Source organism: Girardinichthys multiradiatus, chromosome 10, assembly GCF_021462225.1.
Source record: "Girardinichthys multiradiatus isolate DD_20200921_A chromosome 10, DD_fGirMul_XY1, whole genome shotgun sequence".
NCBI classification, from domain to species: domain Eukaryota; kingdom Metazoa; phylum Chordata; class Actinopteri; order Cyprinodontiformes; family Goodeidae; genus Girardinichthys; species Girardinichthys multiradiatus.
The window spans coordinates 31,472,267-31,578,383 of record NC_061803.1 but is presented as its reverse complement, the minus strand read 5'-3'; the positions used below and the strand labels follow the sequence as shown (position 1 = coordinate 31,578,383).

The 106,117-nt window shown below is 42.7% G+C and overlaps 6 protein-coding genes and 1 long non-coding RNA gene across 22 annotated transcripts in view; 2 read left to right on the top strand and 5 right to left on the bottom strand.

The window, feature by feature from the left end:
* Positions 1-962: 962 nt before the first annotated feature.
* Positions 963-7,955, bottom strand: arg1 (arginase 1). Its single transcript, XM_047376747.1, has 8 exons — positions 7,747-7,955; positions 7,579-7,651; positions 3,817-3,991; positions 2,856-3,015; positions 2,114-2,208; positions 1,933-2,037; positions 1,515-1,651; positions 963-1,306 (listed from the first exon to the last, which is right to left on the bottom strand). Exons 1-8 carry the CDS (start codon positions 7,861-7,863, stop codon positions 1,143-1,145), a joined length of 1,026 nt encoding a protein of 341 aa, XP_047232703.1. The 5' UTR covers positions 7,864-7,955; the 3' UTR covers positions 963-1,142.
* Positions 7,956-8,200: 245 nt separating this feature from the next.
* Positions 8,201-27,463, bottom strand: heatr1 (HEAT repeat containing 1). Of its 3 annotated transcripts, none has more exons than XM_047376735.1 (45): positions 27,369-27,463; positions 25,323-25,477; positions 25,000-25,216; positions 24,538-24,679; positions 24,348-24,449; positions 24,060-24,200; positions 22,711-22,922; positions 22,497-22,630; positions 22,327-22,414; positions 21,727-21,828; positions 21,513-21,630; positions 21,288-21,395; positions 20,930-21,028; positions 20,775-20,860; positions 20,464-20,660; positions 20,201-20,322; positions 19,904-20,101; positions 19,645-19,819; positions 19,412-19,563; positions 19,097-19,289; positions 18,684-18,856; positions 18,234-18,398; positions 17,815-18,033; positions 17,422-17,553; positions 17,223-17,326; positions 16,603-16,749; positions 15,196-15,314; positions 14,843-14,964; positions 14,636-14,764; positions 14,334-14,555; positions 14,118-14,247; positions 13,862-14,040; positions 13,732-13,784; positions 13,528-13,651; positions 13,307-13,447; positions 11,881-12,176; positions 11,649-11,799; positions 11,391-11,570; positions 11,062-11,196; positions 10,784-10,888; positions 10,544-10,706; positions 9,791-9,945; positions 9,532-9,690; positions 9,292-9,400; positions 8,201-8,883 (listed from the first exon to the last, which is right to left on the bottom strand). In XM_047376735.1, the coding sequence occupies exons 2-45, from the start codon at positions 25,462-25,464 to the stop codon at positions 8,795-8,797; spliced, it is 6,429 nt and encodes a 2,142-aa protein (XP_047232691.1). In that variant the 5' UTR covers positions 25,465-25,477; positions 27,369-27,463; the 3' UTR covers positions 8,201-8,794. The 3 variants fall into 3 exon arrangements, with proteins under 3 accessions (XP_047232691.1, XP_047232692.1, XP_047232693.1); XM_047376736.1 differs by having other exon boundaries at positions 27,354-27,387; XM_047376737.1 differs by lacking the exon at positions 27,369-27,463 and having other exon boundaries at positions 20,930-21,025.
* Positions 27,464-27,870: 407 nt separating this feature from the next.
* LOC124875003 (SUN domain-containing protein 1-like) lies at positions 27,871-46,851 on the top strand. Of its 10 annotated transcripts, XR_007039937.1 has the most exons (21): positions 29,567-29,712; positions 30,411-30,772; positions 30,850-30,876; positions 31,059-31,235; positions 35,505-35,624; positions 35,870-35,944; positions 38,065-38,140; positions 38,498-38,532; positions 38,790-38,944; positions 39,025-39,309; positions 39,790-39,882; positions 40,149-40,210; positions 40,293-40,437; positions 40,553-40,837; positions 42,697-42,781; positions 43,050-43,165; positions 43,515-43,682; positions 43,757-43,849; positions 46,073-46,225; positions 46,333-46,435; positions 46,529-46,851. XR_007039937.1 is itself a non-coding variant. In XM_047376744.1 (20 exons), the coding sequence occupies exons 3-20, from the start codon at positions 30,484-30,486 to the stop codon at positions 46,187-46,189; spliced, it is 2,403 nt and encodes an 800-aa protein (XP_047232700.1). In that variant the 5' UTR covers positions 27,871-28,120; positions 29,057-29,153; positions 30,411-30,483; the 3' UTR covers positions 46,190-46,851. The 10 variants fall into 10 exon arrangements, 8 of the variants coding, with proteins under 8 accessions (XP_047232700.1, XP_047232699.1, XP_047232696.1 ...); XM_047376744.1 differs by lacking the exon at positions 29,567-29,712 and adding exons at positions 27,871-28,120; positions 29,057-29,153 and having other exon boundaries at positions 46,073-46,851; XM_047376739.1 differs by having other exon boundaries at positions 46,333-46,851.
* Positions 46,852-54,029: 7,178 nt separating this feature from the next.
* On the bottom strand, positions 54,030-57,046 carry LOC124875553. Its single transcript, XR_007040061.1, has 3 exons — positions 56,981-57,046; positions 56,509-56,541; positions 54,030-54,522 (listed from the first exon to the last, which is right to left on the bottom strand). It is a non-coding gene; the product is annotated as an uncharacterized LOC124875553 (long non-coding RNA).
* A 4,427-nt stretch (positions 57,047-61,473) lies between these two features.
* On the bottom strand, positions 61,474-72,142 carry LOC124874736 (phytanoyl-CoA hydroxylase-interacting protein-like). 2 transcript variants are annotated; one of them, XM_047376222.1, is made up of 6 exons: positions 71,987-72,142; positions 65,133-65,329; positions 64,820-64,994; positions 64,501-64,618; positions 64,243-64,405; positions 61,474-62,511 (listed from the first exon to the last, which is right to left on the bottom strand). In XM_047376222.1, the coding sequence occupies exons 1-6, from the start codon at positions 72,057-72,059 to the stop codon at positions 62,137-62,139; spliced, it is 1,101 nt and encodes a 366-aa protein (XP_047232178.1). In that variant the 5' UTR covers positions 72,060-72,142; the 3' UTR covers positions 61,474-62,136. The 2 variants fall into 2 exon arrangements, with proteins under 2 accessions (XP_047232178.1, XP_047232179.1); XM_047376223.1 differs by lacking the exon at positions 71,987-72,142 and having other exon boundaries at positions 64,243-64,423; positions 65,133-68,317.
* A 1,841-nt stretch (positions 72,143-73,983) lies between these two features.
* a1cf (apobec1 complementation factor) lies at positions 73,984-94,425 on the bottom strand. 3 transcript variants are annotated; one of them, XM_047378077.1, is made up of 13 exons: positions 94,312-94,425; positions 88,371-88,521; positions 88,141-88,275; positions 87,927-88,057; positions 87,197-87,435; positions 86,009-86,173; positions 85,305-85,402; positions 81,929-82,066; positions 79,969-80,113; positions 79,254-79,498; positions 78,838-78,974; positions 75,950-76,104; positions 73,984-75,756 (listed from the first exon to the last, which is right to left on the bottom strand). In XM_047378077.1, exons 2-13 carry the CDS (start codon positions 88,470-88,472, stop codon positions 75,602-75,604), a joined length of 1,845 nt encoding a protein of 614 aa, XP_047234033.1. In that variant the 5' UTR covers positions 88,473-88,521; positions 94,312-94,425; the 3' UTR covers positions 73,984-75,601. The 3 variants fall into 3 exon arrangements, with proteins under 3 accessions (XP_047234033.1, XP_047234034.1, XP_047234035.1); XM_047378078.1 differs by having other exon boundaries at positions 79,254-79,474; XM_047378079.1 differs by having other exon boundaries at positions 75,618-75,756; positions 75,940-76,104.
* Positions 94,426-104,568: 10,143 nt separating this feature from the next.
* Positions 104,569-106,117, top strand: part of LOC124875514 (cGMP-dependent protein kinase 1-like) — a 92,424-nt gene continuing 90,875 nt past the window's right edge. Inside the window, exons 1-2 of one of the 2 annotated variants that reach the window (XM_047377727.1) lie at positions 104,569-105,107; positions 105,743-106,117. The exon at positions 105,743-106,117 is cut by the window's right edge and continues 559 nt beyond it. The gene's annotated coding sequence lies outside the window, so the exon portion shown is untranslated. The remainder of the gene's footprint in view (positions 105,108-105,742) is intronic. The other variant, XM_047377729.1, reaches the window with a different exon arrangement.

Here is a 106,117-nt window from a genome sequence, read left to right as displayed (position 1 = left end):
GAAATAGGTTTAAAGTTTCATGAAACATTTGGTGAGACAGAAGCTGCTGTGGGCAGTTTGTTTCCACATGTCGGCCAATGACTCGCCTCCAACACCTTAAACGTTTGCATATTTTGTCCATATCAAACAAAAACTTCATTTTACTGGTATTTTATGTGACAGACCAACACAAAGTAGTGCATAAATGTGACGTGGGAAGAGAATGATACATGATTTAAAACTGACTTTAAAAATGTGATGCCCTGCACTTGAATTCGGCCCCCTGAGTCACACTTTGGATAAAGACTTCAGTGCAGGTGCAGATCTTTTGAGATACGTCTCCACCAGCGTTGCCCAACATCGCCTATAACAGATTTTCTTTCAGGATTGTCCTGTTTAGCTCCATCCATCTTCCTATCAACTCTGACCAGCTTCCCTGCCGTTGCTGAAGAAATGCATCCCCACAGCATGGTGCTACCACCACTATGTTTCCCAATGGAAATGGTGTGTTTAAGATAGTGTACCGTGTTAGTGTTGGTATGTATGCCTGGGTTCTTCCACCTGAGCTCTGGACCTCCACAGCTCCTCCAGAGTTACCACTTGGCTGCTCCTTTTGGGTTGTGCTTTCACCCAGGTTTGTCTTTTTACATCTCTGTAAGTTTAATGTACCATTACATAGCATTTTTTCAATGTTTTCTGCATTAAGTTTGTGTTTTGACCTTTTGGAAGGCCGGTTTTGTAATTTCCTCTGGTCTCGTTCTGTTTCCGGTAACGTTTGCATCTCCTTCTTGTTGTATGTTATTTTTACTGAGGTTCTCTGATGTCTCATTATCTTTGTAGCTTTTCTGTGTCAGTAAGGAGATTGTGTGGTTTTGAGTTGTGCTTTTATGTTTTATTTCGACACACATTTTTGTTTTTGTAACAAATGTTTCTCTTTCTTAGTTTTAAACGGTAAATTTCGTGAGTTACGAGACAACACATGATTTTGTTTCTCCAATATTTTATAGATAAAACACTCATCAGATAATTAACAGTTCTGTTTATACCTGCGCAGTGAATGTATGCGATTGAAGTTCAGTTAGCTGATTTAGGTCTGAAAACCACTTTAAAGCTTCACAGCAGCCGTGCAGTTAAATTCATCAGTCAGACAAGAGTCGTCTTTGTTACGGTTCTGGCAGAGAATAATTCGGCAAGTGGTTTCCTTTCCGCAGACGTCCAAAACATCCGAGCAGCAGGTCGACCGCCGTGCTGACTGTTGAGTGGACATGGTCCTCCGTTCGACCCCGCAGAGGGTTCACCTCCACCAAGTCCACAGCAGAGAGCAGACCTGAGGACAGACCATGTTGTAATGAAATCCTCTGAGATCATTGGTTCTTGTTGTTCTGTCAGGTGCTGTGATGCGGCTCAGTGAGACTATGGAGCATCTGATGTGAGCAGAGGTGCCGATGTGACTCCATATCAGCAGCTGGTACAGCTTGCTGCTGTATATGCAGTTGCTGCTTCTGCCTATAGGTGGCAGCAAATATCGCTCATACCTGTTTGACAAAGGTGCTCTGTGATGTAAAGGCCCTCTCTGTAGGTGAGTCCTCCAACTACAGGTGTTCCTGTAGCTGGGGTAATGAAAGGGTCGATGGCGTCGATGTCGTAGCTCAGGTGGATCGGTTTCTTCGCTCTTCAAACACAGACAGAAACTAAATTATAGAAACAGTGTTAGAAGTTGTGGATCTGGTCACCTGACCCGATCCATTTACATTTAGTCTGTGGCACATAAACATCCAGTAAATATCTTGCAAAGATTTCTGATGTTTGACTCTGCGACATGATGCTGTAGTTTTGGTTTCTACTCCTACCTAAACAAAAATCTGCAAAACATTCCTGCAGATTCTCCTAAAGACATGTGACACTGATCTGAGCCAGAAAGTCCAACTTAGACAAGAACCAGATGAGGCTCACCTGTTCCACAGGTAGTCACATGTCTCTTCCATAACTCTGGCCACACCCAGCTGATCTACCTGTGACATGCAGAACACCTTCACCCCCAGCAGCTTCAGGATGTAGCTGTGGGAGAAAAAAGTTTAGAAGGTTTTAGAAAAGTTTCTATGTCAAATTCCTGACATTCGACCCCTGGACTCACTGCTCTGCCGGATCAACGTCTCTCAGGCCGATGTAAACAAGGTCCTGGGATGACAAGCAGGGCTTCATCCAGGAGAAGTTTGGTAACACAGGGACCTGAGGTGAAGCAGAACATCTGAGGGAGTCTGTGTTGTGGTTTAATTTCAGATAAGGAAATATAGACTTTATTGATCTCAGAATGGAGAAATTAACTTGTGACAGCAGCTATTAGTAACACACACGTAGGGTGCAGATAGTTGGGGAAAATATGCAATCAAAGGAGAACAAGGTAAATGTGCAAAAACAAGTAGTAATAATAAAATGAAAATAAAACAACATATGTACAATAAGACGTGGAGGTGATTGTGCTAAAGTGACAATAATTGCAGGTATTGACAAACGCAGAGGTTATTACACGACTTATTATGCAGTAGAATTGAACAGTCTGACAGCGGTGGGGATGAAGAACCTGCTGTAGCGCTCCTTTCTGCACCGAGGGTGTCTCAGTCAGCCACTGAAGGAGCTGCTCATCTCCTCTACAGTATGGTGCAGTGGGTGAGAGGTTATGTCCATGGTGGATGTGAGCTTTGCTGACATCCACCTCCACAGATACAAGTGGGCAGCCCAGGACAGAGTTGGCCCTCCTAACCAGCTTGTTCAGTCTGTTCCTGCCCCGCTCTGTGCTGCCTGGGGCCCAGCAGACGACAGCATAGAGGATGGCAGAGTCTACCACAGAGTCATAATGGACAGGAGGGGGTGCTCACCTTCGACTGCAGCTCGTACAGGAGGTACGACATAGGCTGCCCATGGAGGTTTCCTGTGTATGAGGTCAGTGGCGTGTTGACATCAGCATGGGCGTCCACCCAAACAACACTTAGTGGGCCGACGGCTGCTGTGTGACCGTGGATGGAGCCAATGGCGAGACTGAGGTTAGAAAACAGCTTTAGTGTCCTTACAGGATCTATTTGATCATTTAAAACCTTTCTTTCCTTTTAAGAAAAACTTCAAATATTGAACACAAAGAAACCTAAAATCAGTTTAGACAAAACGTCAAAAGGAAAACCAACTTTTAAGGTTTATTAATCTTAATAAAAATAATATCACTGTTATTAAGTCACAAGGTACTGCTTTAATTGTGTGTGTGTGTTTTTGTTTTAGTCGAACACTAGTATGGTTAAACCAAGGTGAACATCATCAGGCTGGCCTATTAGATCTAAGGTATTTCGGTACTTTAGTCTCAATGCATGGAGATAAAAATCCAAAAAAGGTTCTTAAATGATCTTAATCAAATCAGAAATGACCTGTAATTAATTCATGATTAACTCATGTCTATTAGTGACTAGTCATTTGAGACTAGTCACTAATAGCCACTAGATCATACAATAATCAGTTCCAAATAAAGAATACTATGATTTTGAAATTGTATGTTTTATAATATTCCCATTTCATTTTTTCTGTAACTTATGCACTAAGATGTCTGTGATTTATAACAAATTACCCTTCAGATTGATTATTGATAGATTTGAGACTGATGAGATTTTCATACATAAATATAATTATGAAGCCTTATTAATTGGTACATTTTATGCTGAAAGCCTTTGTGGGTTGTTCCTGTTCGCTACAGAGAAATAGTTTATTTCTGTAGTTTTTGTGTTTTCTATGCATTAAATGAACAACTAAACTGGAAATATTATTCTGATGCGGTTCTGATACGGTTCTACTGACCTGTGGTCTCCTCCAAGCATCACGGCCGTATGTCCGTCCTTCTTCACTGCCTGCACTGCCTCAGACAGCCTCTGGTTGGCACTGCCCACCGCCCGGACACTTTTTGACCCTCTGACCGGCTCATCTACCGCGATGTCCTCAAACGTCAGGTTCCCATAATCCTTCACTGCACAGCCTGAGCACACAGTCAACATTGGATTCTCTGTTATCAGGAGGAAGGAATAATTTGACACGTAAAAATGATTTTTCAGAGGACGCTCTTCATGTCATGTTGACCATTTTGTTTCTCAGAAAAGTTTCCTTCTTTGTGAACATTAACATAGGTCTGTTTCCTGTAAACAGTATAAACAACAAGAAATGAGTCCCCAATATACAGTCACACTGCACATCTGAGGACACATTATGTAAGGACATGTCTATCTGAGGACAGGTCTATCCATGTCTCCGCGTCCCAACTATAGGTGTGTTGGGTTCAGGTCAAACATCCCCTGACGAAGGACCTGGAAAAACAAAACCTGGACCTGGAAAAACATTAACTTTAAACAGTGATGCATTCACTGACCAACGTGCATGCTTAACATACTAACGGAGGTCAGAGTTTGAAATGTACCAGCAGACCAACATATGCCTGGGAGGACTTTTTACCATTTTATAACTTATTTAATAAAACCCTCCTTTCCCCGAAGTAACAGAACGGTATCCTTTTACTAGACCTGACCTGACTTTTCAGAGTCTAGTCTCACGTCACTCTTGGGATGGACGGTATGGACTTAAATTGTGTCCCGATTGTGTGATAGTTATTGCGATAAAAACTGTGATGATTTTATGAAAATAGTTTGGAGGGCTCTGCTTGCATGTCACTGCATACAGCCAAAGCTTCACAAACGCAAACACTGCTCCTAAAAATAAAACCTACCATTATCGATTAGTGTAGTGCTGCGCTTATAAATAGTGAAATTGTCCTGCTATAAAGCACACATTCACTGTATTTATTCATTTCTATAAATATTTTTATATTTATTGATGCTCTCATGGATCCCACATGGGAAAAAAAGCAAAAATTCTCGCCATCTGGAAACATCGTTTTTCATTATTACACATTGCAGTTCCTATCATGATAAAAATAAAATTCTCAGTAATATACGATAGTTCCAAACCTTGCACTGACTAACTTAGGTTTACCTGGACTTCAGCTTCCCTATGACTCTAATTCAACCACTCCAGAACTAAACATGTTGGATTTCATGAGAAAGATCACGTTTGTCTTAGGAGGAGGGCGACCCCTGGTGGCCATCGCCTTTTTCTTTTTTTTTTTCTTTATACAGGTCCTTCTCAAAAAATTAGCATATTGTGATAAAGTTAATTATTTTCCATAATTTCATGATTAAAATTTAACATTCATATATTTTAGATTCATTGCACACTAACTGAAATATTTCAGGTCTTTTATTGTCTTAATACGGATGATTTTGGCATACAGCTCATGAAAACCCAAAATTCCTATCTCACAAAATTAGCATATCATTAAAAGGGTCTCTAAACGAGCTATGAACCTAATCATCTGAATCAACGAGTTAACTCTAAACACCTGCAAAAGATTCCTGAGGCCTTTAAAACTCCCAGCCTGGTTCATCACTCAAAACCCCAATCATGGGTAAGACTGCCGACCTGACTGCTGTCCAGAAGGCCACTATTGACACCCTCAAGCAAGAGGGTAAGACACAGAAAGACATTTCTGAATGAATAGGCTGTTCCCAGAGTGCTGTATCAAGGCACCTCAGTGGGAAGTCTGTGGGAAGGAAAAAGTGTGGCAGAAAACGCTGCACAACGAGAAGAGGTGACCGGACCCTGAGGAAGATTGTGGAGAAGGGCCGATTCCAGACCTTGGGGGACCTGCAGAAGCAGTGAACTGAGTCTGGAGTAGAAACATCCAGAGCCACCGTGCACAGGCGTGTGCAGGAAATGGGCTACAGGTGCCGCATTCCCCAGGTCAAGCCACTTTTGAACCAGAAACAGCGGCAGAAGCGCCTGACCTGGGCTACAGAGAAGCAGCACTGGACTGTTGCTCAGTGGTCCAAAGTACTTTTTTCAGATGAAAGCAAATTCTGCATGTCATTCGGAAATAAAGGTGCCAGAGTCTGGAGGAAGACTGGGGAGAAGGAAATGCCAAAATGCCAGAAGTCCAGTGTCAAGTACCCACAGTCAGTGATGGTCTGGGGTGCCGTGTCAGCTGCAGGTGTTGGTCCACTGTGTTTTATCAAGGGCAGGGTCAATGCAGCTAGCTATCAGGAGATTTTGGAGCACTTCATGCTTCCATCTGCTGAAAAGCTTTATGGAGATGAAGATTTCATTTTTCCGCACGACCTGGCACCTGCTCACAGTGCCAAAACCACTGGTAAATGGTTTACTGACCATGGTATAACTGTGCTCAATTGGCCTGCCAACTCTCCTGACCTGAACCCCATAGAGAATCTGTGGGATATTGTGAAGAGAACGTTGAGAGACTCAAGACCCAACACTCTGGATGAGCTAAAGGCCGCTATCGAAGCATCCTGGGCCTCCATAAGACCTCAGCAGTGCCACAGGCTGATTGCCTCCATGCCACGCCGCACTGAAGCAGTAATTTCTGCAAAAGGATTCCCGACCAAGTATTGAGTGCATAACTGTACATGATTATTTGAAGGTTGACGTTTTTTGTATTAAAAACACTTTTCTTTTATTGGTCGGATGAAATATGCTAATTTTGTGAGATAGGAATTTTGGGTTTTTATGAGCTGTATGCCAAAATCATCTGTATTAAGACAATAAAAGACCTGAAATATTTCAGTTAGTGTGCAATGAATCTAAAATATATGAATATTAAATTTTCATCATGACATTATGGAAAATAATGAACTTTATCACAATATGCTAATTGTTTGAGAAGGACCTGTATATGAGTTATTTTTTCTTAGAAAATATTTTTTGTGTGTGTCATTTTGTGTTAAAAGAATTGTAAAACACAAGTCTGGGGACAAGCCTTTGAGTCAGAATAAAAAATGTCATGCAGGTTGCTTGTGTTTGCTCTGTAACAGGAACATAAACAGGCTGTGACTCACGTTGCCATCAGCACGAAGGACAGTGAACTCACCTTCCTGGAGTTTCAGGTTGATTTAACCTTGAACCTAAACTCAGAAGTTTAATCAAAGAAGAAGAGGTCAAACTGTCATATTTGATTAGTTTTAAAACGTGTTCAGATTATTAACAGTAAGACTGAGGAGTTTTTAAAACACCGCAAACAGGAGATGAGAGGAAGACTAACTTCAGAGCGTCTCTAAGAACAGGCGTGAAATACTCCTTAAAAATATGACAATCATAGTAAATAAAATATTAAAATCACATGAATAAAGATATCCAAATGTGCCACCTGAAGACATAGTTTTATTGTCATTTTTTGATTCACAACTACAACAATTGAGTTTAGTTAAATTGGGTGTACTGTTTTACTGCCGGGATTTAATCTCCTGCTATCATGTAGAGGATCCGGTTTCTGTTCAGTTGTGTGTTTTTATCTCTTGATAAGTTCTGTTCATTAATCGACTGTTTGGTTCAAAATCTTTAACTAATCCGAGAGAAATGCCAATGACTTGTTTTTTGACACTTCATTTTTCTAATACTTTTAGTTGTCCTAAAAATCTCATTTTTACTGCAGTCACCAGAAAAACAGAATTCCTTAGTTATCAGACCAGAAACACTCAATCTGTCATCCTGCAGAACTCTCACCCAGTTGCTGCAGCCGGTCCAGCAGTCCCGCTGCTCGGATCCGGTCCGGTCCACACTCCACGCCACCCCTGGACTGCAACACACGCAGGACAGGCTTAGTGCACGCACTGATCCACCATACACACACACACACACACACACACACCTGTCCTGTGCACGCGCTCTTACCTGTCCCTTGGAAAAAGGCGCTCCGATAATTCCCGCGGAGCGCTGCAGAGGATGAGGATGATGAAGTCTCCGCTTCACTGTAAGCGCGAGCTGCTGCAGCGTGCGCGCGCCCTTCATGCTGACAGACGGTGGGCGCAGAGCCCCGCGAGCCACTCATAAACTCTGTATGACGTCAGAGCGACAGGAGGAGACTCCGCGGGCTGCAGTCTGACGTAACCAGCGTCACTTATTTAAATCAGGTCCAAGACGTTTTTGTGTTTTTAAAAAATTAGCTGTTTTGACAACTATTTTTTGATTAATTTTTACATTTCTGTTGATTTTTTTTTTTTTTTTGTGATCGTCTCAGGAAAAAAACCTGATCCAAGTTTTCTTCAATGACGTCTCATAAAAAAAGTCTAATAAGTCTTAAAATTAGATTCTTCATCAGAAAGGAAAACAGAGAAAAATAAAACAATAAGAGTTAAACTTGTGTTTTATTAAACCGCCAAACGTGGAATCTAAATTCTGAGAATAATTCAACTTTATTTGTCTGCACCAAAGAACATAAAGAGACAAAATTCAGTTCGTAGACCACTGCTATGGAAACCTGAATGCCAAAACTGAATAAAAAGGTTATATTAAAGAAATGGAAAAAAAAAAAGCCACTGGTTTGTCTAGATCTTCTGGCTGCAGCGAACATGGGTTAGAACTGGAACTGATTAAATGGTTTTTCAGCCCGGAGGCGCAACAGCGAAAAAACTAAATATTTCTGAAACATTTTTTTCACCAAACTAGAAAACTGTCCAGAGTAAAAAAAAAAAAGAGCAGGTGTCACCAATGAGCGGGAACTCCATAGTGCCACCTACAGGTCAGCTGCTGGATTACAGTTTAAAGTTTCAGTTGCCATGGGATCATTTAAATAAAAACACACGTTTTCATTAAAAAAAAAATCTGTACATTTATTTCATGTGAAAACTGAACATTTTACTGTAAGAAAATCAGTGAGTGGAGTTCAGAATGGACCAGCAGTGTTCTCTTTGGAACCCGTTCTATGTGGTATTTTATACTATTAGAAGTAGCTCTGCAGCGGCTCTCCCAGGATGTTCTCCATCTCCTGGATGACTTTCTGGACCTGCTGCTCCACCTCCTCACAGTCATCTGTAAAGCAAACACGCACTTCATTAATCACTGCGTCAGCAGAAACACACGCAGAAGGTTTCCACTGAAATGATTCTGGTTCTGAGCGGATTTTGACACAGAATGAGTTCTTTAATTCAGTAACTCCACCTGTCTGCCACTGGAATGGGTTGGTAACTAAACATGGAACAATGATACTGATGCCACTCTGTGAACCCTGGTTCTTAGCTGAGACCAACAGAGAACCAGGTCTGCCAGTGCAGTCTCTGAACTAGAACAGGAACCATTTAGGTCCATAAAGTAGAACCCACAACAGAAAGATGGTTCAGACTGATCAGGAGCAGAATAATTATGTTATAAATAATTTCCTGGTTTTAGTTTTAGATAAACAACACCAACACCACTTAGTCTGATTATGTGAGTCCTCACCCTCCATGAGTTCTGCCAAGAACGGGATGGTCTCAGGTAGCAGAACCACATAGTTCTCTTTCAGTTTGGACGCCAGCTCCATCAGCATGAGGAGGGAGGAGAACCGCACCTGCAGAGGAGGAGGAGGAGGAGGAGAAGATATTTACATTCAGAATCAGAATCAACAGCCTGCAAGGCGGTGCTCAGGGCACTGCCCCGGACCTCAGGCTGAACCGCTCTGGTGTGTCCAGGTGAGCTCACCTTGGCGTCGCTGTGTCTCGTCTTCAGCAGGATCTGATAATTGAGAGTTTTCCACTGAGTGTCGTCGGCCAGCGCCACAGAGAACTGTCCCACACAGGGAACCAGGTTCTGGATGACCCGGTTCTGGTAGACCTGTGGCCCACCCAGACAGTTCTCCAGCTGCACACAGAAAAGTGGATGCAGAGCTTCAGCACATGTTCATTTAGGTTCTAAGGTTTCAAATGCTTGGTTCTACCAGGGGAACCTGCAGGCGTCTCACCTGGTCCACCAGCGGGCCCAGCAGGGCGTCGGCCCGCTCTCGGCTCAGGAACCTCTGAGTGTCATAGAGGAAGATCTTCTGGAGAACGTCGAGGACCAACTGAAGCAGCAGGCAATTTTTCTCCTCTGAGCGCTCCGAGTCAAAGATGAGCTCATCTGGAACAGACATGAAGCCAAAAACCCATGTCAGCAAACCGCTGCAAAACCTTTCTAATTACAATATTTAACAGACACTCAAAATTGGAAATCATAGATGATCAAACCCTGCGCAAAATAAGCTAAATGTCTGATAAAAGTCCACAAAGTAACTTAACTTAACTTAACCAAGTAAAGAGATGATTAAAATACATCAGTTCCAATTCGATGGTACAAGTGATGATTGCTAGAATCACTATTAGAATTAATTATAATTGATAATGTCCATTTACTAATAAAGTGACACAAATTCGTACAAATAAACCTTCAAGAACATAATTAATTTAAGAAAATTATAAAAATAAAGATTTTAGTAGAAACAGCTAAACATGACATAGAAAACACAGAAATTACTGATTTAATTCTTAACAGGCAGAAAGTGAATAAAATAGTCAGAGCATATAGTTCATAATCTAAAATATGTTAAAATCTGCTGTAAAAACAAAAAACTCTTTATAACTCTTACCTTATATGGTAAAATACATTTAAATGAAAGTAAAAATAAGGTTATTGGTATGCAGCAGGGCAAAGTATGTGTGTACATGTGAAGTTCAGGAACCTGTTTTGGAGGTGTTGTTCTGTCTAAGCACGTCCGCCAGAGGTTTCACCAGGTTTCCTGCAAACAGGACGAAGAGTCCTTTGAGCCGCCCGGCGATGCAGTCGCAGAGACGGTAAAACGTTAGCAGGCGATCTTTGCTGTCTGATTTAGTCCAATCGTAGAGCTGCAGCAGATAAACAAACAGGTTCAGTTGTGGTTCTACAGAAAATCACCACAGAACATCAGAATTAACAATGTCACCTTAAAGAAGAGTGGCCTGAACGTGACTTCCGACAGCTTCATCACCATGGCGATCAGACAGTCAATGACTCCGCCCTCAACCTGCCACGCCTCCTCCAGATCACTCTGATACAAGAAGGAGAGTGATTCAGCACCAAAACTGACTGAGTGGATCAGAACGAGACTGACCTGAGGTCTGTGGAAACTGAATCTACTTCAACCACAGTATGTTTGTTGTTTTTTTTTCTTTGTTTGTTTGTTTACAGCCTGATCTCCATCCGTCTCCTCTTGCGGCTCACCTGCGAGTGTTTGGCCCGGAAATCCAGCGAAGTCAGGAAGAAAGTGGTAAGCTCTGATTGGTGGGCGTTGAGCTGCTCTCTATCCATGTGACCGATATGTTCCTTCAGGATGCTCATCAGCGACTCCAGCTGGTCCTGCACGGAACAACAGACCTCAAACTTTTTATCTTATTTTTATTGGATAGCAGGAATGTTTTCCAGCTTTCTCACTGCACTCCTACAATTGATCAGATCTGTGAACGTTTAGCATTTACTCTCAGGCGACCTGCTACCTACTGAAATCAGTCGGAAAAATTGATGATTGTGGCTCGGATGGGAATTCCACTCACCTTCCTATCCTCCACCATGCAGCTGTAACACCTGGATAAGGTGGGCAGGAGGACCCTTGGGGGTAGCGTGGTGGACAGCGTGCTTCTCAAGGATGAGAGACGGAGGTGGAGCTGGCCAGATGGTGATGATGAGGAGGTTGAAGAGGAGGAGGTATCTGTGAGGCGGGTCAAGCGGCACACCTGCAGGAACAAGAAGTAGGAAGGTGAGCCTGCTCAGGGGTGTTGCTCCGATTAGGATGGTTGCTCTGGCGTTCTTACCTGAAATGTGGTGTCCTGCAAATACGGGCTAATGAAGTGTGGAAGTGTTTCTGTGACACGCTGCAGAGCTGTGACGGCGCTGAGTAGGTAGATCTCATTGGTTAGCAGCTCCTTCCTGTCACTGAGCACGTGCAGGACTGCTGGCATCAGCCTGCAGGACAAGTGACGACAGATGAGTGGCAGGCAGGAAAACAGAGAAACACTGAGTGATCAGGTCACGTGACTCTGTTACCTGGGTAACTGAGGGATGGCAAGTGCCTTCAGTGCACCAACCACCTCGGCGATACAGAGCAGAGCACTGCCCATCACGTTCTTCTCCTCCTTTGTCACCGTGACGATGTCCACCACCAGCAGCAGGACTGGGACGAACACCTCTTGGTGGGCGGAGCCAAAACTACGACAGAGCAACTTGAGGCTGTAGAGCGCCGTCTGCCGGTTGATGGCCTGCTCTGACTCCTCGGACACCTTACAAGGACTCTTCCCAACAATGCTCAGCAGGTCAGAGGTCAGCTGTAAGAGTGCCACCACCTAAAACGAACACAAAGGAACCCAAGGGTCAAAGCAATCGCACAGGTAGGAAGAGTCCTTGTTCATCACCTGATGGCGTGAAGTTACCTCTGATCCTGCGAGTACCACCTCAGTAAATACTAGGATCTTCAAATCACTATACAATTCATACTATTCATTGTATTTTCCATTTAAAGCTGCTAATTCCTGCTGCAAGTTTGGTTGAAAGGTTCAGTTTCAGGTGCTAAATGTACAAATTTAAAAATGCTTAAATTTGTTTTGCCCATTTTGTTTGCAGCAGCTTCTACAGAGACATCAAGAGAAGGCACAAACCTTTCCCCACTAAGGTCTCCGGGGTTGTCCCCACACTGTTCCCCCACTGCACTTCTTCAAGATGTTTTTTTGTGATTTGAAGCCATGAACAGTTTCAGCCTTACATCACAGTTCATTTATAAAGCCAACGCTGCTGAATTCAACAGCGTCAGAAAACCAGTAGAATTTGATGGTTAAGAGACCAGACTAACTACTATCAGCTGCACAAACTAATAACAATATCCAATTCCTGCATTAAGATACCAAAGGACCATGGTTACAAATATTGCATAATAATTTATCATTTGAATTTAATTTGTGTTATTGCAACTTTCACCCACACTATATACAAGACACACCGACATGTTGGGAGTTTGAATAGGTTGAGGAAATCCGACTTCAGTGGACCTTCCAGATAATTTTTCTTTCATAGAACTTGAGATGTTTTCAAATAGCTGATATGAAAATTTAATGAGGACCAGTGTAGGAAGGGTCAACATACATACTGCAGTTTGAAAAGCATGATTTTATATTAGCAAAACCTCAGACTTTTTAAACTTAAACACTAAAATGAATCCATTTTACTGCACTAACTATCTGTTAATGACTTTTTCTGCTTTAAAACTACATTTTCCAGCACTGAAAGGAACGTTGCTCTTCCATCTCCACTGTATTCCTTTTAGTTTTAGAAAGTGTTGTTTTCTGCTTTTATTAAGCACCATGTTAATGCAGCAATGTCTGGTCTTAAGGCCTAATGTGACGTTAAGCTAAATTATAATCTATGATTGGTTTCCATGCCAACACCAGGAAACTGTCCCCTGCTCCAAACCATGTGTTACCTGCTGCTCATCCCACTGAGAGCGCTGATGCAGCTTGTTATTAAGGAGCTCCATGGCTTTTCTCCGCACTGATGGCAGCTCATTTCCCATTAGTCCCTTCATCACTGTGATGAAGGTGTCTGTGGGCAGCAGGGCGTTCACCTGGACAGAGGAGTCAGTGTGTCAAAGGGATGATCTTCATGTCAGCAGATGAGCTGTGTAAATAACATCACGAGACCGACCCGGTCGAGGACTTCGTACGCCTTGTTTAGCAGAACTCTCCAGAACTTGGCGGTAGGTTTGTCAGCATTCGCCTCCACGCAGCGAGCCACAGAGTGGATGTAGCGCAGGATCTCCTCCAGCAGCCTGTGGCACACAGACATACACATAAGAAATCAGAGTGTGTTCCCACTGGTGTTCCTGCTGATGTTATAAAAGGAACTCACTTCTGCTGCAGCTGCTGCAGAGAAGCGTCGCTGCTGTCGCCTCCCTCTAAAACCTGAAACAGAGCAGATGTTTTAGTATCAGACACTGCGACCTCCCATCTTCCTGCTGCAGCAGATTCTTCCACCCCACCTTCTGGATGAAGCTGCTGGAGCCGAGCAGCTGAGCCATGAAGGACACGCAGAGGAACTTAAAGTGTCGCAGCTCTTTGCTACTGTGAGCCTCTACACTGAAGATCAGTTCCTCCATCTTTTCTTTCTGTTCCTCCTCCTTCTTGGGTGCTTGCCGGCCAATTGGCCGCTTTTCTGCAGCTGCAACAGATCAAACTCTGGAGTCATTACTCCAAAACAATATGGACAGGAGCAGAATTGGAATTACTGGGTCTCACCTTCATCTTTGTCGTCTGGCAGGTGCAGCAGGAAGTTCAGGATGTTGATTAGGGAGCTGAGCTGCTGGTTCACGTTGAACTGACAGCACAGAGAGATCCAGAACTCCATGTCCCGCTCCAGAGCTGCATCCTGCATGGCAAACACACACGAAACTTAAAAATCCAGGAAATCGCTCATAGAATCAGATCTTAAACCAGAAACGGAGCCTCTGTCACCTTCTCGCTGGCATCACTGATCTGTGTGGTGTGTAGTTTTAGCAACAGCAGCATAAGGATCCACAGGAAGTGGGCGGGGCCCAGCGTGGTCACCAGCTGGCTGAGAACGGGCAGCCGCCGGTGCTCAGGCACGTGAGGCAGTGCGTCTGAAAATACGTGCATGATCTTTGTCACCACGGCAACCATGATGGGGGCAGAGGAGCCGTCAGAGAGGCGGTGGGCCTGTGGGGAGGAGTCAGTGACACGTCAAGCTGGTTTCTTGACAGCAGGTGGCGCTGATCTCACCTGCAGTAGCTGCTCACCTGGACTAAGGCTGGGACAACCGTCTGCATCGTCTTCTCGATGACTCTGAAGCTGTAGGCGTCGTCCAGCCGCAGGATGTTGGCTCCCATAAAGGTAAAGATGGGCATGATGTTGTGGAGGACTTTCTCCTGCAGGGGGTCAACACAGGAGCTTACTGAGTCATTTGTTTGAACAGGTTTGTGTTTGTCAGAAGGGGCAAAGCTTACAGGGAAAATGGCGGCAGTGGCAGCCAGCAGCAGCAGAGCATGGTGGTGAGTCTGGGGCATGTCAGAGGACCTGATGACCTGAACCACAAGCTCCACGTTGAACTTCTCTTCGTCCAGGACTTCTACAGAGAGCGCACACAGAGGATTAACACACAAATCAGAGTTTGATGCAGGAAGACTTATACTGAAAGCTCACAGAGCAACATGGAACAGAGCCGAGGTCACTCAAATCTGTGACCTCTAATACTGAGCCTGCCTTCAGCTGCTAACATGACGAGGGGAGACAACACACTACTGTTGGGATACATCCTGCAAGAAGCCTGGAAGCTTCACCTCCTTTTCCTCCTCCTCACCTGCAGCCAGCGGACCTCCATCAGGCGACAGCTTGTTGCAGATGTTTAGCAGACAGCTAAGCAACAGCTGCTTGATGTACTCCATGTTTGTCTGATCACCTGCACAGGGCTCCAGACTCCTGATGAGACAAACAAAGAACCAATAAACTAACCAATCAGAGCCTTCAGAGGGGGCCGATCACCTATCATTCTGCACCTTTTAATTTGTTGTTTTGAACCCCATTTTCCAGGTATGAAACTATCTGGTGTTTTATTTTCAATTAGTTTTAGTTTCACCAGAGGTCTTAAGCTATTGTCATCTGGACCAAACTGGTATTTAAACCAAAATAAATGGAAATATTGTGTAAAACCGTTTTCAGTTAATACGAATTAACTTAAAATATACCAATGATTTGAGCAACTCTGTGACTAATTATCCCCATAACTTATAAAACATGTAACTACTAATTTAATAATTAAGATAGTTAAAATGATATGAGTCACTTATTTATGCAAACTGGTAACTGTTATAGGTAGAAAACTGAAGTAGAAAGACATTGGAGGTGGTACTGACCTAGAGCCACCAACAGAAACAATGCAGATAAAATAAAACTGCTTTATTCATCCTTAGAATTAACATGGGACATTGAACTGCTCTCAGTTATAATAAAAACAGTACAAGTATTTCTTGTTTTCCCCACCAAATAAAATAGGTTTGATGTAACCATTCAGGACCTACTGGGATTTACAGTTTCACTTCAACGAAGGTTGTTTTTTCCATCTTATCAAAACTCATCCAGCTCTGTTGCTATGCAGAAAAAAAACCATCTTCACTCTCTGGTGATGTCTTTGTTGGATCCGCTGCAGTTCGCCTACCAGCCTGGCATTGGGGTGAATGAGGCCATCATCTACCCCCTCCACAGAGTTCCATCAGACTGCTGAATCCCAGGTGCACAAAGAAGCGTCATCACAGATCCTTCCTCCCAGCATCAGTTGGACTTTATAACCATCACTCCTCCCGAAAGGCTCAATGTGTTATTTTTTTCCTTGCTCTGCTCTCACGTTTTGATTTTTACCGTTTTTTTTTTTACGTCTGTGTGTATGCTTCCACTTGCCTCGCAGTTGATACACCTGAATTTCCCCACTGTGGGAAAATAAAGGATATTTCTATTCTTCTAAAGGGACAGTCTGTAATTTTTATTGTCACAATGAATCCTGACTAACTTCGGTCCACATTAAAGATTTCAAACCACAGCCATTATACCACTCATCCACAGAGACTCCAGAGAGAATGCGGAACCGTCTGCAGTGAGGAGCATCGTCTCCTTACTGGATTCATAGCACTTGTAAAGGTTTCCACCAGACAGAAGAAGGCCTGAACACTGTGAGTAATGTGGAGATGTGCAACAAAAAGCCGCTGGTTGGTACCTGGAAAGCAGAGAGAAGAGAACCGGCACCAACACCTGGGCTCTCTTCAGCTTCTTCTTGTGCTGCAGCAGCTCCAGGATCAGGGTGACTCTCTGCCACAACACAGCACCCCCCTGTGGACACGCACTGTCACTCTCCTGAGGTTTCCTGGAAAAAAAGAAAATTAGCAAAGAAGCTCTGAACTCAAAGGTCCAAACACACAGCTATGTGGTGCACCAAGTGGGGGAAATGTTTTTAGAGTAGAACAGGAAGCATCTGGTATAAAACAACTGGTAGAAATAGCATCCAGAGTTGTTAGATACTGAGAAGGATTTATAATTCCTGATCAGACTCTCCACGATGAATCAATTTAGTTAGAATGATGTGAACAAACAGGAACCCTGCTGGTCTAAACTGGAGACTTGCTTACGCAAATTGTCGCCACTATGCTGAAAGACTCATAAAAAATTAGCGTAGCGGTCCTTTGATTGACATCTGGTGTTTATGTCGGCTGTAGCATATGTGCTGAGTCTACTCCCGCTTCCTTTCACCGTATGCGACCACCAGCGGAAAAGCTTTCTAAAAAAGAAAATCCCCCGTAGACCAACCCCCCCCTCCCCAGGAAGTCAACCGGTGGATACCTTAGGGTCATTCTGCTCCTGCGGGTTTGTTGAACCGTGACGCTGACCTTTGGTTTGTCAGGAGGAGCGAGCTCGTTGGCGACCAGCTGAGCGTCAACGGCGATCTATTAAAAACACGTTTAAGAGTCTCAGCTACAGATAGATTTATTGATGTGTTTACAGAATATCGGCTTGAACTTGGTTTTCAGATTTTTCTTACCGCTTTGAAGACACTGCTGACCGTGTTGGCCACCAGCGGACTATGACCCTCCACCAGCAGGTCGAACAGCACCGACAGGAGCTTCTGCTGCACCTTCTCGTCTCCGAGGGCCGAAAACAACGGCTTGTTGATCTGTAGACATGATGGGCAAACGGGTCAGGGTCAGAAATCTGAACCCAGAACAGGTTTTTCCAACATTTTGATTTCAGACCATAAAACCCTCAAATAAAGCTGCTGGTTCCTTGAGCTTTTAAATGAGTTTTTGCTTTCTTCTGTTTAAATTAAATCTAAATCTGGAAATGTTTTCACCTCAGCTTCAAACCAGAAACTGAGAACTTTTGATCTGTGATTCCATTTGTTTGTATCTCGCATCAGCAGGATTTCAGACCCGACCTGTTCCAGAGCGAAGATCTGACAGCTGGGTAGCCTCAGAGCTCTAATGAACAGATCCATGCAATTCTGGTCCTCGGCCAGTAGGGGCGCAGACGCTTCATTAAACTTCCCCATTACAAGCTGCTGCAGCTGGGTTTCAGAGCACAGCAGGGATGGAGTATCGGGTCCAGTCTGCTCGAGGAGCCGTTCCAGAACGGGAAGCAGAGTGGCGAGGATGGACTGGAAAGAGAAATAAAACAACAGTATTAAAAAGAATGGGAAATAGTTTCATGGTTCTGTTTATTACTGCTTTAACAGTATCAAATCAGATCTCCTGAGTTTTAATTATCTGAATATTCTGCACTTTGGAGTCTGGACCAATAAAGTCACGGTACTCCCAGCGCAGCTCCACAGCTTGCTAGGCATCAATGACCTCTCACCTTTCCGTTGACAAGGCTTAGGGCCCCCAGCAGGGCGGCGGCGGTATACGACGGGCAGCGGGGGTCCTGAATGCTCTGCATCAGATGCTGCAGAGGCATCTGTAGCTTCTTCTGTTGCGTCTTCAGTTTGCTGGATGAAGACTCGTCGTGAAGAACTCCGAGAATCTGGAGACAACAAAAAAGACTTTATGTGTGCAGCATTTCTTCTCTCAACCTGGGATGTTCCCTAAACATTAACGACCTTTTTTCCACCTCTTATTTTTGTTTCCTAGTTGCTGGCTCCAGACTAACCTCTGATCTGTTTAAACTTGCTTTATTCACGGATTTAACTGGAGCACAGTCTGATGATCAAGCAGCTGGAGATGTTGGGCAAAGATTTCAAGTCTCTCTCATAGACTCTCATGTTTCATTAACCAACAGTTATCAGTTCTGTTAAAGAGCAGAGCTCACCGTGCTCAGATATGAAGGGTCAGTGATGATCTCATCTGAGGTCTTCTGCAGCCTCTCTATGATTGGCTGGAAGGGGGAGCTCCTGGCTTCTGACAGGCTCTGCAGGGAGCAGAGGGCAGCCCTTCGGACCTCCCGAACCGGAGAACTGAGACAGCACAGCAAGGATGGGATAACTGAGACAAGGAGACACAAAAAGAGCAGAGAAATGTCACAGCGGGGCCATTATTGAAAGACAAATGGTCAAATCTGCAGAGTGACTGATCTTCACCAGTTTGTTAGAAGGTCTGGATCAGAGGAAGGAGATAGAAATGTTTAGACAACTAAAATCAAAGACATGCCAGCTCATTATACCAACAAACCTTTGGAAACAGAACTCTATGTATTTTCTCCAAGAGGCTTCAGGAGCTTCTCACCTGGTGAGTCTGTAGCTGCCAGCTTGTCCAGCGTGGATGCAGGTTGCACCTCCATCAGAGCTCGGCCCATGTATAGCGCTCTGGTCTGCAGAACGGCGCCTACCTTCACATCCAGCTGGTCTCCTTGGTTACCACTGTATCCCCAGAGGAGGCACAAGAACCTAAAGAGCATCGTGGGCTCCTCAAGATGGACCTGATGGAGACACACACTTTGTTATTTCACCTGTTTTTTTTTCAGTCTGCACCTTTAAGAAAGTATTTACGCGCGTCAAAGTTTCAGGTATGAATACAGTCCTCTACAGGACGGCGTCTCACCTGGATGAGCTCTTTCATCAGCTCCCTGCAGCTGCTGGCCATCGGACCCTCTGCAGCGCCGCCGATGATGATGATGCTGAAGAGGCGGCAGATCAGGCCCAGGTAGCAGCAGGTGTTGGTGTCCATCTTCTCTGGGTTCCACCACACCTCGTCTGAAACACAGACAGGTGACCTTTCCACTCAGTGCGCTGAAATCACACCAACCATCACAGTCACAGGTGGAGGGTTTTTACCTTTAAACAAAGTGTCATGACACTTGAGTGAGGAGATAAATTCTCTGAGCAGAGCGATCAGAACCGAACAGAACTCCCGGTCCAGACGCTCCCCTGGCTGCTGCTCACATCTGCTCAGGTAGAGCACCAGGGCTTCAGAGAAGGAGGCCGTCACGGAGATGGGACACTCAATTTCCTATGACATCACACAGGAACAAACTGCAGCCTATGTTTCCCACAATACACCTGGACTCCCTAATCAGACTGCAGATAGACTCACCATGGCGTCGTCTCTCCGGATTGCGTCCAGCAGGGGGCGCTCCAGCAGCATGTAGACACTCTGAGCAGTGAGCAGCTGCTGCGTCTCGCTCAGCGCCCCCAGGCTGAGCAGCAGGGTCTGGGTCAGAACCAGGAAGGATGCCCTCCCTCTGAGACCAAAGCTCTGCTGCTGTTCCACCAGCAGGACCAGTTTCTCCACCTGCTCCACAAACACAAAGAGTGACATCAACGGAAATTCGAGTCAGAAAACCGGATTTTAGGATTCCAAATCAGCTCCCAGCTCAGATGTGCGACTCACAGCGTCACGTTTGGAGAAGTGCTCCATGTTAGTCAGGTTCTTGGTCAGCGTGGAGACCAGACGCTGGTTGGCCAAACCTATGAATTCAGGTTCAGCGCTCCTCTTCATCACATCCTGCAGCTCTGTGAGGAAATAAACAGACGCTGCTTATCAACAGTTCAGTGCCATTTAACTTAACTCTACAGCACGTTCAACTAAAATTTTATGGTTGACCCAAAAACCCATTTTGGGGGCCGAGCCACAGGAAGTAATTGGGTGATCACCTTGAGCCCATCTCAGAGTGAGGGGGTGCTGGCTAAAGATGGAGGACCGGGCTATGGAGCCAGCGATTCCAAGCTCAGCCGAGGTGATCACCAGGAAGGGCAGCAGCTTCCAGCCTGTTTTCTGCACGAACTCAGCATCTCCCTTTCCCAGCCGGGGATCGGACAGTAAACGCACCGCCTCCATCAGTACGGGCATCCTGAAGGAGACAAAAACCACTCAGATTTATGATTCATAAGGTGGACAGCTGTAGGAAGTGTTATGATCACACTGGAAACCTTCTGGAGGAATTAAGCGTGTTAAGTTCACTGACCACTTCTGAGTGGACAGATGAGCTCTGTGCAGCAGGGCCAGCAGCCACGACACCACATCCTCTGGGTCCAGAACGTCCAGCAGCGTCTGCAAAAACATCAACAGTGAACAGGGAATCATGCAGGTGTGGAATAAAGAGGGATTTATCCAACTGACCTGCAGGAGCCTGAGAGTGGCAGAGACGACTTCTTGAACGTCGTCGTTCAGGCGCTCTGCGATGGCGTCTTTCAGGAACGTTTCACTCAAACTCCGCTGCTGTTCAAAAGAGACACAAAAAGCTGAGACGTCCAACAGCAGCTGAAGGACCATGAAAATATTCTCTCGTTTAACTTTATTCTTAAACACAGAAAGCTCAGATAGACTGAGTTTTAGAACTGAAGTTCTAAAAACAAGACTTGTGGTCAAAAAAAAACCTAACAGGGAACAGAGCTTGCAGGAGGAACACCAGTAAATGAAGCTGATCTCAAGACAGGAATTCCATAAACTGGAACTCTCATCACAATTCCAGCTGTACCTGTTCAGAGGTGATGATGCTCATCAAATGATCCACAGCCGCCACTCGGACCGAAGGCTGCGGGTGTTTCAGGCTGAGCAGCAGCGACGTGTCCGAGTCGTCTAAAATCTGACAGAGACAGACAGATCGTCAGGCAGGAGGTGAAAATGAGTTTTTCTCCCCTTTAGAATCACAATTTATCTACATTTATCCGTCTTCTTGAAAGGAGAAAAACTTGGATTTTACCTGGAATTTCCCACTGCTTATAGACAAAGACAGGAACTGGTGGAAGAGACGCTTCTTCTGCGAGTCACTGTTGTCCGTCACATGACCAGAGAGGACGGCATCCAGAGCTTGGCAGTACCTGATGGAAGAGAAACTCTCAGTGTGTTTTTAACCCTGAGTTCAGACTGCAGGTTCTCTGACTTTAATAACTTTAACTCAACAGTAGGAGGCATACTTGGACTCGAACAGTCGCACCAGAGGCAGCAGGTGCTGGTCGAGGGCTGACATGTCCTCTGCAGTGCGCGCAGTTTGATTCAGATACTCTTCCAGGAGCTGCCTGCAGCAGGAATAAAAACAGGTCAAACAGGGTTCAGAGGTGTAAAAAACGGCCATCAGAACCCTCAGAGTCTGCCTGAAGAGGTGCCCTCTGGTTCTGGACCCTCCATCTAAAGATCTGATATCAAACAGACTATGACTAAGACAGTGTATAAAGAAAACATGGCTTAGATGAATCCATCTGGGTCTGCAGATGGTTTGTACAAACTAAATGCCACTGCACAGGTCTGGACTCATCTTCTAATAGTTGAAATAAAGTCCTGGCCTTGGCCCCAAAGACCATCAACAAGACCTGCAGCGCGTCTTAGTAAAACTGAGCAAAGATGTGGACAAAATGTTGTACTACCCATCCTTTAGAGTCTGGACTTGGAATGTCCCACTAAAACCTGTTGGGCTGGTCCACTGGGGACTGTCTACCAACTGGTAGACTGGCCCTCTAACAAGTCTCCATAGACCTGGTGTTAAATTCTTGACCCAAAATAAGCAAAATAAGGCTTACCGGGCCACGGTCTGGTCCAGGTCTTTAGTCAAGGGGACAGATTTCAGGATGGACTCCAGCACGTTGAGTCTGACTGTCCCATTCTCATCTGTGACAGAGAGTGAAGTGTAAACTCTAATCCCAGTAGTGACATGGCTACACCGTCAGGACCTAAATGTTCCCAGTCTCACCTGAGCTGCTGTAGAACACACTGCGGACCAGGTGAGGCAGCAGGTACCGCAGCAAAGGACTGACATCATGACTCGCCGCCATGACCTGCAGCGTTGAAACCAGCGCTGGCATCGAGCATAGAATGCTGAAAGCTCTAAACACAAAGCAACACATGGATAAAAGACAAGACCTGCACTGAGGATGCCCTCAACACCTGAACCACCTCTGGACTACCTGGGACCGGCCGATCCATCCTTCTGGTTCTGCAGCAGCACGATGAGGCTGCCCAGACCTTCTTTGGCCAGAACGGGCTCTTTGAGCAGAGACCTGCTGATGTGCACGGCGAGGCTGTTGACCAGACTGGCCTCCATCACCACCTTCACCGCCAGCTGGCACACGATCATGTAGGTGGCGGCTTTGTAGTCCGACAGGGAGGACTTGAGACCCTGAAGAGACAACAAGACACCGGGACCAAAAACAGGACCAGGTCTTACTTGTCTTTAAAATCAGCTCTACTTAGAAACCGTTCTTTTGTTAATGATGACATAATTTCCTGAAACTGTGAGTTAGCACTCAGAAGCATGAGTGAGGAGAGGGGTGGAGCGCCACCTAGCTGAGGCCGGTTCATCAAAACAGGACAACAGCTCCAGTCAGAAGTTTTCATCCACTCATCATGATCATGAATATATTAATGTTGGTCTTTTATTGTTTTATCTGAACATTTTTTTGCCAGGAGGCAAGTTGAAACCTCGAGCACACACTTCCTGTAGCAATGAAGACATTTCCTGGATCATTCTGGCTTGTTATTGGACCTCTCTTCTTGGCAGAATTGGTAGTGTTTCTTTGAACTGATTGGTTAAATGTCAACTGCGTTAAGGTTGGAACTTGAGGAGAGGCCATTACAGATGTCGACCTGTTTATCTATTCCTAAACCCTGTCCTGATGTGTGATCCAGATCATTGTCCTGTTGAAACACCAATCCAATAGAAGTTTCAATCATCTAGCTACTGATTAAAGCTGAAGTTGAAGAATTTGGAGGTAGTCCACCTCCTTCATTATCTCATTTACTTTTTCCAATGCACAGGTACATCAGCCCATAGCATGATGCTGCCACCACCATCCTTCACAGTTGGTACAGTGTTCTTAGGGTTGAAAGGATCACCTTGACTGCTCCAAACATACATCTTCTTGTTGTGACCAAATGGGGCAATCATTGTTTCCTTGGTGGTTCCTTAGAGGTTCCTGAACATACTAACCAGCTTCCTTACATCTGAGGAGGGCCGGCTGAGTGTTCTTCCACACCTTGGCAAAGTGGTGAAACATCGGAATATCTTATGTGAAGTTATGATCTTGGAATATGCAGGAGTTTAGAAACGGCCAGACCTCCAGGATAAAGGACCTTCTAGACGTTACAGCAGCACTTCTTAACAGAATTAGAGGAATTTCTCTTTGTGTGGATCAGTGAAAATCCACAGCATGACTTCCATGTCCAGGACAAGAGGATGGAAACTTCTGCAGCTGTGTTTTTCTTTAAAGAAGCAGCGAGATCCGTGTGTGTGTTTAGCTGTGAGTGAGCTGCTTACCGTCTGGACATATGGCAGCAGTTTGGCGATGATGGAGTCAGAAACTTTGTCCACAGCGTCCAGAGCAGGGACAATTGTGGAGGCATAGAAAGAGAAGATCACTCTGAGCTGAGAGAAGCTTTCAGAGTGTCCAGAGTAAGCCTGAGGAGGAGAACAGAGATCTGTTAAATCCACAGACGTCTGGATAAACCAGAACATAAATCCTTCATGTTCCCTCATACTACAACCTGACAAGAGAAAGGTTCTGATCCATTCCACCAAACAAGCACAGTGTGTCAGTGAGGTTACCTGGATGGACCTTGTCACCATGGTGCAGATGAAGTCCATAAAGCTCAGGTCTGAGTAGCAGTGTGTGATCAGAGTCCCTCTAGAGAGTGGCACGCCTGGTTTCTGCAGCAGCATCAACACATTTTAAAGATCATTTCACTCATGCTGAGCAGAACCAGAACTAAAACGGCGTCGGATGATGGATCCTAACCTGTAAACACTGCAGCCAGTTCCAGCGGTTGGTGGCTTTTTTGAGCTTCAGCAGCTGCAGGACTCGGACGAACAGGTTGGTGTCGTGATATGGCAGCGCGCAGGCCAGCAGGCTGTCTGGGTTATACAGCTGGACATGGAAGCTGAACAGTACAACATCATCGTGAGTCCAGAACATCTTAACTTCACCTTATCAGTGAGTCATTACTGGTTCCTGCTCGAACAGGCATCACTGTCTGGAGTCTGCTCCAGGGAAAATACTGACTCCTCAGATCTACAGCGTAACACCACCATGTCCCTCTAACACATGTTAGTAATGAGTCACACACGCAGTGATTACACAATGTGTGTCAGACTGAGGATTTTTCCTAAATGTTCTGATCTTGTTGGGATCAGGACCAGGACTGGGACTCTCCCTGTGTTTGATCTGAGCTGAGGTGTGTTGTGAAGCAGAGTGACATACCGGTGAACCAGCCACTCGATGCACTTGTGAGCTGGCTTTAGCAGGAAATACGGACAGAGCCGGGTGAGGAAGAGCGAGATTCCAGTGTCCAGCTTCTCATTGACCTCTTTAGACTGGACGCTTCGCTCCAGAGTCAGAGATGCGGCACTGAACAGAGTGTCCTGGAACTCCAGGAAAGCCGGCTCGATTCCCAGCAGCTCCTCCAGCCCCGTGCAGCCTAGAAAAGAGGGGAAAAGAGGACAGTTAATGGGAGAACAGGAAGTGGTTCTGTGTCTGGTCTAGGCTCAGACTAAGGCCCCGTCTACATGAAGCTGATCAGTCACCCAGGGCGTAGAAGGTGCTCCTGTCCATGGTGGCAGCATCTTTGGGATCAAAGAGCAGCGAGGCAACCTCTTTACGGGTCAGCAGGTTCGGATCGCTTTGAGGAAGCGCGAGCCTCTTCAACTGGAGAGCCAGCGACGTCATGACGGCTTTGGACCTGAAAGGAGACACAAACATCATCACACTATGAGAATACAATCAGGGCGTCAGAGCCGGGGACCAACCAACAGGTTATACATCACACTGAGCTTCAGTTCAACACACTTGATCTGAATGTTTTAGAAGTTTATTCAAGCTGGTTTTAGAAGCAATACGTTAGACTCTTGGTGATTGAATTTCTAATTTCTTTGGGTGGATTCGGAAAGGGCAAACCATTTTAATGGGTTACATTTACAGTTACACAGACAATAAAGACAGGAACAAATACTTTAATTAGTCAGTCAGTCAGTCATTTTCTACCGCTTATTCCATAGTGGGTCGCAGGGGAGCTGGTGCCTATCTCCAGCAGTCTATGGACAAGAGGCGGGGTACACCCTGGACAGGTCGCCAGTCCATCGCAGGGCAACACACATACAACCATGAACACACTCATTCATCCACCTAAGGGCAATTTAGAGTGACCAATTAACCTAACAGGCATGTCTTTGGACTGTGGGAGGAAGCCAGAGTACCCAGTGAGAACCCATGCATGCATGGGGAGAACATGCAAACTCCATGCAGAAAGAACCCCGGTCGGGAATTGAACCCAGGACCTTCTTGCTGCAAGGCAACAGTGCTACCAACTGCACCACCGTGCAGCCCAATTATGTGTTGATTAATTTGCATAAAATTATTACATTATTATTATTACTACGGTAAAGGGAGATTATGACTGCAACTGTAACAATCAAATATGAATATGGACGACACATGTCACTTCTTGTAAATTTAAACTTTATGGAAATTTGCTATCAAATATCATCTAAAGCGCATTTAAACTATAGCCCTGGTAAACAATACGACTTTGATTTTTTTAGGTTTATAATCTGTGAGAAACGAAGCTAAAACACTGTTAGGAATAACCTTTATTAATATGACTCATTGCTGTTTTTCCCATTCATACCATAGTAATATAAAATATAAGTTCTAATGTTTCCCTTTTGTTAAAATAGGATAAGAATGCTCATAAACATAGAGTACAAGGATAAATGACCCAAGGTTTGTCATAAATGACCTGAAGCTGGGGCACTGGGTTTGATAGTGGAGCAGCTGGTATAACTGGGTTGATTAGAAAGCCACAGCACACTTAGATTAAGGATGGACACCCATTACTACACAACCTACCAGATAGACACCACAATGGAGACACATAGTCTACTGATAATCACTGCATCCATTGTATTGGAGTACCAGATATAAAACTAGATGTGACCTTCTATCGAGGCTCTTCATCATCCTCTAACAGACGACGAGGGTCCGAGACGAGAGTCTCAGCGCTGATCTCTGTAATCATTCCTCTGCCTTCATTTAGATTAAAGGAGCTAAAAGTTAGAAACTGTTTGAGAGTCGTTCCTTTAAGAAGAGTCGGTGTTAGATAAAGTGTGTGATCGCTTCTGGGGACCAAGGACCGGAGGAGCTCCGAGGCGTCTGACCGCGAACAGGGTGCGGTAGCTTTGGACAACACATAGAAAACAACTGTATGAATAGTTGTTTTTTTTCTATGCTATGAAATGATTCAACTGGGTTACGTGAAGTCAAATTACCATTTGTCCCTTGATGGTCTATTTCTACTTTAATCAGACATGAATCAGTGGGTTTAATAAATCACATAATTCTCTGAGTTACGTCTGATGCATATTTGATCAGTAAATAATCCCGTTTAATTCTGTACAGCTCAGTGTAAACACAGAGAGAAACGTGTGCTGCAGTTAATCTCCAGCCTTTAACTGGTAACTGACCAGTTTAATCAGTGGTGTGGGAAAGGAACGTTACCTGCTGTCAGACACACTTAAACACTCGCTAGCATCATAAATCATAACATTTTAAGGAATTACCTTTTAAGCACCTACCTCACCGATAAGTCACCCGAAAAACACACACGTGCACGGTGTCTACGCCGGAAACTACTATCTACATCCGGTTCACCGCACTGATAGATTGATAGAAAGATGTGTTACTCCAAACAAATATCATCTCCGTCCTGGGCTTTGACTCTCAAAGATTAAATCTGGTTTTCTGTTTACCCACAGCATCAAACTGGTAGTCTAATGCATGCAAACATAAAATATGATTATTGCTCTGAAACATTGTTACGAGACCAACCGACGTGATGGTTTACTATGTGTTAAATTTCATAACGTCTTCTTCAGTGTCCAAATGTGTTTAGTAAGTACCGTATCATGTAAATGTCCTGCATTGGCCACATATTCTTTTGAATACTTAAAGTTGTTGTAGTGATTCGCCTCGGTAATTTTAACAGGTGTGAGCTATCTTAAGGTTTATGTACGATCTTTGGGCTTCCCCCGGAGCAGATATTGTCTCCCGCCACACGGGGGCGATAATAAGACTCGTAGTTATAAAAACAGCAACAGCGTTAGCGTCACTGCATCGTTGATTGACTGAGTTAAACTCGTTGACATCTCATATTTTCAGGTTGTTCCCATTGGAAACGGGTTTTAGTAGCATATTTGATCACCCGTTGTTCTGACCGCTATTTATTTGTCGTTAAAGTCGGTGTCCTTCAGTCCGTGCTTGTCTAGTAGCTGCTAGAGTCCGCTCAATTTGTTGTTTTTTTTCCAGCAGTTCTTGGGTTCTGCTCAAGGTAAGTGTGCTTTGTCGTACTATTTTTATCTTATTTTATAAGACCTATATCTGGCCTGTTTATTTTTTTCTTTTTCTTTTCTATCTGCCCTCCGAATGCGAATATATTTGAACACAGACGCACACCGTTTGTTTTTCGCGGGGTCCCGCCCTCTTCTAAAAGTCATTGGTTTGATTCAACATCAATTTTCCCTTCTTCACGCTAATTGGCTGTAAGCTGAACGTATTAAATAATTAGCGCTTTATTAGTTTAGTTACTGGGAAAAATTATAAAAAATCTCAATAGTTTGAATTTAGAAATATGTCTGATAAATATGGATCCCTGGAAGTTCTGCGATTTCTTTAATTTATTACTGTAATTTAGACTCATTACACATAATTAAATAAACCTGGATTTTATCATAAGAAAACATATTTTAGAAAATATCTCTGGAACTAAAGTGCTTTTATTAATCGCATGAACAAGCCCTGGATAGCTCAGTTGCTTGCATGTTATATAAATAAAAAATAGTTTCCTGGCTGCCTGGTTACCACCAGGCTTGACTTTTAAATTCTTTTTAGATTCTATTTCTTTTTTTTTTTTTTTTTTTTTTTTAAATCGGAGCTATTAATATATAGGATCTCCGTGTTCCAGGTTTTAATTATTTCTAATGTGAGATCTAAAAATGTACAGTGAGGGCCTATTTTTATTTTTCTTGTTTACGGAACATGGTTCTAACACTTAATTATTTTTAATAAAGTTTTGTAATTTTTATAAACCCTTTTAATGTTTTGTTTTTTTTTAAAGCTAAAAATTTAAGAGTAATAGTTCTTTAATATGTAGGATTATCTTTTTGGATGACCTCTTCATAGTTTTTACTTGAAGGATTTTTGATCCTGCTTTCACTTCTTGATTTCAATTTTTCCTTGTCACCTCTTTGTGTTTTCTCCCATGCAGCGTTGACCCTGGTGTGACTACAACCAGAGGGTTTCATGTGTGTTGGTGATCAGGAACATGTTAACTTGCTGACTCCATGAGCACAATATTTCAGCTGGTGTGTTTTTTGTTTTGTTTTTTTATTTATGGGACTTAGTGGATTTGGTCATTTCAACGATGAAGGCAAAAATCTAAACGTTTTAAGATTAGCAATCATCTCTGCTGATTTTTGTTGTTCATTTAACTTGTCATTTATTTGTTTCCCATAATTTTTAGGTTAATATTCTAAGGTTTTAGCTGTCCAGTTTTAAGCTCCTGATGGCTGTTCTGTAACCCTTTTTAAGTGGTCAGAGTCAACAGTTCTTCAGGTTTGCTGAAGGGTAGGTCTTTAATTGTTGACTTTGGCAGCTTTTTCACTCAGGCTTTCACTCTGGGTTTTCAAGAAGACCTTCCACCTGACCTGTATGTGTGTGTTTGTGGGTGGAGTCTAATCAGCTCAACAACACGCGACAGGAACAGGAAGTGTTGGCAGGTTAAAGGCAAAGCTGGCCCACTGCAACACAGCGAGAATGTTATTGATTTGTGTGGTTCTGTAATGTGTGAGTTGTCGTGATGTGCGTTTCTCTTGTGATGGGGGAGGAAGACGAAGAGCTGCAGAGCTGGGGCTGGAATGACCTGTGTGTATCCTCCACTCATGTCTCTGTATGTAGGTCAGACTGTGAGATCAGGTTGCAGGGATTTGTTGTAATAAGGCTGAGACTGATCAGCGCTCGAACACAGTCTGAGTTTCTGATCAGAACCGCTGAAGGTGTGTCTGAAAATTGCGCGATTAGATTCTCAGGTTGAAGATGCTGCAGCACAAACATTCCTGTAAAGTCTGAGAATCTGGTTTAAAATGGAGTCAGCAGTTCTGACCGTTTAAATTATCTGTAAACATTCACACAGAAGCTGTGGGAATAAATCAACCCATTAAAACCAATAAAAATATACTTTATTAATGCACACACAAACACACATGCTGGGACAACTTGTCAAAACCTTTACATTTATTACAGAATTTACGTAGGGAATACAAAATCAATATTTATTTATTTTTTATTCATGGTTTTTATTTTTTAAAACTCATAAAAAATGTATATATTTATTATCAGTGACTGACTTTTTTTTAAGATTAAAATTTTCCCTTTTTGCTTTTTTTTACATGATAAAAGAACCACATCAAATCATGCTTAATGGTTTCTGGAACAATTTCCTTCAGTGTTACAGAGCTGCTCCTTCTTTGATTGCCTTCAGCAGCAGACAATCCGAGTGGTTCCTGATTTCAGTCGTCAGACCACCCTCTTTACTCATCCTTACCGTTCTCCTTCCTCCTTAGCTCCAGCTACTCTTCTTCACTGTCAGACTCTGAGCAGGAGCAGCAGATCCCCTCCTCCCTCCAGACAGGACTCATGTCCAGACGCAGCTTGCGGCTCGATGATGGCCTGCTGGACCGCAGTCTGCTTCGCAGCAGTGCCTCCTTTAGCGTGGGAGGAGCCAGCTGGAGGAGCAGGGCCCGTCATTCCTGGCAGCACTCGGCCTCCTGCTCGGAGTCGCTCCTTGTCAGCTCTCCTCGGAAAGCAGTCGCCCAGTCGCTCCACAACAGCAGCCTCCACAGCGTGGCTTCAGACGCCTCCCTGATGTCCTCCCTGCTGGACGAATCGTCCATCCAGGAGAGCACACTGGTCGAAACCTTCTGGGGTATTCCTACTGCCTCTTCTTTGACATCTTTATCATCATTCTGGACTGGGTTTAACTCTGCTCCTCCTCCTCCTCAGGTTTAGACCAGGATGCAGATCCTAAAGGTACGTTTCTATTCAGATCAGGAACTCAAACTCCATCATTTAAACTTGTGCTGCAAACACAGACTGATGAAACTGAGCTCCTCCCCCTCTGTTTGTGACGCCGTGTTCTGCAGTGCGTCACATCAACTGTGCAGTTTGAAAAGTTGCTGCTGGCTCATCTGATATCACCGTCTCTCTCACAGAAAGCACCATTGTAGCCAATGAGATCAGCAGTCTGATTGGTTCAGACAGCTGCTGTGCCAAACACCCGGTCCAGACTGTCAGCAGTGTTTGCTGTAAGGACTGCGATTGTCAGAGCGCACCAAAGACCAACATGGAAACCTCCACGGTCTACTGCAGAGATCGCAGGAGCAGGACAGGTGAGGCAGCAGCTTTTAGTTCCTGAAGAGCTGGAATCTTTGACTTTACTGGAAGCAGAATCGTTTTTTTCAATTTCATTTCAAATAAAAAGTGGGTTGTATTTAAAGTTTAATTTATATCAAGCAAATCTTTTTGAGTTGTAGTTTGTAGAAAATTTGAGAAAGAAGCAGTTTTTTGTTTTTTTACCTTCTCATTCAAATGTTTCTAAGATCCTTAAAGTGCAACCTGTAAACATGGTTGTTTTCCAGAGCCTCTCAGCTTTACATATTCTTCTGAAACTACAAATATTTTCATCTATCCAAGGACTTCTTTTCCTGACAAACAGAGCTCTATTTAACTCCTGCCACTTTGTCAGGTATACAGCCACACTGCTAGGGATGGGTAACGAATTCGGTTCTTTTATAGGTACCGACCGATCCACGTAAAATCAAACGGTACCATGTTTCAATACCTAAACGCATCATTGTGACACTGAGGGAGCAGAACAGTGGGCGATTTTCCATACCGGACATGAACACAGCATTGCACGCCCAAGAGCGTAATGACGTCAGTAGCCGCTGGTTACCGTCAACAAAGCATGGCTGATAGGAAGCGGTCGAAGGTTTGGCTCCAAAATGCGGTGCAGATTATGCTCGCTGTAATATTTGTGACGCGACGTGAAAGACCAGCGGCGGGAATACTTCTAATCTGAGGAAGCACCTGGTTAAGCACAAGCTTTTTCTCCTGGCTGAAGATTGCACACTTTTCATGAGCCTCAGATCTACGGCTACAACTCCTGCATTCAGCACCGTTGGCGACTCGTCCTCTGCAGCCAGAAACATGGGAGAAGAAATGTATCAAAACGACATCCCGATTTCTTTTTTTATATTCATTGTAGTTTATATATTAAGAAATATGTTTTCAATTGAAAAATTGAGATTTTATTATTAAACGAATTAACATTTATTTCCATATAAACACCCAAAGTACCGAAAACTGGTACCGATTGCCAGGTACCGGGCATCGGTGGGTTCAAATGTTAAAGGTACCCATCCCTACACACAGCTGATTAAGGGGTAGAATAAGGAGTCGGGAACAAAAGTTTCTCTCAGACAACGCAGTAGAACCGTCAGCAGCTGAGAGAAAATGATCTGTATTTTTCACTTTAATTTGGGAGGAACAGGATCAACATTAGATTGGACCGTTTTATGTAGAAGCCGCCCTATTATGCAAACATCACAACTTGTAAAGTTGTATGTAAAACTCTTATAAACATGTTCAAAATTGTTCTTCTGCAGTCTTTTTTTTGACAAGCACAAAGCATGTAGTTCCTTAGAAATCTATAGGACATAAAGTAGCTGTTTTGTTTGTATAGTGAGTCCAACGGTTCTTTTTATCCCACACACTTCTTTGCATTGTTGACTGTGTGTTAACCTGCATATGACAACTAAACCAATACAGTACAATGTTGTACAGTTTTGGGGTGAACATAGGTTTCAGACTCTCACTAAGAACTTATTGGCTCAGATAAATCAGTCTTTTATCTCCTGCTGCTGTTTCAGGTGTCTTTCCAGGCTGTTGCACGTCATTATTTGGATGAAAGCTGCTTGATGTAGGTTTTTGTACATTTTCGTGTAATACCCTCAGTTTGAAACTGTTTAATTTTTTAGTTGCTAATTCTGAATATTCTAGCAGAATAAAAACCACCTGAGGAGTTTGGACTTCTTGGTCTGATTTTCTTTATCATCTTATTGTTTTGTTTTTTTCTTCAGATATTTTGTCTTTGTTTTGTGTTTTTTATTTTTTGAGTTTAAAAGCCCAGTAAGTAAAAAAAGTACAGTAGAGCCACTGAGTCATCTCAGATTTCACAGATTTTTACTGCAGCTTGTGTCTCTCTTTGCTGATCATTTGATATAATGCTGATTATTATGGTGACGTAGTTTTTAACTTATTCTGTTTGCTTCTAACAGCTGTTGACACCCTTGGTTATTGTAAAAGAACGCAATACTGATAAGCATCCATCTTTAACAGAATGACATAAACAGCTGAGATTAGTCAGACTTGTAACTTTTTTATTTTATTTTTTAAAATGATTACAGAAGCAGGTGTGTGTTTATTCGCATCTGATTAAAGCTTTTTTGAAGGTGTTAGTTGAGGTAGATCTCCCACTCCTGGTCATGCTGGATCAGGTTTTAAGCAATTGATTTTACAGCATTTCTTCGCTGATTTTAATTGTAACTAGCAGATGTAGTTTGTTGTTGAAAGCATTGAGATGTTTGCATTTACACACAAGAACTTTAATGACATCCTGCCCTTCTTAAAGATCGTTTCATTTGGAGTTGGTCTGCAGCTGCAAGAGCTTCTACTCTTCTGGGAAGACTTTCCACAACATTTGGATGTTTGTTTATAGGAAGTTTTAACCATTCTCTCTAAAGCACATTTGAGGTCAGACACTAATGTTGGATGAGAAGGTCGGACACATTGTCTGCTTTTATTCATCCAAAAAGGGTTAGGGTTAAGGTCAGGACTCTATGTTGACCCGTTAAGTTCTTTCACATAAAACCTGCTCATCCATGTCTTCATGGACCTTGCTTTTTGCACTGGAGCAAAACAAATCCAGACCATAATATCTCCTCCACCAAACTTGACACTAAACGTAATTCTGTCAAGAACGTGCTCCTGGCAACTCATCCATTGGATTGCCAAAAAGATTCATCATACCAAAGTACACATCTCTGCTCTTGCTGTTGTCTCCAGTCACTTCCAGTTTGATATAATACCTCTGACAGCCAACTTAGGAACATTTAGTAGCGAGGAACTTCGTGACTGTTCTCATTGCACAGTTTTTCTGTCCTGGTACCACATTTAGAATTCCTTGAGCACATGAGTGCGACCCATTTTTTTTCCAAAATGTTTGTAGAAGCAGTCTGCCTGCTTACATGCTGGATTTTATACACCATGGGAGTAGCTGGAACATTCAGTTACAACATTCAATAATTATAGGGATGATCCAACACTTTTGGCAATAGAGAGAATTACCCCAAGCAATGCCACCTCAGGTTCCATAAAATTCTGGTAAATGTCATATTAATGACATCTGACGTGTCTTTATGTGTCCAGTTTTTGATATGTCCAAAGCATATGTATATTGTTCCCATATGATGCTCGATGGCCGTAGTTGTTGTCTGGTGTTCTGGCGTAAGTGTCGCGGTACTCGAGTTCTTGTCTTTGTCCCAGCTTAAGTTTTATTGGACTCTGGATTTTTTTTTCTTTCTCAAGACCACTGAAACAACAGTTTTATTTTACTGCAGATTAGTGTGAAGAGAGCTGAGAAAACGAGGAGAAACATTCTCCAGAGCAAATATGTGGATTTTTTTTTTTTTTTCGTTTTTTTTTTCAGCACACAGACAGACCGACAGAAAGCTAAGTGGGTGAAGTCCGCCTCCTCCGCCTGTCACCTACAATCCCTCTGTGGGTGAAGTCCGCCTCCTCCGCCTGTCACCTACAATCCCTCTGTGGGTGAAGTCCGCCTCCTCCGCCTGTCACCTACAATCCCTCTGTGGGTGAAGTCCGCCTCCTCCGCCTGTCACCTACAATCCCTCTGTGGGTGAAGTCCGCCTCCTCCGCCTGTCACCTACAATCCCTCTGTGGGTGAAGTCCGCCTCCTCCGCCTGTCACCTACAATCCCTCTGCTAACGTTTAGCTGGATAAATGATCGCCTCAGAGTCGTCCGTTTAACTTCTTACCGACTTGTCAGATTTACTAGACTAGTGGGCTGTAGCTGAGGGTCTGCATACAAACAAGGTTGGGTTGGCAGTGCATCAGTCTGAAAAAGTTTGGTACACCAGTGAAACCAGTTGGTCTGGAGCCCTGTTATAGGTTAGCTTGCTAATGGTTTTGATTCAATCTTGCCTTCCTTAAAGTTTTGTTCTCTTCTCTCTCTTATGTTCTGGTCTTGACTTGTTCTCTGTTGATTGGTCTTGACTCCAACATTATACATATGAATTATAATCTTCATTTTATATCCTTACCATCAATGAGCATCAGCTTCCACTTTCCTTAATGTGTTCAGTTGTTGACAGCTTTGCATGTTTAAAAACGGGGACTTTGTTTAGTTATGATGCCCGAGCATCTAAAGGTTTGAAGTAACTTATGTTCCCGCAGCTCTCCAGGCCAGCATGTTTTGTATAAATCTGTATGTAAATCTGCTTCTCGCGTTGCTGCAGTGAGGCAGGCTGAACTGAACCTGCTGCAGGTCTCCTGTTTAATCTTGAACTCGGCTCTTCCAGATGTGCTGCAGCTGTGGCTGAACTCCTCCCTGCTGTTTGTCAGGAGAGCTGCAGCCCGCTGCATGCCTGTTCTGCAGCTCACCTGGCTGCCCTCTCGCTCACAGCCCAACAGGCATGGAGGTAAAGAACTTACATGCCTGCTCCTCTTTCTCCTCACACATACTGGTGTTTAACTGGGGGGAATAAAGCACTCGGTTTCATCTGAAACAAACAAATCACTCCGATCAGACCTTCACTTTGGCTGTTTCCTCGGTGAAATGCAAATTGTGGCTATGGCTGTGCCACTCCCCACTTCCGAAGACTTAACGACATGTTAATGTTTCTGAGCTCCAGTGAGTCCTGACTCTTTGTTCCCTCTGCTGCAGCTCGATCCGGTAACTGTGGAGTCATGGCTCTGAAGGAACCCAAACTGAAGGAGCTTCATCCTGTCGGATCGCTGTGTGAGTCAGACATGTCCGAACATCTGCAGCTGTTAACCTTCAGTCACTGTTTTGGCTCATGTCAGAAATAGTCCAAACATTTTGTAATCTCTCTTGAAATATATTTGAGGGTTTCATGTTGTTGGTGCAGATATTAAGTTTCTTCAGAATAGAAGGAGAGGTTTTAGTTTAGTGTGTGAAAACAGGCCTTGGGCGGCTCTGATGGAGGTTGTCGTACAGGCAGAGTGGCTCAGATGTTCACATCCACTCATCAGTGATGTTTTTGGGACTCATTTAAAGCATTTTGACATCCCAAGGTGGAAGGCTTATACAACAAACAGCTGCAATGATTTAAAAACAAGAATGGGGTGCACCATTTTGAAACATTTGTGGACTTTCACTGAACCACACGGGTTCAAACAGGCTCAATATTTGGTTAAATGTCTCTTGAAAAGGTGCACCTCAACCAAATGTTTTCTTTAGTCATCAGCAAACTTTTTACTGCTCTTTGCAGATTTTGAGTTCATTTGAATTTAGTTTCCTTCAACATTTTAATGTGTTTAGAATTTTTGTCCTGTTGACACACCCTCATGTCTCTGTGTCAACCATCTGACCCAAACTCTCCCCCTCAGATGAAATGACATTGATTAGAATGTTAAGGAACAACCCAGGAACCACCAAGGCTCAAGTCTGGGGTGAACTGGAAGCAGATTGAACACCAGGATGGCTGTCCACAGCTGAGCCGGTTTTCCATCTCCATGGACCGAGAGGATGCTGACCCAGAAACAAGATCCTGCTCCAAAGTCCCCACCGTCAAGCTAAACTGAAATCTGCAGCTGCAGACTGACAATCCAAATGTCTTCTTTTATTATTAGACAATAAAAAGGTTTGGCTGAGTGTTTGGAGAAGTCAGGGTAGGCTTTCAAACCAAACAACAGTCAAGCATGGTGTTGGCTGCACCATGCTGCGGGGCTGTTCCAAAGTAAATGGGGGGGGGGGAGTAGTCTCTTCACATTCTACAACTGTCTCAAATGAACAAGTAGATGGTTGAAACTGGGTGTTCCAGCATGTTAACAACCACAATCACACACCCAGACTGGTTCTGAAATGGATAAAGCAGGCTAGCATGAAGCTTCTGGAATGGCCTATCCAAAGCTCTGACCTTGACCCTGTTGAAGAATCATTAAAAAAACTACAGTAAATTAATGTTTTTGAGAATCATTGCAACTACATGTTTGAGCTTTCAGATAGATGGTTAAAATAGATAGAATCTTCTGCCTGGCTCTGTAAATGCTTAGAGGTCAGGAAAACAAAATGGGATGACCGCTTATAGCTTCACCATGGCTGGAGCAGAAAGTTGATATGTGTGTGTGTGTGTGGAGCTTTAACGCGGTTTTGACACCAACAGGTGACGACTGTAAGGAGAAGCAGCGCTCCCAGCTGGACATCTCCTCTTCATCGTCCTCCTCCTGGTCATCCTGTCTTTTGGGGCTCATACGCAACGCTGCAGTTTTCACAGGTTCAGCTCCAGTTTAACCAGCTGCAGGAAAAAGAACCAGAACCCTAAATAACTTTCTAAAACCGGTCTCATCTCGGTGTCTCTCTAATGGTCAGCTTTGCCTCTACAGCTGCAGCTCTGTGGCTTCTTACCCAGATGGTTTTCTCTGCTGCACTGAGAGGTGGTCGCTCTGCAGGTTACGGTCGCCGTGTGTGCTGTTTGTTTCTCTAGCTAGATGTCTGTAGGTGGTGTTAGAGGACCCCGACTCCCTCTGCCCGGCTCTGAATTGCCTCATGTTGGTCCTGTGCTATTTTTAAGTTCATTGTTTCTGCAGTGAAAATAAGATGCACCAGAATCAGACTATTAATCTGTTCCCAGCTCTGAAAATCAGCCCTACATACTGTGAACTGGTATAATAAATGGATCCAAGAGTCTGAATTGCTGCTAATAAGATTTAAGGTTTTCATGATAATCAGAGAGCCTTTCCTCCTCTCAGTCATTTTTGGGAGGTTGAGTTTGTGCATCTTGTTTGAACTGTTTAACATCAATAAGGTTCTACTAATCTCTCTGTCACCTAACTTGACCTTCAGCTGAATGCATCAGATTTACAAGCAGCTGATCCTGAATCTGTTTGGGTCCTCAGGTTGCTCGGCAGGAGACATGTTCAGACAAATCGGCAGACGATGGAGTGGCATGAGCTCAGGCTTCCACCTTGGCAGGTAAAGATGTTTACATCCCACCAACCTGCAGATAGCTCAGCGTCGAGAGGACTTTTTTTTTTTAACCCATGCAAACTTTTTCTTCTCTTTGGGACTGAGCTCTGACCCTCTGAGTCTCAGTTCAATCCTCTTGCATTAGAACATCATAAAACTAGATTTAATCCAATGTTTTTGTTTGAGCTAGTTTTAGGTATGTAAGTTTAGGACTCTGGGAAATTAAATTAAAGTCCTCGTTTCTTTGTGGAGGCCAGAATGTGATGGTGGCAGCTGCTGCTGTTTGAAATAATTTTAATGTTTTGCTTTGATATTCAACCACATGCTGCAGTTCAACATCCAGATGTCTTGTTTTCTCCTCAGGCTCTTCATTGTACTCCTGCTCCTTCTCTTCTTCAGTAAGTTGTACTTTAAGGAAATTCAGGTTCAACTTCTGCTTTAAAATGTTTCTGTCTCTGCTTAATCTTGAAGCTTCAGGCTATCACATCAAGCCAACATCTGAATTAAATGCGAATTTTAGCAATTCTGATGAACAAGTAGTTTTATTTTTCTGATACATTTTCTGCTAACTAATCTCTGAACTTTGTTGATCACCTGATGAGGAAAAATAACACTCCTATGTTCTTCCTGTCTGGTTTGTTTTGGTTCCATCAAGCTGGTTTCTATTCGCTCCTTCCAGACTTCAACATGGCAGATGTTCCAGGTCTGTCCTCTGTTCACAGCTTCATGTCTTCTCAGAGCCAGTCAGCAGAGGGCATTGTGGAGGTGTTGGTCCAGAGTCCGCCTCCATCAGCTGAAATGCCTCCTCAGGTAACTGCTCATGAAAATCATACATAATGTTCCGCTTTTAAAACGGATCTCCTACACATGTGGTCATGTTTTTATATTAGGAGGTTCCATCAGCAGCTCCGCCAGCAGTGGTGGTGTTAGATTCTGAGCGGCTTGTTCAGATGGAGCAGAGTCTGAGGGCGCTATGGGAGGAGATGGAGGCTGCAGAGCGACGGGCGGAGCAGAGTCACAGCGAGCTGCTCCAGCTCTACGCTGACCTCCATCAGCAGGCGTCCAGGTCCCACCACAGCAGGTACGACGCGGAGCTGTGGACAAGGGGGCTAATGGAGCAGCAGCTGTCTCTGCTCCGCAGACGACTCGGTGAAGAGAGACGGCAGATGGAGCAGGTTGGAAACTTTACACCATTTAAACGTCAAACAAATTTCAGCTCATTGGTTGTTTAGTTTATTCTTTAGACACTGCTCAAAAATTAAAGGAACATTTTAAAAACGCATCAGATTTCAATTGGAAGAAAAATCCTACTGAATATCCATACTGGCATGGAACAGGTAATGTGTTTGGAACAGAAGGATGCCACATCATTTATTGAAAATGACCAACCCACAGAGGGTTTAATCTGAAGTTACAGAGAAATTTAAACTGAAAGCCTGATGCTGCAGGCTAGTCCAACTTGCTGAAATGTAATTGCAGCAACTCAAAATGGTCCTCAGTAGATTGTATGCCTGTATGCATGCCTGAGTGAATGTTGTTTTTGGATTCATTAATCCGTGGAGCAGCGGTTTCTCTGTGCAGGGATTCCAAATACTGAAACTGAATCCTTCAGGTTAAAGAACAGAAACTGAGAGTTGTCCCCTGTGTGTCTGTAGATGCGGCAGCAGGATTTGTTGGTGCTGAAAACCCAAATGTCCCGTCTGGAACAGCTGGAGCTGCAGCTGCAGCAGGTCGTAGCCAGGAGTCAGGTTAGTCTTAAGATCCAGCTCGTAAACGGGATTAAATTTGTTTATGGGAGGGGTGTCAAACTTCGGTTCCGGAGGGCTGGTGTCCCACAATGTTTAGACGTGTCCCTGGTCCAACACCTGGATCAGATGGCTGAATCACCTCCTCAGCATGTATCCAAGTTCCACAGCGTCCTGCTAATGAACACAGATCCTCGAGGACTGGAGTTTGACACATGTGGTTAATGGTATCCGGCATCTCAGTCCATCTGTCTGTTGTTGTTGTGCAGGAGCTGCAATGGACACATGAAGCTGGCACAGCGCACCCTGCTGTTCGCTCACCTACTCCCAGGTAGCCTTCATCCTCATCACTTAAACCTGATGCAGCTCATGTACCTTAAAGGTTTATTTTCTCTGCCCACCGACTCCAACAGCGCCATGGTGGACAAAGAGTCCCAGGATGCTTTGCAAGCTGATGTTTCCCGGTTGGTAGCAGCTCTGGTGGACGTCAGGCGGGATGTAGACGGTCTGTCCGGGTGTCAGGACAGCTGCCAACAACTTGACAGAACCCAGCATACTGTGAGATTCCTTATTGTAACAGGATGTCACTTTGAGAACTTCATTTCAAAATAAAAGCTTTTCTGAAAAAGCTTTTATGACTTTTTTTTTTTTTTTTTTTTTTGGTAATTTACAGCCTCCTTCACAGATGTCAGAGCAAATATTGGTTCTGATCCGAGAGGAGGTTCGGGCTTTGATCTACGGAAACCAGCTGACTCAGGACGGTGATTCCATCCTCCCCGAGTCCCTCCTGCAGTGGCTGTCCCAGCAGTTTATCAGCGAGGCCAACCTGCAGGAGGCGCTGTCCTCTCTGGAGTTTAGTATCCTGCAGAACATCAACCAGCGGCTGCAGCAGCTGCACGGGGCGGATACTGTCAGAGAGGCCGTTCTGGATACAGCTGGGAATGCTGTCACCAAGGAGGTGAGAGGAGGAAGTCTTAGTTTTTCAACCTCACATGTAATATTGGTTCATGTTACCGGAAAGAAATGGTTCAAATATTTAACTTTTAATCTACAGGTCGTTCTCAAAATATTAGCATATTGTGATAAAGTTCATTATTTTCCATAATGTCATGATGAAAATTTAACATTCATATATTTTAGATTCATTGCACACTAACTGAAATATTTCAGGTCTTTTATTGTCTTAATACGGATGATTTTGGCATACAGCTCATGAAAACCCAAAATTCCTATCTCACAAAATTAGCATATCATTAAAAGGGTCTCTAAACGAGCTATGAACCTAATCATCTGAATCAACGAGTTAACTCTAAACACCTGCAAAAGATTACTGAGGCCTTTAAAACTCCCAGCCTGGTTCATCACTCAAAACCCCAATCATGGAGGCAGTCTTACGACTGCCGACCTGACTGCTGTCCAGAAGGCCACTATTGACACCCTCAAGCAAGAGAGTAAGACACAGAAAGAAATTTCTGAACGAATAGGCTGTTCCCAGAGTGCTGTATCAAGGCACCTCAGTGGGAAGTCTGTGGGAAGGAAAAAGTGTGGCAGAAAACGCTGCACAACGAGAAGAGGTGACCGGACCCTGAGGAAGATTGTGGAGAAGGGCCGATTCCAGACCTTGGGGGACCTGCGGAAGCAGTGGACTGAGTCTGGAGTAGAAACATCCAGAGCCACCGTGCACAGGCGTGTGCAGGAAATGGGCTACAGGTGCCGCATTCCCCAGACCTGGGCTACAGAGAAGCAGCACTGGACTGTTGCTCAGTGGTCCAAAGTACTTTTTTCGGATGAAAGCAAATTCTGCATGTCATTCGGAAATAAAGGTGCCAGAGTCTGGAGGAAGACTGGGGAGAAGGAAATGCCAAAATGCCAGAAGTCCAGTGTCAAGTACCCACAGTCAGTGATGGTCTGGGGTGCCGTGTCAGCTGCTGGTGTTGGTCCACTGTGTTTTATCAAGGGCAGGGTCAATGCAGCTAGCTATCAGGAGATTTTGGAGCACTTCATGCTTCCATCTGCTGAAAAGCTTTATGGAGATGAAGATTTCATTTTTCAGCACGACCTGGCACCTGCTCACAGTGCCAAAACCACTGGTAAATGGTTTACTGACCATGGTATCACTGTGCTCAATTGGCCTGCCAACTCTCCTGACCTGAACCCCATAGAGAATCTGTGGGATATTGTGAAGAGAACGTTGAGAGACTCAAGACCCAACACTCTGGATGAGCTAAAGGCCGCTATCGAAGCATCCTGGGCCTCCATAAGACCTCAGCAGTGCCACAGGCTGATTGCCTCCATGCCACGCCGCATTGAAGCAGTCATTTCTGCAAAAGGATTCCCGACCAAGTATTGAGTGCATAACTGTACATGATTATTTGAAGGTTGACGTTTTTTGTATTAAAAACACTTTTCTTTTATTGGTCGGATGAAATATGCTAATTTTGTGAGATAGGAATTTTGGGTTTTCATGAGCTGTATGCCAAAATCATCCGTATTAAGACAATAAAAGACCTGAAATATTTCAGTTAGTGTGCAATAAATCTAAAATATATGAATGTTAAATTTTCATCATTACATTATAGAAAATAATGAACTTTATCACAATATGCTAATATTTTGAGAAGGACCAGTATTGTTGATTTACATCTGATTGTTCACTCTTACACTTTTAAATTCCAAAAGGCTTCTTTGAATAAAGTAGGGTAAGTGTACTAAGGTTGTTTTAACAAGCAGATTCCCTGCTGGGACACCATTAGAGTAGCGGGGAAAAGTCCTCAAACAAACCATCACGATACCAAAGCTGAGTCTCTGCTTTTCCAGAAAGTCCATGTGATGGTAACGGAAGCTCTGAGACTGTTTTCTCAGGACCGAACCGGCTTGGCGGACTATGCTCTGGAGTCTGGAGGTCAGCAACAGCCAAAATCTCTTTTACAGTTTTGTTAGTGCTTCAGTTTGTCTGTAAGAATGTTTTTTTTTTTTTTTTTTCTGTAAATTGTTAAAATAGTTTCAGATGGTTGGTTTCCTAAAAAAAACTAGATCTGAATCCAGGCTCTTGTCTGGGTTTTTATAAATCAGGTGGTGAGACATTTGAGCTCTTTTGACAGTTTGAAAACTAATCAGCTGCATGACGCCCTGCTCCTCTGTATCCTGACATGTCTGTAATCGCCCTGCAGGGGGCAGCATCCTCAGCACTCGCTGCTCGGAGACCTATGAGACGAAGGCCGCCCTGCTGAGCCTGTTTGGAGTTCCTCTCTGGTATTTCTCCCAGTCTCCTCGAGCTGTAATCCAGGTACCTCACTTGTTGAACCAACTCACCTTCATACTAGCAGTTCCCAGGTTCACCCCAGGCCTTAGATTCTGTACCAAAGTTTTTCTTTTAAATTAGAGCAACTCAGCCCCACGGTGGTAGAATAGCAGTGGTAGAACATGTGGTTGGGATTCATTTTTACTGATCTTGAATCAACTGGGTTTTCCTGTTTTTAGACTGCTTTAAAAAGCAGAGGCTGTTTAATTCCAACAGCAGAAGAATTTGACTGTTAATTTAGGTTGAAAACACAAAAATGTTTAATTAAAAAAATCTCTTTTTTGTCATTGATTCGTGTCTTACTTTTAATAATCTTGTCACCTTTCTCTTGCAGCCTGATGTCCATCCTGGGAACTGCTGGGCCTTCAGAGGCTCCAAAGGCTTCCTTGTGATCCAGCTCTCCATGAGAATCCTTCCCACATCTGTCACCATGGAGCACATCCCCAAATCCCTGGCCCCCAGCAGGACACTGCACAGCGCTCCAAGAGACTTCAGTGTTTATGTAAGACAGCATCAGCACCGCGGAGGCCTTGGAAACGCAGCATGTGGTTTGAGCTGAACTCTGTTGATTTTTAGGGTCTGAGAGACGAGCATCAGGAGAAAGGAAAGCTCCTGGGAAATTACACCTACGATGAAGACGGAGAAGATCTGCAGACCTTCACCATCTCAGTGAGTCGTCAGTACCAACCAGGATGCACTGAGCTGCAGGGTTTCCTTTTTAAAAGCTTCACAGGGATGAAACATTCTCACTTATCCTTAGAGTTTAGGAGTCTTTTCTGCCCAATTGATTCAGACGCTTATTACTAAGAATCATCAACGTAATCATTGTAATGACAGAAAAGTAAGAAGAGTCAGGACAATATCAGAAAAGAATTTAAACAGATTGAAGTTCATTTTTCTTCATCCACAGTAGTAGTGGCTGTGGCATGGTCTGGGTCAAACTGACTCTAAGACGATGAGGTTCAACAAGTTACAACTGGAACTTTGGCTTGTTGGACTCGTTTGAGTTTTATTCTTCAAGGGAAAAGTCAGAGCGGATAAAATGGCTTTAGAATCAGTGAGAAGTTGTTTCTTCACTACAATGTAGCCAGCTGACCCTAACCTCACTCCTCAGATCCTCTCAGCGTTTTTCCCACACACTTAAAGCTCTGTATTTCTGGACACCTTCAGCAATTCAAAAGAAACTCTTACAGACCATCAGAAAGTCTGGAGAACTTTTAAATATTATAGAAAATTATGGATTACTGGATGGAAACCAGGCAAAAATGGGGTCTGGGATTTTTTTTTTTTTTTTCTGCTGACGCTTTAACTACTCGACTGAGGACATTATCGGGTGGTGGAAGGAGTACTTCGAGGATCTCCTCAATCCTGCCATCACGCATTCCATGGTGGAAACAGAGGCTGGGGACTCGGGGTTGGACTCTTTCATCACCCAGGCTGAAGTCACCGAGGTGGTTATAAAGCTCCACGGTGGCAGGGCTACCTCAAATCTCTGGATGTTGTAGGGCTGTCATGGTTGACACGCCGCTTCAACATTGCGTGGCGGTCGGGGACAGTGCCTTTGGATTGGCAGACTGGGGTGGTGGTCCCCCTACAAAAGAAGGGGGACCGGAGGGTGTGTTCCAACTACAGGGGGATCACACTCCTCAGCCTCCCTGGTAAGGCCTACGCCAGGGTATTGGAGAGGAGGGTCCGGCCGATAGTTGAACCTCGGCTTCAGGAGGAACAGTGTAGTTTTCGTCCCGGCAGTGGAACACTGGACCAGCTCTATACCCTCTACAGGGTACTCGAGGTTTCATGGGAGTTTGCCCAACCGGTCCACATGTGTTTTGTGGACCTGAAGAAAGCATTCGACTGTGTCCCTCGTGATGCCCTGTGGGGGTGCTCCAGGAGTATGGAATCGGGGGCCCTTTATTAGGGGCCATCCGGTCCCTGTACGAGCGGAGCAGGAGTTTGGTCCGCATTGCCGGCACTAAGTCGGACCTGTTCCCGGTGCATGTTGGACTCCGGCAGGGCTGCCCTTTTTCTGGTTTGGGGACCAGTGGATTTCGTCTCTTCTTTTTGCAGATGACGTGGTCCTGCTGGCCCCCTCTAGCCAAGACCTACAGCATGCACTGTGGCGGTTCGCAGCCGAGTGTGAAGCGGCTGGGATGAGGATCAGCTCCTCCAAGTCCGAGGCCATGGTACTCGACCGGAAAAGGGTGGCTTGTCCTCTTCAGGTTGGAGGGGAGTTCCTTCATCAAGTGGAGGAGTTTAAGTATCTCGGGGTCTTGTTCACGAGTGAGGGAAGAATGGAGCGGGAGATCGACAGACGGATCGGTGCGGCTGCCGCAGTAATGGGGGCGCTGTGCCGGTCCATTGTGGTGAAGAGAGAGCTGAGCCAAAAAGCAAAGCTCTCAATTTACTGGTCGGTCTACGTTCCTACCCTCATCTATGGCCATGAACTTTGGGTCATGACCGAAAGAACGAGATCACGGATACAAGCGGCTGAAATGAGCTTCCTCCGTAGGGTGGCCGATCACTCCCTTAGAGATAGGGGGAGGAGCTCGGAGTAGAACCGCTGCTCCTCCACATCGAGAGGAGCCAGTTGAGGTGGCTCGGGCATCTATACCGGATGCCTCCTGGACGCCTTCCTCGGGAGGTGTTCCAGGCACGTCCCACCGGGAGGAGGCCCAGGGGACGGCCAAAGACACGCTGGAGGGACTATGTCTCTTGACTGGCCTGGGAACGCCTTGGGCTCCCCCCGGTGGAGCTGGAGGAGGTGTCTAGAGAGAGGGACGTCTGGGCGTCTCTGCTGAGTCTGCTGCCCCCGTGACCCGGTCCCGGATAAGCGGAAGACGACGAGTACGAGCTTTAACTACTTTTTCGTTAAATTTTTTTTTTTTTCACCAGGAGGAGAACAATGAAGTCTTCCAGATCATCGAGGTGCAGGTTCTGTCTAACTGGGGCCACCCAGAGTACACGTGCATGTACCGCTTCAGAGTGCACGGGACCCCAAGTGACGTCTGAGTCAATGTGGTGGAGAAGCTGCTGAACTGCAGCTTTGTGAGTCTATTTTAAGTCATTTGCACAGCGGCTGGTACTAATGTTGGCTGTGGAAATGCTCCGACTGTTCTGTGATCCCATGAATCTGTTCATACTTTTATACCCAGGTTCTGGTTCCAGGTTGTTGCTGCTGTTTTTCACGTTTTATGCATTTATCAGATGTGATAAGTCATCCAGCTGTTTGAAATAATCCTGGAGTTCACGCTGCAGGTTTGGCGTCTGAGCTTCATATTTTCTCTGAGAGGACAAAGATTCGGTCCTGTCAAAGTAAAACCTTCTCTCTGTGTCACTGTCACGGTGCAGATAAAGGTGCTGAGCATGGAAACGGACTGACGGGTCGGTCTGATGAGGAGGAAAGACCTCAGGTTTCAGTTTAAGACAAACCCCTGCTTCAGTTGATTATACAATATTAAATGTGTGTACAGATTTTTAACATTTGTAAATCTGAAAACTGTGAAACAACTTAAAGGTAAAGAAAATATAAAACCTTTTCGTCACACCCGGAGTTTCTTTGATTTGAAAGTTTATTTATGTGCACTGGAACAATTTTTATATTTGTATGTAAATACTTTTGTACAAGACTTCAAACTGAATTGTTATATAATAAAAGATGTGACATTTTAAAAGCTTTGTTTCAGTCCATAAATGTTTTAGTACAACCAGACATCATGATGCAAACAGATCAGACTTCGCTGGAGAGGACAAAGTGCAGGAACACTAAAATATTCTCTACCAGAATAAAAATCATAAAATAAGAACCAATTTTTTTTTTTTTTTTTTCTTCCCCCCCCCGTTGATAACAGACAACCTGTCCCAGGTGTATCCCACCTCTCCAACATTAACAGAACAGAATACTGAACAAACTTCAACTGAATTTCAGTACTCATCTTTTGAAACTACAATAGAAGCATTAAAAGATCAGAGCTTGTATTCACAAAGATTCTCAGAGAGCTCCTAGCGTAGCCTAGAATTTCATGGCAAAGACTTCTAGCTTAAGTGATTCTGTTCTCTGCTGAGAGCGACTGAGCGAGGAGATGACAGAAGTTCCTACCTTTTAGTGAGGTGTGGTTGACCCCGTTGCTAGGTGTGACGCTGTCTTCTAAGAGCTGTGATTTTTGTTTTCTCTCTGGCTGCGATGGACTGCCGACCTGTCCAGGTGCAGCCTACCTGCAGACTGCTGGAGATAAGCAACAACTTCCCCACGACCCACTATGGAAGAAGTGGTAGAAAATAACTGACAGAATGATTTGTTGTTTTTTGGTTTAAACTAACATTTTATTTTAAAAAAGTCAGTTTAAACATGAGAGAACACTCCCAGCCTTTAGATTGTATTGTTTTATGGAATTAGATGGCAGCTGATCATTCTAGCAACTATTTAATAAAATATTTTTACTGTTCTTGTTTTTCCACTTGTGTTTATCTGCAGGTCTCAGCGATATCCAACTACTGATAAATGAGAGCCAGCAAAAACAGCTGGAAGTGTAAGCTTACCGGTAGTTAATGCTTTAGGTTTATACTTGTAAATTTGAGATCTGTTTAAAACAAACACAATATATGTTAAACAGGCAATAGATAATACATTGTGTACTTCATCATAATAGTCTATTTAAATTGCCACTGAATGATTCAATCTTTACCTATCCAATGTAAAGAGGTTTATCACAAAGTTATGAAAGTGGGAAATTATGTTTCTTATAATCCAGAAATTACCTTTCTTTGAATCAAATTGATAACTAAAATGCTATCTAAACTGACAAAGCTTTAAAACCTTTAACTTTTTATCAAACTATTACTGCTCTCAGGAGTTTAATGGTGGGGTTTTAGGGCCTTGAATTCAGAGGTATAATAGTTCATAAATAAAATATATATATATATATATCACCTTATGTCATGGGTGATCAATGGGACAGCCATGGCAACAACCACTGGCCAATGAGCACAAAGGGTTTGGTGGAAATGCTCTATAAAATGGGCAAGAATAGAGGAACTAGTTGATTGTTTTCCTCGCAGAAGACCAGCGAACAAGATCGGAGAGATGCTACAGATGAATCAGAGGACCAGAGACACAGCCCAGCTGATTGACTGCATTGATAAGAGGATCAACCCGTTTGCCTTAGAAGGACTGTGCCTCAAGATTAAGAATCTGATTTCATCTAAAGCCTTTTTATCCAGACAACAGAAGTGAACTTGATCGGTGAACAGCTGATTGCTCTAAGTTTCAGGCTTCTGGAAGTCCTGAACCAACCTTATTTATGTCTCCGGGTTTCCTTCAACTCTTCAGTCTCTGGAAACTACTGTCCTCTGAGACATATGACAACAAAGATCCTGTTTAACCATTGAAGCCTGGAGCATCAGTGCCTGCCACTTAAAGGAAGAAAACTGAAGATTAAGTCATATTCCCTTCAAGAAACCACTCGTTACCAGAAGAATTCTTCTCCATCAGGTGCATGGATGAGCCTCCGTCTTCAAAGCCTCTCCAAACTCATTAGTTTCAGCATCAGGGTAAAACAGGCTGAATTGATTGATTTATTTCTATTATTGAAATTATTACGTGTTGCCGAATTGAAGCTGTTACTCACCCCTGCAAAAGCATTACTAATTAAAGAAAGCATATAAAATTCTAGTTAATTCGTGGACATTCAATTATTTGAGTCTCCGTATTGTTGGTTTTTTATTGGTGGTAAAAAGTCTTGTTGCCTGGTTCTAAGATATTTTAGGAGGTTTTTATAGGTTGCCTTAGTCAAGTTTGTTAAAACAGCACCCATGGGGCTCGTGCTGAGCTACTAAAATTAACCTAGCCCATATACCAAGAGCCAGTTGTAAATTAGGGAATGAGCAGCAGTGAACAAAAGTGACTGTCAAAAGTGTGGATGACTGCGATAGGCTACTCGGTCGCCCGGACCTCCAGTTGATGAAGGGCAAGACTTTTGGATGAAGGCTGTCAGAGGCTAGGCGAGTCATTTCCCGACACCAGCTTAAACAGAACTTTCAGTAAACCTGCTTAGTAAGATCTTTCAGGTTTAGGGAAGTCCGGACCCGTTAGATGGAGAGCTGGATTGAGCAATCCCTTTAGACATGGGGAAGTAGGAGGGAGGGGTTAGCTCATCGGACAACGAAAGGTGGCGCCCGAACAGGGACCCTGACAGAGATAAAGGGGCCCCAGAAGAAGGATGCTCAGCAGAGAGACGTGTCTGCCTGAGCACCCTGGACCGACAGCCTGAAAGGGAGTAAGGTTGTCTGTGACTGATAGGGCCATCAGTCACAACCCTCGCAGTAACTCCATAGCATGCAGGTGGGGATAGGGCTTTATTGAGGGTAGACTGACCAGACCCAGACAGTAAAGCTAGTAACCAAATGGTCTGAACCCATCCCTACTCGAAGGTACCTCGAGAGGCTTTGGAGACGGACAACTCGAGATGACAAAGACATAGCGATGGATGAAGAGATTGAAATTCAGGAACTGACGGAGCGGGGAGTTGAAGGACCACTCCGGTCAACAGAACAACCGACATCAACACAGTTAGAGCTACACCGCTTCCCTACTAAGGTGCTGCTAGGTGGGGATGGATATTAAACATGGGCTTCATCAGTAAAGAAAAATTTCCTCAGTTTCAACCAAGAGCAACCAGAAGAAACACTGGTGAGTCAGCTAACTAACCGCTTCCAAAGAGATGAAGTATACTATTGTTCAGAGATAAAACATAGATTTAGACTGGTCGTGATGCCATGCCCCAAGGTAGTCCAGAAGAAGGAAGACATTGGTTGATGGTTATGCTGGTGGATAGGGTTCCTTGAACGGTGGGGACCGGGGAAGCTGATCTCACTGTACAGTCCATCCGAAAAATATGACCCGATTGTAAAGATGGTTGCCAATGACACTGGATTGAATGGGTACCTCACAAACCCACTGCCAGAGCCACTGCAAGACTGAGAGATTATGAACAAGACATCAGAAAAATGACCCAGTTCAAAGAAAAAATGCAAGCCATCCAAGATGACGACAAAGATAGTTTGCTTGAAGAATGTAGTGAGTATAGCAGACCGGAGCAAAGAAAAAACCACAGAGCTGACTCAGAGGTACCAACTTATGACTTAAAAGCAGGAATGGAGAGTGAAGAAGAGGGCAATGAGTAAGAACAAGAGCAAGACCAAAGAGAAGCTGAACCCAGCCAAGGACCAATTATTACCCCTACATTGTAAGGCCGAAGGGCGACATCCTTCAACGGATTGCTCAGACCAGACAAGAATTGCTAGAGACTGCCAGGCAGGGAGTCCTCTTATCAGCAGTCCTCGAGCGCCATAGGGAAACCCTCCAACTGCTGTTGAAGAAATGGATAAAATAGTAAAAGAACTGAGCGCTCTAGGAATCATCAGAGAAGAGCTAAATCCCATCACTAACAGTCCCATTCAAGCAGTAAAGAAACCAGAGTCAGCAGGAGGAGGTTGGAGGCCAGTAATCAACTTCAAGGCCCTCAATCGAAGAACCATATCAAATCGAGCCAGCCTAATCAATCCCCAAAGGAGCATTGAAGACGCTAAGAGTCAAGAAATATAAATCCTGCATTGACTTAGCAAATGGATTTTTCTCCCTCAGACTTGCAAAGCAATCACAAGGCAGGAAGCCGTAAGATTAGAACCGAGGAGCTTGACTGAAAAGTTGGTGGCCGAGATCAGCTGTAAAGATGAGGACTCCATGCTGAAAGTAAGCAATGAAAATGGGGGGTTAGTAACGTTGTGGAGTTACACTCTGTCATCTGTAGAGAAGAAATTCCCCCAAGAAGAAAAAGAGTTAGCAGTGCTTGCTTGATACTGGAGCACCTTAAAAGACCTAACACAAGTACAGCAGATTAAAGTCATCACTCAGATCCAAGTCCACAAGTATCTCAGAAAAGGGATGGTGGAAAGCACAAAAGCAACCAATACAAGGTGGGGAAGATGGGAAGACATCCTGCTGGACCCTGACCTTGAGATTGGCCCAGCACAACCAGCCAACAAGAAAACGCCCTTAGAGCCGTCTGTGACAGAAAGGCCGCCAGAGTGGGTCCTATACACTGATGGGTCGAAGAAAGGACCGGATCAGATGGCCTACTGGGGGTTTATTCTCAAACAGCACGGTCAAGAGAGGTGCCGCCAGAAAGGTAAAACTCCAGGTAGTGCACAGGCGGGAGAAGTGACAGCAGTGCTGGAAAGAATGTTGGAGTTGATAAAAAAGAAGAATCAAGAGAGCAAAGATAATCACAGCCACTACTGTGCACAAGCCTTGAACGAAGACTTATCCATTTGGGAAGAAAATGGATTTGAAAGCGCCAAAGGAAAGTTAGTGGCCCATCATGATCTGTGGAAGAAGATCGCCGAGTTGAGGATAAGCCTGGGGCTTGAAGTGAAGCACCAGAAGGCTCATACCCGAGAAAGGGCTCACTGGCGTGGAAACGATGAGGTGGATCGCTATGCTCACCAGAGAAAAGTTATCTTTGTCAGGATCAAGAAGTGGGACAGAACGCCACAAGGATGGGCGGTCCCTGAAGAGTACGTGGATGAGGTGGTACGGAGCGTGCATGAGGCCTTAGGACATGTAGGCGTGCTGCCTACCCGTAAAGAACTGGAAGAGCAGGAGCTCTGGATCCCTATGAAATAGATCTGGCGCGTACTACGGGACGGTGAAGTATGTGGTCAATATAACGCAGGACGACGTGGAGAGCGGCTGGAAGGTGTTGAAGCACCCCCTCCGAGAAGTCTTCTGCGTGTTCGTTTATTCACCGTAAGCTGAAAGAATTCACACCCATTGAAATAACACACTCAGACACCATTGTATTGAATTTAAAGTACCTGGCCCAGGGAAGCTCTCATGTGATCAGGACACACACCGAGACGACTTCGGAGCTTCTCGCTGGGTTCATTGCTTTTATTAAAACACACATGAAAATGGGCAGTGCCCTGTTTACAGTTTTTTCTCACATATAGTCACGTACAAACTTTTCCGGCTTACCATATTTAGAAAGTTATTATCCTGCACCTGCACTCTGCTTTTCTACTGATATGAGAAGGGAGTACTTGGCCCATTAATCTTTTCACATCCTTTTCCCACCTCTACAGTTCTTCAGTATTTTTCTGCTTCACCACACTCAAGGCCAGGTTTGTGCAGTAACAATTCTGCAGGCCACTAACACAGGTTATACATTTTATTTCCCACACTGGTTATGAACATAATAATAATAATGCACACACATAATATATCTCCACAATTTCCCCCTTTTGAAGTCTCCTGAGACTTCACCACTACTTGGAGATGCTAAATAAAAGAGTTTAACAGTCATTACAACCTGTGGAGCAGAAGGAAATGTTTGTCATCATGCTTTTTGACCCTGCCTCCAATGCCACGCCCTGTGCCCAGGGACTATTGCCTGTTGGGCCTTTGTAGTCCCAAGGATGCTTACATCCTTCTAAATCTTGACAGGGAGTCGTGACCCCTCTAACTGGAGGGTGTCCATCTGTGCTTTATTCCAAAGTCTGTCAAAATATGCCAATATAATATTCTACCATCCTTCTGTTCCCTAAACAGTAATACAGATCAGACGCCCTGTGACTTACTCTTACGTGTTAATCTTCGTCCTCCTACTCGTTAGCATCAACCGCAAGCAAAGGCATCATATGGGAAGGAGGAGGAGGTGCGGTTTTCCCTTCAATGGTTGTAGTAATAAAGCGAACAATCAAAGATCTTATACATGGTACACAGCAACATCCACAGGTAACCATAATGAACCATCCGGTGCAGTGTTGTTGGGAATAAAAGTGCAACACATATCTCCAAACATCGAACAGACGCCCCCCTTTTCTGCTAACAACATATCTAATGCCATTCGGTTTTGCACAGCCACGAGGGAGGTTGGTGCCAATTGTTCGGACAGGCCTTCTACTGCATCCCTGGTTAGGTTAGCCAGACGTAAGATATTATAGGTAATAGTGGAGACTCGTCAACTATGTGCTGCCTGAGATTTGGTAAGAGCTACAATTGATAACGTCACAGAGATCAAATTGGAAAGTCGTGGTTGCACCGAGAGTGTAATTTAATTCTATTCCTCCAAACGCCTGGAGGCATTTATCTGGACCCTGGGGTTTGGATTGTCTTTTATTGATCCTGGGATGACTGGAGCATGTCTGGAAAGGAAGTTCACACAACAATCCTAAAATCAATGTAACAATGAAGAATGCTAAAACACCTATACCTACCGTGAACCAACCCTTAAAGGGCCTGGGTCCTAGATTTTGACCTCCCATACTTTTCAAAGGTACCTGCAAAGGAACATAAGGATTAACAATATGGTGAAACACAAAAGACCTTTTTATTATTTATTATTATTATTTTTTTAAATGTTCAGAGTGTTCAGTTCAGTTCTTCGGTGGGAGAACAGCTACCATCACCAGTGAAAGAGAAGAAAACTCAGTCACATCCGCCTCTTCTGTGTGATGTCCTGGTCTTCACTCACAGGTGTAGACTGACCTGGAGCTAAGTGGTCTCACCAGGGGATTATTCTGCCCCTATTTGGTGGGACCACTGATCTGACGGTGCACCTAAGGTGTAGACTAACCTATAGGTGTAAATGAACGCTTTCTCACCCTAGGGGATTATTCTGCCCCTTGAATTGGGTGAGAAGGGTCTCCTGGTGGGCTGGTGTTATCCCTCAAGTTCTGCTGGACCTCTGGCAGCGATCTCTGTGGTGCCTCTGCTTCTGCACACTGGCTCCAATGATACCACATGTCTCCTTTGCCCTTGACCCTCACCGCATGTGAGGTTCTCTCTGTGACCTGGAATGGACCGGTCCACCTGGGTTCTGACCACTTCCTTTTGATCACCGTCAGCAGGACCCACTCAGCTTCGGACGTGGTTGGCTGGGGTCCCTCGGTTGGTTTCTCTGGAACCTGTTTTGAGAACTCTGTAACCAAACTTAAGTATGTGACTGAGATGTCCTGCCAGTCCCCAGCTGCCAGAGAGTGCTTTACCACTCCTCCCAATTCCTTAGCTTGATGCTCAGGATGCAAAGAAAGAGAAACATGAGGAACAGCTTCATCTGACACTAAATACCATTCGGCTTGGTCAGGTGTTAAATCAACTGTTGCAGCCACACCCTCAGGAGCCACACAAATATTTTTGGATGAAATAAATCATGTCCTACCTTCTACTGTTTCATTAAACAAATCTGGTACCATTCTGTGTGACAACGGTCGTAGAAGAGAGTGACATGGGGCGGGTCAGGCGGAGAGGTGTAGGGGCAGAGACTTTGAATCCAGGGTTTCCACAGCTGATACACAGAGAAGAAACAAGAAACAGCTGCGGATGTCTGCCTTAATTCAATAAACAGTGACATGTCGGAGGACTTTATAACTTTTATTCTTTCAGTTTCTTGTGACGTTTAACATAGACCACACCTACAGGATACAACCTCTGGCTCCCACGTGGGATGAGGAGAAAACTGTTTCCTCTAAATCCTCAATAACTATTGCTCTAAGATGAAAAAAGAAAAGCTTAAGGTAACTAAAATTATCAACCATTTTACCAAATGGAGTCTCTCATGATTCCAAACAAAGTCTGTTAGCTGTAGAATCCATTTCTAATTTGGAAACAGCGTACTGAGTACTCATAAAATTTTAGATAATTCCATGTTTGGCTTACTTTTTAACTATTTTTTCAGTTCATTTGTTTCTCTGTTTTTAGATCATCTCTACAAGTTGGTGGTGCAGATTAGATTACTTAAACATTTGAGCAGAGGAAGAAAGGTTCTGTATCTACGTTTTATCTGTTGTGTTTTTTTAGATGTAAAAACATTCATCTAAATAACCCCTGCGTTAAAACAAAATGAATTTACAATTCTGTCAGGTTCTCTCTTTTTATCAGAATTTTGTGTGACGTGCCTGCATTAATCTGAGTGACCTTTAAAGTGGAGAAACTACATGTTTTTTTTTAATGTAAAAACATCTAAAAACATACAATTAGCAAGATTCGTTTCCTTGTGATGACAACATCCGGTTAATGACGATATCCGGTTACGCCACCGGAAGTCCCGCCCACCTGTCAACATTTTCACACCTCATTTGATTGAAGGATGTACATTTAGTCTCTTATGTGCGATCAATGAGTATGGCACAAGGAACAATTATGGAACACCTGAAGAAAATAAGCTACAAAAACACAGAAGCCAATAAAAATAGCTGGAATCTGTCAATATTTAGAGAGCAGTTTTCTACATATTAGTGTAAATTAATATCAGGGGATTTAGTTCTCAGTGATGTCCTATAAAAGGGTTATTACCAGGGAATACAAAAAGCAAAGACCTCTCTCAAAACATTCACAAGCTAGTTGTTGCAGAACACACTGATGGCACTGGTCTTTGTAAAGATCTTTTTCTAAACTTCTGAATGTTGCAGAGGGTTGTCTGGATGTGTAAATAATATAATTGTAGAATAAACCAGTCATGACCAGATGCTAGCTAGAAATAAAACCGAGGAGTATAATCAATTGTCCAAGAACCAAGAACCACTCACTGAGGGCTTCAGAAAGACCTGGAATTAGCAGGTTTAGTTTTTCCATTAAAACAACCAGTATTGCATTCAATTACCATAATTTCTTGAAACACTCACAGCAGAAGGCTCCACTGCTAAAGTTTGCTGCAGAACATGGGGATAAGCCAACAACATACTAGGATGATATAGACTGCTCAGATGAGACTAAAACCTACCTAACTGCACAAACCATGTTTGGAGGGGGAAGAGGTGAACCATCACACCCTTCAATTTTAGAAATATTTTTTGAATATACCTAATAATAATCAAAAATAAAATATATAACTTATGTCTTAATAATATATTTTTTTCATATTTTCGAAAAAGCAAAAACTTTTTTAGTATTAGAATTTTTAGTAATCTTTAAAAGCAAAACTAAGCTTTTTAATTCTTTTGTATCTACACTTACTAAGAGTCTACTGCTGTTGTAGAAGACAACTTTTAAGTCTTTGATTGCATAAAAGTTAAGATTTAAAACATTATTCTGGTTTCTTTAGACAGACAGTTTGGGTTCAGGTCCAGCTCTGGACAGTTTTGTATGTTGCCGTTTTCTAAGTGCAGTCATACTGTGTTGGACTCTCATTAATTTTTTTACAAGTGGATTATCATTACTTTAAGTCAGACAGCTTTCATGTGGACAAAAATGTGTTTTTCAGTACCTAAATGTGATTTTTGTTCATTTGGTGCAATATGAATAAAGTTACATTGATTGAACAAGATCAAATTACCTGCTGGGCTGTAGTTTCCTTCAGCCTTCAGCTCTGTGGACATAAATATAAACAAAAAACATCAAAATGAAACATCTTCACCCCTGTCTTGTGTTGGGCTAAAATCTGACGATTTAACTCACTTTTTGAAGAGGCTTTGGACAATTTCTTATTAAACTAAGCTGAAATAGAAATGTTCTGTTTATACTTTAAGTCAGAGTAACTGCTGAATAGTATGAGGATAAACTAAGGGTGATGTTTTAACTCATCAGAATTCATATTCTCGTACATTACTGACTGCCTTGATGCCATCAGGCCATTTCTGTTATCAACGACCAAAATATCTCTGATGTGCATATTTTAAACAATAAAAAATGATGTCTGTAATTATTATTAATAAATAGTTTATGTGGAGTTTTTTTGGTGTAAAAATCATTGTTTATTTTGACCTATGTTTTAATTTGATTTTCATACTCAAAATTGTTAGTCTTACCTGAGCCCCAGAGCAGTGGCAGCAGCACTATCAACAGCCGGAGATCCATGTCCAGGTCTGTCTCTGTCTTTTCTCTGCCTGCTGGACTTATTCTCTCTTATTTGCTCATCAAGTGTCGAGTTTCTACTTCCTGTTTTATCTCTTTATCTTTAATCCAAAGAGTGACTTTTCAGAACTAAAGCTTACTGGCAGACTATAAGTATGGAAAAACTATTAACAAGAAGGGGGGATCTATTCTTGCTCTGTCTCTGACAATTTCTGTGGTCTTAGAAATTATACTGATATGTCTTGTGGGGTTCCTCTGGGGTATGTTTTGGCGGCACATCTATTCTGGTTTGCTTCCTGTTGGACAGCTATTTTAGCAACATGTATCACCATGTTTATACTGATGGGTCTTTACTGATTCTGTACTACTGACTAATGAATAAGCGTGTATGTTACACTGCAAGAACTAAATGAGTGTAGATAATGAATGGATGTTTTTTAAGGACTCTGCTACATAGGTTGGGCATTTTCTTTTTAGAACCTTTAAGAAATAACTTAAAGAAATCTACCTTCAAATAAACACAGAAGAGAAAGACTGCCTTATCATCTACCCTGACAGCAATCTAGTATAAAGACATTTGTCCATCTATGCATATATGCCTCCTTTTGTATTCATTTTCTGTTGGGTTTTGTATTGTAAAACTTTATGTTGAGATGAGTTAAGTTTTGTTCTTTAATTTCCTCTGGTCTGTTTCTTCCATGTCTGTCTCCCTCATTTGCCTCAATATCCCAGTTCCCCCCGAGCTTTACCCATTCAGTTAATTACTCTCCCCTGTTCCCAATTTCAATAATCACACCTTATAGTACTAACACTCATTGGATGCAGTCTAACTTTGTCAAATCCTGCTGTCATGGCGCCATGCCTGTTGTCACCTGTTACCAATTGGAGCTCCTGTATTTGCCTGCTTTGCTTTACTCCCTGTGATACCTATATATGTATGTATATATATATGCCAATTATGATAAGGTAGAGGATAGCAGATACAAGAAGCTGTCCTGCTGTACTGTACTGACAAATACGTCATTCGTGACAAATGCAACATCCACCTGTGCTTTGTGCCACACCGCAAATGTGTTAATCGGAAATGAGAGATTACATGAAAACACCCAGCAAGCCGATGCTTTGCCAACTGTTTAGTAACTGCATAATTAGTCGTTACATGTTTAGTTTACTATATTTAAAAACATGACAATTTATTTGGAAGTTCCATGATACATTGCTTAGGGGAAAAGGGATTTTTTTAAAATTACATTACCCACAATTATACAAGTTTATGTCTATATTCAAATATGTACACAGACATCGAGTTTCAATGTTGAGGCCATGCTTATTAGTTGTCACTTGAAATCTATGCAAAAAGTATAGCATTTTGTACTTTAGTTCTCAATACACTGTATGCTCATTTGGTCATGGTATTCATTGCTATGGAAAAAAACAAAAAAACAAATAACAACGCGAGGTAGCAAAAAGCTTGGTTTCCCTCTATTTATATGCTGAAGAGGAGTCTTACAGCTCGGGTCTTTTAGCCATAACAAAAGCACAGGGAGACATGGATGCAAACAATTAAGCTCTTTATTGAGCGAAAACATAGCAAATATAAATGATCAATGTGTGTGGAATCAATATGTTGAGCTAATATAGGTGCATGTGGATGCTTGCCATGAATGAACTCTGTGAAATGTTACGCAGTGTTGAAGTTGCAAAAATCAAATAATAAGGAAGGCGAACTTTCGGCCCACAGCAGCTGGTGTGGGCGGAGCAGGAACCCCACCCCCTGACACACGGAAGAGAAGCTCTTTTAAAGACAGGAGATGCTGTGGCCTAGTGAATCCTGCGGGAAACATAAGAGACAATATTAAAAACGGACCTCCCTATGTTTAAAGAGAAGGGACTGTCAAAAGGAATAAAAATCAGTTGGATATTTTTTTTTGCTCAGTAGAAAAACATCAAATTTGAAGGGGTTAAGATGTATTTGCAAGAAGAATGAGACAAAATAAAAAGTGAAACTCTTCAATGTAGGGATTGCTTTGAGACCTGGGAGGAGCAATTGGAACATTAAAAAGAGAGAACTGTTAAGAAGCAACTTCTTTAGAGACTGTGTTGCAGCTTGAAGTCCAGGAATGGATATGAACAAATCAAGCTAATGCTACAAAACAAAGTAACTTGGGTTGAGAGTGTCTGGCAGGAAATATTATTTAAAGCAAATTGAAGTGACAGTTTTGTTTTACACCTGGATAACTTACACATACAGGTCCTTCTCAAAATATTAGCATATTGTGATAAAGTTCATTATTTTCCATAATGTAATGATGAAAATTTAACATTCATATATTTTAGATTCATTGCACACTAACTGAAATATTTCAGGTCTTTTATTGTCTTAATACGGATGATTGTGGCATACATCTCATGAAAACCCAAAATTCCTATCTCACAAAATTAGTATATTTCATCCGACCAATAAAAGAAAAGTGTTTTTAATACAAAAAAACATCAACCTTCAAATAATCATGTACAGTTATGCACTCAATACTTGGTCGGGAATCCTTTGGCAGAAATGACTGCTTCAATGCGGTGTGGCATGGAGGCAATCAGCCTGTGGCGCTGCTGAGGTCTTATGGAGGCCCAGGATGCTTCGATAGCGGCCTTTAGCTCATCCAGAGTGTTGGGTCTTGAGTCTCTCAACGTTCTCTTCACAATATCCCACAGATTCTCTATGGGGTTCAGGTCAGGAGAGTTGGCAGGCCAATTGAGCACAGTGATACCATGGTCAGTAAACCATTTACCAGTGGTTTTGGCACTGTGAGCAGGTGCCAGGTCATGCTGAAAAATGAAATCTTCATCTCCATAAAGCTTTTCAGCAGATGGAAGCATGAAGTGCTCCAAAATCTCCTGATAGCTAGCTGCATTGACCCTGCCCTTGATAAAACACAGTGGACCAACACCAGCAGCTGACATGGCACCCCAGACCATCATTGACTGTGGGTACTTGACACTGGACTTCTGGCATTTTGGCATTTCCTTCTCCCAGGTCTTCCTCCAGACTCTGGCACCTTGATTTCCGAATGACATGCAGAATTTGCTTTCATCCGAAAAAAGTACTTTGGACCACTGAGCAACAGTCCAGTGCTGCTTCTCTGTAGCCCAGGTCAGGCGCTTCTGCCGCTGTTTCTTGTTCAAAAGTGGCTTGACCTGGGGAATGCGGCACCTGTAGCCCATTTCCTGCACACGCCTCTGCACGGTGGCTCTGGATGTTTCTACTCCAGACTCAGTCCACTGCTTCCGCTGGTCCCCCAAGGTCTGGAATCAGCCCTTCTCCACAATCTTCCTCAGGGTCCGGTCACCTCTTTTCGTTGTGCAGCGTTTTCTGCCACACTTTTCCCTTCCCACAGACTTCCCACTGAGGTGCCTTGATACAGCACTCTGGGAACAACCTATTCGTTCAGAAATTTCTTTCTGTGTCTTACCCTCTTGCTTGAGGGTGTCAATAGTGGCCTTCTGGACAGCAGTCAGGTCGGCAGTCTTACCCATAATTGGGGTTTTGAGTGATGAACCAGGCTGGGAGTTTTAAAGGCCTCAGGAATCTTTTGCAGGTGTTTAGAGTTAACTCGTTGATTCAGATGATTAGGTTCATAGCTCGTTTAGAGACCCTTTTAATGATATGCTAATTTTGTGAGATAGGAATTTTCGGTTTTCATGAGCTGTATGCCGAAATCATCCGTATTAAGACAATAAAAGACCTGAAATATTTCAGTTAGTGTGCAATGAATCTAAAATATATGAATGTTAAATTTTCATCATTACATTATGGAAAATAATGAACTTTATCACAATATGCTAATATTTTGAGAAGGACCTGTACATCAACAAGCTCTCAGCAGTCTTGCAGGCTCGTGGTTATTGCTTTTTATTATTGATCCTGATTCTGGAGGAAGGTTTTAGACCACGTTATGTTTCTGCGACTGAATGTTTTCCAGGAAATCTTCTTGCTCCATGGCTGCATTTCTCCCTGAAATTGCTTATTCCTTTTTAGCAGCAGCATGAAGCAGCTAGGAGAAGAACAGGTGTATCAAGTTTATCCAGTGTTAAACCTAAACTTGGAGTTCTGTAAAATGACTCTGATGATTTCAATTAATGTTTGGTAAGAGGAAACATGTTAAATCCTCACACAGAGACCGGGGTACATCAGCTGTAGTAAGAGCTTTCTCTTCGGTTTTAAGTCAGATGATGAAGCTGTTAAGAGTTTCCTGTAAGAGACGTTGGACTGATATCACTGATGAGGAGATACAGAAGATGAGGAAGCTCAACTTCTGAAAACATAGGTCACTCTTTTTTTCCAGCTTCAAGTTTTGGACTAGTTTCAGCTCCCATGAATTTGATTAAGATGCTAAAAGCTGCTGAGGAACTCTGGCTCTTTTTGACTGAAACAATTGTTAAGGGCAGTAGGTTTGCAGGTACAATTTTTGTTTATTGATTTTCAAGAACATTCACAGCAGGTAGACATAAAATACATTTCACCATTCTCCATGGACTCTAACAGAATGAATCTGACATAAACTACTAAAAATTGTCTCCTAGGGTCATTTTAATTAGTTTTTTGTAATAGCTGTTATTTTGATTTCCCAACCTCTCTGACCTAAACAGTGTATTGCAAATGAGTTAATCTGAAACAGAAGATAAGGCAAAGATACACTCTTCAAAGAAGGACCAACACTGTGGTAAATGCATGCTTCTTCAAAGCACAGCCTGATTCAAGTTTGATAAAGAGAAATGTTTGTGCTTTAGATACAAATTTTGTTAAAGTCAGATGACGTGTTTCCATGGGTACAATAAAAACTGACAGATGAAGTTATAAAAACAACAGACTGACAGGAAACAAACAGCAGTTTCCATGTTTTCTTCATCCATCCAGACTCATCTTCATCTATACGACCACATGAGGTTGCTGTCTTACTGTAGGATATGTTAAGCTAATGCTTAAACAATCCATGAGCCTGGTTTCTGAGAGGCCTTTTTCAGTCGGGCACTTAACCAGTGGTGTTAAAGTTAGTTAGTAGCTCATGTGTTCGCTACCATTCAGGTGTGCTGGTCATCCTGTCTGAAGAAACTGTTAACGTCCCACACTGATGTTGCAGATCTTGCAGCTGGGGTCTTTCTTGGCATTGAGGGTAGACAAACTCATCAGTTGGTGCCCGCTGATCTGTGACACCATCCCAAGCGATAGATCCACCGGTTCAGTGTAAATCACCTCCAGAATGACGTCCTGAGCATGATGGAAGGACAGCGAGCCATCCTCCTCCTCAGTGCAGCTCAGGAAGCAGTTGTTGGACCTATCCAAGGCTGGCAGCTTACCTCTACAAAAGATGTCCCCTTTGGAATTGTTGGGGGCCAGAACCACAATGACATAGTGGTATGAGGTGTACATGCAGTAAAAATCCCCAAAGTAGATGTTGGTGTTCTGGTTAAAGAGGAGGTCTGCTTGGATCTGTAAAACACAAATAAACAAACATGACATGTACAGTCAATAGCTACAATTACAGTGGGTAAACTGTTTCTCCCTGCAAACCATGCTTTTAATCATTCTGTTCAACAGCAATGTCTGGGGAATTTGACATAAAGATGGTTCCATGGTTTGGCTCAGGGTAGACTGGCATGCTCTTTCTGAAACATTTCTGCTATGAATCCCAGAATGGTGAGCAGCTTTATGGGTATTTTCAGTGCACAGGTCATTACTATGTTGTACTTTAGCTCCAAGTACAGCTGTAAAAGGACTGTTCTTGGAAACCTAAAGTGGGTGATGATGTCGCCTATAGAGCCAGAAGATCCTCTCAGTCTGTAAAATCAGCACAACTTCACTTACCTCCAAGATGCATGGAAAGGGACAAAACTCTGGTGACGCCAGGACTACAGTAACACTATAAGTACTGGGAAACAAACTCAATGTGTTTCAAGTTGTGCCATTCATCAGTGGCATCCCACCATTTCAAATAGTTTGCTTCTAAATTAAAGAAAGTTCTAAAATGGAAAACCTCCAAACAGCCAATAACACACCTACAAATAGAACGGTGCTTCAATGGAATTTGGGTGAATCATGTAACAAACCTAACCCACTTCAGTGTATACTAAAATTACAAGAGAATCACACGGCAACAATGGTAAATTCACGAAAGGTCTTTGAACAGGCAGAGAAAACAATGTAGACACAACAAAACATAAAATCCTTAATAAAAATTATAACTAAATGCCAATGACCGACATAAGTTTTTTTAACCTTTTTAAAAACAATTGGACAAAATTATAGAAAATGAGATAAGAGCAATCAGAGAAACTTTTTGACTTATAGATCCTCATTTATACCAGTAAATAACCTTTTCGGGTAATATATCTGAATCATCTATCTTCCTTCTAACCAAATTAATATTAGCACCTCTATGACTGGGCTTTAGTGCTAATAAAGAATAAAGGTTAACTACGTTTGTCATTAAACTATCTTGCTCCAGGTTTATTCCTCTTAATAGAACCTCTTTGCTCATTATTGTGTGTATTAGGAGTTAATTAATGGGAATGGGATGTTTCTTCTGTTTAAATGTTGCAGTGTTAAAGTGCCAATACTGGTGAATAAGCAAAAGCTTGGTTTCGCAGAGGAGGAGGGGGAAATAAATGCGGACAGTAATTTACAACGGTGTCTAAAGAAGAATATCATGCAGTTGTTTGATTAGCTTATCAACAATATTTGGCCTCTTCAATCGGAAAAAAATCAGCTTAGTGTCGACTGGTGTTATTTAGTGGATTGGAAGTTTGAAGATTTGGGAATAATTGGGCTAAAGTAACTGACCATACTCACACGCTCACAGTTATATAAGGCTATTTCAAAATCGGATTTAACCCTAAAGCTGCAAACATAAGACCCTCATTGTCAGTGCATCAAAACAGCCATCATTTAATGATGTCTTCTTTTACATTCAAAGCATACATCATTGAATCAAAGGAGGTGAATACCTCAGCAGTGTTAGCTTGAGCGAGAATCTTTGATGCTTACTATTCTACTACATGCTTATTGTTTTACGTGGCTACTATATTAGCTCAGAGGTATAACACAAGAGGTCATGCTCCTTTAGTGTTCATACAGATCACACTGAGGCAGGAAGGCTGATAGATAAGATGTGTTTGTTGTAGCTCTGCAGTCTCCAAGCGTTTCTCAGTTTGACAGATATACCTGGAAGCGGTACGGCCCATACGGAGAGTCCTGTGGAGGTCGTCCAGTGTTGAACTCTGTGTTGCAGCTGAAGAAGATGCCCTCCAGTTTACCGCTGATTGGTGACCCGTGGCTCCCGCTGTTGTCCTTTACTGATGGCAGCATGCGGAAGCACTGAGCGTCTCTGGAACGGTAATACTGACTGTTCACAACACACACAGGTGTTAAAACACATTTTATTGACTGAAGCATTTGTGCAGCTACACGTGCCGGACACACCTGTTTGGTTGGAAGTACTCCCTCTGCTGGTTCCTGTAGAAGACTGTGAATGGTAACACCCTGCCGGCGATAGCTTCAGCTTTCTGCAGGAGCTGCCTTAGCTGGATGGTGGAGTAATCTGCAAAAACAGATTTTTGTGCTTTACGATACATTTTCGGAATTTATTATTTTATTATTTTGATGAACTGTCTCAATGTTTGGATTATGGTTTATTGTTCGTGACTTGCTGTGCAAAAAAAAAACCCAGTTAAACCTAAATCCTTCTTCTTATTCTAAAAAAATTAGATAAAGAATGGGTGGTTCAGTTTTTCTGTCTGACCTGCTGTGCAGAACTCAATGATCTCGCTCCAAGCAGAAACAGCATATTCTCCATCATGCTGTTTGGTGGCTGTCTGAACGGCCACGGTGTATTCTGTTCGAGGACTCAGGAACCAGTGACCTCTGACGGTCATTGGCAGAGGAACCACCTTGGCCACCAGCTTGGTTGGTACATCCTAGATAACAAGCAGAGACAGAATTAAAGTCGACAGTTCTCATTTGTGTTTTAATTTATCTACAAACAGATAAAATCCCCCATCTGCAGTGAGTGGCCACATTGATCAGACTGTCATCATCAGCTATATTTCTTTCACCATGTGTTTAAACTTGTTGGAACTCTTGTCTTCCTTCTTGTTCAGGTCGATGAAGTAATGTGTGATCCGATCCTGGCCTCTGCTGTCCATGTTCCAGCTGATCTTGAAGGAATCGCATGTAATGTTGCTGATAAGGATGTGTTGAGGAATCGGCAGCTTGTCCACATCCGCGATGCCACTGTGTGCAGACTCTAACTCTGAAAAACCAAAAGTGTTAAACTGTGAAACACCAACCTGAGAAAACCTGTAAATATTTCTACACTAACTCACATAAAAAACTGTTTTTAACAACAAGCCTTATTTCTCGTCATGATCCTTGGGTGTTTGTGTTTTGAGCTCTGTCATGTTTTCTTCATTTCCTTGCTGTTTATGTGCTCTAGTTGTTGGCATTTTAGTACATTCCTTTGAGTATTAATTTATTTTTCATTCTCGTGTTTTATGTACATTTTGTATTATTTCTGTTGGATTTTGTGCCTGTGTTCTTCTTTATTCAGATCCTGCTTATTGCTTTCCTTTCCTTTCACTCCTCTATTGGTCTTAGCTATTTCTCCACTCATCCTGCTGTATATTAGGTCTCTACTTTTCATCTTTCACTGCTCGATTCTTCCATTCTCCTCACCTGTTCTCCATTTTTCCTGTTGCATTGCCTTGTTCTCTGCAAATGCTCTATGTCTTGTCTCTTGACTGTTGTGTCTTGACTGTAGGTTTGCTGCTTTATTTATCCTCAAATTATTATACTCACTATGCTGCTCCCGAGCTCCTGCGTGCAGTTTGGTCCTGCTAACATCCTACAAAGCCTGACATTTCTATAATGTTTTTGTCAACAAGCAGCAAGCCACATTACAGCAAACATGAAGATTTGTGGAAAACAGCATTTGAATGAATCCAATCCAAGATATTTCAGCATCATCTAATCATCTGCAGTTTATCTCTTAATATTTCTTTATTTATGCTCTCTAGGCTTTTGGAATGCGTTTGGAATCTGGTTTTCCATCATCTCGATTGGTTGTGGTCCTAAGAGAAATCGTTTAAATCCGTGCAGAATTTTTCTGTATTAATAAAGCTTGAATGGTGTAGAAGGAAGAGCAGTACAATAACGATATAAGAGAGAAGTAGTTTGGTGCTGTCATCCTCTTTGACAGCACCAGGTGTTTTCATGATGTAAGAAGATTATTTTAGAGTCTCATTGAGGGATTAATCTATTACCGGTTGGAGATGTTGACCCTGAATCATATTCCAGATAAGAATCATGTCAGATGGAGTCAACAAAACAACATCAAACAGAACTGTGTCATGTGGAGGAAAATAAACCTACAGAGTTTGATTCAGAGGGTTATGTCAACCTATGAGGACCGTTTTGCTCTGTAATTGTTTATCCCTCTCCTTCCGTTTCTTTTTTTTTCAGCTCCCCATCCCTCTGTCTCTGCCTGTGTTTGAGGACAAAAGGCTTCAGTCCATAGAAACACTATGAGCTTCAAGGCTGAACAAGGAGTCTGTTGAGGAGGTGAGGACAGCTCAGAGTGCTGCAAGAAGAGGAGGCTCCAAACTTTACAGGCCAGGGGCCACATTCAGAGAGCTTACTGAGGGGAAAAGCAAAAACAGTTTGGAGAAGAGGTGCAGGTCAGTTCTGAAAGGAAAGTGGTTCCAGCAGTTTAAAAAAAACTGTCCAGACACCTCACAGGTTGATGGAGTCAGGTCTGTTTTTCTGATGCCGACGACAAACCTTTAGCAAACCTGCAGGACATTCAACTTGACATTCAACATTGCTGGAAAACACTGAGGCATGTCTTAAAATATTTCGTTTCAGTGACATGGGTTCTTTTTGTGTTCAGGAAAATGCTTGTGTGTGTTCGGTTCTGATGGATGAATGAGAGACAAGTGGCATTTAGAAAGAATATAACATTTTAATCTTCAGCAGACTGAATATCGGGTCATTTTAAACTTTACTCATGATCAGATTAACAAACAGCTACAGGAAAATCAAAGTTTTTCTGCAGTGACCCTCCTCTTCATCCCTCCATTCTTTCTGTGAATAGAGGAGGTGACATGTCCATTCATCCCTGCTGGAAAGATAATTATCCACAGAAATGGAGATTAGCAGGCGGAGCTGCCAAAATTCTCACCACAATGAAACAGAAAAACAGGGAGCTGTTTTTCTCTTTAAGTGTCTGAACCATATTCACCTGCCCGAGTTGTTAGGGTCTGAACAACTTATTAAAAACATAGCTCAGACAGATTAATGTCCCTTGTCTGAGATCCATCCAACAATCATCGAGTTTGGGCTAATTCAATATTGCTGTTTTTAATTCCAATTGTGTCCTCTGAGTTCCTAAAACAAGACTGGACGAACCAGAATCCACTCACACTGGTTCGGTATTCCCAGTTTCCTCTTTACCAGTCTTGGTTTTTTATTACTTCTTGTTTGTTTTTAGGTATGTTGACTCCATGTTACTCTGATTTTATAGGACACACTGAGACACTCACCTTTTACTGTAAAACAAAGTTTTATTTTCTGCAGACAATTCTCCTAAAGCTCCTAAAGCGTTTTGGCTTAAATTCGCAACTCAAATCCAAACTCCAAACAGCGCTGCTATTAAATGTGGATTGTGTGTCTCTCTGTTTAATTTTAAATTTGTCAGCAGCACCACATGCCCCTTTTCCACCGGGTCTTTTTAGGCAGCATGGATCCGTTCCACTTGGTCTCTCTCTACTTGGCATGGAACCTGTTGGGTTCCATGGACCCACCGCCTCCAGCCATCAGTGTAGTGAGCTGTGCCACTATTAATGTCATTGTGTGACATTGTCACATTCATTCAGAAAGCTGACATTTTGTTCTTTTTCTTTCAGCCTACAGGCATGGTTTATGATTCTTAAATAGGACAAATAGATTTCAGTTTGATCAGCTCTGGCCATTGTGGTCCTTAATATCATTGTAGTTGGTCTTGAGTTTTGTTAACTTTTCCCTGCACTACGTCTTCAGGTACATTCTCATTTGACCTGGTCTCATGGTCAATTAGTGAACAGCAGTCTGTTCACGTCACATGTCCCTTATCTGCATTTTATGGTTCCTGTTTTTATTAGTTGTTTTTCTCTTTCTATCAACTGCAGCACTTTGAGATTTTGTTGAAAACGTAAAGTGCATGACAAATAAAATCTATTATTTATATTGTTATTATTGTTATCATTATCATTATTATGTTATTATCATGGTGGCACAGTTGGTAGCACTGTTGCCTTGCAGCAAGAAGATCCTGGGTTCGACTCTAGGCCGGGGGTCTTTCTGCATGGAGTTTGCATGTTTTCCCTGTGAATGCGTGGGTTCTCTCCGGGTACTCCGGTTTCCTCCCACAGTCCAAAAACATGACTGTTAGGTTAATTGGTCGCTCTACATCGCGTGTGGGTGTCTGTGTTGCCCTGCAATCGACTGTTGACCTGTCCAGGGTGTACCCTGCCTCCTGCCCATAGACTGCTGGAGATGGACACAAGCTTCCACTATTGAAGAAGCGGTATAGAAAATGACTGATTATTCTAATTTTGTTATTAATATTACTCAGCCCCGATCGTACCTGCTCATGAGCAGGGACCAGAAAAGCATGTACCGGTATGGAGAAAACAGTAACGAAAACCCTCACAAAGCGGGCCGAGTGGAGTGGAGTTCTGTGTTCTAAGCAGCACCAGATTAATAGCTACTAGATAAAATCTGTCCATACAGTAAACTGTTTACAGCCTGATTATTCAGACGTGATACTTATTCTCAACCCATTCCTATTTGATTTGTAGTTACAAAAGAGAGAGTTTAAGAACATTCTGTAAATACCACCATCGCTCTGGGAAAAGCCATGTTGTTTGTTTGCATGCATCAGTAAAAATAATCAGTTGAAATTATACTAAAGTCCTAAAACATAAAGCAACCACAGAGTATTGATTTCTCTTCTCAACATCTACATAACATTCATCCCACCACAAAAAACAAATATTACGCAACATGTTAATCTAGTAAAGGTCCCTTTCATATTCGCTGCTTAGTCAGCCCATCTTTCCAATGGTGTGACTCATATATGTAGTGCTGCACCTGCTCATGTGTCCTGAAAATATTATTAATGTTCTTGTTACCCCTCTCAGGGACCTTAGGATAGTGTTTTACCATTTCCCTATTTTCGTCCTCATGAGGGTGGGACCCTCATGAGGACGAAAACATCGAGGCACGTGACGTTGCCCGGTATGGCGGAGCCAGGGTCCCACCCTGGAGCCATGCCTGGGGTTGGGACTCGCTGGAGAGCACCTGGTAGCCGGGTTGCTCCTCCGCGCCTGTCGCGGCAGCAATCCCCGAACCCGGTTGTGGACACCGGCAGTAAGGGATGCTGTCAAGCTGAAGAAGGAGTCCTATCGGCTGTGGTTGGCTTGTGGGACTCCTGAGGCGGCTGACGGGTACCGTGAGGCCAAGCGTGCTGCGGCCCGGGCTGTGGCAGAGGCAAAAACTTGGGCCTGGGAGGAGTTCGGTGAGGCCATGCAGAAGGACTACCGGTTGGCCTCGAAGCGATTCTGGTAAACCGTCCGGCGCCTCAGGAGGGGGAAGCAGTGCTTCGCTAACACTGTTTATAGTGGGGGTGGGGAGCTGCTGACCTCGACTGAGGACATTATCGGGCAGTGGAAGGAGTACTTCGAGGATCTCCTCAATCCTGCCATCATGCATTCCGTGGTGGAAACAGAGGCTGGGGACTCGGGGTTGGACTCTTACATCACCCAGGCTGAAGTCACCGAGGTGGTTAAAAAGCTCCGCGGTGGCAAGGTTTCGGGGGTGGATGAGATCCGCCCTGAGTACCTCAAATCTCTGGATGTTGTTGGGCTGTCATGGTTGACACGACTCTTCAACATTGCGTGGCGGTCGGGGACAGTGCCTCTGGACTGGCAGACTGGGGTGGTGGTGGAGGGTGTGTTCCAACTACAGGGGGACCACACTCCTTAGCCTCCCTGGTAAGGCCTACGCCAGGGTATTGGAGAGGAGAATCTGGCCGATAGTCGAACCTAGGCTTCAGGAGGAGCAGTGTGGTTTTTGTCCCGGCCGTGGAACACTGGACCAGCTCTATACCCTCTACAAGGTGCTCGAGGGTTCATGGGAGTTTGTCCAACCGGTTCACATGTGTTTTGTGGACCTGGAGAAGGCATTCAACTGTGTCCCTCGTGATGCCCTGTGGGGGGTGCTCCAGGAGTATGGAATCGGGGGCCTTTTATTAGGGGCCATCCGGTCCCTGTACGAGCGGAGCAGGAGTTTTGTCCGCATTGCCGGCACTAAGTCGGACCTGTTCCCGGTGCATATTGGACTCCGGCAGGGCTGCCCTTTGTCACCGGTCCTGTTCATAACTTTTATGGACAGGATTTCTAGATGCAGCCAAGGGCCGGAGGGGGTCTGGTTTGGGGACTAGTGGATTTCGTCTCTTCTTTTTGCAGATGACGTGGTCCTGCTGGCCCCCTCTAGCCAAGACCTACAGCATGCACTGGGGCGGTTCGCAGCCGAGTGTGAAGCGGCTGGGATGAAGATCCGCTCCTCCAAGTCCGAGGCCATGGTACTCGACCGGAAAAGGGTGGCTTGTCCTCTTCAGGTTGGAGGGGAGTTCCTGCCTCAAGTGGAGGAGTTTAAGTATCTCGAGGTCTTGTTCATGAGTGATGGAAAAATGGAGCGGGAGATTGACAGACGGATCGGTGCGGCTGCCGTAGTAATGGGGGCACTGTGCCGGTCCGTTGTGGTGAAGAGAGAGCTGAGCCGAAAAGCAAAGCTCTCAATTTACCGGTCGGTCTACGTTCCTACCCTCACCTATGGCCATGAACTTTGGGTCATGACCGAAAGAACGAGATCCCGGATACAAGCGGCTGAAATTAGCTTCCTCCGTAGGGTGGCCGGGCACTCCCTTAGAGATAGGGTGAGGAGCTGGGCCATCCGGGAGGGGCTCGGAGTAGAGCCGCTTCTCCTCCACATCGAGAGGAGCCAGTTGAGGTGGCTCGGGCATCTATACCAGACGCCTCCTGGATGCCTTCCTCGGCCCAGGACACGCTGGAGGGACTATGTCTCTCGGCTGGCCTGGGAACGCCTTGGGCTCCCCCCGGAGGAGCTGGAGGAGGTGTCTGGGGAGAGGGACGTCTGGGCATCTCTGCTGAGTCTGCTGCCCCCGCGACCCGGTCCCGGATAAGCGGAAGACGACGACAATATATTTATTATTTCTAAAAAACAACAAAAAACACAGCAAACCACAGTTTCAACGAGAGTAAAATTCTCATTCTATTGCCAAGAATGCACAAAAGAGGTACATCATGTTGAAATAAGGCCTCTAAGTTAAAGTTGTTCCGTTCCCCTTAGCTGAATACACACCATAAACAGTAATTTACCAGTAGCAGCTCTGATCAGTGAAAAGGATTCACAACTGTGACAGACACCATGCTAGTTTAGAGTTTTAATTTTCAATCTTTTGAAGCAGCAGGACCAACATGATGGGTAAGCTACTGCAGGATTCCAGATATTTGAGGTATTCTTAACAATCTACAGTAGCTGAAACCTTATCAGGATTATAAATTAGGAAATCCATGCAGCTCAGGTTTGTTTCATTCAGCTGCAAAACAGTAAGAAACAACATAAATGTTTTTTGCAGCTGAGGAAGAACTAACAGCAGACAGAGGCTGAAAAGGAATTGTAAAGCTTAAAGCTTCTTTAAAGCTTTAGAGATCAAAATCCATAAAGATTTATTAAGCCTTTATAAACTTTAGAGACATATTTTCATATAGTAATGTTTAAGTCAGAATGACAGGGACAACGCAAGCCACCACAACATGCTCGCATGAGTAGCATGACCACACACACTGACCTGGGCGGTCATCCAGCTGCAGACTCTTCATCTCCACATGTGGACTTCTCATGCTGCTCGGAGGCTCCGTCATGCTTCTGATCCTCGGAGAGATAACATGAAAACAGTTGACCACTCTGACTGCAGCTCGTTTTATCTCTCTCTTGCTCTCCCTGTGTGCATAATGACATCACGGGATGATGACCAGAGTGAAAGACAAAGCCGTTATTCTGTCACATTCAATGAAACAGCCTTGAGCTGATCATCAGGCTTTTACTTTCATTCATCCACAATCCTTTGATTGTCTGATACTTAAACTGAAACTGAACAAAATAGCAGTCAATGTCCAAATTAAAACTCTAAAGGAGATTCAGAAAGTCTGCAGAACTGAAGGATAACTTATTTTGCAGCAGAACCACTTCCTGTTTGGACAGTTAAATGCAGCGTGTCACATTTTCTTTCTGCTGAGAAACGTCCTCAACATCTGCAGATGTTTGAGTGTTCGCTGCGTCCAAGTAACATTTTCTTCTGTGGATTAACATACAGCTGATGAAGGATTACAGACCGCACTGAAAACTGAATTAAATTTGCACTTACGTAAGAGGATTAACTACAGCTCACAAAACACAGTTTTTCTTTGCTACTGCCACACTCTACTGACTGGAGCAAATACAGCATTTGCTTGCTTTAAAGCATTTTAGCTTTAAAGGGTTTCACTCAATTGGTCCTCAGTAGATTTAAAAATAGGGCTTCACTGTGTGTTAACACAATGTCAAAGTAGTAAGACATTGGCGATGATCTTGGAGTAGCAACTGTTGCTGCACATCAATCTGGGAAGGGTTAAAAGACCATATCTGAATTATCTGAAGTCCATCATTCTAGAAAGAGACAGATTACAATTGGAAAACATTCGAGACAGCTGCCAGCTTCCAAGGAGTGGACGTTCCAGTAATTGAGTACAAGGTCAAAACGTGCAATGCTCAGAGAAATTACAAACAACCCGAGAGTTCCATCTCAGGCTCCAAAAGCCTCAGTTAGCATATTAAATGGTAAAGTTCCTGACAGGAAATTTAGAAAAGGACTTGCATGTATGACTTGTTGAGGGTTGAAGGAAGTCTTACTTTAAAACATCCTTGTCAGACCTTTTAGATCCAGTGATCCACTTATGTGTCACCAATAGTGTTGTGGAAGCTTCAAAACATAAACGTTTTTATGACCTCAAAGTGTTTATACTCCAAAGAGACTTGTCTGAATATCTGTAAATGTATTACAAACATTCTCTGCAATGATTTACAAAAATCCATAATTTATCATAACCATAAATATTAAGTATGTTAAACTCTGAATGTTAGCTTGACTGCTTTCAGTATAATGATTACATGGTTGAGACCCTGAATGTGAAAGCTGCTCCAGTCAGGAGACAGAATTTAATCTACAATGATAGATGCTCACATTGTTTGCTCTCACTCAGTCTAAGGAATGCAATTTTAAAAACTAAAATTATTCATTTTTATTAACAGCTGTCTAACATGTATCTGTTATTATTCCCAACTTTGCAGCTGATTGGCTGATAAACACTTGTGACAACTTTATTCCCCAGAAGCTCCAGGTGCTGGTGAGCAGTGCTGAGTTCTGAAGTTTAAAAACATGAAAAGACAATACGCAACAAGATGCAACCAAGAACCCTGCATCATACATTTCTAAGTTTTTGTTGTGAAGATTCTGCAAAGTGGTTTTTTTGTTGTTGTTTTCTCTTCGTCTCTTGGACCTGGTCAGTATCCCTTGGTGGCTTTTTGTAAGTGCACCTGGCTCTGAATGCAAACTGAGAAGCCTCCAGACAGCCATAAGCCAAATTGTTGTGGTCCCTGAAGCCCAGAGCGGAACCTGACTGAAATGGTGTCGTGGGAGCTGTGCAGAAACCTCAGTCAAATGTTAGAAAGAAGGGGACACAATTCCTCCTCAACTTAAAGGAGATATAAAATTCTGTACACAAACTGTAAAAATGAAAAACAATAAAGTTGTTTGTTAATTGTTTATTTCATTAATTCAGATTAGAAATAATAAAAGACCATAATTTGCAACATTTTGATAGAATGCCCACAATATTTTTCTTTCATCACAGATTGGTTCTGATTCAGCATCGCATATTTTTCTATCCAAGTCAATTATGGCAGCAAAGACAAGTTAAAATACCTCTGTACAAATATGTCTGGATATTTTATCTGATTTCAGGTACAAAAATAAGTTCTAAGTGCTTCACACACTTTAATACTGTCTCTGCTTCGGCATGTTCACAGCTCGGATGCCAACATATGTCATCTGTTCTGAAATCTCAACAAACCCTTAGTCAAACAGAAGAAGCAAATGTTAAACCAGGCATTACTCCTGCTGTCAACGGCCACGTTGGTCCAAAGACCAATCAGGATTTCCTGCAGCATTGTTTGAGCCTGACATGATATCATCCATCTCATCCATATTTTTTACCTATAACCTTACTGTAGTTATCATGAAAGGTTGTGGACCTTGACAAAAGCTAACACCATGGATTGTAAGGATCCACATAGGAGGTGAGTTTTAACTGATGCAACAGACTCAAGAAAAGAAATAAAAACAGTGTGAACATAAGAATACTGAAAACCAAAAAATATCAGAAATAAAGCAGCAAACTTCATCCAAATGAGGTTTCTGAGCATTTTTACGCTTAGCAGAATCACACCTGCTGTACTGAGGATAATACAAATTGAAATTATGCTTTTAAAAAGCTCCAATGAACTTCTATAAAACAGGAAGATTTACTTTGTACATATTTTTATAAATACAATTTTAAGCTCAAAGTTCCTCCCTCTGCAAATGAGGTGGTCATGAAGATGCAGGCCTCATTCTTACATTTAGGACTACTTGGATTTAGAACTTTTTCTGAAAGCTGAACAGGAAAACATAGATTTCAATAAAAAAAGACTTTGTTGTAATATTTACGGAAATGAAACATACAAGTCAGAAGCAAGGTTAATTATAGATGTTAAAAAGAAAACTACAGATATGTCAGCCTAATGTTGTTTTTCTGTATCTTTTCTCTTTAAACTTTTTTTTAATTAAAGCTGAAGAATAGAGGGAGATTAAAGGTTTGAAGAAAAGCCAGCAGGCCAAAACAATCTGCAATCACTAGTACAGGACACTCAGAAAGTACATGTCTCAGTTAGAGATAAGTCATACTGTAAACATCTAACCAGAAAAAGCGAATCAGCCAATCAGAGGCTGTTTTCAGTATCACCAACTAAACTGTGGAAGAGCAGATAATTCAGATTAAATGCAGAGCAGAAACAAGTGAGAGGGAGGAAAGAAACAATATAACAGATCATGAGTCCGTTTCTGGGCGACTGATGAGTCCAATCTGGTTTTCAGCGGCAGCTATCTGGGATGGGAATGATCTGGTTTTAACCTGGGACTGAAATGAGTTTGATCTCCCTGTTTAACCTGAGGACAGCAGCAGAATGCTGCATTCACATCAGTTTACATTAAGTTTCTAGAAACTGTGGTCAATAAAGAGCCAATCAGATTTTACTTCCTGCAAGGTCACAAAGCATTGTTGTATAAATGCAGCTCCACAGTTTCACTTCCTTGAAAAAAACAGCTGTTTTAGAAAACGCCGTATCCGTCAGTGTGACGAGTTGCCACAGCAAACGCAGGGTAGCCCTCATAGGTGGTGTAGGCGGTTAGGTCCTGACCCAGAGAGATAGCTTGCTTCAACTGGGAGGCCACCCCCGAGGATGCTGGGCTCGCCAGAGCGTAGCCTGCAGGGAGACACCAAAGAAAAGCCTTTTAGTAGAAGATAACTAATTAAGTCCTGGTTCAGAGAAACCAACACAGAGTTTCTTTAAACCACATGTGCGATCTGGTTCTGGTACATCCTGATGGTCAGGTGGGTTCTGTTGGTACCTTAGTAAGTGAAAAATTAGTTAGATTTGGGTACGGACCTTCACATACCTGGGAAGGCAACTGAGGCCACAGCAGCTGCAGTAGCACAGCTGGCGTCGGCAGCGCCTTCTGTCTGCAGGCCAAGTGTCTGCAGGGTGTGCTCTGCTGCGTGGATCTTCGCTTCTTCCACAGATGCACACAGTTTGGAAGGAGTGAATGGATGTCTGCAGAGATGCACAGTGTCATTATGTTCAGTTAGTTAGTATCATTTTCAGTACATCTGCTTAACACATTCTAAAACATGTAGATTTCTATTCAGTTCAAATCCAATCAAATTTGATCAGTTGTTTTTTTTTGAATAAAATCAATTGTTTTTTTCATTCTCTAGTTCAATCCAGGTAAAAGTTTACATTTAAATATAAAGTTCAGTTCATCATGACTATTTTAGTTCAGATACAAAAATGTTCATCTCAAATTACAGTCATATTTTTTGACTAAGACATTTGTTTTGGTCTGATGTAATATTCTAATATTAAATGTCAAGTTTTTATTAGCTGTAAGCAGAAAATTATCATTGTTAACAGAAATAAAGGTTTGAATACATCAGTCCGTGTTAAATAATGTATTTAACGGGTTTCAATTAATGAACTGAGTTACGAAAATAAATAAAGTTTCCAAAAATATTCTATTTTACTGAATGGGTTTGTACATTACCTAAGTGAATTCATTTCCACTGAATACATCAAACATCCAATCTTTTATAGTTCTGTTCAGTTAAAAATGTTCTCCATTTAGGTTCAGCTCTAACCATTTACTTTTGTTGATATTCCACTTAGACCCAGTTTAAAATTATTTATTAATGAAGCTCAGTTCATTTCACTCCGCTACTACTCTGAGCTCCGCCCACAAAAGGAGCTCCTCATCCTTTCACAAACGGGGAGACCAGAGGTCATTTAAACTTTTTGTATGCAGCATATCGTTCTTTTGTCACAAGCTATATCACATGAACATAGGTGACAGTCGGAACGTAGCCACCCCAGTAGCAGCACTTACATTACTGCAGATGAAGCTCCAGTCTGTTATTCCTTATCCTGCTAAATCCTAAAATCACTAAACATGTCAAGAAACTGTACTTGTTCTCCTCGGCTTGAGGCAGAGACTGACCCTGAAGAGACCAACAGAACCTGATCACCTGCAAAAAATCCCTATTGAACAAACAGCCTCACATTTGATTAATACTTTGGTAGACAGAAGTTAATGGTCGACTCAATTATTGCAAGACGACACCTTGAGTTCTCAAGCCTGGCATACTTCTCTCCATTGCTACCTTCTAACATCCTCAGTCTGCATCTGCAGTTTCTCTCCAAACCATACACAGGTGTGAGATGGGCTTCTTTCCATTTCTGATTTGTCTAATGCCCCTTTTCCACTGGCTCGTTTTAGCCAGCGCGGGTCTGCACCACTCGGTTTCTCTCTACTCGGTTCGGTATTTGTTGCGTTTCCATTGACCCGCCAATGGCTGAAGCTATGCCGGCTGAAGACCCCCCTCCAGCAATGGGTGTAGTGTGCTGTAGTGCTATTGACATCACTGTGTTACATTGTCACATTAATCTGCATAAAATGATAAAAAATAAATAGAAAACAAAAATATAAATAAACTAAATACTGATAATGTTTGCATTAATGTATATGCAAGAATGTCTTATTTATGTTTTTTATGTCTAAATGATCCACTGGGATAATTATCTGGACAACAGCCCAAGCCAGAACTTATAAAATAAGGCTCAGGGGTTCTGATGTGAGGCGGGTGTGGCAGGAGAAGCAGAGAGGAGAAACGCTGCTGTCTGGATGGTGAAGCTGGTTATGCTCTATAGTTTGACTGAAGAAGTTACATTTTTGGGCTTTGTGAAGTAGTTTTATGTCTTATCCATAGCAATTCAAGGACAAGGACTTAAATGCACAAAACCGCGGACTCCTGACCTTTGATGTTATTAAACATAGAGCTCTGCCTGTGTGTAATTCAGAAAGGTGATTTGTCCTTTTTCTTTTCTGACAGTCTTCAGGCATGATTTATGATCAAATCGTAAAATTACATGTATGACCTGTTCTGGCCACTGTGGTCCTTAATATTATTGTTGTTGCTCTTGAGTTTTATTAACTTTTCCCTCCACTGTCTCAACGAAAACCATTTATCTTCCTCCCATGGCCAATCAGGGAACAGCAGTCTGTTCACGTCGCATGTAGTCCCTACTTAGCCTCGGTCGTACCTGCTCAGGTGCAGGGACCAAAAAAGTAGGGTCAAGTAGGGCCAAATTGAGCCAGTGGAAAAGGGCATATCAGTCTCCCAGAACTTCCTTGAGTCCAGCCAAAAAACCTTCTCTATAGCCTGTTCAAATTCCTCCCATACCATTTCCTTCTGCAACCACAGAAGTTGCGGACCTTCTGTCCATGACCCTGTGTGCCACTTCAGGAGTTCCCGGGGGAAAAGCAAGCTAAAGATCTCCCCTTTCAGCTTCTGGCTGCCACTGTCGCAGGCACCAGTGCCCTTCAAACGAGAGCCCCAAGAAGATGCATTCAGGTCATTAACATTACCCTGCTTAGATTCCCTGATTGTGCTTTTAGCTGACATTCTCATTAAAACATCAGTACTCATTTGGGATTACCAAATCTGACCTGTCCACTTTGTGCTGTCAGATCCATTTAGCCACCAGTTATTAGCTGACATTGTTACCCTTTCTTTATCCATGTAAGATAAAACACGGCGTTGTAATGGACATCTCATGGCTTGCACCGAAGTCCAAAATCAGGTGTCTCTTTAGCTTATAATTATTCCACTTACTGAAAGGTTTCCCCAGCTCATGCTTTGCTACCCTAGTTTCAGTAACAGGAGCAGCAGGTTGTGTTGCTGCTACACAATAAAGAGCACTCTGAGCACTGGTGGAACTGCCTGTACTCACACGTTGGGGTACTGCGTCGCCAGAGCTGGGATGGTGATCTTGTAGAGAAACAGCTGCCGTTGGTCCGGACTTATGGCCGAGTGGAGCTGATAGACGGGCTGACCCCAGTTATTCTTCTGACATAGCTCCTCCAGAACCTGATGGGACCACAAACAGGTGGAGGAGTTCAATATAGAAAATGTTCTTCAAGTTCAACATATCTTTTATTTCAGTCGAGGTTCACATAGCATCACACTTTGAATTATAACTGAAGCCCTGGTTGAAGAGCCAACATTTTTGAGTTCACAAACTCTGCAGAAACATAAATGACTGAACATCTCAGAACAAATTAGAAAGGTTTCCCTTCCTCCAAAAGTTTTTCAAAAAAGTCCGGAAAAACTCGGAAAATATCATTTTGTTTGGGTGTGTCCCATTACCTGAGTCAGTGGTTTGATGCTGGTGGCCTTCAGGCTCATGGCAGCGGGGTTCATCGGTGTCAGCTCCATCCCCGGCAGCAGGTCATATAGCTTTTCCTCAGCCTGCTTGTCCCCCTTCAACCCATAGGAGGCACTGCCTCCACACCCTCGTCCCATGGCTCCACCCCCAGCGGCGTAGGCCAGGTAGCCCCGCCCACCCAGCCCTCGCACCCCCGCAGCCCCTACAGGTACAGTCATGTAAATTTCTACAGGAGATCGGAGAGGCAGTCAATCAATCAAATCACTGGAAATCAGCAGGCAAGAAGAATCACACGGTCACACAATTACCAAATCACAATGAAGACTGATAAAAAAGATAACACATAAGCAATTTCTTATTTTTCTTGTGAATTTATGGCCAAACGTCAGCTGATTTAGAGGATCTAATATGATTACTACCATAGAATATTTTGATTTTTGAACCACATTCATTATGTCCAGATGATTCAGGAAGATCCACCCCTCAGTGTCACATCTACCAGGTACATAAATGGACATTCTGTCAGTGTTCAGATCCAGATTTTCTGTGACAGCAGCTGAGATGTGATTGGACAGCCTCTGCTGAGGGGAGGAACTTCAGCATCAGATTAAACAGTTTCTGCAGTCAGATTAAACTCTGAAAGCAGATCTGCTTCCATCATGTTCTTCAGATGATGTGAACAGAGAGCACCCTTACCTCTGACCGATGGCGTCCTGATCAGACCTCTACCTCCCACATGAGCTTTGGCTGCCGGGAAGCGGAACTGACCTGGAATTGCAGCGTAGGCCTGGGGGGCATAAAACACTGGAGCGCCAAGATATGCTGCTGTGGGGTCATACACCTGCAAGAGGAGGTGGAGGAGGAAGGTTGATTTTTAAATGAAAGTTTTCTGATATTCCTGTGCTGCCTTTAAGAGTTTTATTTTTAATTAGAAACCAGCGAGGCTTTTTAAAATTCAAGCTAAGAGCTTTCGTCTGAAAATTTTGTTTTTTTGGTCAGATTTACAAATTCTGAACATTTGCTTCTGATCAGTGGCAGTTTGTGTACAAATTGTTCTCCGGCCGAGACCTTCCTCTGAATTTCACCTAGTCCTGTCCAAAGCGTTGCCCCTAAACTCTCTTCTGCAAAAAAGGGCCACTTTTTACTTTATACATTAGCAGAACCATTAAGACAATACAAATTGAATAAGCATTTCGTGAATCTGAAGTGTACTTTAAAGAATCTGTGCTCAGTGTAGAAATATCCAGTTCAGACTTGATCAGTCTGAGTATGTTAGGTTCTTAAATACAGATCAAAAGCAGTCTATACTAAAAAAATCTGTGAAACTCTCTTAGGGGTAAGAAGCTGCTTGTGCAGCTCCCAGATGGATCGTGGCCCTGGGTGGTGATCCTAAACGCATAAACCCACCACTGCTGCTTATTACCTGGGAATCTAGAATTCCCAGGTAATAAGAACTACATTAAAAATGTGCAGCTGTGCATGTCAGTCCTCAGGGTCCAGTGCTCATGTTTTAGTTTCTGCTCCACCACACCTGAATCAGAAAAAAAATGATCTCCTTATTCTGTCAGCAAGTTCTGCAGAAGCCTCTAATTGGCTAGGATTGACCTTCAATCAGTTGCGTACCTAAAACATGCAAAACATCAGCCCTCGGGTTTGGAGTTACCACCACTGGTCTGACCTCTTCTGCCTTCTTCTGGGGCATTGAGTAAAACTGGCCACTGGATGGAGCTGTTTGCCATCCCATAATTTCTGTCTGTTAATATTCACTACACAACTGAACAGTAAACCACAGAGTCTCTGGGAACTCAGAGTTCAGCTCATTATCTTATCTCCTGTTTATCTGTGAATCGGGTTCAGGTTCAACAATGTGCACTTTATAACTTTCATGTTAAAAATGTCCCCACTAAACGCGCTAATGAAATATGTTTTTCATAAACTATTAGTCTAACGAACAAAACAATGTCCTTTTTGCAGTGTTTCCTGCTTATCTTTCATAACTTTTTCAGCATCAGCAACAAAACTGTTACTTTAACGGTTTACTATTTTTATCTTATTGCAAAATGCAGAAGATTTCCTCTTCCTGACCGTTTGGTTCTCTAGAATTCGTGTGTCTACTTCGCTTTGTTATGGCTTCTGCATGATACTATATTGATCGTATCTGAGGGTGATGCATAAACTATTCTGACAGAGATTTCATATATGACTCTGTTTGGACAACCTGGACAACATTGGCAAACATTATGAAACACTTCACCAAAGGTTGACGCATGTCAGTGGTTATGTGATCTGAGGGGAAAAACGTGGTGTCATTTGGCTGGTTGATGTTCAGACTTTTTCTTGGCATTTTCTTTGGCATTAATCCATTCATTTTAGATTCGGTTCAAGGCCCCTTTTTGCTCAAAGACCTTCCTGATGATTGCTTAATTTCTTTTGGTGCCTGTTTGGAGAGTATTTTCTTAGAAACCTTTTTAATATTCAGGTAAGAACGTATTGTTTGCAGAGATGCTATGTTTGAAGGAACAGCATCTGAAGAGAATTAAACCAGAACATAAACATAAACTGTTCAGAGAGCTAAAACCATCACACCGAACAAATTGTGCTTCGGTGTTTCTAGATCCCCCTTCTTCTCCTCAGAGCTCAGAGTTCAGAGCGCTACCTGTCCCAGAGTGTAGGCCGTGTAGTCAGTCTGCAGAACCGAACCTCCTCTTCCTCCGGTTCCTCTGGTGTACCGAACATAACTGTCCTTATCCACCGGCTTGGCCAGAGTCACCTCAATAGGAGAGCCGTCCACCACCTGCATGCAGGGAGATAAGGGAGTAGAGGGTGCACTAATACAGCGTTAACTCACTAATTTCTGATAAATAGCTACTATAGGATATTTTTGTCATTTTTAAAGAGACACAATTTTTTTTAAAATTTAAAATAAAGAAGACAGATTATACATTTGTGTCAATGGGATGTTGATTATGTGTAAAATGATGTAAAAAATTGTTTCCAACTTATGAAAAATAGATCTAAAAATATTACTGGTACTTTTAGTTTCATTCTGTTGTGGGAATTCAGTGCATTTAGTCTGAAAAACTGCTAAAAACCCAAATTTTTTATTATCTCTATCTATCTATCTATCTATCTATCTATCTATCTATCTATCTATCTATCTATCTATCTATCTATCTATCTATCTATCTATCTATCTATCTATCTATCTATCTATCTATCTATCTATCTATCTATCTATCTATCTATCTATCTATCTATCTATCTATCTATCTATCTATCTATCTATCTATCTATCTATCTATCTATCTATCTATCTATCTATCTATCTATCTATCTATCTATCTATCTATCTATCTATCTATCTATCTATCTATCTATCTATCTATCTATCTATCTATCTATCTATCTATCTATCTATCTATCTATCTATCTATCTATCTATCTATCTATCTAGCAGCCCCACAGCCACAGGTTGCAGACCCCTGCTCTAGACCGTGTTTGAGAGCATAGAGCGTTTAAAATATTTTTGAATTGAGCCTACAGTAATCTTTCTGCATGCATTTATTGAAAACAAAATTAGTTTTAATTGACAGGCTGTATATTTGGAATGCCATAGTTTTTGGTTTGGAGGAGATTTCGCAGGGGACTTTTTTAAAGTCAGCTCGTTGCCAAACAAAATGCCTGGTAGTTATGTAAGCAGCCTGCTACATGCCCTTTAAAGTAACAGTGGTGAGCTTGCTGGACAATTGAGACGCTCTTGTTGATGTTCATCAGTACAGGGAAAAACTAACACGACCAGAACACAACACAACTGATCCTGATCATTAGTTTATTCTGTCATCAAATGGTGAGTATTTTGCCCACCACCCTGGTTTTAACCTTTCGAGTAATCAGTAGCTTTTACAACTCACCAAGTTTTTGGTAAGATGATGTGCAGCGTTGATCTTGAACCTAAATTGCCTAAAATGTCAGATTTTACAGTTATAATGTTTGGATTTGATAGTTTGCTGTTTTAACCATTTTCTTCTCCAAGTGTTTGGAAGTGTTTGAAGCCAAGTGTTTGGCTTATGGTTTTGTTGTGTGCTCTCTGTGGGGTTTGTGTGTTCTCTTATTAGTATGTATTTTTGTGATAGCTCAGACAGTTCATTGCGATTGTTCTCTATAGATCCCTTTACAGGTCCTTCTCAAAATATTAGCATATTGTGATAAAGTTCATTATTTTCCATAATGTAATGATAAAAATTTAACATTCATATATTTTAGATTCATTGCACACTAACTGAAATATTTCAGGTCTTTTATTGTCTTAATACGGATGATTTTGGCATACAGCTCATGAAAACCCAACATTCCTATCTCACAAAATTAGCATATCATTAAAAGGGTCTCTAAACGAGCTATGAACCTAATCATCTGAATCAACGAGTTAACTCTAAACACCTGCAAAAGATTCCTGAGGCCTTTAAAACTCCCAGCCTGGTTCATCACTCAAAACTCCAATCATGGGTAAGACTGCTGACCTGACTGCTGTCCAGAAGGCCACTATTGACACCCTCAAGCAAGAGGGTAAGACACAGAAAGAAATTTCTGAACGAATAGGCTGTTCCCAGAGTGCTGTATCAAGGCACCTCAGTGGGAAGTCTGTGGGAAGGAAAAAGTGTGGCAGAAAACGCTGCACAACGAGAAGAGGTGACCGGACCCTGAGGAAGATTGTGGAGAAGGGCCGATTCCAGACCTTGGGGGACCTGCGGAAGCAGTGGACTGAGTCTGGAGTAGAAACATCCAGAGCCACCGTGCACAGGCGTGTGCAGGAAATGGGCTACAGGTGCCGCATTCCCCAGGTCAAGCCACTTTTGAACCAGAAACAGCAGCAGAAGCGCCTGACCTGGGCTACAGAGAAGCAGCACTGGACTGTTGCTCAATGGTCCAAAGTACTTTTTTTGGATGAAAGCAAATTCTGCATGTCATTCGGAAATCAAGGTGCCAGAGTCTGGAGGAAGACTGGGGAGAAGGAAATGCCAAAATGCCAGAAGTCCAGTGTCAAGTACCCACAGTCAGTGATGGTCTGGGGTGCCGTGTCAGCTGCTGGTGTTGGTCCACTGTGTTTTATCAAGGGCAGGGTCAATGCAGCTAGCTATCAGGAGATTTTGGAGCACTTCATGCTTCCATCTGCTGAAAAGCTTTATGGAGATGAAGATTTCATTTTTCAGCACGACCTGGCACCTGCTCACAGTGCCAAAACCACTGGTAAATGGTTTACTGACCATGGTATCACTGTGCTCAATTGGCCTGCCAACTCTCCTGACCTGAACCCCATAGAGAATCTGTGGGATATTGTGAAGAGAACGTTGAGAGACTCAAGACCCAACACTCTGGATGAGCTAAAGGCCGCTATCGAAGCATCCTGGGCCTCCATAAGACCTCAGCAGTGCCACAGGCTGATTGCCTCCATGCCATGCCGCATTGAAGCAGTCATTTCTGCCAAAGGATTCCCGACCAAGTATTGAGTGCATAACTGTACATGATTATTTGAAGGTTGACGTTTTTTGTATTAAAAACACTTTTCTTTTATTGGTCGGATGAAATATGCTAATTTTGTGAGATAGGAATTTTGGGTTTTCATGAGCTGTATGCCACAATCATCCGTATTAAGACAATAAAAGACCTGAAATATTTCAGTTAGTGTGCAATGAATCTAAAATATATGAATGTTAAATTTTCATCATGACATTATGGAAAATAATGAACTTTATCACAATATGCTAATATTTTGAGAAGGACCTGTATGTCATAGATTTACATCTAAATATTTAAATTTCTTAATTTTCCTTAACACACACTGAAACAATTTCCTTTCCTTCTGAATTTTTGGAATCACGTTTGAGAGGAGAAGGTTACAGGATCTTGGTCTCTGACCTTTAGGCTGTTTCTGCCTGCTACTGACATGTGCTCCTAATCATGTGCTGCTGCTTCCACTGTTTTTATTTCTAAGATTAAATCTGATCTTTTTTTGATTGCCAACTGTAGCTGACCTTCCCGTTGAGAGCGTTCATGGTGTTGATGGCGTCTTCTCTCTGACTGAAATGTACAAAGGCGTAGTCTCTGATCTTCTTCACTCGCTCCACTGCACCTGCAGCACAGCAACACCTTTACTGACATCTGATTTAACACTTTTGGTTTTCTGAAGATTCAGACATTCACACAAACACAACACTTGGAGATAAAATTTAATTTTTTCGATAATCATGTAAATGATTTATGGTAATAATGACTAAATACTTTATTTGCTAATCTAAAAACAAAATATGATTTTAACGTAATTTATCAAGTTTTTGTTGGAGAGTTTTAAATTTTAAAGATTTTTTAAGCCAAATCTTTATATCATTTCACTAGATTTTTATAGTTTAATTCCATTCTGTTCTAATAAAGCTCTTGTTCATAAAGATTCTGATCAATTTCAAATATGTCATGAGCAGGATTTTGTTTTGTTTGTGGTTTTCTAGCTTTATGTTGGGTTTTTGATTTATGCAGTATTCAAATGAAGACATTAATGGATTGCTTTCATAACGTTAGATTCAAAACAAATTCGTCCTTAGTGGAGTTTTAACTGACTTTTTTACAATGTGTTAGTAGTTTGAAACTAGCAGATTAAGACTCTGAAGTGATTTTCTCTGCTGTTGCTGCATTTAAGAACAATTTGAGAGCAAGACCTGAAGTCATCCTGTGCTGGTTGTACCTGGTTTCAGGCTGTTAAACTCCTTCTCGATGGTTTCTTCGGTGGTTTGTAGCATCAGGTTCCTTACATACAGAATTTTAACGGTTGCCATGGTATCCTCATCAACTTCCACCTCAGGCTCCGCCCAGTCCACTGCGATGGGATGACCCCACAGCTGGATCCGACCTAAATCAAGGACACGTGCCTGTTATCTTCCTATTACACAGAGTGCCTGATGACATGTGTAGTTCAGGTTTCTGATCCAGATAGAGTTTAGTCCTGGCCGAATATCAATTTGATCTGTAAACTAATAGCTTTCCAATCAAAGGATGTTAAATAAAATGTGTAGGACTCACTGAAAAGACTCAAGGCCTGGTTGGAGAAAACATTCTGTGACATTTTGTGATGGAAAACAACTTCATAACAATGTTGGATTCTGGAGGAATTAATGCTTTGACATGAACCATTTTGGCAGTTGCACAGGGTGGTATTAGAAAAGGGGCTTCACAAGCACCAGACAAGATATTTACCTTTGTTGTCAGTTGCACCATGAATCAATTTTTTATTGCTTTTATCTATATGAGGGGCTGGCATCTCCTGCTTGCTCTTGAGAACAGAATACTATTTTATGTGCATTTTGCGGGACAGCACTGTATTTTATGCTGCCCCAACAGTTTAATGATTTCCTGCATTTTGTATAGTTGGTTGGTTGCAAAAAGGAGGAGCTCACCCAGGAGCCATATATGCAGGAACCACCACTAGGTGGAATCATGAGGTTTTTAATGTTAAGAAATGAATCAGTTTGAGCTTATGTTAAACACAGCAACACTTGAACTTAAGTATTACGTCCTACAACGGGGATAGAATCAAAATGCAAACAGTGCAATCAGTTTATGTCTTATGTGTTGAAATTCTTTTCTTTGAGGTAAAAACAGATTCCTGACCTAATGTAGTAAAATACATTTACTGAAGCCGGAAACAAAATAGCCATAAATGATTTTTTCTTATCATGAGCAGTAAAATTAGCTTTGATTGGCTGCCAGGGACTTTGACTGTTTTTATGATGTTGTGTTGATGATATTAAGGTTTGTTATCAGCTTCAAAGCTCTGAGATCCACCTGCATATTCTCGCATCATGCAGGTGAAAACAGACTTATTTTAAACATCAGGACCAAGGAGCTGTGTGAATCTCCAGAGTTTGGTCTCTACCTGGCAGGAGTTTGCGTCGGGCCATGGCAGCGGCTCGGTGACTCTCATACTCAACGAAGGCGAAGCCTCGGTTCTTGGATTTGTCTGCAGCGCTGGGATACACGATAACATCCACAACTCCGTCAGTGACCTTTCGCATCTCCATCAGGATCTCGTCACGCTTCTTGGTTTTAGGAATCCCACCGACAAACAAACGGCAGTTATCCACACTGGCACAGACACCGAGAAGCCGTCCGTTCCTTGGAGAAAGAGAGAAAAAAAGCCTAGGGATATCAGATTAAACCAGTATTCTGATCTATGCAGATAACAGAGCTTTGTACTTGATCAACAAGCAGTAGGCTGCAGATAAAGGTGGTTAAGATCTTATGACTATTAACGAAACTTATGTTTGCATCTCAGTGCTGATGAGACTGTCTGGCACATCTCCATAATAAACTGGGGTGCTCATGGTGATTAATGTGCATTGGTCCTTTTAAATGACGTGAAAGTCGATGAAATGTTTGGTCAGCACAGTACAATTACTTTGCTGAGTGACATGTTAATTAATAAATGGACAGTTAGATGGTTGATTGGTTCAGATTGGTCAGGGTTAGGGTGAGGTGCTAACAGCAAGTTAGTTTTAAAAGATGTCTGCTGCTGCATGGAAATCAAGAGATTGGTGTTTGTTTTGAACAGATTAGATGTCTGTCAGTATTAAAGGCTGTCCTTGCAAGAGAAGAACCGTTCTAACCTGATTTCGTAGTTGTTAAGCTGCTTCATGGCCGTTCTGGCTTCCTGTTTGTTGCTAAAGGTGACAAAGGCATAACCTCTGTTGTTCCCGTTGAAGTCCATCATCATCCTCACCTCATAGATCTTTCCAAACTGATGCCAGTGACAGGGAATGCCAGAACATTAGAATGTGAGGTTAAAGGACAGATTCCCGACCTTAGTCCTCCATGTCTCACCTTCTCACACAACGGAACCAGTTCATCCTCAAACAGATCTCTTGGGAGTTTCCCCACAAAGATCTCACTGCCTCGCTCAGGCGGTGGCCCATCCCAGTCAGGTGGTGGGCCACCATACCGACGCTGACCATTCTCCTGAAAAACAGAACACCAAATGAGGAGTAGCAGCATGAATAGTTAGTTTTTGGACTCAGAGAGGACTCCATTTAGGATTCAAGTTCTGTCCTCACCTGTTTTAGCTGGTATCCGGTCTGCTGGGTGAGCGCCCGAAGAGATGCTTCTTTCTGGATCCCCGCCAGTCCATCCCCACTTCCCTTCTGATTGGATTCCATTGGGTGTGATTAACAGGAGGTTGTGAATCAGGTAAATTATTGGTGCTCACTGCAAAAACAGACATAAAGCAGGTTTCAGTTCTGATGTTCTGATCAATCAGAGTCTGGATGGACTTTAGAAAAACAGCAGCTGTAGTTAAATAAGGTTATACAGAAAAGCTTCCAGTGGACGCATACAGCAGATCTAAAACATTTTCACTCCAAATATTTCGTGTAATGCAAGAAAATAAAACTGTGACAAATAATTCCAAATGTTTTTCCACATTTAATGTGAAATATATACTGAGAAGTTCAATGGGAAAGCAAGCAGATCTTTTAGTGGAAAAATATTTTTTTTTTAAGCTGCACTAACCCGGTAGCATCACCATTAAACACCATTGAACTAAAACGTCTTCTGATTCATTTGCAGCTTTCAATCTTCTTGAGTTCACACTTGCCGTTGAATATAGTAAATTTGATTGTCCTAAAAAAGTCCAAATGTCCTGGTAGAATTTCCTGACTGCTTTTTTTTTGTTTAGCTAGAGCCATACTTAGCAGAGAGGTTAAAAGAAACCAGATGATACTCACTGTGCAAAGGTATTTGTTGGGAAAAAAGTGATCATTCTGATAAATGTAACATTGCTAAAACTAGACATTTCCTCCACACTGATGGAAAGACAAGACTGAAACTGGTCAAGGAGGCTGCCCAGAGGCCAACAACAGCATTGAAGAACATCCAGACCTGGCTAAAATTACTGAACCTTTTGGGAGAATGTGTTCTGAACTGATAAAACTAACCTGAAACTTTTTGGTATGTTTGGCAGAAAAGGAACAGTACAAATCATCAAAGTAACAATGCCCACAGTGAAATATGTTGGTGACAGCATCATGCTGTGAGGTTGCTTTTGTTCTACAAAAAGAAAGAGTATTGACCCAAAATATTCAAGTGTCTGCTAGAAAGCTGAAGATGCAGAGGGATTTTATTTTTCAGCTTCACACTTAGTCCAAGCATGTATCCAAATCATCAACAAAAGGACTTGATAAGAGGAAAATGAAAGTTTTGGAGTCAGAGTGAAGTATTAAATCTGACAAAAGGGTTACTGGGCAAAGTTAAAATGCTGATAGATTCTTGTCAAAGAATTGAAATCAAATTGAAATTGAATCAAAAGGTACTAAAGTTTGGCATTAGTTTAAGGCTGTTCACAATTATGCAACCACATTATTTCAGCTTTTTAATTTTTGATATTTCTCTCTTACAGATTTGTCTGTCAGTTAAATTGTAAAGAATAAGTGTCACATTTAATTTCTTTTACATTCACTGTCTGCTCTCCTTCTATCTCAGTGATATTCTGTATGTGTTATCCCTGTTCAGTGAAACTATACCTCTCAGCTTCTGTTGGATCAACCTGTGTCCCTGCTGAGACACTTTGTCCTCACAGCTCTGTGGCTCCTCGTCTTGTTTTCCTAATCTGAGCAGCAGATATGAACAGCAAGAAGGTCAAGGTCTGCTGGCTGATCATTCACAGAGACTGTGGACAGCCTGACAGTCCATTTCTTCATCCTGCAGGTTGGAAGCTTGCTGCAGCTATAATCAGGAAGAGCTTTCACTGAATTTATTCAGCAAACACTGCTCTTAATGAGATGGAACGCCTCCCTTCTGTAAACCCTCAGCTCCTTTAACTAGAACCAAAACCTGGGACACATTCCAGGTCACGCTATAAAGATGGCCTGAGGAAATCTGCACAATGAAAGCATCCTGTTTTTTTTAATCAATTTTAACTTAGCAGAGTCTGAAGGGAAATAAAATCAACGGACAGACAACTGACTTTCATCACTTTCTGATGTAAAGATGATAAAATGTGTTCCAGGCTTTGATGCCAAACTGTGTCCTTATCAGGGAACATGTTGGAATTATTTCATGAAGTCTGGAAGAGGAGAAGGTTTGAAACACTCAACAATGGTCAGATATCACTGAGAACAATTTATATTCTGAATCCACTCTGTTACTACCGAGAATCAGTTTATTGCTGAACCTACTGTAGGTCTGAAAACCAACGGAATCCGTTTACACTTTCTCACTGTTCAGCTCAAGATAAACTTGTCTTCTGCCGGTCTTCTATTTTCAAACGTCATGATGATTATAATTTAATATTTCTCCTCAAACATTTAGCCTACGTTCTGGTTCTATCAGCTGCCCTTAGTGGTAGGGTTTCAACCAGACCACATAATCTGAGCTAGGAAAAACCAGCGGCTCAGAGACCAGCCTGTCTTTTATCTGCTGCCATGGAGATGCTTCCAAGAACAAGGATGGACAAAAAGCATTCATTCAAGCTGAGTCAAATAAATCAACTGGAATGCTTCCTTGATATAAAAATCCCTGGTTGTAAACTGAGACCGACACCACCCTGACAACCCAACATGGCCGCTGTGGTAAATTGTCAGAGAGATGAAATGTAAAGAGATAGGACCTCATTTGAAGAGGTCATTGGAGTGTCATTTTAAATCCGTCGAACAATCCGTTCTGTCCAACATCTGTAGGCAAGCCTCTTTCCAATAAACTGACTAAACAATGGAACAAATAAAAACACAAAAATAAGAATAATTATGTTAAATTTCACATTTTTATTCAGTTTTGTGTTGTGTCACTAATGAATCAGTTGTTGAAACTCTGATCATTAGTGAATGATCTTTGATTAATCCCTCTATCATTCAATTAGCTTCAACTTTAGCCCCTCCTACCAGTCATGATTAACCTCCTGCATCGCCTCATCTGCCTGTTCAAGCTGCAGAAACCAACAGGAGCACATAACCCAAATCTAAATTTCTGGTTTCTGCAGAAATGCAAATGTACGATGCTGCTCCGAACATTTGTTTCCATATGGTTTCCATATGAGTTTCTGGTTAAACAGTTTCAGGTTTATTCAGCTCTGCATCTGCATTTAGGATTTCATCCTCCTAAATTGTAAAATCACAGCCACAGTCCTCCTTCAGTTACATCATGACGATCATGAATTGATACATAATATAACATAATTTCATATGGAACATAATATATTATTATAGAATATATATGTTCATTTATCCATGAGTATTTTACTGGGATTCATAACCCAGAATATATCCTCTAAACTCAGTACAATGTCCTGATCAAATTGCAGCAACATATTATGACTTTTAAACAACAAAATGCCTCAAGATCCACTTCAAAAGATTAAGAAGGTGTGACTACATAGAACGAAAATATGGAGTAGTGAAAACCAAAATAATTATGCACAGTGCTGTTTGTGCAGGTAAAACTGTTTCGTGCAGTCTCATAAAAAAGCAGCATAAAGTTCAGAATATTTAAGAAATGCTGAACAGAATCAGTTTAATTTCGTTTTTTTTTTATACACATTGGTGCCTTCTATCTGTTTTAAAGTACAGCCTTGATTTTAATGTCTTTAAATCATGTTGATAACAAAGCAGGAAAACTTGAGGGAATGTTTGTAATAAAAGGTTGTTCAAAATGTAAATATAAACCAATGGAAATGTAAGGCCCTGTCCTGTCTGGACCTTCTTATTATTATTATAATATTATTACTATTATTTTATTATATTATTATTACTTTATTATGATTTAGGTTTTATGCCCTGGTGCACCTTTATTTGTAGGAGTTCCCTGGCTTCATCTAGAAGCAGCACATTAAATTTGAACTGATGCCTTTGCTGCAGCTTTCTGCCACATGGAGGACTTTGATCTGTAACACAGCACAAACTGTTTAATGAAAATGCTGTCATCCTTAAATGCAATTTCATGCTCAATCAGCACTAGAAAATTACTTTAATTCACACTGAAACTGATTTATCAATCAAGCATTATATTGGTGAGAAAATAATCTCATTTTGTTTACAGAAAAGGAAATGTTTTAATCACCTGATTGCTTACAAACCCAAGGCATAATCCCATCACCCCTGAATATTTGCTGAGTTTGCATTCTGATTGTTTTGTAATGAGAAAACTTGTAGGAATGTTTTAGTAAATTAAGCTGACCTCATGGACAACTGGGAATGTCTTTATAAATCCCTCATTGTTTTCTAAGAAAACTGTAAAAACATTTAAGAACCTGCAAATTAAACATTACTGTTTATGAGGTATGGAAGCAAATCGTTACCGTATTTCAAATGAAAAAGCAATGTCTGCTTTGTTTTCTTTTTGATTATTGCATAAAATGTGCAGTCTTGAAGAAGAAAATGCAAATGCATAACCTGAATTTTGGTATCTATTTGCTGGGGTACATTTTGAAAATTAAATCTCAAATCTCTTTTTCTTTTTGATTTTAATTAAGTGAAAGAATGAGCAGTCTTGAAGAAGAAAATTAAAAAGCAAATAGGATTATTGATTTCTAATTTCATTTATGAGTCAAACAATGCAGCCACATTCTTAAAATGAAAAAGCATTTCTGAAAATGCTTTTTCATTTGAAATATTAAGGAACATGTTGATCACGTCATTCTGTTGATGGAGGTGCATTTTGTTGGCAACAAGATGGTTGTCATCTTCATCATGACCAGCAGAGGGCAGTAGTTGGCACTGTTGGTTTATCATTTTAATTTAACTCGAACATATTTGGAGCTGAAAGTGTCTCAAAGAAATGGTTTCATCCAACCCATTTTGGTGATTAGTCTTCATATTTTAGTAACTACATTGACAAGGACAGCGAATGAACCACAACGTCTAAAAAAAACCTCACAAATGTTTTTAACAAAACAAAACTCCCAAAATTGATAAACTTTTTTACTATTTAAAAAAACTTTAATGGTGTTAATTTCATCATTAAAATTGCTTTTGAAATAATAAAAATATTTGGATCTTAAAAAGGTTTTATATTTTATCAATGAAAACGTAAAGACAAAAAATATAAAATTGAAATAAATTAATTGAAATAAATTTTAAAAGATCTGACAATGTGTGACACTATTTATAGATGGATTTTAATTGAAATAATTTTTTATCTTTATATAAAATATCGTCAGATGACATCTGCTGTGGGTCACAGCCTTATCAATAAATTGGCCGATTAACTGCACATGCTCAATGAGCATGTGTCTGTGTGTGTGAGTAAAGGATTGGAATAATCTACCTCCAGATAACACTCCAACAGACAGAATTATTAGGGCAAAGTTTTGATGAATGTGAGGTTAAATTGGCGACAAATTTATCATCTGATTTATCAAATGATCATTTATTATCTTTATTTAGGAGGTGCTGCAGATTGATGATCCGACTGGGTTTAATCAGGACTTTAGGATCAGATCTAAAAAAAGTGGTTTTCACAGCAGCAAGTTTGACAGAAAATAGTTCAGCTAAATTAAATCTGAGCACAAGTAAACCTTTTTTTTTTTTATTGAATTTGATGGGACTTCTTTCCACATGGTTCAGCTTACCTCTTATGGAATCTCATGGAGGAAAATATGGATTAAAAAGAAGTAAAGCTTTATGTAGATTACAAATTAATTCTTAATTCTCAAGCATGGCAATGAGATTCATATTTAATTGGATTTATCAGAGGATTACTCCAGATTAAAATATTTAATTACTAACCAGAACTCCCAGTTTTAGGTCTCAGTAAAGACATTAAACTGGCCTTTAACTGGTCTGTAAACTTTAAGAGAAAAACTTTCACTGACAGAAGGAGAAAAAAACAGCTGCTTAACAACGCTTACTCGGAACAAACGCGGCCTGTTTGCTCAGTTTGCAGCTTTCAGCCTCAACACACAGCACAGAAGAAGAGAGTGCAAGTGACACTAACTTTACACGTTCTCTTTATCGCCCAGTTTTATGCTTTGAGACAAAATTTAGGTAAAAATCCAAAAAAACTCACCTGAGCAATTTCAGAGATCACCTCCCTCCTATCAGAGCTGTGTCATTCTGAGTGTGAGTGTGTGTGAGCGTGTCGTCAGAGCCCCATGCACAAGTGTGTGTGTGTGTGTCTGTGTGTGTATGTGTGTGTGAGTGTGATCACATCATATCAAACTCCAAAGGTTCACTGTCCTGGTGTTAGCTTTACAAGCTGCAGGATGTTAATGTTTAACTTGCTGCTATCTGTAGACACACTGAGGCAGTCCAGTGTTTGTAGGTGTGTGTGTGTGTGTGTGTCAGGAGGCCTTTGGCCCACAGGACCTGGATCAGAGGCCTCTCCAGCTCCTAACAGATGCGAGGACTGTTGCTAAGGGTCCGACAATGTTTCTGATCAACAGTATTGATAAGATTATTTTGTATTACTATCATAACTAAGCCTCTTCTCCTCTTCTATCACATTACAACAAAATAACCCTGAGAGCTGTAAATATTTTTTTATCTGTATCACTCCTCTTTAGTATTTTAATGGTTATTTTGATTATTTTACAGCACATATTGTTACCTGTGAACAGATAAAGGAGTAAACAGATGAACAGAAGAAAATAGCTGCAGAAAACAAAAAGCATTTATTTGCTTTGTTTGCTTGTATAATAAGTAAACAGGGAACGTATTCATTGTTGCTGTGAACATCATGTTCTTTTTACATGTCTGATTATAATAAAATTATTAAAAAGTGTCCGAAAACTGTGTCTAATGTAGCAATATGCTGAACACAGCCTGCAGTGAAACACAAACTTGAACCACAAGGAAAAATGTTGGTGTAAAATTCATAAAATAAATAAATAAATCACTGAAAAGCAACGGAAATGCTGGTACACTGGATCATATATCAACAAGAGCTTATGCTGGTACAGATCTGTTGCTTTGTTTCAACAGTGCTGTTTGATGTTTTGAAAGGTGCTTATAGATACAACTTATAATAATTGCTATTATTTTTATTATATGTTCTACAGACATACTTACAAGAAGCAAGTTCATCCGTGGAACACCATCCTTTAATAAAACACCATCTTTACACTGGGCAATCCAAACTAAAAGCAAGAAATCAGATGGAAACGCCAGAATGACTTGAGTACAACTGCATACAATGCAGGAATTCCATATGAAGAAAGTCATTTAGAGGGATTTACAAGTAGCTGTAATATCAAAAACTGCCACCTCAAGGAATCAGGTGAGAAGTGTTAGTGTTATTAGGCAGTTAACATAGCGACTGGTGGTCAGCACAGTCAGTGAAGGACAGCTGACACAGGGGGCAACACATCAGACAGCATCACAGCACTGATGGAGACTGATAGAGGTCACCTGTGGGTTTATGTGGGGACAGCTGATGAGATCATGATGACTAGGATAAGTGAAAACGATTAATTCAACCACGCAGGTTGAATTACGTACCTGCTATATATATTTTGGTTTTACATCTAAATAACTTAATTATGAAGGAAGGATAGTGATGCAGTGATCCTCTCTCAGCTGCAGTCCTGGAATGATACCTAACCATGTAGATGTGACCCTAAGGGGTAAACCTTAGGGTATTATGGTGGACCGATGTTCCACCATAATACATGTCATCACTCAACGCTGATAACATGTTAATTACAACTCTGCTTCCTTTCTGTGGGTGTAAACAGTGTAATACCAGCTGACTTCTCTTAAAAATCATGTGGATATTTATATATGTTTGAAAATAAATATTTCATTTCTGAGATGCTAAGAACATCAAAATTTTACAAATGATCTAAATCAAGCTTAATTTTATTTTATTGTCACTGAAGAGTAAGGAAACCTGTTAATCTGAGAAAGACATACACTTTCTCTTGCACTAGTACCTGCAAAACAATCTATAGGTAGCATAAGAACACAATGCAGAACCACCTTAGATATTCTGTTTAGGTGAGTTTTAATTCAATATGCAATGTTTTAAACCCACAGATCTTCTCTCTCAGGAGTTGATGTAGTTTTTACTCTATGGTCTAGATTCTGTATATTTGAACAGGTTTCCTTTGGTCTTTAGAGAACCATTTGTTCTGCAGAGCTGAACTTAAAGAAGCTGAGCTCAGTTTGTTCTGCATCATTAACCCTGTGTTTATGTACTCAGACTGATGTTTGTGCAAAAAGGTGAGATCCTGCCCTCTCACTCACTCTGTTTTAATGATGCAATCACCAGCTGATTGGATGGAACTTCATCAGTGTCTCTGACCTGCTGGGGGAGGCTGAGCTTTTCCTGGACAGGAGAGAAAACATACTTGGAACTCAATGTGCTGGGGGCTAGAAAATACACTTTATTAACAAAAGTCTTCACTTGTCTGCATTCACGCACATACAAACTTGAGTGACATCCTGTTGTTAATCCATAAAATCTAATATGATGTGGGCTGCTATAACAGCTTCTGTTTTTCCAGGAAGACTTTCACATGGCCTAGGAGTGTGTTCATGGGAATTCCTGTCCATTTTTCCAGATGCATATTTGTGAGGTCAGACGCTGATGTTGGACAAGAATGCATGGCTGCTCAGACTCACCCATTGCATTACCAGATGGAGAAGCATTCTTTGTCACTGGAGAGAACATTTCTTCATTGCTCTAGAATGCAGATTTTTACATACTTTACACAGCTGTATCTGACGCTTTGCAATGCACTTAGTGATGTAGGGTTTGCATGACGCTGATCAGTGGTGGAAACCCATCCAAGTAAGCTCTCTACACATTTTCAGCAAATGTGATAGCCACATGAAGTTTGGAGGTGTTAGCTTTTTACTAAGCTGATTGTTGGTGACCTCTGTTCATCATGTGCCTCAGCATTAACTGAACCTGCTTTATCAAGTCCAAGGACTCCAAAGCACTTTACACTACAATCCGTCCTTTACCCAGTTATCCACCCATTCACACACAGTGCTGTAGTGGTAGGCTACATTGTAGCCTCAACTGACAGACAGGTAGTTTGCCTAAAGAAACAACGACTGAGATGGACAGAACAGGGTTTCGAACCAGCAACCCACCTGTTACAGGACGAACCCCTACAGGGGCTGAGGTTCTGTGGCTTCCACTTTGTTAGAATATTACTAACAATTGGCTGTGAAATATTTAGCAGTGAATAAACTTAATGACTGGATTAACTGCAAAGGTGGCGTCATAACAGGGTGCCACACTGGAATTCCATGAGCTTCAGAGAGCGACCCATTCTTTCACAAATGTTTGTAGATGCAGCTTGGATGCCTACGTGCTGAATTTTATACATGTGAAACCATGGAAGTGGTTGGAACACTTGTACTCGTACTCGTCATCTTCCGCTTTATCCGGGACCGGGTCGCAGGGGCAGCAGACTCAGCAGGGATGTCCAGACGTCCCTCTCACCAGACACCTCCTCCAGCTCCTCCGGGGGGAGCCCAAGGCGTTCCGCTATACTTAAACTCCTCCACATGAGGCAGGAACTCCCCTCCAACCTGAAGAGGACAAGCCACCCTTTTGTGGACAAGAACCATGGCCTCGGACTTGGAGGAGCTGATCCTCATCCCAGCCGCTTCACACGAACCGCTGCAGCGCATGCTGTAGGTCTTGGCTAGAGGGGGCCAACAGGACCATGTCATCTGCAAAAAGAAGAGACAAAATCCACTGGTCCCCAAACCAGACCCCCTCCGGCCCTTGGCTGCGCATAGAAATCCTGTCTGTGAAAGTTCTGAACAGGTCCGACTTAGTGCCGGCAATGCGAACCAAACTCCTGCTCCGCTTGTACAGAGACCGGATGGCCCCTAATAAATGCTTTCTCCAGGTCCACAAAACACATATGGACTGCTTGGGCAAACTCCCATGAACCCTCGAGTACCCTGTAGAGGGTATAGAGCTGGTCCAGTGTTCCACTGCCGGGACAAAAACCACACTGCTCCTCCTGAAGCCGAGGTTCGACTATCGGCCGGACTCTCCTCTCCAATACACTGGCGTGGGCCTTACCAGGGAGGCTGAGGAGTGTGATCCCCTGTAGTTGGAACACACCCTCCGGTCACCCTTTTTATAAAGGAGGACCACCACCCCAGTCTGCCAATCCAAAGGCACTGTCCCCGACCGCCACGCAATGTTGAAGAGGCGTGTCAACCATGACAGCCCCACAACATCCAGGGATTTGAGGTACTCAGGCGGATCTCATCCACCCCCGAAGCCCTGCCACCGTGGAGCTTTTTAACCACCTCGGTGACTTCAACCTGGGTGAAGAAAGAGTCCTGCCTCGAGTCCCCAGCCTCTGTTTCCATCAGGGAATGTGTAATGGCAGGATTGAGGAGATCCTCGAAGTACTCCTTCCACCACCGATATTGTCCCCAGTCGAGGCCAGCAGCTCCCCACCCCCACTGTAAACAGTGTTGGCGAAGCACTGCTTCCCCCTCCTGAGGCGCTGGACGGTTTGCTAAAATCACTTCGAGGCCAACCAGTAGTCCTTCTCCATGGCCTCACAGAACTCCTCCCAGGCCTGAATTTTTGCCTCTGCCACCGCCCAGGCCGCGGCACGCTTGGCATCACGGTACCTGTCAGCCGCCTCAGGAGTCCCACAAGCCAACCACAGCCAATAGGACTCCTTCTTCAGCTTGACAGCGTCCCTTACTGCCGGTGTCCACAACCGGGTTCGGGGATTGCTGCCGCGACAGGCACCGCAGCATCGACAATAGATGCGGAGAACATGGTCTACTCGGACTCTATGTCTCCAACATCCCTCGGAAACTGGTCAAATCTCTCCCGGAGGGAGCTCTCACTATGTGCTTGGGCCTGCCAAGTTTGTCCGGCTATCTCCTCCTCCAACGGATCCAACTCACCACCAGGTGGTGATCAGTGGACAGGTCAGCCCCTCTCTTCAACCGAGTGTCCAAAACATGCAGCCGAAGGTCTGATGAAACGACAACAAAGTCGATCATTGACCTCCTGCCTAGGGTGTCCTGGTGCCAAGTGCACTGATGAACACCATTATGTTTGAACATGGTGTTCATTATGGACAATCCGTGACTAGCACAGAAGTCCAATGGTGGTGAGTTGGATCCCCTGGAGGAGGAGAAAGCCGGACAGACTTGGCAGGCCCAAGCGCATAGTGAGGGTCTGCTGGGAACGCCTGGCGGAGCCCTCAGCCAGGGATGTATTCAACTCCCACCTCCGGGAGAGCTTCGACCAGATCCCGGGGGATGTAGGAGACATAGAGTCCGAGTGGACCATGTTCTCCACATCTATTGTCGATGTTGTTGCCCGTAGCTGCGGCCGTAAGGTCTGCGGTGCCTGTCGCGGCGGCAATCCCAGAACCCGGTGGTGGACTCTTTAATCACCCAGGCTGAAGTCACCGAGGTGGTTAAAAAGCTCCACGGTGGCAAGGCTTCGGGGGTGGATGAGATCCGCCCTGAGTACCTCAAGTCTCTGGATGTTGTAGGGCTGTCATGGTTGACACGTCTCTTCAACATTGCGTGGCGGTCGGGGACAGTGCCTCTGGACTGGCAGACTGGGGTGGTGGTCCCCCTTCCGGAGGGTGTGTTCCAACTACAGGGGGATCACACTCCTCAGCCTCCCTGGTAAGGCCTACGCCAGGGAATTGGAGAGGAAAGTCCGACCGATAGTCGAACCTCGGCTTCAGGAGGAGCAGTGTGGTTTTCGTCCCGGCCGTGGAACACTGCACCAGCTCTATACCCTCTACAGGGTGCTCGAGGGTTCATGGGAGTTTGTCAAACCGGTTCACATGTGTTTTTGTGGACCTGGAGAAGGCATTCGACTGTGTCCCTCGTGATGCCCTGTGGGGGGTGCTCCAGGAGTATGGAATCGGGGGGCCTTTATTAGGGGCCATCCGGTCCCTGTACGAGCGGAGCAGGAGTTTTGTTCTACATTGCCGGCACTAAGTCGGACCTGTTCCCGGTGCATGTTGGACTCTGGCAGGGCTGCCGTTTGTCACCGGTCCTGTTCATAACTTTTATGGACAGGATTTCTAGACGCAGCCAAGGGCTGGAAGGGGTCTGGTTTGGTGACCAGTGGATTTCGTCTCTTCTTTTTGCGGATGACGTGGTCCTGCTGGCCCCCTCTAGCCAAGACCTACAGCATGCGCAGTGGCGGTTCGCAGCCGAGTGTGAAGCGGCTGGGATGAGGATCAGCTCCTCCAAGTCCGAGGCCATGGTACTCGACCGGAAAAGGGTGGCTTGTCCTCTTCAGGTTGGAGGGGAGTTCCTGCCTCAAGTGGAGGAGTTTAAGTATCTCAGGGTCTTGTTCACGAGTGAGGGGAGAATGGAGCGGGAGATCGACAGACGGATTGGTGCGGCTGCCACAGTAATGGGGGCGCTGTGCCGTCCGTTGTGGTGAAGAGAGAGCTGAGCCGAAAAGCAAAGCTCTCAATTTACCGGTCGGTCTACGTTCCTACCCTCACCTATGGCCATGAACTTTGGGTCATGACCGAAAGAACGAGATCCCGGATACAAGCGGCTGAAATGAGCTTCTTCCGTAGGGTGGCCTGGCACTCCCTTAGAGATAGGGTGAGGAGCTCGGCCATCCGGGAGGGGCTCGGAGTAGAGCCGCTGCTCCTCCACATCGAGAGGAGCCAGTTGAGGTGGCTCGGGCATCTATACCGGATGCTTGCTGGGCGCCTTCCTCGGGAGGTGTTCCAGGCACGTCCCACCGGGAGGAGGCCCAGGGGACGGCCTAGGACACGCTGGAGGCACTATGTCTCTCGGCAGGCCTGGGACCGCCTTGGGCTCCCTCTGGAGGAACTGGAGGAGGTGTCTGGAGAGAGGGACGTCTGGGCGTCTCTGCTGAGTCTGCTGCCCCCGCAACCCGGTCCCGGATAAGCGGAAGACGACGAGTACGAGTACGAGGTTTCAACTGGACCTCAAACCAGTTGTAGATCAGGCTGATATTTTTGTATAATCCTGAAGAATATTAATTCCTCAACAACAGGTTTTCCAGCCGCTGGAAGAACCCCAAGCTGCTTCCAGTTTAGGAAAAATTAAGCTCCTAACCAGACCACAACCCCTGTGCTAACTGGAGCTAATTTGTTCTCAGTATGTCCTTTTAAACCACACCTGCAGACCAGAACAGGGTGTCCTATCAAAGTAAAAATACATCATTCTTTTCTGCTGCACCCCTGTTGTGTAAATGTGTGAAGCACACACTGATTTCGGTGTGTTTTTAGCTGCTTATAGTGCCAATTTATAAGGTAAATATGAAAAGGTAAAACTAATAACATTATTCTGACAGCCACAAAAAACTGAAGCCATGTGGTTCCTTTTAGTTCTGCAGGGGCGGACCTCCTGCAGAAAGACTTGAAAACAGGAATAGCTCTCTATGAGTCTCTCTTTGAATGTTTCTCATCATTAGGGAATGTTTTTCTGTTTGCTGTGCTAATTTACATAAAACACTGGAATCTTAAAGAGCTGAATATGCAAGAAACACTGCAAGATATTTTGGAATATTTTTGTCCACATGTGGGTAATGAGATGAGCTTCAGAAACAACAGCTTGTGAAAGTTCTTAGTAGTTTTGGGGTTGGTTTCATTTTCATTTTTCATGAGAGGACATGCTGGTACTGTAAATTATTAGTTTAATGACATTTCCCATTAAAACAGGATGTTTGGACTTCAAAAGAGGTTCAATTTGAGCTTGAAGAAGATTGAAATAGGCATCATGCTCATAATGAGAAATTATTAAAGACAGTTATTGTTGTTTGTCTCCTGATTGTAATGACAGTAATTCACCAGCAGGGAGAGCAATATGACTACAACGTCTTGAGGTAATTTATTTGTTTCCAACAGAAGAAGTTGGTGTCAATGATTTCTTTGCTGTAATTTGATCAGAACATTGTTAAGAAGGTAAGGTTTGAGAGTTTGAACACTGCAGACCAAACACTGATGCATACACCAGATTTATATAAGAGCTAATGGATCAGACTCACAGTTCTGGTCCAAACTAGACACAATCTCTGTGGTCCAACCGGTCTCTAAGGCAGCTCAGAGAGGATTTACCTGATAAATCAGACTTTAAACATAGACCAAGCTCTGTTTTTCATTTGGTTAATTGTAGCTCCTGTTTTCATTTGACATGAGAAAAACTCATTTGTTGTTTGGGGAGAGGATGCCGGCATTACATGTTCGCAGCTTCTCTGAGTTTTTCTCCTGGATAGTTATCAGTTTTGCATAGTTTAAGAACCTGGTAGTTGCCCACCTGTTTGTCAAGCTTGATCCTGTTGGCCAGCTCGCCGCAGTTGACACGCAACCTCGTCAAATAGGATTTTATCATCGCTACTACTATGGACGTAGTACTCTCTCCGGGGTCAGCCTGGATCTCCAAGTTTGGGCACCATTACGTTGATCTACTCCACCATCCAGCAGATACATCTTAACAACTTGATGACCATGTCATGCATTCCAGTGAACAATTTAATTCAATTCAATTAATTTCAATTCAAAAATACTTCATTAATCTCAAAGGGAAATTAAATGTTGTTTTATCTCATATTATGCAGGTTTCATCAAAGAGCTGTTGTAGATGCTGTTGGTTGTGGGCATGAAGGATCTCCTGTAGCGGTTTGTCTTACAGCAGATCTGAAGGAGGCTGTGATTGAAGACACTCTGTTTTTGTACAACAGTCTTATGAAGAGGATGCCTCTTTGCTCAATGATCTCCAGAGGTTCCAGAGGAGTCCCCAGAACAGTGCCAGCCTTACTACACCAACCTGCTGCCACCTTGAGTGGTGCAATTCCAGAATAAAGAGCTTGAACTTCTTTGTCGACCCTGATTTGTCCACAAAGCTCCTGTTGAAAGTTGGTTTACTCACAGTCACTTCAAAACATCCCGGCTCTCTAATGAGCCACACAAACTGTGACTGCGCAGTTTCGAGGCAACATCTTACAGCGAACGGGCTGGAAAACGTAGTAGGTTTCACCATATTATTGATAAGTGTTTGGATCTGATGTGCATCACATGGCACCACCCAGATACCTTTTGTGTTTTCATGTTTGTTGTTCTTCTGACATCTATCCTATTGTAAAGTCAACTGTGAATAATATTCTTTATTTTTGAGAGGAAAGTGTACCAGAATCAAATTTCTTCTTTGTCTGTACAAACTTGGCAATAAAGCAGATTCTGATTCTTAGCCTCTGAATTTTAAAGGCTTTTGGCATCGTTAACTTAACGCAAAAATGGACCGACATATCACCTTGGACACACTTTGGACCTTTTTATTTCTCATGGGCTATCCATCTCTCTCTGTGAAATATCTGAGACTGCCATCTCAGATCATTTACCAGTTATTTTTGACTTTGAAGCTGGCAACCAGTTGTCACCATTACATCCAGTCACCTGCTATAGCTGGACAGTTCACTACTCACTTTAAAGGCTTGCAGCTTTTGGCTTCAACTGGACTGCACACCCCATTCTATCCTCATAATTTTCTTTCCTCTTTTTATGAGACTTGCAATAAGATCCTGGATTCCGTTACTCCTATTATGTTAAAAACTTTCCAAATCCAGAGCTGAGCCCTGGATAAACGGTGTCACCTGTGCACTCAGGAGACAAAGCAGAAAAGCTGAACAACAGCGAAAGAAAGACAAACTGTATGCATCTCTGGTAATACTGAAGGGGCAGTCATGCTCAATACCAGGAACCTCTTAAGGAGGCAAAATCTCAGTTTTTATCTGATATAATTTCCAACAGCTGTCATTGTCCCAGGGTTACCTCGATTAACTCTGCTAGTAATCCTCCAACCTCTGTTCTATTCAATGCATTAGTCCAATGCACTGCAAAATTCTTTAGAGGCTCCAATATGTCTAGAACTCTGCAGCTAGAATCCTGATGAGAGTGCAAAATATGAACACATTACAACCATTCTTCACTCACTTCACTGGCTTCCCATCTCCACCAGGATAAAATGCAAAATACAACATTTAATTGATTGTGATGTCACTTTGACTGAGGCAGACAGATTTTTCAGTTTTCCTGAGGAAACAGATGAAGCTGGACTTTCCTAACACAGTTCTTGACAACATTAATTCTGCTTATTCCTGGTCAGGCATTAATGATAACCTTAAATGTGAAAAAAGATTTTCTGTTTCTGCATCAAATGAATCAAACAGACACCTCTCCTCAGGCAGGCACTTTATTCCAACACAAAAACTAAACCCTTTTTTTTAACCATTTCTTTGGAATCAGTTTGAGGACAATCAGGACAGAATAACTTCACTTATCTGCATTCTGCTTTTCACCAGCAAATATCTTGAAATTTTGGATTTCATAAAGAAAAGTAGGCCTGACAAAATCAAACTTAAAAAAAAAATTGATAAAATACTCCCTCTTTCTCTCTGGTGGATCGGAGAACATAAATAAACTGCAGATAAAATGGGGTTCAGCGATAGGATTGGGGTACGGGTGTCCATGACTCACATTCAGCCAGCTTTTCCTCCATCTCAACAAAGAAAACTTTAACTGAACCTGCACAGGTGAGGAGGTGGAGAAGTAGGAGGACAGGTGATGAAGAGGAGAACAGGTGAGGAGGAGGGCAGGTGATGAAGAGGAGAACAGGTGAGGAGGAGGGCAGGTGATGAAGAGGAGCTGAGGCAGCCTAACTTTTCTCTTCTCTCTCTCCACTTCAGTCTCCACTTAAGCTTCAACTGTTTCGGATTAAACTGTTGACATAGATGAAGCGGATCAGCTTTCTGGACGACCAGTTCTTAGGAGACGCGGCTCCGCAGCACCTTTTTTCCGCTATTTGTCCTCTCATCTCCCTGAACGTCGAGGCTCCTGGCTTCTTTTCTCTCGCTTCCAGGTGGGATTTCAACGCATTTTCTTATTTTCCTAAATAGGGTTTGAAGTGGGAGATGCTGGATTCCCGCAGCTTGGTTCATGTTTTTTTTCTTTTCGTTTTCACACTTTAATGAAATCCAACCAGCGGAGGTTTGGTTCTTTTTTCTGTGCGTAAAATATTCCACAGCTCACATAAACCCGCAACAGTCCTTTTCTTAGATTATTCATCTCAGACTGATTGTAAACTTTGTTTCTGTCAGTTTTAGTCCGGATTATACTTTACATCTTCAGTTTTTCTGGATGTTTTAACACCGAGAGGAATTCTGTTCGTCCACACCGCGTCCAGATTCTCTCTTTCTGGATCTTGGGGTTTGTTTTGATTGAATCTAATCAGCAGAAAAGTGTGACACACAGGAATAGTTATTATTATTTAATCTGTTTTCCAAAGGCTTTCTTTCCAGTGTTAATCACTTTTTCATCACCTGATTTAATATTTTCTTTAAAAAAGAATTAGGCTTCTGACTTTCCAGAATAATTCAATAATTTTAATCCCTTTGCCTCTGACAAAATCACAGTGCCCACAAAAACAATTTAAGCATTTTTTTTTAAATTTCAGATCTGGTAACCATGTTCTGTTTTTTTCTTTCCTCTTTTAAGCAACCCTAAAACATTCTCGGATTTTTCAGAAGCTCAGATATATACTGAAAATCTAAGGGAAACTCTGGGATCTGCCTGAATGAACCCAGGAAGACCAGCTGCAGATTCGCAGATTTGGTGGAATATCTGCAACATAAATGGATTTAGACCTGGAGCGAACACAGGTACCCTTCTGCTGAAGAAACCACTCACACAAAATCACAAAATGTTGTTCTGAAAGACCTTAAAAAGATTTAGCAGTTGATTTTCTACAGAAATGTTGATGTTTTTAGAAATCTTTAAGAATCTGGAGTTCCAAGAAGATTATGGCAAAAGAAACATTTGGAAAGCCCCTAAAGTCATTTATACTCCAGATGTTCCTGAGAAAATTTGGGA

Coding starts and splice junctions, on each gene's coding strand:
- a1cf (XM_047378077.1), bottom strand. CDS start 88,472: ATGGAATCCAATCAGAAGGGAAGTGGGGATGGACTGGCGGGGATCCAG. Junction 88,058..88,140: donor TGGTTCCGTTGTGTGAGAAG/GTGAGACATGGA, acceptor CACTGGCATCAG/TTTGGAAAGATCTATGAGGT. Junction 85,403..86,008: donor GTTTAACAGCCTGAAACCAG/GTACAACCAGCA, acceptor GCTGTGCTGCAG/GTGCAGTGGAGCGAGTGAAG.
- arg1 (XM_047376747.1), bottom strand. CDS start 7,863: ATGAAGGGCGCGCGCACGCTGCAGCAGCTCGCGCTTACAGTGAAGCGG. Junction 7,652..7,746: donor CGCCTTTTTCCAAGGGACAG/GTAAGAGCGCGT, acceptor CGTGTGTTGCAG/TCCAGGGGTGGCGTGGAGTG. Junction 3,016..3,816: donor ATGCTTGGAGGAGACCACAG/GTCAGTAGAACC, acceptor TTCTAACCTCAG/TCTCGCCATTGGCTCCATCC.
- LOC124874736 (XM_047376222.1), bottom strand. CDS start 72,059: ATGACGGAGCCTCCGAGCAGCATGAGAAGTCCACATGTGGAGATGAAG. Junction 65,330..71,986: donor GCAGCTGGATGACCGCCCAG/GTCAGTGTGTGT, acceptor TTGGTTTTTCAG/AGTTAGAGTCTGCACACAGT. Junction 64,619..64,819: donor CATTGAGTTCTGCACAGCAG/GTCAGACAGAAA, acceptor CTGTTTTTGCAG/ATTACTCCACCATCCAGCTA.
- LOC124875003 (XM_047376739.1), top strand. CDS start 29,648: ATGTGCGTTTCTCTTGTGATGGGGGAGGAAGACGAAGAGCTGCAGAGC. Junction 29,713..30,410: donor AGCTGGGGCTGGAATGACCT/GTGTGTATCCTC, acceptor CTTCCTCCTTAG/CTCCAGCTACTCTTCTTCAC. Junction 38,945..39,024: donor CAGCTGAAATGCCTCCTCAG/GTAACTGCTCAT, acceptor TTTTTATATTAG/GAGGTTCCATCAGCAGCTCC.
- heatr1 (XM_047376735.1), bottom strand. CDS start 25,464: ATGACGTCGCTGGCTCTCCAGTTGAAGAGGCTCGCGCTTCCTCAAAGC. Junction 25,217..25,322: donor GAGCACCTTCTACGCCCTGG/GTGACTGATCAG, acceptor CCTCTTTTCTAG/GCTGCACGGGGCTGGAGGAG. Junction 22,631..22,710: donor GATGGATCGGCCGGTCCCAG/GTAGTCCAGAGG, acceptor CTTTGTGTTTAG/AGCTTTCAGCATTCTATGCT.